Source organism: Phlebotomus papatasi, chromosome 1, assembly GCF_024763615.1.
Source record: "Phlebotomus papatasi isolate M1 chromosome 1, Ppap_2.1, whole genome shotgun sequence".
In the NCBI taxonomy this organism is placed as follows: domain Eukaryota; kingdom Metazoa; phylum Arthropoda; class Insecta; order Diptera; family Psychodidae; genus Phlebotomus; species Phlebotomus papatasi.
Window position 1 is genome coordinate 22,612,300 of NC_077222.1, and position 122,660 is coordinate 22,734,959.

Sequence of the window (122,660 nt, forward strand, 5' to 3'; positions counted from 1 at the left end):
TCATATTTGGTTTAAATGCCAATTTATCAAACATAAAACTGTTTGAAAATTATTGCTTTGCCCTAAATAGGAAAGCTCTGTACGCGGTAGTGTGTAATCAAAGCTCAGGATTTCATGGTTATGCCTCGTAACCAAAAATGAAGTTGAAGAACTCTGATTGTATTGAATGATAGTAAACGTTGCTCTCGGCAAGGGAAAGAAATTTGAGTGGTGCTTTTCGATCTCTGATACTGGCTGTGTCTCGACGGAAAAATACTTGGGGAGAGCTTTTGGGGACAGCCCTCCCACAGAAGTTTGGTGGTGAATTTATGATTTCCCATCGACATGCGCAAATAGAAGACAATGTAGGGTGGAATATCTATCCCCTGACAACGAGAAGAATCACATTGAAGATCAGTCGTCTTCTGTTTGGCGTACGAATGAGTTTGTTCTTCGGATGCTCACTTCCTCGACTTTTCCCGGCTTCTGGGTGGCATGTTATAGGGCAAGTATCTGAAGGGGAACTTTTTCACTTACTGCCGGAAGAAAGTTTTGAACCTTTCGTGAACCTTCTGGTATTGAATGGTGAGTAGCTTGGCAAGGAGAAAAGACATTGCCCAAGAATGTGTGATGAATTACAGTTGAACATTGTTTGAAGGGTTAGAGGTGAAAGTTTTTAGGGTGGGTGGTATATATATATATATAGCAAAAGTGCTCAAAGTGTGAAGCATCAGAAAAGCTCTGCCAAAAGAGAGGCGTGAAGTGGTGAGGAAAAGTGGAGAGTCGACAGTTAAGTGGGTGCACAATGTGACTCTGGGATTTTCCGAGATGAATCCTAGAATTATGGATATTTTGTGTGTTTTTGTGATTAAATGTGCGAGTGGGTGAAGGCAGAAAAATTGTGTGGAAATGTGAAAAATGGATGAATATGACAAAGCAGCTTGAATCATTTTTTCCAAGGCATAAATCCAAAACAATCCAGAGATGGAAATAGCTGAAAGTGATTTTGTCTGCTTGAAGGTATATTAATTTGTTAAATTTTATTGATAATTATTTTCCACTTTTTCGAGCGCCTACCTATCATTTTTCCCTACCTGAATTTCCACATGGAAATACGTAGAAAAACATGTCAGTAGCAGAATTACTTTGATATTTGTTGCCAAAATAAATTGAATGTAGAACACCAACAAAAGTAGAATTATGCTTCGAGCTACATCAAATTTAATTATTGTTTCAGTTTTAGAAGAACGCAATGTGCGCAAAAGTTTAAATTTTCGCATCTCCAAAAACAGATATTTTGGAAGCTTTTTCAGGAACAATTTTAATTTATATCCGCCTCATGGATTTCCCGCAGGAAGAAAATTCTTGTCTCAAAGATAGAACAGCAAGCTCAGTCTTGAGATAAGAATAGAATAAGAGCAAAAGATGCAGCATGGCACAGAAGTACCCATATTGCTTCAATTTATGCCTCAAGAGGGTTACAACTGACAATTTAGGGGTTGACTACACAGCAAAATAATGAGAAAATTCTTTTATATATTACCCCATGGGATAAATCATAAAACAATTCTCCAGTAAATTCATTAGCCTGAATGAAATGAACTTTTGTGCTCGGCATAAAAATGCTAGTAAAATAGGAGAAAGTGGGGCAATTTCGGATATCAGAGCTTAATAAAAAAAATTATTTAAGTTTTGAGTTCAAATGCTATGTTAATTTTCCAATTCTCTGTTACGATTGTAATCTGGAAAACTAAAGTTATTGCAAAATTATTTTGAAATTATTTGGAACAGAAAAATTAGTGGATTAATCAAAACTAAACAATTTAATTTTATTTTATAAGGGGTACAAATATGTTCTCGCTGTTCTCGCATGAGAAATCTTTTTCTGCTGTTGCTCAGCTTTGAACCCAAGACCTCGCAGTCATAGAGCTGCTACTCTATCCACTGACCCACTCGAGGCTCCCAGGCGGTATTTGTAACTAACGTCAAAATGATTCTATATCAATAGATTGTATTTGGTAGTACATTTGTTTTGGAAAGTGTGAACAAGATATTTCTTCATAAAGTTTAAAATGACGAGTAAACTTCTGTTGTTCTGATTTCGCCAAAAGAAATCTGCGGCTGAAGCACATTGAAATCTTATAGAGACTTACGGCGTTATCACACTTGCACATTAAAATTTTAATGTGATTCACATTATTTGTCGCTTGTGAGCGTCCAAATATGTTATTTGTGTCTTTGAGTCACTTAATATTTGGGGTTTTTCTATTTATTGATAAAGAAGTAGACTTGGCCTGCAAAAATAAGTTTAAAATTACCTAAAGCATAAAAATTTTTCACATTAAAATATTAAAGAGACAATTGCATTAATTTTTCGAATTAATGCTATAAATCAATTTATATCAAATTTTGCGGTCCAAGTCTACCTTTCTATCAAAAAATAGATCAAATTTTGAATATAAAATGATTCAAACACACAAATTACACATTTGGACTCTCACCAGCGACAATTAATGTGAATCATATTAAAATTTTAATGTGCAAGTGTGATAACACAGTTACAGCGATCATGATCCATCAGAAACAACATGCAGAGATTGGTTTAGACGCTTCAAAAAGAATAACTTACATATATATATACAATACATGTATATATATAATATATATAATATGGACAATATTTTGAATGAAATTTTCTAATTTTCTTTAATAAAACTAGAATTTTCACACAAAAAAGAAACAGCCAGAACTTTTTTGTACACCCAAAAATCCAATTTAGGGTAAGTGTTCCAAATTTCGGCCAGCTACTAATTTCGACCACTTTGAGTGTAATTTCGGCCATGCAAATAAATTAATTAAAATTATGTATGTAATCTTCTAATAGTCACTGAATTCATTTTGCTTTTAAATATTTATTCACTTTGGGGTGTATTAACACAAAGATCGTTAAATTTTAAGTATAATTATAATTTAAATTCTGTTGTAAAAACTCAGTGTGGAAAGAGTATTACAAAAAATGTCACAGATCGATTGTGTTTCTAGCAGTCTTACGATTTGTGATGAAGTGCAAGAGGTTTACCTTCGGTGTTTTTCATGAAAATTGATTAGTTTTCATAAAAGATTTTTTTTGTTTATGTTAATAGTGAATTAATCTTTAAATTTCGGGTAAAATTTCCGAGCTGGATCCTGTTTTTCGCGTAAAAAAGTGTATACTTTGTGAGCGTCTCTCCGGTGAGGTAGTGTTGCCTATTCCGGCAACATCTTTTGCTTTCCTAAATTTCTTATTCATTTTACGTTTTTCTTTTTTTTTCAATTTCTGAGTTCTACAATGTCTAGAGAAAAAAACCACGCTTCTACGAAAAAGATGATGTGGAAAAGGCTTTGGGAGAGTTCAGAAAAGGCAAATTGCTACGGGAATCTGCGCGTAAATTTGAGATGCTACTCTGATGAGTAGCAGGGCAAATTACACGGAAGATTTCAGGGCTTGTGGGTCATATAAATGTATTAAACTAAATATTAAACTCGTTCCGTCTGACGTTTTGTAATTTTCTATCCGTTGCGTCACAAAAGGTGGTCAGAAAAAAGGTGGCCGGAATTTCACTCAAAGTGGCCGGAATACTACCCAAAGCAATGTCCATATTATTATTATTTTTCAATATTTTAGGAAGTGATTTAAAGACAACAAAGATAATAAACTAGTTTTCAAGGTTCCACACAACCTTTCGGAAAAGGAAGCAACAAAAAATATCAATATGAATTAAAAATATTGCATTTCAACCTTAGGGCTTCGGTGTTTATTTGCAACTATGCCGAAATTTGGCACACTTACCATAAGCTTTTCTTTTATGGTTTTCGTTTTATGGTTTAATAAAATTAGTTTAAAATTACTTAAGTCCCTCAAAGAGTAATCAGAGAATTGATGAACCAAAAATCCGGAAATATGTTTTCTTCTGATAATTTTTTTTTGTATGAAAATCTTATAAAAAAATACTACAAAAATTTCTACTTAGCTTAATTAAAAGTTGTTTCAATTAAGGAAATTTCGAAATACTATTTTTTAAAGTTATTTAGTAAAAATTGAAGCTACAAAAAGCTCCAAAAAGGTTTTTTCAAGTCTTTATCAAAGGTTTTATTCAAGTTTTTTTCATGTCATAATTTTATATTAATTAATTAGAAATGAATGAAGGTTGTAAAAAATTAGCCAGTAGATTTGAAAAAAAATCTTAGTAAAATTGAAACGAAATATTAAATTGTAAATGTACGCAAAACTAGTGAAATATTTTTTGCAAAGAGAAATTTCGAAATACTATTTTTTAAAGTTATTTAGTAAAAATTGAAGCTACAAAAAGCTACAAAAAGGTTTTTTCAAGTTTTTATTAAAGGTTTTATTCAAGTTTTATCATGTCATAATTTTATATTAATTAATTAGAAATGAATGAGGGTTGTAAAAAATTAGCCAGTAGATTTGAAAAAAAAAATCTTAGTAAAATTGAAACGAAATATTAAATTGTAAATGTACGCAAAACTAGTGAAATATTTTTTGCAAAGAGAAAATTAAGGAAATATGAACAATTTCAGCATTTTCTATTCAATTTAAAAGGATTTAAGAACAGTTTTTCGTCTTCTATTGAGTAAAAAAGAATTTTTACTCATATGAGAACCGGTGAACGTCGAGGGCATAGGGTAGCTTAGAAAAGAACACTGTTTTTTTCCAAAGCTTTCGGCTCGGACTCCAAGCCTTCCTTAGTGGTCAAATCTTCAGATTTCTGAACTTTTGCAAGACGTCCGGGTTGTTCACAGAGCATCGGATTTATGGACTGCACTTTACAATATTTTACTTTATCACGAATTTTTGTTCTAGTAACTATACTTTTTTTTCTTCTCTTGTGGGCTTCTTTGTGAGCACTTCAGTTCTCCCTAGTTCACAGGAAGGCTTGGAATCTGAGTCGAAAGCTTTGGGAAGAATCTGTGTTTTTTCTAAGCAGCCCTACGCCCCCGACGCTCACCGGTTCTCATATGAGTAAATTATTCGTCGGCATTCACTAACCACAGAATTTTTACTGATCAATTTTTTATTGATCTTTTTAAATTTACTTACTGATAAATATGATTCTATTACATAAAGTATGCATATAATGGATGGCATAAAAAATGTTGATATTTTTGAAAAAAATTGTTGCACTCTTAATTATTGTATTATAGAGCGAGTGCTAGATCTTCTGCAAATATAGATCAATTCAGATTATTTGCTTTTGTCATTTACGATTAACATTTTTTTTAATCACCTTTATATTCAATTTAATTTTGTTAGTTTAGTTATTGGTTTTTTTTTGTAAAAATATAGCAAATTTATTTTATTTTACCCTTATGATAACTTTTTATTTATTTCAGAAACTTTAATAAGCAATGAAATCTTAAAAGTGAACACTTACTCGTAAGTGCTACTGTTAATATCATAAGGCATCAAAAATATTTTTTCTTTGAAATACGATATTTTAACGAATAGTACGTTCAATTCGATGTGAATAATACAATAACTGAGCTAAATATTTTTATAGTTCCCCAAGCAATGAAAGTCAACCTGGTATAGTTCATCATCAGAATGCCCCCCTTTCCACCCTTCTATTTTGAAAAGCGGATGTGGAATATATTACAGTGTCTCAAACACCCTGCACCTTCCCTATTTCAAAAGCTTCACATTTTCTGCTTTGTATGAAGCAAAATGAAGCACTTTCCATATTATTTCCGCACAAAAACATGGTAAATTTTTTTGTCTAGGAAATTTTTAGTTTGTTTATACAATCTCTAATGTAATCACTTTGAAACTTTTGCCAAATGAAAAGTGTTTTATATTATGTGTTATGACTGAAACTTCTCAGAGTGAGCAATATAATTTAATGCCTCGAATCCTCCAAGAGCCCAAGACATCGTAATTTTGGGCATTTGGTAAATCATAAGTTTCAAAAGCAGTAACATTACGCTTTCAGTATGTTCATCTGGCTGTTAGCAGAGATCAGATAATAAGGCTAAAGATTAGAGATATCAACTTGAGGTATTCGGATTTTCTTCCTTAAACTTTCTAAGATTTTTAAGACATGATTATCAGAGTTTTTGAGCTCTTATTTGTGGATGTTATGAAAATAGTTTTGGATAATTTTTTCTAGCCTCTTCCTCAAACTTCAGTTAAATAAAACTATTTCAATAATAAAATTTCGGTTCAAAATTTCTTGCTCTTCGTAATGTTTTTTCAAAATTCCAATTTTTTTCCATATGCAAACGGTAGATTCTCAAGATTCGAGAAAATATTACGAACATAGTAAAAAAGACTTACTATTTTTCCATGATTTTTATTGTAAATTTGCATAAATATATAATTTTGGTGAACTGCTATACATTTATCTAACCTTTACACAATTTTAAAATCAATTAAATTGTGCACAAAATTTATACAAGTGTATAATCGGTTTACCGATTTTCCAAATTGGCCGTGCCATTACATAAAGTTTCTCATCACATGAAATTTACACTAAAAAGATATTACACATTTTAAAATTACACATTTCCCTGAAGTACATATTTGTGTGACTTTCTCAGCAATATTTGCGCTAAAGGGGCAAACTTATGATTACCTGTTACACGTTAATGTAATTATTTGTCTCCAACTATTACACATTTATGTACACATCCTGTAGAAATTACACAAAAAGTACACTTCCATGCAATCAGTTGCTAATCAGTTGCCATCTAATTACACGGTTTACCATTGCACAGAATTTGTATCACACACTTTTCTAAGGTACATATTTGTGTAATTCTATAACAATAAGTCAACACTGAAACAATTATTTCGTAAAATTGTCCGTAAATATTTGTGAATTCCTATTGGAGATTTACGAAATGCTTGCAAGGGCAGAATCACATGGACAATGAAATGCTCGCCGTAGCCTCACCGTATTTCGTTTATTTACTCATTTTCATTGCAATTCTTACGCAAATTTTCCATTACCGTATTACCTTATACTCGGTGACACTAGGTGAAAATAATATAAGAAAATTAAAGAAATAAAACGAAAATTCGATAAACGGTGAGTAAAAAAAAACTGTACGATTAATTTCTCTTACAGTTTTTTTTACTCACCGTTTATCGAATTTTCGTTTTATTTATTCAATTTTCTTATATTATTTTCACCTAAGTGCCACCGAGTATGAGATAAGGTAATACGGTAATGGAAAATTTGCGTAAGAATTGCAATGAAAATGCGTAAATTAACGAAATGCGGTGTGCATTTTATTGTCAATGTGATTCTGCCCTAAATCGTATAACCCACAAACAAGTTCGTAAAAGTTTGATTTTTTCACAAACATTGTTCGTAATAAGATCACTTGAGGAGCATTTTTTGTACTTTTACAAACATTTGTTTGTATATGTTCGTAAACACACAAAAACTGTTCATAAAATTTTGTCATTTGTTAGTATATTTTGTCTGAGGAACATTTTACGAACATTTACGGACAAATGACAAAATTTTACAAACATTTTTGTATGTTTACGAATATTTACAAACAAAATGTTTGTAAAAGTACAAACAATGCTCCTCAAGTGATCATATTACGAACAGTGTTTGTAAAAAAAACTATAAACTTTTACGACCTTCTTTGTGGGTTATAATATTACAGGATCGTAAGTCCCTAATAGGAATTCACAAATATTTACGAAAAATTTTACGAAATATTTTTTTCTGTGAAGTACTTTAAAATAATTAAATTTCGTAAGATTGAAAGTTTAAAAGTGGTTATTAAACTATCCAATATTTATGAAAAATATAGAAGAGTAGCATCACTTTATCAGACTCTATTTGGTACCATTTTAAATAAATTTATATTTTCCAAAACGGCAGAACTAAGTGGGTCATCGCACTTAGCGGTTCTATTGACCTAGTATTTGTGTATTCAGATGCTCCATCCTTTATGCTGATCACTTTGAAATTTTATTAAACATTTTCCAATTGAATTTTTCTATTGCTTTATGACCCCCTAGTAACTATTTTGATACTTTCTCTATTTTGGGTGCGGAATAGTGGAGTTGGGCTTAAAATTAAATTTGTATATTTTACGTCTATGTCTAAAGAATTTACAAATTCAATTGGATTCCTTCACAAATTGAATACTCTGACGGATAATGTGGCAGAGGGTGTTTTGAGTAAAATTGGACTAAATCCAGATGCTGAATGTGCAGTGAAAACTTGATAATTCTACTTTTCTGCAACTTTTTGACTTTTGCTCTCCATCATGTGCTACCTCCAGATCACAAAATGATGAGGGACTGCTTTTAAAAGAGGGGCAAATTTATGTTACAAAGTCTAAAGTATGGTACGACGAAGTAGAAAAAAAATATATAAGAAGCAAGCATGTAAGATGAAACTTTTTCAAAAGGAATTTATTTAGCTGTCGAAACTTTCTTCCTTGTTAATATTGTATTTTGTACCATCTTTTGACTCAAACAGAAAATGCGTTAAGAATTTGCAGAATAATTCCGTATAGAATATTCTTTTATTTACAAAATCACATAGAAAATAAAATAGATATTTCTTGGAGTTTCCTTTTTATTGCGTCTCTACTTCTTTCATTGACAGGGAGAAAAAGAAAATGTAAAATCTAAATTCTTGCACAAATTCAATAAATTGAATTCTTTAATTTCACATCTAGCTCCTCAACACCTACAGTGAAAACTTTGCCACATTCCTTAGCAAATTTCTACCATTGAAGGCAAATATCTTTTATATTGACATTCCATGTTGGCACTTACCTTTATGCAATTCTCCATTGTTATCCGCTGAGTGTCATCGCAGCATCGAAAAGGTGAATGAATAATTGAACATTTTTGAATATATTTTTTTATACTATTATTGAAAAGAAGATTCTCCTTTGTACCAAATGGCAATAAATTGAGATATTTATTAGGAGAGAGAAGTCCATGTCAATATCATACATAGAGAGCATCCTTTTGTAATGGTCTATGCTATTCACACAATGTCGCATTCTATTTTATCCTGTTTTAAATTTCAAAACACTCTGAGAAAGGAGTTATGTGGGCTATATATAGGAGCCAAGGTGAATACAGTTCTGAGATTAATACGTACACCATCCTGTTTGACAGTTCAATTTTTTTTAATATAAACTTCAAAGTGTTTTATTTATTAAAATCGAATTAATTCGATTATTGAAAAATGTATGAGAAAAAGGATAACGATGTACCACCCATCGCAATATCGGAAGAAAGCAGAATTAAAAAAAAACTCGATTTATTTTATTCCTCTTCGAAGTCGACAGACACCTCGTATACCTGATAAAGTGGGTGATTGATGAGAGTTTATATGCGACAAACACGCATCATCGTTATGAGTGATGTTCAAGCAATTTAATGCGTATGTTGTCAACTGAAGAATACGATCCGAGCATGGGTATATCTCGAAGAGATCCTTAATATTCAATGGTGGTATTAATAGGAAGAGAGGTAAAATGTAGAAGGAGCAGTCACACATGATGAAAAGCCTCATCTTTAGCATACCATACACCACATTTTATTCACCACATAATACAGCATATCCCCTCGTAAATCATTCAAGGGAAAATTCTATGAAAAGAAAAACTGCTCTTCTCTGGTGAACTAGTGGTCACTTCACTGAAGCAGAATAGTACATGGTTTAGTGCAACCATTTTACTAATTATACTGATGCATTTCGATATGCTAAATAAGCTTTAATGATGGGAAAATATTTATGTTTACCCCATTAAGATGTATGATATAGGAATATCATAAGTGTGCTCACAATGTCTTAATAAAAGGTTGTTTATTATCTAAAAGTGTTTTGCATAAAACGAAGATGGAACTCTATTTGCAGAAAATGTCGTTGATGTTCGAAAAATTCAAACTCAGTTTCGGATTTTAAATATAAATTCAAACAGAAAGTAGGAAAGATTATTAAATTATCACACTAAAGAGACTTTTGAAAGTATTACTTCTAGTACTGACAACACAGCCAAATCAAATACATTTTGATACTCAATACACATCGAGATTCGAATTTTCGAATTCGAAGATTTTGTTAGAATTTAAGGTCGAAGAAACACCTATTGGCACTTTAAGAAATCATGTCCCGACCTATTGGCATTATATTTTGTACAATCATTTGGAATAAAAAATTTCAACACTTATCCTTATAGAAAAAAGCAGTTTAATGAAAAAACATCATATCGACGGCTCAGAATATAAAACGAACAACTCGATTTTTTACAAAAATCGTTTTATTCGCTTTTTGCATACTTCTTTATACCTTCTACGTTCCCGGTGAATATTATACTTGAAAGATAATTATTTTCAAAGTTATAGAGATTTTAAATCTAAAAATTCCTATACTCTGCATGTAAAATCTCAGCTTTAAATCGATCTCCTGTAAAATTTGCCCATTGTGAGTTATTCGTTTCTTATTCTGAGCGATCGATATTACTTGAATTTTATTAGATACAGTAAATGAATTTTAATATTTTTACAAAATTGCCAATATGTGTTTCATGCTGAATAGATATTTCTTCGACAGGGCCGTAGCGCTGGAGGCATTGAGGGGCAATGCCCTACCTTAAAATTTCTAATGCTCTACTTTAAAAACCATAAACTAAGATAATGTTCTAAGTAAACTGTTCGTAGTATGATATGGTACAGAAGAAATGAATCTCCTATTAAATGGCCTGATACGTATAATCTAGAGTGATCGATTGAAGTGCTTAATGCAATTGGTTAAAATCGTGTGGAAAGTCAAGCGATAATTTTCTGAAAAATTTAAATATTTTTTCAAACATCTTAAAAAATTAAAATATCCTCGCATATCCTAATAATTCCTTTATTAAATTACGGATCCAACAAATCTTTGAATAATACCCAACATAAGGTTACAATCGGTTTTGTACAGCATCTAATGTTAAAATTTAAAATTTCCTCTTTGTTGTAGATGAGCAAAAAGAAAAATAAGAAAACCACTTCACAGTGTTTATGCCCAGCTTCAAATTCAAAATTATATTCTATGTAAAAGTCGCTAATTGCATTCCATGTACAATCAGGAGAGACAACTTTAAAATTTGACAATTTAATTAAAATTATTTATATTTTCTATTTCGTTATATAGGTCAATATTTCAGCTTTGTTAAGCCGCAGTCAGTAAACAATGTTTTGATACAATTTTCCCAACCAATATTTTTCCAATAAGAAGCTAACACAATTTAGGAAAAAATTGGGGAAAAATAAATGTTTTTGAAACGAGCTAATAGCCACAAGAGGGAGGAATAATAAAATGTAGAAAAAAATGAAAATTTTTAATTTGAAGTCAATTATAACAAATACGCATAATTAATTGAATTATGATTATGTTTTTATTATTATTCTCATTATTATAGTTTGTATTTTTGTTACGAATTGAGTAGAAAGTGTTTAATTTAAGGAATTTAAACGATCATGGAAAAATGTAGGATAAAGTGCCCTTATTTCATACGATCCCAAGCTTCGTCATGACTAAATTTTTCTTATGTTTCTGAATGAATTTGACTCAGCAAAATGTTAAAAAAATGGCCACTTTAACCTAGTTTTTAAAGTATGGGTGCGATGAGTCAAAAGGAACATAGGAAAAATTAGTCATTACGAAGTTTGGGAGCGTACGAAATATGGGTATTTTCCCCTAGTCAAGAATTTTTATCATACTGATTAATTTGTTTTCAATTTTAGAAAAAATGTGAAAATTGCATTGTCCGAAATATCCTTATCGTTTTCAAAATATTTAATAAAAGATTTTATGGTATAAGGTAAAGTGATACAAGTTGGGCATAGTGTTACAAGTTGCACAATTCGCCGGTACATGTTGGACAGGGATTTTTTCTTGATAAATACAATACTACGTTTTTTTTAAGTGCAAGGAACCAAATTATAACACTAAAGCATTAAAAATATACAAATAAAAATGAAGTACTAAATTTATCAAGAAAATAAGCCCTGTCCAACTTGTACCACTTTACCCTATTTAATTTTGGTCATAAAGTGACCTAGCAACAAGTTGTCAGTAGGGGAAAGTACTCTTCCTTCGAACGTTCATGCCTTCACTGAGAAAAAAGGGGTACAATTAACTTTTTTTCCTCATAACTTTAACACTCTTTAGGTGTAAAAATATATCAACATTTTTTAATGTTAATTTTACACCTTTTTAAGGGTAAAATTAACATGAAAAAGGGTAACTTTAACCCCCAATACACCTAAAAAGGGTAATATTTACACCGACTTTGGATTAATACTGCAGGGTAAAATTAACATTTCCGGAATGTTATTTCAACTTTTCCGGATTTCTCTCAGTGTTCGAATAATGCCAATCTTCCTTTATTTTAATAAGAGACTTACACATATTTATCAGATAATTATCAATAATTGATAATAAGCTAACTAATATTTAAAAAAAAAAGATGTGTAAGTGTCTTAGGAAAAATAATTAAAAAAAATACATTTTTCAAAGACATGAACGTTCGAAGGGAGAGTATTTTCCCTTAGTAATTCGCGATAGCCATCCAAAAGTGAACTCCACTTGTTCAAACATATAACTAGAACTTCGCATAATTCACAATTAAAATACATCATGTACAGCAGCATAAACGTTCTCTTTTTTGGCATATTTTCTATTTGCAGATGATATCATAAGCTGATGAAATACACTGAACTTGTGAGGCAATTTGGGATGGGAATGAGCTACATTTTGCTGTCCCTCCTCCAGCTTCGATCAGCTGCATGTGCGATGTAATTGAAAAATTCATCGAGATAATTTGCTGGGCATTGAGCCACATATTGCAACTCAACACTTTTCCCTCGATGTTTGTGTGAAACATTTTCAATTTCCATTGTGAGTGGTCGATTGACAAATTGTGGCTAAAAATTTATAGTGAAACTGGTTTAGTGGGAATAAACATAAATCTAGATGGTGAAATGTGTATCCCTGCCATTTTTTTTTTGGCACAAAAGTGAATTTGAACAGAATTTACGTTGATTTTGATTGAAGAGGGAACACAGAGATTCCAGGTGAATTTCAAATAAGATGCAAAACGGCCAAAATGTTTGTCATTGCAAATGTTGGGGTGGCGATGTAGCAAGTGCTGGAGATACCACAGAATCTGCCCCACACCCCAATACTATCACAGTCAGCATGAAGAGACTTCAACTCGACACAATGCCAGGCTTGTCTTCACCCACAAGAGTCATGAAACGATGGCCAAATTGTCATATGGCAGCCACCAAGTGGATGAGAATAATTCTACTGAGTCTCCTCTTTCGCTACAGCAATTGTAAGTATTGACAATACCATAGAAATTTCTCCATGTGTGCTTAAATTCAATTGAGAGACGTTGCCGAAAGCTCAAAGCTCCTTCAACCAGATGCAAAACTATCGAAGCTCAACTGAATGCATATAGGGTGGAATAACCGGCTATCGCCATGTTTAGGAAAAAATTAAATTCATTTAATCATAACTTTTGAATCCTTGTTACAAGATAAGTCAAATTTGACACAAAGTTACTTAGATGTATTGGCTCTAGATACGTGAAAACAATAATCCTAGAACATAACGCTGGACTACTTAAAAAACTGATTTTTATTAATAATGCAAAAATAACCATTTCGTCGCCACTTTTTACCACTTTTCGCCAGTTTTGTAAAATTTGTAACCACTTCTCGCCACCCACTTGAAAAGAACCACACTCGGTTATTTTAGGCAATGCTATGAAAAGAATACATTCACCATTTCTCTTGCCTTGTGATCACTTTATTATTACTCTCTTTAAATGATTTTTCTTCACTTTTATTTGAGAAATCAAATTATGGGGCTTTTGCAGAAAGTAAACAATGCAGATTTGACAACTGAGAATGTACGAAGTGAAGTTAGCGTCGCCTATTGAAAAGATATGGCGACAGGTGGTAAAATCAATTCCAGAATATTACCACTTCTCGCCATGCCTCATTTTTATACAAAAATAATATAAAATGAAATATTAATTGACTAAATACAAATTTTATGTATTCCACAAGTGCAATTAAATATTCAATAGACAAATTATTTACCCAAATAGGTATTTTTGGCCTGATGAAAATTTGACGACACTTAGTACATTTGGTAAGAGATGTTGGATTCGATGCACTTGCTTAAAATATTGCTCTAAAAAGTGATCAAAATCGTGAATCCAAAACGAATAATTATTATTTTTCGATTCTATGCGTAGAAGCAGAAACAATACAAAAAAATTGCGACTCATTTATTTCATAAATTGCGAAAAATAGCGATTTCAATGTAAGTAGCGAGAAGTGGGGCACTGGCGAGAACTGGTGATTCCACCCTATCGACCCTTCCATTTCATCCTATTCTATCTTAAACCTTTAATTTTTCAAAAAAAAAAAACATTTAAAATTAAACACTCCTATTGTGGGAATAAGCTGACGTTAATTGCAATCAATAATAAGGAAATCCGGAAGTCGTCGGGAAGAGACAATCACTCAGGAAAACACATCAACTATCTCCAGAGCATTCTTCGACTATGTACGGTCTGGTGGAGTGCAATATTTAGTGAAAACGGAGTAAGACCCTATTTCGCCTCTTTCAATTTTTATTCGCTACAACGTTTCGGGAATACGATGTCCCCTTCATCAGGTATAGAATAATTAAGGAAGAAACACGTAAGGTATATATCGTTACACTTGATTTGCACTGGAGTTGGTGGACAAGGTTGGATCACGGAGCTCATCACCATGGAGAGGATAGACACAGAATCTGTGTCTTACGTGTTTCTTCCTTAATTATTCTATACCTGATGAAGGGGACATCGTATTCCCGAAACGTTGTAGCGAATAAAAATTGAAAGAGGCGAAATAGGGTCTTACTCCGTTTTCACTAAATATCTCCAGAGCTTTCGGCTCGGTCTCCAAGCATTCATCAGTGGTCAAGTCTTGCAATTTTTTCACTGAGACTCGTTCAGAATTTTGGTCAGGATTACAACAGGGCAAGAGAGGGAACGGGGGCACTATTCTTACACTGTCTTTTTTATTTTTTTTTGTAATATTTGGCACAAATTTTGGGTTTTCTTCTTCGTTTGGGTTTTCTTCAGCAAGACACAAGACGAAGAAGAAAACCCAAAAAAAAAAAAATTAAAAAAGACAGTGTAAGAATAGTGCCCCCGTTCCTTCTCTTGCCCTGTTGTAATTCTGACCAAAACCCTGAACGAGTCTCAGTGGAAAAATTGCAAGACTTGACCACTGATGAAGACTTGGAGACCGAGCCGAAAGCTCTGGAGATAGTTGATGTGTTCCCCTGAGTGATTGTCTCTTCCCGACGACTTCCGGATTTCCCTATTATTGATAAAGACTCCTATTTTGTTTTAACAATTTTAAATCAAATAAAGCAAACTCGGTATCTCAAATAAAATTACTATAGTCAAGTTTGCTAATCCGGGCGCTTCACTATCTGGATCGTTTATGATTAATCCACTTAAAATAATATTTTTATTTTTATTTGCGTAATATAGTCACTACAGTAACATAATATAGGGGAATGTGGGCATGGTTCGCACAGAGTAAACCTTCAAACTATGCGAATTTTCTCTTTGTTTGCGAAGAGCAGGTTTACCATTTCTCACTAAAAATTTTGTATCAGTGATATATTCGCTAATGAAAGCTGGTTATTTGAAAAGATTTATTGCTTTTTCCTTGTAAAAAAGTATTTTAAATCCAAAGATTTAATTGAAAGTGAATTAGCGAAAAGGCGACCCAGTTAGTGCATGCTGACTTATTTCAGTATTATCATTATTTTATAAATTTTCTTCAATATTTTTGATATTTTTTTAATATTATATTTCTGAATGAAACAGTGAATAATTCTATGGATTTAGAAGAAGTAAAAAAGAATTTCATCAGTCCAAAAACAAGCGTTTAAGTAGCACTCTTCGGAAAACGATCCAGTTACCCCACCTTACTATAGCCCACTTAGAATACAATAGAAATATATGATCGATAAATACTCAACAGCTTAATTTAATTTTGAAGAAAGCATTTACTACCTAGAATTGTATCACGAGAATATGCAATATCATTCCTCTTTCATCATATATCATTTCAAGAGGATCACTAAACTAAGCTTGTTGTAGGCTGAACTTTCATTGAACTAAACAATAATTTACAGTTATCAAAATTTAATTTAATTGAAAAAGAAGGAATTTTATGAAATTTTGCATTTCACTCTATTTAAATATAATTTGGTCCACAGCCTACTAATTAACATGGTATCATTTGATTGATAGAATAAATTATTAATTATGACTATTCATTCAAACTTCAAACATTTTGAAATGAAAGAAGCTAGGGTAAGTGTGCCAAATTTGGCATAGTTGCATGCAAGCGCCAAAGTCTCAAGTTTGAAATGTAATATCTTTAATAGAAATTGATTTTTTTATTACTTCTTTTTAAGGAGTGTTGCTTAGAACCTAGTTGACAGTTTGTCGTCTTTATTTACTCCAAAATCATTCTTAATACATTTTAAAATGAATAAAAATGTAGACATAGCTCTGGTGCCCTATTTCGGCCACCTTCATTCTCATAGTTTCTTGCCCTTCAAGAATTCTTCCAATGCCTTCTTCACGTCATCTCGTTTGTCGAAGCTACTTTTTTTGTTAGTATGCAAAAACTAAAAATTCATGGAAATTCGAAGAACAAAAAAGGTGGCCGAAATTGCAAGCTGGCCGGAATTTGGCACACTTACCCTATATACTTACCAAGAGTACATGAAGTTTTAATTACAATCGAAAAACAAATTATGCGCGCTGCATACAAAAGTGGAAATAGTCGAAATAATATAATTGGTATTCATAATTTAGATTAGGGGGAAATGAGGTATTTTTGAATTGAAGCACCTTTGAAATAGGAATTTCCCCCTATTTAAATGGAACTGGATCTTACTATGGTACAATTAAGCTCCAAAAACTAATTGTGAAGCTCAATTGCATTTTGATAAGGATCAGTTCCATTTGAATATGAGAAAAAACTATTTCAAAGTACCCCAAATCAAAGGCGCCTCTCTTTCCCCTAGACAAAATAATTTCAAAATTGTCATAGGGGTTCTTGCTTCATACGATCCTAAGCATAGTAATTAATGACTAATTTTTGCCTATAACTTCGAATAAATGTGTCTCACATTTATTCGAACTGGGAACTTTCTCCTAGTTTTTGAAATATGGATGCAATTTATCACAATTATTGAGAAGCATAGGAAAAATTTAGTCATTTCGAAGCTTGGAATCGTAGAAAGCATGAGCACTTGCCCCTAATTATATTAGTTATCATATTAATTTCTACCTCAATTTCTATAAACAAAAAAACACAACAATTTATAAAACATGGACTGCAGCTTGATAATAACATTTTCTTCTAAAATAACGAGATTTTATTCATTTATGTCATTTCATTATAGAAAAAAATAAAATTGCACTACATCTGTATTAAAAATATGTTCATTCTAATATTAATACATTTTTTAAGTGATTCACATTGTTTTTAAATCATAATAATAATTTATTAAATTAACAATAATAGGGTTATTATTAAAGACCGCGTTCATATTAACTTAACACATAGAGTTTCAAAAATTTGTAGATCGATTTTGAAGGCTAAAAAGCAAAGCATTTTTTTCGTTTCGCCTGCGTGGTGGCTGAAATACTCCTTGTCCAAATTTCGGAGTGTTTCAAGTGTAAGTCCTTGTTGTAAGGAAAAATCAAGCATTGATGTACATAACATTATTGTTCCATTTTGTAATACTCCTCATAATCAATAAATTAATTCTTTTAGCAACTTTCTCAGTAATATTTCACAAATTTTCATAATGTTGTTAGAAAATTTAGTTTATAAAATTTCGAAATTGGATTTGAATTCTTCGAACATCAATGGCAATTGGACTAACTCATAATTGGAGAATCAAGGTTTATCTATGAATCTATTCATTCACAGAACAATTTCGAACTTCAAAGTCAACTTCTAATTTTTAAACCAAATTTTCGCTCAAAGTTGAGAAGATTTGTGATATATAAATAGTATTAAGAAGATGTTAAATGAGTTACTCGGTGATTAATGAGAGGAATTGTAATAGAAACAAAAATATAATAAGCGTATTTTCTTCGTTTTTGCCCATATACTAAATTTTCCTATAAATTTAAGTACTTGTGTTTTTGAAAGACTAAGTCATTCGAACCCTTCAAAAACATGCAGTACTCACTGAGAAGAAAGAGGGGGTGCGATTAACTTTTTTTCCTCGCCAATTTAACACTTCTTAGGTGTAAAAATATATCAACATTTTTTAATGTTAATTTTACACTTTTTTAAGTGTAAAATTGTGTAATTTTACACCTTTTTAAGTGTAAAATTGTGTAATTTTACACCTTTTTAAATGTAAAAATAACACGAAAAAGGGTAACTTTAACCCATAATACACCTAAAAAGCATAATATTTACACAGATTTCGGATCAATACTACAGGGTAAAATTTACATTTCCGCAATGTTATTTTAACTTTTTCGGATTTCTCTCACAGTGTACTGCATTTTTTCTTTTTACAGGACTAAATCTGTATAAAACGGTATAAACATCAATTAATTTTACTTATTTTAGAAACTCATTTAGTCTAATATACATATATAAATTATCAAGACATTATATTTCTCTTAAAATTGTTAAAAATCATGCAAATTTGTCAGGTCAACATTTTTCAAGGGGTGACTCAATTCGGGGAACTCGAGCCAATCTGGCCAACATTGAGAAAAAAAAGGGTGCGATTAACATTTTTTCTTTAGAAATTTAACACTTTTAAGGTGTAAAAATATATCAACATTTTTTATGTTAATTTTACACCTTATTAAGGGTAAAATTAACATGAAAAAGATACCTTTAACACCTTTTTTTTTGTTCCCCCCCCTTAAATCCCTTTGCTCAGGTCTTAGGCCATAGGCCTATTTTGACCGAAATCCTGTCCAATAAAAAAACCTAAAAAGGATCAAACTGTCAATAACTTAAAAAATAAATAAATAATCAATAAATAACAGAAACGTACTACAACAGACTTAAAAATCCACTACTATGAGTGTAACTAGCCAGACTAGTCCTTTAACACCTAATACACCTAAAAAGGGTAATATTAGGTGAGATTCTTAACAAAATCTCACCTACTATAATCCTAACAAAATTTCATGTCGTCCGATCGACCTCAAATTTGGCCAAAATGTGTTTCGCCACTTCCTGATTCCGAATATATATGTGGCTAAGTTACGTTCCCGGCCGGCCGCTCTTTGGAGCTTAATAGCTACTAAACTAAAAAAGATATCGACTTGCGGTTTTCGGCAAAGGTTATATATCGGGTGAAAATTGCAACTTGGTGCATAGACCCCCCACCCCCCACCCCTCCTTCCGCCATTTTGAAGACCCCCATTTTTTTGTTTTCTCAATAGCTCCGCCCCTATGGCATCGAGCGGGCTCAAATTTTAGTATGTTATAGCTGGGCCTTAGAGCTTTCCATCAATACCAAACTTAAGGTCCCCCGACCCCCCCGACCCGAGCTATAAGGGTCCAAAAAAAATTTCTTAAAATGGCCATAACTCCGGTTCTAATTGTCAGAATTTAAAAAGTGAGGGCTTTTTGGAAAGCTCTCGTGAAATGCCACTTCCCCTTCTAACATCGCAAGTTCATAAAACCACCGCTAGGGGCGCTTTTTTTAAAAAGAAAATTTTTAAATCTTAAAAGTTAAATAACTCAAAAATTCCATTGTGCATCGGGCTGAAAATTTAGTATGTTGTAGCCGTTGATTATACCTATCAAACAAAAAAAACCTTAAGTCGATCCATAACCCCTGACCCGAGCTATAAGGGGTCAAAGTTCGAACATTGACCGGCCTCTATCTCCGGTTCTAATTAACATAGCGACCTAAATTTTACCTTTTTGGTTTCGTCTCGATGAGCACTTTCAGATGGAAGTTCAAAAAGTCACCACAGGTGGCGCTGTGATAGCGTCAAAATTCATCGAAATTCAAAGTCACTTTTCTCAAAAACGGCATTGTGCAAGTTAATGAAATTTTAGTATGTTGTAGTCCAGTCTAGGACGTTTCCAAAATGGTGCGTATGCGCGCTGTGGTTAAAACAGAACCGGAGACATGAGGGGTCAAAGTTCACAAAATTCAAAAAATCATATCTCCGGTTCTATGTGACCGATTTTGATGAATGAGGGCTTAAACGAAAGATCTCATCAAATGCTACAACTTTCTAGAATATTTGAACTTCGTGGGACCAACACCAGGGGCGCCACAGTCGAAAAACCAATTTCAATACTACATAACCTCAATTATCTCGACTGTCGCTGAACCGATTTTGATGATTACTTCAACATAATTGTAGAGCACATTTGTCTCTACATTTCGTCCATACATCATTTTCCACGCAGACTACGCTATCACTCCGATTTTGCCGTTTAAGTGTGAAAAAATTGATTTTTCCAATAATAACGCTTTGAAATCACTCAGATGCCAATTTGACTGCCTCTACTCCACAAAGACACTTAAAATAGGGGTTTAAATGGAAATTCCCGCAAAATACAACAATTCTTTGATTTAGTTGAAGTTCAACAAATGACTACTTGGGGCACTCTGGATGAAAAAACGAGTTAAGAAACAAAAAACCTCGCTTATCTTGGCTTCTGAGTAATCGATGAGATCATGTTCTACGGGAAAATTATAGAGAACGTTCTGGTCTACATTTCACCCATATAACACTTTTCTGTCAGTTCATCCAAATCCTTGATATTTTGGTTTAAATATAAAATTTGTATAATTTCACGAATTTGATTCAAGATAACTGAATGGCGTCTCCCAACTTCAGCTCTAAATCGAATTTGCATGCACTCCTAGCTAGCTCACGTTAAGAATCTCACCTACATAAGCCGGTTAGGATTATCTGTCCTTTACACCGATTTTGGATTAATACTGCAGGGTCAAAGTAACATTTCCGGAATGTTATTTTAACTTTTTCGGATTTATCTCAGTGATGGAACCCAGGGAATCCATAACTTACCCGGAGAACCCAAAAATTTCTGATTGTTTATGAATTACCCTTTGGCATTTTTCTTGTTTTATTGCTCTTATTATTTTATTATTAAATACATTTCATTAAAAAATAATAATATAATTGAATGAAAATATAATAAAAATATTTTATTACAGATTGAGATAGATTAATTCAGGTTGAAAATTTCAGGATCTTTACAAAAAATAGAAATTAGAGAAATTCTGATAAAAATGAGAGCTCCAAACGGATGAACTTTGACGGTCCTAAGTTAAAAATGAGGAATTTTTCGGTCATATCTGAAAGTAAATGACAGTTATTTAAAAAAATAAAATTCGAAGAACATAATTTTGAAAGGAATGGTCAGAGATCTGGAGGTAAAGCCGACTTTGGAATACCGAAAGTCAATATTCTTTACCATTTGAGCTAAACCGGTGACATATTGAAAAGCTGATCGGATTATGTAGAACTCTCTTTTTGAGCGATAAAATGACAAAATGAAGGGATCGACACAATAGGGTGCCTCTACCCTACAAGCACCATCTTTTGTGCATCAATTAAAATTATATTTGATTCTTGAATTGTAATTCTAAAGTGCAACGTTCTGAGTACGAATTATACTTGAGCTGAATAATGCAACCACTCTGAAATATAATAAATGAAATGAAATATCCTGAAAACACGATGTGAAGGACAAAATGAATTTTTGTAGCTACTCAAAGGATTTTTCAGGAGACAATCACTTTGGGAAACTTTTGTGTTTGAAAACATTAAGCTGTCGCGAAGGTTTCTGCCTCTCAAGTGTACTTTTTGTGGGGTATTCTTTCTACTGCACAAGGCTGCCTTTTATGAGAAACTCAAGAACGTATAACCAGTAAAAATGTGTAGAAGACGGGTATTGCTATTTTTATTCTCACCTATTATTCATTTTATGTCGCAGATGAATATATAGAGCAATTGTAGGTGGTGTGAATGCAGTCTAAGAGGCATGACAATGGTTCTGTTCTCAATACCAAAATGGCATAGTGAAGAGATACAAACAGTGCAGAATGCTTCTTTGAGGGGATGAGGATAAAAAGTAAGAATGAATTGTTGTGCCGCTTGTGGTTAACCACTTCACACTCTGGGATTCGTTCTAAGGGTTATGGAGCTGGGAAAGAGGGTGGTAGGATGATCGGTGGATGGAGTCGTAAAAGCCACCCATTTAGATAATGGTGATGACAATATTCTGTGGTGGTGATAATGAGTCGTCCAGCTGACTATTCATTAATGCAGAAATCACCACAAATCCACCCACCCTCTGCCCTATCTCTGCAATAGTTACAGTATTAGAGTTGCGGCAATGTTTCTTTGCCATTTATTCCTCCCACGTGCTGCCTTAATATGAACCAATAAAACTTTATCGTGTGTTCAGTCACGATAAAAACACTTTTCACAAATGCAAAAAATTTATATAAATACCCAAAAAGTCTCTTTTAGTGTGACATCCCATCCCATTTCAAAAAATTAAAGCTATTCGGTAAACATGCAACAAAACTTTTCGTACAACTCCCTAATTCTCACATCTTTCACATCCCAACATCATGCTAATCCGTAGCTTGTGATGAGAAATTTTTCACTTATCATTCTAGAAGACTGCTCGAGCATGAATCTTCTCTTCAAATTTGTCTCAAAATTTATGGAAATCCTCAACATAAATTCTAGACGACTTCCCCAAAATGAAACATACTATATGCAGAATTGGGTATCTACAAGTAAAATTTTCACGAAATTCCTCAAACTTAGGCATTTGCCATACTCTTCGTATCATTTGGCACAGAGATTGCTCATACCAAAATAATTATGAATCATGCCTCAAATTTCGAATTTACTATTCAGACCACAATCCACATAAACTCTGAATTGTTGTGTCCTGATTGACTATCAAAGTTTACTTTTGGTATTACTCTTGGATTAGAATTGCTGAAATTTTTTCTCAACACTAGATGAAAATCATAAAAGTCCACTATTTGAAGTAGAATTTAGGGAAGAGTGGGATGAATTTACGTAGAGTTACAATCGAAAATATTTTTCAAGATATTAAAATAATGTCCTAAACTTATCGATACATTTTTTAAAATTGAAGCCTGAAATGCCTTTAAGCTAATCGGTGTGCTCACAGCTGGAGTTTGAATCTCTAAAAATGTCTCAGCTTAACCCTTTAAAGACGATTGGAACACCCGTGTCCCAGAAAGAAAATGATTTTACTAACTACCTTAAGTTATTTATTTCTAGTGTTTGTACGTAATTGCAAAGTAGAAGGTTGAAGGAATCTAGAATATTTTTTGCAAGTCTCTAGCTTCTTGCTATGTGGAAAATATTTAAGCACAAAAATGACGATTTTTTAAATTCTTAAATTCATAATCGATTTTATTTATTTTCTATACTTCCAGTTTTTTTTTAGCAAAACCCTTTTAGGATTAAAAACTACAATACTCGCATGTAATATTTTTTATTAGAGCGAAAATTATTATTCATTGGTATTGTCAAAAAAAAAATACTTAAATTTTTGGGCTAATTTTGTCCCTATCGTTCATAGAGGCAAAAAATACACCGAGTCAGACTCCTGTTGGACTTTCCAAGGTTAGATGTAAGACTTATCATTGATTATGTTTACCAATTTCATTTTTATTGTTGATTTTCAGTCCGTAAAAAATGCTTCGTCCTTAAAGGGTTGAAGGTTACTGGTTAATAGCTTTCTATTCGCACAAAATGTCGTTGATGTTTGAAAAATTCAAATAGCGTATAGAATTTGCGTAATAAAAATCGTTCAGGTTATAAAAAAATTATGAAATAATTCAGTTAGAAGGTGTCAAGGGTGTCAAAGATTTAAGAAGTGATTTAGTAATGGGATAAGGATATTATGAGTTTAATTCCTTTGATTTTTCTCATAAAACTGTGAACACTAGAAAGATTTCGAATTTCGAACAAACGGACCACGCAGGAAGTAAAAAAAGTCTTTTGTTTAACCATTAACAAGTCTAAATCATAAAATTTGAATTTACAATCTTTTTTTTATTTTTTTTTTTGTAATTCTTTTGCCAGTTTTTTTAAATGTGGTATTTCATAAATTTTCCCCACTTTGTGCGGAAATTTAGTGTAAATTCTGTACTGAGTTTAAATTCTTCGAACATCAACGAATTTTTGTGCAAATAGAGTTCTATTTACCTTTCAGTCGGAGAATCAAACTCCACTTGCGTGTGTGTACCTTCTTTGGTTTCTGAAAGCGATTTTCGAATGACCGTCTCTTTGGAAAGCTCCGATTGTGAGATTTCGGAATTCCTATTTTCTGATAAATGCTTTTCAATTTTAAAGTATCAAGTTTCTTTAAGATTAATCGAATTAATAATTAATTAATCGATTAATTGAACTATTAAAATCAATAAGAACTTTGAGGTGAGCTTGTGACTTTGGTCTTTACTCGTAAGGTAAGGATCTAGTAATCGTGCCGGCACTCGATAGGTCAAATAGTCGGGTACTAGCTCTTTGATGCAAATGTACCGGTTTTGAATCCTCTTTACAGAGCATTTGGAATTTTTCTGGCGTTAAAAAAGTTTGAATTACATATTAAGTATCGCTGTACTTGATTCTACGGGACAAAAGACTGCTGACCCATCCTTGAATTAAAAAAAAAATGTAGTGCATTTTTAGTTATTTCGCTTGAAGGAAGGCTTAGTTACTTAATGGAACGTTATACCAGAATTCTGAAAAACAGTACCTAACATGAAACAATCAGCAGTAAAAGCTTAAATATATTTTATATTCATTTGGAAAAATAGCTATAGAAAACTATGGTAAAGCCTCCCAGCCTTGCAGAATTTTTGAACTCATAATTCAGATATTACCCAATCTAGTTTTGATCTAATATTTATATTTTACTAAAGTTTGTTTGTTAAATACTAGAATTGTATTCATGAGTTCCGATTTTTTAATTAAATTCTTTTTCATATTAGAAATTTTCCTTTATATTTTATTGTTCAAAACCTTTTTAAATTAATCCTTTTTGTTTCAACTATATTGTCGCATTTCTCATAAAAAATAATTATCAGTTCATTATCAACTGGAACAGATTTAAATGTGTCTGGGTTTCCAATACCTTTTCAATGAATCCAAACTTATGCCAATATGTTGAGAAATATGCTTTATAGAGCTATTAAACATGTATCCTTGAAGAACGGTAATAAGGAATCGTTCAAAGGCATATTCTTAAATGGTAAAACATCCGCCTGAAAAACTTCTAAACCATATCCATAGATTATTGCTTCAGAATGGAAATCTTTTAGCGATTTGATACGATTAAGTCGGGAGGAGTCAAGAACATAATTCCATTTAAAAGTCTCCATATAATTTTGTAATTGGATAAACTACCAATGAACAAAACTATTTTACCAAAAATCATATGACATTATCCAAATAGCTAAAAACTTTAAAGTTTTACTTTCAAAATAGCTCTGCTTAAGGATCTCAATTATTTCAATATGTTCCTCAAGCTTGCACATTTTTTCAAAACCATTCTCAAATCTAAGTTCATAAAATGAAAGTTTAAACTATCAAAAAATCTCATTATTTTAGCTAAGACTCTTCAAAGTTTGAATAACTTTATTTAACTATAAAGTACAGCATCTTAGAAAGTTCACATAGAAAGTTTTAAACCACAATATAGTAGTAGTTGAAGTTATTGAGAATTAAGGTTGTTGTATTAAAGAGTAAACAATTGGAAAAGATGGAAACTTAGAAAGTTTCTAATACTGCTACACTTTAAACTTTTTACAGTTTAGAACGGGTATATAGCAATAGAAAATTTTTGTGTACATAAGAAGTAAATGATTGTAAATTACAAGAAGTTTTTCAACACTACGACGTCTAATAACAGCAAATTGATCTGTTTTTGCAGACAACATGGAATTTCTGGCTTTTCTCAAGTTCACTTTTTGTGATTTTCCCTCAAAATCCCTGCAAATAGGGCAACTTCGAAAATAAAATAGTCAAAAAGCTTAAGTCCCAAAGCAGTATTTAAGACTTAATTGGGGTAATCCTCTGGTAGAATTTTCAGGATAAAAATTGATTTTTAATTATATTCTCTCATAGAGTGAATGTTTGGAGTTTGGTGAGGTTAAAAGTTTCTAGAAAATAGCTCCATGGGAGCTTTTAATTTGGCCCACATTTACGGTAACATTCTGTAAACAAGTGGGGCAAATTTATGCGCGATTTTCCCACATTATAGGGTACATTGACCGCTTTTTGCTATTTTTATTACGAAAAATTAAGAGTAAACGTTTCATTACCCCCATCTAATCTGAATAAATATTTCATTTCGTTAAATAAATTTAGACTCATTATATTTTTTGATTGGTTAGTACTCAAACAACCAAAAGTTTTATCCAATCAAAATATCAGATTGGATTTGAATAATTGGATTAAAAAGCTTTAAGCTTAACAAGAATAATTCAAAACGAGCAAATGACTGATTTTTTTAGCAAGATAAATATTTATATTTAAACTACATATTTAGACATAAATTATAATTTTTCAACAGAATATTCAGAAAATGTTTTCACTATTCACATTTTAACTCTGAGCCCGTAAGAGTCAAAATCGTTCAAATTGATATTCGAATTCGAAAACATGGTATTATTATATTGGGAAATTAAGATCACGATTTGAATCCCGTCTTTTATCTTGAAATGTTGATTACTATGACAAAAAATTAAAATATTTTAACATTTAGAAAATCCAGAAACTAACTAAGATTTATTAAAAGGCCTCTTTCACATTTGAAGAAATACGTAAATTGCATCAGAATGCTCTACTTTTACTAAAATTTTTGAGGTATGTCAAAAGGCGCAAACATATTGAAAAGTTTAACCCATTCAGTCAATGTACCAGAAATGCTTGAGATAGAATGTTCATATTTTGGGATTAGTTTCCCACAGGTTAATAGATGATTTTTTTTGAAAAGAAATAATTTTTATCCTTCATGGGGGCGCTGGGAGCCGCCCTCAAACACGTGTCTTAACGGTCACTGAATTTAAATTCTGTTCATTAATTCATTACAAACTCTATTGATTTAGATAAAGTAACTATCCAAGAAAACACATTGGCAACCAGAATTCAAATCAGGAAAGAGGATGAAGGTCAATTTTAACAAATTCGACGAGATGTCGCATTTTCCGTCCGCCATTTTGAGCAAAATTTTTGCATGACTTCACGTGAAGCGAGAAAAGAATAACAAAATGTATTCCCATCTCTGTCGGGCTATTTTTTCCAAGTAATTGAAGGACTAAAGTAACTAAAAATCCATTCCCGACAGAAACTCGAATATCAATTGCCCTGGAATAAATCTTCTAAAATCACTCAATTTGCGTATGATGTATAATACCATGGTAAGGAATGGGTTAATACGGATTCCGCTCATTTTTATCCTTTTTCGTTTATTTTAATTAAACATTATTGATTCGAAAAAAAATGGGGTATGAAACTCAACCATGCGACAACTTTTATGTTGCATAAGTACTTTTTAATTTTGAGAACTATAAGACTTGATGTTACTAGTCAAATATTTATTATCAACATTAAAAAATTTTCCTGGGGGAATCATCTTCCAGATGGACCCCTAATAAACAAACAAAAAAAATTTGTTTATGTCTTTTAAGTGCTTCAAAATTTCCCACAACCAACCAGCTTAAAATTTAAATTCGACTCAAAAAATTAAAATTCTTATTTCGATTTGAGTATTTTAATGTTCTTTTTTACACCATATTTTTCGTTTATTTCGAAAACGGCTCTACAGATTTTTTTTGGATACGATTTGCAGGTTTTAGAATAAAGGTATTAGAAAATTTCGTCCATACATACCAATGATCAGAAAAATCGCCATTTTGAATTATTGAAGTTCAAAGATTAATAATTTTGGAGGGCTCATTTGTTAACCCTTTAAGAACGATTGGAACACCGGTGTTCCATAAAGAAAATAATTTTTTCTGACTTTCCTGACTACCTAAAGTGATTTTTTTCTTATTTTTGTACGTAATTGCAAAGTAGAAGGTTGAAGGAATTTAGGATATTTTTTGCAAGTCTCCAACTATTTGCTATATAGTAAATTTTTAATCTCAAAAATTTAATGAGGAATTTTTAAATTTTCATATTGAAAATTGATTTTAATTATTTTTTATACTTCCAATTTTTTTTAAGCAAAACCGTTTTGGAACAAGAAACTACAATACTCAAACATAATATTTTTCATTAGAGTGAAAATTATCTGTCGTTGGTATCGTCAGAAAAAATTACATAAATTTTTTGGCTATTTTTGTCCCTATCGTTCATAGAGGCAAGAAATACACTGAATCAGAATATGTTGGCTTTTCGAAGGTTAGATGTAAGACCTTTTACTGATTTTGTTTATCGGTTTCATTTTTATTGCTGATTTTCGGTCAATGAAAATTGTCTCGTCGTTAGAGGGTTAACCGAGTTGATTAAATTCGGGTTTTATTTAGACAGATATTGAAATTTCGAACATGGCTGCATCGGTTTTCATGGGTAATAAGTGACTTAAGTACCGATAATTTTTTTTCTTAATTTTTGAATCAATTTGATCGGTAGAAAATCAGTCATAATAATAATAATAATAATAATAATAATAATAATAATAATAATAATAATAATAATAATAATAATAATAATAATAATAATAATAATAATAATAATAATAATAATAATAATAATAATAATAATAATAATAATAATAATAATAATAATAATAATAATAATAATAATAATAATAATAATAATAATAATAATAATAATAATAATAATAATAATAATAATAATAATAATAATAATGGTGGCACTACGTTCCATAGAGGAACACAGGCTTTCCCGCAAAGGAGAGTTCGGAAAATCCACTATTATCATTACTTATATAAGGCTGTGTGAGTCAGTCTCATTTCCCGTGGAATCAAGTACAGTGAAGCTCACTAAATGCAATTCGAACTTCGAACACCTTTAACGTCAGAAAAAATTCTGGTAATCTAAAGGGGATACGAACCCGAGACACTTACATCATAGAGAAAGTGCTCTACTACTTAACTTATTGAGTAGTTAAATACCGATAATTTTGTTTTAAATGTATGAATCAATTTAATCGGTACGTAAAACCTTCTTCACATAACTTCAAATTTTACATTTTGAAATCAACCATCGGTCGCGTCATTCCTATTTGAGAAATTTTACTTTATGCTTTTCCAAGAATCGCATTTAATTGAAATATTATTAATGCGTTTAGAATCTTTGAAATCTACTAAATTTTAGCAAAATTTGCTATTGTGCCAATTCTGAGATTAAATTAAAAATACTTATCGGAGAATTTGAATTAGTTTTTCAAAGTTGATTAAAACATTTAACCATTAAAGATTTATCTCAGAATTGAGAGGAATTATCTCCAAGATTTTCATTATATACTCAATGTTCACGAAGTATTGTTATTAATATTTATGATATTTTGTTAAGTGATAATGGCGGAAAGTGGTGAATAGTGGCGAATAGTGGTTATCACACCCTACGTATGCTTTATGAGGCTAAGAGGGAGAGCATAATCCGAATTTAAAGTTAATTTAATTCTCTCAAATGATTCACTTTTAGTTTTGTGGGGAGTGGCGTCCACCAATTTAATTGTGTGGCTGTGTCTGCCTCTGCAAAATGGGGTCTAATTTCTGAATTTAACTTTGAACTCTTCCACCGACATTCCATCTGCTCTTGAACAATTGGATGGCTGTATGCAATGGTGTATTATGCTGAAAGTAGAATATAACCTAAGCATTCATCATTGAAGGAAGAAAATTAGTTTTTGAATAGAAAATGGGAAAAACACTTCACAGAAGCATCATTGAGTTTTTCTTTGACAACTCCCGTTTATATGACCGTGTTCTTGGCAAAAGTAGCAATTTGTCTTGACTTCGAAAGACAATATCTGCGTGACAAACGACATGGTGTGTGACGTGGAAAAAAGGTAATCGGTATTATGTTGGAATTGTGGGCCAAATTTCACATTGACCAAGCACAAACAATCGATATTTATCTTGGCCAGAGTAAATCCCATTCATTCCTTCATGTTGGACAACCTCAAATCCCAGGCTCTGTCTCCTCCGCAGGATGACGATGCTGGAATAAGGGGAAAAAAACAACAAGTAATGCATTTAACATCCCATTAACTTTATTTATCAGGCCAACACAAGACGCCTGGGCTTGAAGCACAAGGACCACGAAGAATGTTGAATCCATGAATTCCAAGCCAACGTCATCAAAATGATAAATTATGGCCATTTCCAGACTAAATCAAATTTTATTTTACTTTTGTATTTGCCACCAAATACATCTCGTTCAGTACAGCTACCAAAAATATACTGAAATTATGTGGAAAATCGAAATTTTCTGCGTAGATGCTGCAATGCTTCTCAATGGAAGATTGGAGGCAATTGAGATTGAAGTACCATGCTATTTTCGCACTTTTTCTCTGTCTCAACACTAAAATACCACCCCATTGAGCTCATTCGTCCCACAATGAAAACCCATTTGTAATCTATTTGATCTGCTTCAACTTGGCACCCGGAGGACAAACACAGAAATTTTTCATCATCAATTCCGGGGAGGATGCTCCACAAAGAGTGATTTCTGGGAGTATGGGGATCATTTCCAGTTCTATTGATTCTTCATGAAAATTGTATTCAAAGATGCCATTCAGTCATTTTAGAAAAAAAAACACTCAAGCAGAAAAGTGCTTTTTACTTTAGTATAAAATTCACAATTTAAAATTAATCAATTTTAACATATTTTCCCAGCGATGTTTAATTAAATAATTATTTATTGTAATCAACTGATTATTGCACAGGTCAACATTAGCATACAGATTTAATAAACTAATTCATCTGGATTGAAAATATAATATCTGCTTTATTAATTTTTAATGTTGTGTCCTAATTAAATTTAATTTGAGGCTGTCCAATTAAAATAAAGCATTATACAGAAAAATGTAATTTACTAAATATAAATGATATTTTGCAGAACTATAATATAATATCTATTTTATTAATTTTTAATGACTTTTCCTAATTAAATTTAATTTTAGGTCATCCGATTATAGTAACGAACCATCTAGAAAATCGTATTATTCGCCAATAATATATTATTGCAATAATTATTTTGCGTTGTGTTTCATAGCCTATTTTTTACAAACTTTATTTATTTAATTACGGAAATAATTAATATTTCAATTTAATTATTTAACATGACTTTCTATTTCAGTCAATTTTTTTTTGAAAAATAATTTTAGGAAATTCGGTAAAGTAGTAAGATTCATTAAAAAATTTCAAAGATTTGTAACATCCCTTAGCTTTCTAATTATCCAAAAGAACCATTTTTTTTAGTTTAATTAGTTTAAGTTTAAACATTGCTGTTCTTATTGGGCTTACAAAGTTTCTAAAGACATGAATGCATTAGGGTGTTAAACGTAACTGAAATACTTAAAAGAAACATATGTTTTGTATTTTTTATCAAACTGCTACACATATTAAAATTTTATCATTATTTTCTTAATATTTCGATTAAAAAAAAATAAAAATTCAGCCCTTAGGACCTGATTTTAGGAGATCACTTTTAGAGAACTGTCTGCATTAGATAGTTGATTAATACGATTATTCTAAATAGATTCAAGTTAAAAACCAAGTATTTTGTTAATAAATAACCCTCATACTTAAGACAAGAATTTTTGGAAAAATTAAATTACGATTTTTAATGAAATTTGCTAAATTCAAGGAAATCGATGCATTTGTATGCTAGATATCTTGTCAACCGTTTTCAACAAATGAATTATTAAGAAAAATAAATGATTTAAGTTGACAACAAGAATGACTACAGAAAATTAAGAAAAATAATTTTTTTCCTTACTGCTTGAAACTTTCATAAAATATTTATGAAATGTTACACACTATTAAAAAAACACATTAAAAAACAGAAATTGTAAACCCCACGTAACCCTTAAACTTAGCCTTTATGTCACAAAATATTCAAAATTTTCAAAGTTTATAAAAAAATAAATCTTTTGAGTAGGGATGATTCAGTCAAAGTTGGGTCAGGATTCGGAGACCGAGCACTTTTTTGTTAAAGAAATTTCAATTTTATATAAATATTCTGTGTCTTGGGAAATTATTTTAAACATTTTCCTCCATATAATTTCTTTTAATTTGATGGTATTATAATCTGATTATTATTTTGATGATAATTCACGTTAAGTCGTCTCTCGTCTTAAGTCGTAAGTGCGTCTAGGGCATCCTGAAGCTGATGTTGTTTCAGACATCGATTTTGAATTAGCTAGCCAGTAGTTTAACCCTCGCCGAAAACGGAATTGGGCCTAAATACGATAATAAAGAGTTGTAAACTTTGAGTGCAGTCCGGATTTGATAATTTTACTGCTGAATTAACCATAGATACGTATGGTCACTGTGATATAGCCTACGTAATGTTTTGCAATCATTTTAACTGTTTGCCACAAATACAAAAATTTTCCTCCTTATCCCATAATACCCAGGTTGTTTTTCAGCCACGGTATTATATCCGAGAGATTTTAGTTATACTGGATTAAAATCCTATCCAATTATCTCAACAAATTTGGAAGATATTCAAAAAAGTCAAAAATTGGAACAAAGTTGTGTGGTAATGTAATTGAGCTTTTAGGAAACATTTTAGAGTTTGTGCATGGGTTTTCGAATAATGGAATTAAACAAATTGTTTTTATACAATGTATCTATAATTACAAGAAGACTAGAAGTTTTTGATTTGGACAACAATAGTTCAGGAAAACCTTCTTGCACAAAAGTAAATTATCAAACAAACGTGAGTTTAGTATTTTATTAAGAATATTTATTTAAAGACGACATGCAAGAAAATCTAAGTATTAAAATTGTCTAACATGTGTCAATTTTAAGCAGATTTAATTAAAAGTAAACTACCACAAAAATTTCTATGAAAAGTTCTATTAGAAAGACTTGTTTGTTGTCAGTTAGAGGGATTAATTCTCTAAAGAGGAACTTTGTTTTCTCAAATTTACCTAATAGTTCAGCAGTCCTATTTGTCCACTTGTGATAAGAGTCCAGTATCACTTCCCAATATTATTATTCCGAAGAGGTGTACAAATTATGGGGTATGGACGATGGGAAAGTTTGGGCAAATTGTGAGTGTCTAAAAAGATTGGTCCACTCTATATGCAAATGGTGTTATGTGTGAATAATCCCAAAAGTGTGTGTGGTGTATATGTCAAAATAGCCTCTGTGGATATGCTGGACATTTTGCTTTGGGAAAAGCCATACAAGTTTTGTATTGGATTTTGAGGGTCTTTTTGCCTGAAAATTGCCCACTCTCTCTTGAATAAATTGATAGATTCACCTAAATCTCAGCTTATAGAGTGACTTTGGCATTGGTTGGAAAGTTTGAAAATTGAGAATTGGCCTAACACAATTTTCTCACCATCACATTTCATCATTTTCAACTTTTACCATGTTACCAACAATCCAGCCTATAACACCATCGTTCTTTTTTTTCTACTTTCTCCATCAACATTCTGCTTTCACTATTCTGGAAAGACATGAAAGTGTGGATTTGTGCAGTGAGACGTAGGCAGGGTGTAAATTATACAAAACATATCCATTCCATATATATTGAAATTGCTCCCATAGTCTAGTTGGGAGAATGTTAAGTTCTTTTTGCGGTGGAGGCGCCGGGTTTTTTCCACAAAGCTTTCGAAACCACCATCAGGCATCTTCATTGCCACCACACTTGTTTTCATTGATATTCGTTCCATGTAGTCGCTTTTTTGTTGGCTTGTTGTTCCTGATGATGGCACGAGGAGTTGTGCAGAGTCGAAAAAAGGCGCTCCACAAGAATCAACAAAATGAAAGGGGGTGTGATATCACTTGTTCTTTCCCAGCTGACATACCACAAATGACAAGATACCACACGCGAAATATATACATAAACCTTGAATTTCAATACTTTTATTGTATTGTGTTTATTTTTCATCTTTATTGTGACTCCTGTAACATCCTTTGCGGCCATCGCCGTCTTAGTTTTGGTGACCAACCACAAGAGCCAATATAACCTTTGCCGAAAACCGCAAGTCGATATCTTTTTTAGTTTAGGAGCTATTGAGCTCCAAATAGCGGCCGGCCGGCCGGCCAGCCGGGAACTTAACTTACCCAAGAAGCAATTTTTTCTTAATATATTCTTGTAGAATTCCTTAAGAAAGGCACTATAGAACCAAAAATCTTTTTATTTGCTTATAACGCTCTTGGTTCCATCAGTGAGATTACTATAAGTAAAGTGGCGCACTCTTAAGGAACTTAAAAGCTTCTATAGGAATTTCATCAGAAAATTCTCACTTTAAGTCTTTTAAAAGTGCACTAAAAGACTTGTTTAACACTTGGTTCTATAAGGCAGCTATTTTGCTTCTTGGGTAGCCCCCCATATATTCGTGATCAGGAAGTGGCGAAACACATTTTGGCCAAGTTTGAGGTCGATCGGACGACATGAAATTTTGTTAGGATTATAGTAGGTGAGATTGTTAAGAATCTCACCTAATAGACTTGAAACAACTCTTCGTGCGAGTTGAATTAATTCGTCGGATATCCATGTAATTATTACTCTTTTTCGATGTAAAATTTCATCTCGACTGAAGTATATGCTTAAGTGTTTTCATTTTAAGAATATACTTCAGTCAAGAAGATTTTCATGTGACAAAGTTCATATGGAACATCAACTAGAAATATGCCGAACAGTGTTTCATGAAGACATGTGCGTGCATCATACGTGATATTTTGCTCGGAATACAGGGAACTTGAGTTAAAGAAAATATTAATAAATTAAATGATTAAATAAAAAAACATAAAATTGCAAAATCTATCCAATTTAGGATTTGAAAGAGTTATTTTAACTCTTAAAACAAGTTATTTTCAGTATTAAAAAGAGTTATTTACATTCTTTCGTCATGTAAATTTTAGCAAAAAAACTTAAAACAACTCTTCCGAATATTACACCTAAATAGAAGTAAAATCAACTCTAAAATATAGTTAATCGAAAATAACAACGAAAAAGAGTCAATTCAACATCGATTCGAGTAAGTTTCACTCGATTATTTTTATGAGTGTTGTTGGAAATTGATTAAAAAATTCAATAATTTATTTCATTTAAAAATTTCAATTCAAAATTTCAACATAAATTCAATGCCTAACTTTAAATTGCTCAATTTTTTTAATTTTCAAATCTATTTCACAGCCAACTTCACGTTACTTTTTTTGTAAAAATTTTTCATACAAAAAGTTCATGCTGCTCTGCCCTTCTTCTAACCTTGATTACTCTTCAAGTGGCTGTGAGCGAAAAAAGTTAATCAGAAAATTTGTCAGTTTATTTGTGATTTGTGGTAGAAATATATCGGTGGTGGGAAAAGGATAAAAGGTGATTTTTATTGCGCGATCAGGAAGACTGGAAGGAAGAGAGGAAGAAGCCAGATTGTGCGGGAACAAGGCAACGATTTTAATCGTCCGGAAGGCTTCTCTCACCGGGAAGGAAATTTTTTCTGGTCCTTGCGACCACGGATTAATAAATACACATTTCTCGTTAAAGGTGAGGCCAAGGACAAATCCATCGGGAAGCTAGAGAAGGAATTCTATTTAATTCGTATCCTTTGAATATCTTTAAGGTGAGGTCAAGGACAAGGCTGAGGGAAAGTATAGGGGAAATTGAATCTAATCTGTTACACCTTTGAATATCTTTAAGGTTGGTCAAAGTACATCCATTTTTCTGGTCCGTCATCGAGCCATCGCACTCAATCAGCTATCGCTCCAACGGTTTCTCCAACGGTCATCAATCCACTCACAATGGCCAAGCAGGTTCGGGAGGGAGTTGTGCAGGCACTTATTCGGGTCGAGTCTTTTTTGAAGGGTATCAGCGAGGCTGATCTCCAATACATGCAACGAAGCGTCATTGAGGCTCAAATGGAACAAGTTGCCACATTGAGGACACGATATGTGGCAGCGCAGGGGCAAATCATCGAAGAAGAAAGAGACTTAGAACAGAGAGATCTGGAGGAAACTGCAAGGGAGGTTTTCTTGAGCAAATGCGATGCGATCTATAAGAGACTCACGCAGATGCTCACCCATGTTCCATCGGGTTCCAGAGGATCTCCAAGACCCAATCAGGATGAATTCCTTTCATTCATGAAGGAATTCATGACACGAAGCCAGCAGACATTGGAGCAGAGTCAACAGCAAGTGAATCAGCTCATCACTACACTCTCAACAACGCAAGTATCCTCAATAATAGTAACAATTTGAGTAGAAATGGAGATGTAGTTTTGCATGACTCTGCCCAACCCACAAAACTCCCCCAAATTGCAATGCCCACCTTCAGTGGAAAGTATAGTGAGTGGATTCCCTTTAAGGAGAGGTTCCAATCCAGCGTCATGAAACACCCTCACCTGTCAAAAGTCCAACAACTTGACTACCTCAAATCTGCCTTATCTGGTGAGGCATTGTCCGTCATAAAAAACCTTCCCATTACTAATGCAAACCTGGACGTGGCATGGGAACTGTTGATAGAACAGTTCGAGTTAAAGCATGAAATTGTCGCTGATCATATTAGGACTTTCTATAATATGCCAAGTATCACCTCCAATGACCCACAATCCATCCGTCGTATATCCAGTATTTTATCTGAATCCATATCAGCCCTAGATGCCATTGAGGTCACAAATCGCGATCCGTGGCTAATTCAGTATACATTAGACAAGTTGGATTCAGAATCGAGGGTTTTATGGGGTCGGGAGTGCGGCAGCGAAATTCCAACAATGGAAAGGTTCCGAAAATTCCTTAATCAGCGATGTAGAGATGCCACAAACGCCACCAATATTTCCAATAAACTCACTACCAATAATTCCCGCTCACAACCTACCAAACCAAAGAAGCAGGTATCAGCCTTTCATGCTTCTGCAGCAGCATCAAATTGCCGATGTTGCAACGAGTCACCTCATCCACTGTACAAATGTGCACAGTTTATTTCCAAAACACCTGATGAGAGATTCGAAGTAGTAAAGAAACTTAATTTGTGTCGCAATTGCCTGTCCCCACATCCTACAAACACTTGTTCTTTCTATAAGTGCAAGAAATGCCAGGGGCGGCACAATATCCTGCTTCATGATAAATTTGTGGGCCAGCCTCCAGCCGATTCGCCGGCGTCCGAAAAACCGCCCACAAATCCTATTCCTGATACCACACCAAAGCTCCATTCTGAGTCATCCGACCCTCCAAAATCAAAGTTTGCCGTCACTCTTCCGGCTTCTACGGATCCCTCTAAATGCACCTCAACAGCTCCGAAAGTGCTCCTCGCTACCGCCACAGTTGACATTCTTACGTCGGATCACCATAGAATCCCATGTCGATTGATGTTGGATAGTGGTGCACAAGTGTGCATTATGACGACAAATTTGTATCAGAGGCTCAGACTTCCGAGAACCCCATCGGACATTACAATCTTGGGTGTAGGTAGTCAAGTGAACCCAGTAAAACACAAGGTTACGGCAACCATTTTCTCTAAAAGGAATGATCAGTCCTATAGTTTCGAGTGTTACATTCTCCCAAAAATCTCAGGCAACATTCCTAACTGGCCAATTGATGAACGTGCTATTCAGATTCCCTCAAATGTTCCATTGGCTGACCCATTGTGGAATGTTCAACGTCCTGTAGATCTTCTAGTTTGTGGGGATGCGTACTGGAGTAGTCTGTTGGCTGATACCATCAGTCTCGGAAGTGGTCTACCACACCTCCGGGAAACCACATTCGGATATGTAGTGGTGGGTGAATTAAATCCGCCTCCTCCAGCACGCTATGTTTGCCATAATGACGTCATTTCCATGAATTCTAACCTGGATGAGATCTTACGAAAATTCTGGGAAGTCGAAGATTTGCCAGATGAGCCTTCGGTCACAGATCTCCAGCTGGAAGCAGAGGCACACTTCGTAAAAACCCACATACGAGGTCCAGATGGTCGATTTGTGGTGAGACTCCCATTTCGAGAGAGTCCTGAATTATTGGGAGATTCCCGGCCACAAGCCATCAGACAATTTTTGGCACTCGAAAGACAATTTGATCGCAAACCCCAATTCAAGGCGCTCTATGTAGATGTTATGAGGGATTACATGAATCGGAAATGGTTGGAACTGGTTCCCCCTCAGGATATTGAAGCACCTTCATTTTATATGCCACACCACGGGGTTATGAAGGAGTCAAGTTTGACCACCAAGTTGAGGGTAGTTTATAATGCTAGCGCAAAGACTTCATCGGGTTATAGTTTAAACGACCTGTTGTTGATAGGCCCCACAATACAACCCGAACTCTCGGTCATCTTGCTTCAATTCCGTCTCCGTCCTTTTGCAATGACTGCGGATATTTCAAAAATGTATCTTCAACTGATCCTGGATCCTGAAGATGCGAATTTCCAGAGGTTAGTGTGGAGAGAATCACGTGACCAACCCATTCGTGATTATCGAATTTCCAGAGTCTGTTTTGGAGTCGCCAGTTCCCCATTTCTCGCTACCCGAGCACTCATGCAATTGGCTGATGACCATGAGGGAGAGTTTCCTTTGGCCAGTTCAGTTCTCCGCTCAAGTTTTTATGTGGACGATTGCATTTTTTCTGCTTCTTCTCTTGAGGAAGCTAGGGAGACACAGAAGCAATTAGTGGAAGTTCTTCTCCGTGGAGGCTTCCTCCTCACAAAATGGGTAGGCAACTATCCAGAACTGTGTCCACAATCTACTTCACAATCTTCTCCTGAGACTGTGACCATTGACTGTCCCACAACGAGTGCACTCGGAATAACTTGGGACTCCCTAGCAGACGAGTTCAAATTTCAATCTCCAGTGGAAGTGTCTGAAGATATTAAAACCAAGAGAAACATGGCGTCTGCCATTGCAAAATTGTTTGATCCAATTGGGTTGCTGGGACCTGTGATCGTGGAAGCTAAAATCATGCTACAGGATTTACACAGAATGAAGTCGGGTTGGGACAAACCAGTACCTTTAGAGGTCCGGGAAAAATGGAAGGCGTTTATTATTGGTCTCCAAGGAATTAGGAATATTGCTATTCCCCGTTGGATTTCCATTTTTCCTAAACCACTCCGCCTCGAACTTCATGCCTTCTGCGATGCGAGCATCCGTGCATATGGAGTTGCAGTTTACGCTGTCACTCAATGTGAAAACGAGTTCCACTCATGTCTCCTTTTGTCAAAATCCCGAGTAGCTCCCTTAAAGGAACTGACAGTCCCAAGATTGGAGCTCTGTGGAGCTTTGTTAGCCACTGAAACGATCGCTAAGTTCAGGGACGCTATAAAACCTGATGCTATTCAATTTTGGAGTGACTCAACAATCGTACTCCATTGGATCAACAGCCCACCAGATTCATACAAACAATTTATTGCCAATCGAATAAAACGAATTCGTGCATTATCCTCTCCGGAACAATGGCGTCATGTGGTGACCGGAGAGAATCCGGCTGATATTGTCTCTCGGGGTCTCAGTCCATCCCAACTCGAAAAGAGTGATTTGTGGTGGAGAGGTCCTGACTGGCTGCAGGAAGGAGAATCATGTTGGCCTGCACCATTTCATACAGCGGAAGTTGTTCCGGAAGAGGCAAGATGTTATCTAATAACGTCAGTTCTCGAAAATCAACTACTTGATTCCTTGTTAGAGAAATTCTCGTCCTTTGCTAAGATACAACGCATTGTTGCCTATTCATTGCGATTTGCCTATATTCGTGATAATCCAATTCCGAAGTCAGGACTATCTGTGAACGCGGAAGAGATGGAAAGAGCTTTATTCTGTCTTGTCAAGTTGGACCAACAAAAGCATCTCTCCGAAGTTTATTCACGGTTAGCTGATGGTAGGCCACTCTATCCAGACTTCAAATCATTGACTGGTCTTGCATTGTTTATGGATAGGAATGGATTGATCAGAGTGGGCGGAAGATTGAGAAAAGCTAATGAGCCGTTCGTAACCCGGCATCCAGTCCTACTCCCAAAATCCAAACTTACCCTCATAATAGCACGCAATGAACACATTAAACAGATGCATGCAGCCCCTACCCTACTACTTGCCTCCCTGCGACAAATATTCTGGCCAGTGGCAGGACGAAATTTAGTGAGAAAAGTAGTGCATGAGTGCTTCAAATGTTACCGCATGAAACCTAAACCGCTAGATCAGTTGATGGGAGATTTACCGGAACATAGGGTTAATCTTTTTCGACCATTTCAGGCCACCGGTGTTGATTACGCGGGGCCACTTCAAATGCTTTCGTCCGCAACCCGGGGAGCCCACTCACGAAAGACGGGCACTCAGAAGGTTTATATAGCAGTTTTTGTCTGTATGGCGACCAAGGCTGCTCATTTGGAATTGGTCACCTCTTTATCAACAGAGGCCTTCTTGGCTGCCTTGAGGCGGTTCTCGGCAAGACGTACTACCCCCAGACATATCTACTCCGATGGTGGAAAGAACTTTGCGGGAGCCGCAAATGAGCTGAGACGACTCTTAGCACAGGAGTGCTCTCAACAAGAACTAACCGATGGCACGCAAGGTGAAGGCATAGTCTGGCACTTCAACCCGCCAGCTTCCCCACACCATGGCGGATTATGGGAAGCGTGTGTCAAAAGCACCAAATACCATCTTGTGCGTGCCACAGGCTCGTCCCCACTGTCGTATGAAGAGCTCCAAACAGTTTTATGTCAAATTGAGGCAATCCTCAATAGTCGCCCTCTATGCATGATGTCTCCTGATCCCAACGAAGAGAGTTTTCTGACACCCGGACATTTTTTAGTTGGTGTCCCTGGGAATGCACCCCCCAATCCAGATCTGTCAGAGATTCCTGAAAACCGCCAAACTTACTGGCAACTATGTCAGCTGCGGGCTCAGGAATTTGGAAGAAGGTGGCGTCTTCAATACCTCAACACACTGCAGCAGAGACCTCGCTGGAAAATCACCAGAGAAAACCTCAAAGCTGAAGAACTGGTCCTCCTACTAGATGAATCTAGCAAGGAAGGATCCAAGTGGGTGTTGGGGAAAGTGGAGTCCCTGAACCCTGGGACTGATGGATTAGTTCGGGTAGCCCGTATTAAAACCAATCGGGGCATATACAAACGCCCTATCACCAAAATTGCAAGGCTCCCGCAAACAGACGAAGGATTCCTTGGACGTGCTACATCATCATCAGATGCATCAGTCCAACCCGGGGAGGATGTTGGAAATTGATTAAAAAATTCAATAATTTATTTCATTTAAAAATTTCAATTCAAAATTTCAACATAAATTCAATGCCTAACTTTAAATTGCTCAATTTTTTAAATTTCAAATCTATTTCACAGCCAACTTCACGTTACTTTTTTTGTAAAAATTTTTCATACAAAAAGTTCATGCTGCTCTGCCCTTCTTCTAACCTTGATTACTCTTCAAGTGGCTGTGAGCGAAAAAAGTTAATCAGAAAATTTGTCAGTTTATTTGTGATTTGTGGTAGAAATATATCGGTGGTGGGAAAAGGATAAAAGGTGATTTTTATTGCGCGATCAGGAAGACTGGAAGGAAGAGAGGAAGAAGCCAGATTGTGCGGGAACAAGGCAACGATTTTAATCGTCCGGAAGGCTTCTCTCACCGGGAAGGAAATTTTTTCTGGTCCTTGCGACCACGGATTAATAAATACACATTTCTCGTTAAAGGTGAGGCCAAGGACAAATCCATCGGGAAGCTAGAGAAGGAATTCTATTTAATTCGTATCCTTTGAATATCTTTAAGGTGAGGTCAAGGACAAGGCTGAGGGAAAGTATAGGGGAAATTGAATCTAATCTGTTACACCTTTGAATATCTTTAAGGTTGGTCAAAGTACATCCAAGTGTAATAGTTTTTTTTTTCGAAAAAATACTTGAAGTATGAAAAAAAAACATGAAATATTAATCATAAAGATTATAGTTTTACGCTCATTTTTTTATTTTCACTTTTTGAACCTATGAAGAAAGGTAGGGGGAAACTGGGGCACCACCAAACACGGGGTACCACCAAACAGTAATTTTTATTTTTACAAGCATCCCTATAGTGCCTACAGTGCTGTCTCTCTATATTCACAGTTTGGGTACTTTTTTGACAGTTCTCTCTCTGAATATACACAATTTTCTTGAAATTCCTAACGGCTTTTTTGTTTCTTTTAATAAATTATCATTTTTTTTGGTCCAGAATTTCCCGTGTTATTTTAAATATAATATGAGACAGAAAAAATAAAATTAAGAAAATTAAAAACAAGAAAAATTAGTTACCAAGAAAATAATTTTCTTTTTTACTTTGTCAAAATGTAAACAAATTGATTTTGAATGCAACCGACATAAAAGCTGTGCATATAGAGAGTGTGCATATAGAGAGACAGCACTCTATAAATTCCTATCCTCTGATATCCAATATCCGATTAAAAAATCGCAGTGTTTGGTGGTGCCCCAGTTTCCCCTATAGCTCCCAAACTTCTCAGGAAATACGTGGTACTGGATTGGCTATTAGAACATGGCCATAGATTAGATTCATTTAGTAAAATTGAAGAAAATTACCCTTTATGAAGGTGCAACTGTACAAAACTGCAAAGGTTTCTATTAGTATTTGAAATTTTTATTTGTTGACATGGTTGACACCGTTGACACTGTTGGAATCATACTGTATTTAGAAAATTTTCAATATTGAAAAAAATAGGGGAACTGTGCCAAATTTCGGCCAGCTTCTAATTTCGGCCACTTTGAGTGTAATTTCGGCCATGCAAATAAATTAATTAAAATTATGTATGTAATCTTCGAATAGTCAATGAATTCATTTTGCTTTCAAATATTTATTCATTTTAGGATGTATTAACACAAAGACCGTTAAATTTTAGGTATAATTTAAATTTAAATTGCGTTGTAAAAGCTCAGTGTGGAAAGAGTACAAAAATGTGACAGAAGTGCAGAGGGTTTTCCTTCGGTGTTTTTTATGAAAATTGAATAGTTTTCATTAAAGATTGTTTCTGTTTATGTTAATAGTGAATCAATCTTTAAATTTCGGGTAAAATTTTCCAGTTGGATCCTGCATTTCGAGTAAAAAAGTATATACTTTGTGAGCGTCTCTCCGGTGAGGTAGTGTTGCCTATTCCGGCAACATCTTTTACTCTCCTAAATTTCTTATTCATTTTGTGTTTTTTTTTTGAATATCTGAGTTCTACAATGTCCAGAGAAAAAAACCATAGTTTCTATGAAAAAGATGATGTGGAAAAGGCCTTGGAAGAGTTCAGGAAGGGCAAATTTCTACGGGAATCTACGCGTAAATTTGAGATGCTACTCTTCAGGTCTTCAGGACAAATTACACGGAAGATCTCAGGGCTTGTGGGTCATATAAACGTATTAAACTCGTTCAGTTTGACGTTTTGAAATTTTCTATCCGTCGCGTCACAAAAGGTGGTCAGAAAAAAGGTGGCCGGTATTTCACTCAAAGTGGCCGGAATGCTACCCAAAGCCATGTCCATATTATTATTAATTTTTCAATATTTTAGGAAGTCATTTATAGAAAACAAAGATGATAAGCTAGTTTTCAAGATTCCACACAACCTTCCCGAAAAGGAAGTAACAAAAAATATCAATATGAATTAAAAATATTGCATTTCAATCTTAGGACTTCGATGCTCATATGCAACTATGCCGAAATTTGGCACACTTACCCTATGTGTTCCTGTGATGTGCTTTTAATAAATAAGCAAGTTTTGAAGATTGAATTCTTTTTTTGGTCAATATAATGTATGAATAAGCTTTCAAAATCTAATTTAAAGATTGAAAAGCTTAACGGATAATCTCAAAATCACAGAGTATTTTGGGGAATTTTTGGAAATTGTTTTAGATTTAAGGTATGATTGACTTGTATTATTGTTATAGAACAAGACTGTAAATTTTATGAGCGTAGAAATTCTATGCTCAAATGTGGCTCTATGTAAATCGGAAGAGACATTTGGTGTAGAACGTCAACTGGGTTGTGGGTATGTTCCTTTTTTCTATGGTATCGCGTGACACCGCAAATAAAGGCGAAATATTGCATCTTGGATATTGTGAACTTTAGATTTATATGCAAAGTTTCCGTCATTTTCCGCGCTGGAAGTGTTAGATGAGCAGCAGCATGTGTGAGTTTGTTGTTTTGGTTGAGGAAATGGAAGCTTTTCTACCACGCAGAACCCCATCCTCCCCACACCATGCAAATCCCATGTCACTTTGTGTGAAAGCTCAGGGACAATTTAGAGGAGCACCAGGAGGGTGAAAGTGGTGGGTTTGGGGTGACAATGTGTGTAATATAGAAATTCCCGCCATTTAGACAATACCATACCCGACACTAAGATTTTTATCTCAAAACACCCGCTGAAAAGTGGGTGGATGGAAGTTTCCGCGAGACTGTCGAGGGCTGGGTTTGCAAAGTGATTTTGCTCATGAAATGCTGTACGAGATACGAAATATACTAAAATACTTGAAGAAATGTGTCGTCTGTGTATTTTAGTTGCTTGCACAAGAGACAAAACGCTATCTCCAAGAAGTGTTTACGGGAATACCAAGGAAAAGTGGCATCTTTCTCGATACTAAACTCCGTTGACATCTTCCGTCCACCCCATATTGTAATGTTACTGGCTTCTGGATATATTTTTTTCACAATTCGTCATCTCTTCATTTTCTGCCTAACCACCCCGCCAATCCCATTTCAGCCCTTGTCATTTGGGGCGCGTGTATGTTTTTGCCAACATGAGATTCACTAATAAATAAGAAAAATGTTTGGTGAAGGAAATTAAATAGAAATGCGGGCGATGGCGTATTTGTGACATGCTCGCATATTAACCATTATCTGAACAAATAAGGGATGCTGCTTGCTTATCTCGCATCCACAAAACTCGAGCCACTTCTTAGCACCAAACTTGGCTCATGAAACTTTATTCCTCCAAAAGAGATGCTTATAATGTGTCAGGCAGAAAGGGCAAACAATAAAAGGATGATTGAAATAAGCGATATTCTGAGCACACAAAGTTTCACTCTGAAAGCTCTATTGAAATTTCCGTTTGGATTGCATTTGTAATGCAATTTTTGAAATTTAAATATAGTTGTTCAAAATGACATTGATTGATCCACACAAGCTTTGAACTATTTTAGAAGACTATATCTTGCATTTTAAAATATTTTTGCACTCGAAAAAGAAAGCTCTAGACTAGAACATACTGTTTTGAGAGTTTCTGAAATTGAGAGTGCGGAAATCTCAAAATATGAAATTAGATTCTGTTCAGAATTACACTATTCTATCGCTATAAAAAATCATCAAAATTTGTAAGTATATTGGGTGGAAATTATATACAGAAGCGGGCGTGGCTTAAAATAAAAAGGCGTGGCAATATATCTATCTCTCTTTGACTTGTCTCACTATTACTTTTAATTTAGGAAGTAGAATTAAAATCGGATATTATTGAAATGGTGGATACTATTAGTGGATACTATTGAAATAATTGAGCGTGGCTTAACCCTTTGACGACGAGACATTTTCTACTAGCTGAAAATCAACAATAAAAATTAAACTGAAAAAGATAATCAATGATAAGTCTTATATCTATCCTTGGAAAGTCCAACAGAGTCTGATTCGGTGTATTTTGTGCTTCTATGAACGATAGGGACAAAAATAGCCCAAAAATTTAAGTAAATTTTCTGAAAATACTAATGAATAATATTTTTTTTTGCCTTAATGAAAAATATTACGTATAAGTATTGTAGTTCATACTGCCAAAAGGGTTTAAAAAAAAATTGTAAGTATAAAACATTAATAAAATCAATTATGAATATGAGAAGGGGCCTCAGTGGATCTTAATCTTAATGAATATGAGAATTTAAAAATCCGCCATTATTGAGCTTAAATATTTACCACATAGCAAATAGTTAGAGACTTGAAAAAAATATCCTAGATTGCTTCAACCTTCTACTTTACAATTATGTACAGATATAAGAAAAATTAACTTTAGGTAGTCAGGAAAAATTATTTTATTTATGGGACACCGGTGTTCCAATCGTCTTTAAGGGTTAAGACGAGAACATTTTTCTGAGAGCCGTGGCAGCTCAGTTTCTTCCTTGTTCCTCAATTCAATAAAGGCCTTTACAAATTGGGATAAATTTTTGTCAAAAATTGCTTTTAGGGCAGAATCACATTGACAGTAAAATGCTCACCGTACCGTTAAAGCCTCACCGTATTTCGTTAATTTACGTATTTTCATTGCAATTCTTTCGCAAAATCTCATTTACCGTATGACCTTATCTCATACTCGGTGGCATTAGGTGAAAATAATATAAGAAAATTGAAGAAATAAAACGTAAATGCGATAAACGGTGAGCAAAAAAAATCTGTACGAAAAACTGTAGCAAAAAAACCCTACAGTTTTTTTTGCTCACCGTTTATCGTATTTTCATTTTATTACTTCAATTTTCTTAGATTATTTTAACCTAATGCAACCGAGTATGAGATAAGGTTATACGGTAAATGAGAATTTGCGAAAGAATCGTAATGAAAATGCGTAAATTAAGGAAAAACGGTGAGGATTTGACGGTGACGGTGAGAATTTTACTGTCAATGTAATTCTTCCCTTGTAGATAAAAAGGTCAAAATTCTGTCAAAAAAACAATTTTTTATGAAAATCGCTCTCAATGTGTAGAAACATTTAATTTAAATTTTACATAGCAATTTTCAAAATTTCTATACAATTTGGCATGCCATGAAAATACAATACAGAGCCTGGACTATTTTTGTGTAGCAGGACCATTTAGATCTTGACCGAAATTCAGGTTTTGAAAAGGGTCTGTATCAAAAGTACTTTAGTATTCTTTCAATTAACATTTGAAAAATTAAGACAATTATAACTCATTTTTATTATTTATTCCCAATTCACCAAAATTGAACTAACAGTATGACTCGAACAGAGTCAACGCATTTGATTCTTGTATATCTGCTATATTCTAAGTTATTAATAGTTGTTGATACTATTTCACTCGTTAAAAATTTTCTCAAGTTCTTATAATAATAATAATAATGCTGGCACAACATTCCATAAAGGAACAAGACCTTACCCGTAAGGGGATTTTCTAGACATGCATTATTATTTTTCTTATACGGGATGAGATTGTTAGTACTATGCCCGTGGAATCAAGTGCAATGGAGCTCACTGGATGCAATTCGAACACATTTAACGCCAGAAAAATTCCTCGTCACATAAAGGGGATTCGAACCCGGAACACTTGCATCATAGAGCGAGTGCTCTACCACTTGAACCATTGAGCGCCCTTCTCAAGTTCTTACCTAACAAAATTAGTTCAAAAGTTTGATATTAAACTTGGAATTTTACAAACTTTTTCATGATCTTTAAAATTTTCAGGAATTGACTCTATCGGAGTCGTACTGTAATTGTATTGGATTTTCAGGGTTGTCTCTAATTTGTAAAATTTTCGCTTTATTCAATTACTTAAGATTCGAAAACCTTACATACAGTAAGTGTCGAAAGTTTGTTGTCTAATTTTGGGTAAAGAAATTAGGTGGAAATAATGACTGAAAGAAATACTTTTCAATTTTTTCTCTTTGGATATGAGTTGTCTCTAGTCTGTATATTTTATGTATTTCTGAAAAAAAAATAACTAATTTTATTTGATAAAAAAATATTGTTTTCTAGCAGTTGATCATTTTCAACGCGTCAAAAGTTTGTTGCCTTATATGCATTTGAGAGGCAAATACTGGGTTTAAAGTTGTTAATGGTAAATATATGTATTATTAAAGTGATGATAAATAATAAGAAATAATGTATTACTGCTCGAACTTTACGGAGAGAGCAGTAAAATCCTTCGATTTTTCGAGTGTATTTATCAACCGAATGGGGTCATGTTTGGGCTCGTTGGAAAGGTCTTGGAATATCCGATAAAAATGAACTGGTTCCAATCTATAACTGATTTAATTCTGATATTCAATTATATTTCTCCTGAGATATTTTGGGTAATGTTTTGAATGATTTATAAATCGCTTTAAATCGATTTATGAACCGGTTATGAACCGATAAGAAATTTTTATCCGAAAATCGATATTATTATTCTTAAAATTAGTTTACAAGATTTTTCGAATGATTTACGAATCGGTTTAAATCGGTTGTAATCCGGTAAACGGTAAATGATGCGAAAGTACTCTTAAAGGATAGTATCCAAGTCAAGAATTCGAGCACTTCGTAAAGTCTGGGACGCTTTGCTACCCCTTTTTTTTGATTATTTACAATTTACGTTTTAAAATGGTAAATTACAAGAAGTTAGAAAATGGAATGAACGGAATGAATCTGCGTTGTTAATTTTCGAATAGTATCACGACAGGTTATACATATGAAATACTTAATATCTATGGAGAAGAGGCACGAGTACATTCGGAAGAATCTACTAGCAGGCTCACGGATTTGTTACAGAGGATTGATAAAAACGTTATAAATATGTATATCTCTGATGGTGACCCTAAGATGTCTATCCCAAAAATTCATAGTCAGTTGATTAGCGAAGAAAAACAGATTTCAATTCTTACCGAAATTAACTCCAAATTAAAAGAAAATGTGAAAGTACCCAATCCTAACCTATATTAAGGTTGTTTTAATTGATTTTGTTTAATTATAATTATGATATTTTGAATAATGTGAAAGTCTACTAATTCAATTCGAGAGTTAAGAATGAAAGAACACGTTCTGCAAACAATATTAGTTCTTTTTGAGACTTCTATAAATTGTATTCAAATTTATTTGGGAAATTTCACATGAATTTGTTTAGGACTAGAAATAAACTCCCTTATACGGGCTTCAGACTTAAGGCTTATCCATAGGGGTTAACTTCTTCAATTTCTTATCAGTCAAGAATTTTTGGAAAATTTGTACTTAAGATTGGATTACTGAAGGCAAATGATTAACTACCTTCTCAAAAACCAATAAAATAATTGCTAATAAATATTTTGAGACCTTCGGGAACTGGGCTCTTAGTCTTAAGACCGCTTTAGCTCCCTTACATCAGCTGATCTTGTATCATTTGGTCTGCACCCTACTCTTATCGGAAATCCACATCGTATAAATTCCAGATATCGTTCTTGAATTTAGCAGTATAATTTTCATTTAAATCTTCATGAAATAATAATAATACCATCTAAAGCAATAATTCTTTCGACGAATTTAACACTAAAATTGTGACACTTATTGTGACGCTTAAGATAATTTCACATGATTTCTTTTCTCGTTCTAAGTATGTTAAATTGCCAAACATAGAAGATCTTGTACCAATTGTCGAAATACTTATCCAAAGTGGTCAAACATTTGTACTAGAGAACAACCCCTTGTATTGATTTTATCTTAAATCTTGATTTATGGTTCTCGTGTGGTCCAACAGCATTGCTCTTTGCTTCAATTGACGATTTTCATAGGGCAATATTTCTGGTGGTTCTTGGTGTGAAACTGAATAGCATCAGCACATTCTGCTGTATTTGCATGAGTCTCTGATTGTCGATGATATTCCTTTCCTGCCAATTCTCAACACATTGAGCTCCACTATCACCACAAAATCCCAAGAGACACTCTACCATTCCCTTCGCCACAATTTTCTAACACTTTTCCTCGTGTCTTTTCTCATCTGGGTGGAGAATCTCAAATTTCCTTCCTTTACAATCAAACCACAATTTTTCCCATTTTCTTCAGGTATATCCTCTTAAGGGAAACGAAAGTAATTTTGAAGGTCAGAAAGATATCATTTTTCCATAATGTCTTCAATTTCACTTGCCTCCTTCAAGGGATTTTCATTTTGGGGTAAACATTTTTATAGAGAAGTATCTTAATTGTGTTGTCTCCATGGCTTTTCGTCTTTAATATGGTTCTTCACCTAAGGGCAGTGATATTACCTTTGTTATTTATTTCGCTAGTAAAGAACAAATATTTATTCTAACAATATCTATAACATCAATAAATATCTTTAAAAATCTACTTTAAACACTTTAAGTATTCACTGGTGACCTTTGGGAGAAGATTATTGCATCCAAGAGAAAGAAATTCATACTTTTCGTTTTGAACAGAGAGGCTCTTGCAGTTCTTTTCGAATATATTTTAATTAACGAAATTCAACACATTGACAAATGTCATTCCTTTTACAAAAGGTGTCATGGGCAGAATATTTTGGGACTAGAAAGGCTAATTCAAAATTTAGAAAAAAAACTTTAATCGCACAAAATCTCACTGATGTTCGAAAATTTAGGGCAGAATCAAATTGGCAGTAAAATGCTTACTGTTTTTCGTTAATTTAAGCATTTTCATTGCAATTCTTACGTAAATTTTCTATTTCCGTATTACCTTATCTCATACTCGGTGACACTACGTGAAAATAATATAAGAAAATTGAAGAAATAAAAGAAAAATTCGATAAACGCTAAGTAAAAAAACTATACGATTGATTTCTCTTACAGTCTTTTTTGCTCACCGTTTATCGAATTTTCGTTTTATTTATTCAATTTTCTTATATTATTTTCACCTTGTGCCACCGAGTATGAGATAAGGTAATACGGTAATTGAGAATTTGCGTCAAAATTGCAATGAAAATGCGTGAATTAACGAAATACGGTGAGCATTTTACTGTCAATGTGATTCTGCCCTTAAACTGAATTTTCGTATGAAATTTCTGATATGAAACGTCATGATAAAATGGAATTTGACATAATGACCACTTAACGGATAAAGCGATAATTAATACACAGTTTTTTAAGGAATATAATCTGACTGTGTCTTTTTTAAGTTAGTAAAAATACTTATCTTAATATTAGAAAGCTCAAGACAAGTGCCTTTAATTCTATAGAAATTTAATTAATTTTCAAATTAGCAAGTTTTTAGGATAAAACTATCATTTCAGACATGCGATAATTTAGTGCTCGGCAAAAGTTGGACGATAAATCACAAAATGAGCATTAAATTTCCTAATATAAGAAACATGGAATTTGTCTCCATTGAGTCAGTAGTACGATGAAGAGAGTGAGTTACAGGACGCTATTGCGAGAAGTTCATTATTTCTAATTTTGAAATATGCATCTACATCACCATAGGAACTCATCAACTAAACCGCCAAATATGAACGTACAAATTCGCAAAGCGGAACTGATACAGCGATAAAATGATAGTGATGCGTTGTAGAGGAAACCGGGCAGGTTTTGCATATAACATCTCATTGTTGTTTCGCAAATGATAAACAAAGTGATGAATCCTTTTTGTCAGACATGCAAATAATCGGTTTTGCTGCGTATATGGCCTAAAATATGTCCATAAAGATAGGATTGATTTTCGTATTTGCGCGAAATTTCATACCTCGTACCTCAAAAACAAATTTCCCAAATGGGCTTCCAAATAGAAAATCACGATTTCAGTTTAAATATTGCACATTATAGCCTATAAAATGTTTATCTTAGATTAGAAAAATAAATTTGATTTTAAACTGTGCTAATTTAGTATTGTTTTACAGTTTTATGATGTTTTTATTTAATTTTAATGAATAACTGATTGTATTTCATTATTCAATTTGGAAAAATGTTAAATATCGACATTTTTTTAAGATAAAGTATACCATGGCCCGTAACCTTAGCATTTTAAGAGATTCGAACAAAGAATACAGAAAAACTGAATTTCTTAAACATATTATGCATATTACCTGCCTTAAAATTAGGACCGTAATGTGTTTTCCTAAAATATAATGTATTGTTTTCAGAACAATTTAGATGCGCTGAAAACGAATTTGTTGTTTATTTTAGAATTGTCTGAAAATCCTTAAAATTCTTTATGGGAAGGTTCAGAAAGGTTTCAAAAGGCCGACTTCAGACTAGAGGTTTAGCCCAGTTCCCGAATGTCTCAAAATCTTGAATTGCGAGCATTTTTATTGCTTTTTGAGAGCCTAATTGGTCATTTGTCTTTAATAATCCAATCCCGAGTTTAATTTTTCCAAAAAATCATAACTGATGAAAAAAAAGTAGTTAAGCCGAGTCCCGGTCAAAATCCCGAAAACCTAAATCCCGAAAGCCAAAATCCCGAACGCCAAAATCCCGAAAGCCAAAATCCCGAAAGCCAAAATCCTGAAAGCCAAAATCCCGAATTCATAAAATAGTTCATAGCTACTCTCACGATTGCACTTGTGCTTGCTGCTGGAGGCAAAGGGAAATCTTCCGTGCCTTGGGAAATTATTCTATATATTTTCCCCCATATAATTTCATCCTTACCACGATTTTGAACATTCGGGATTTTGGCTTTCGGGATTTTGTTTTTCGGGATTTTGGCTTTTAGGATTTTGGCCTTTTTGGGATCTTGGCGTTCGGGATTTAGGCTTTCGGGATTTTTACTTTCGGGATTTTAGCCTTTTCGGAATTTTGGCGTTCGGGATTTTGGCTTTCGGGATTTTGGCTTTCAAGATTTTGGCTTTCGGGATTTTGGCTTTCGGGTTTTTGGCTTTCGGGATTTTGGCCGTTTCGGGATTTTGGCGTTTGGGTTTTTGGCGTTCGGGATTTTGGCTTTCGGGATTTTGGCTACCACCGGTTAAGCCTTATAGCTAAGCCTTAGGTCTGAAGCCCATAAAAGCGCATTGGCCCATTTCGTCTTCAATAGGTATGAATTCTGAGATGCAGATAAATTCGAACGCTTAAGGAGTATTCTTGACATTTCTCACCTTCTAAATTCGAACGATTTTTTCAAAAACTAACGAGATTTGTGTGATATTAAATTGTACTTTCAATCAATTCCCCGTACTTTCTCGCAAGTCTTAGTGGTAACATACTTCCTTTTCATTTTATACGATCATAATGTATGTAAACATTCAGGAAGAAACACATAAATATGATTTTCAATTACCGTTGAATACGAACTTTCTAACATAACCTCACAATTGACATTTTGAATCCAAACGGCGTTCGAATTTGAGGGATTCAGATTTGAGAGACTCTACTCTACTGTATTAAAGCCATGAATTTCCCATGGGAAAAATTCACCATCTCAGAATTCATACCCACACTGAGAGAAATCCGAAAAAGTTAAAATAACATTCCGGAAATGTTAATTTTACCCTGCAGTATTGATCCGAAATCGGGGTAAATATTATGCATTTTAGGTGTATTAGGGGTTAAAGTTACCCTTTTTCATGTTAATTTTACCCTGAAAAAGGCGTAAAATTAACATTAAAAAATGTTGATATATTTTTACACCTAAAAAGTGTTAAAGTTATGAGGAAAAAAAGTTAATCGCACCCCCGTTTTTTTCTCAGTGCAGGCCATTTTTCTTGTCTCAAAAGTTTTTGGAAAATGGCTTGACGAGCTCATATCTTGATTAGATTGAATAAAATGCGAAAAGCATAGTTGTATAGCAGACTATCCGTGTATTGTCTTCTCGCATACTTTTTGGGTACATACCATTTTACTATCACGATTAAACTGATTGATAATTAAAAAAAAAATAACCATTCCGAAATAGGAAACTGCTTAAGAAAAGTAGGTTTTAAAATACTTTAACAGTAGTAACAAGCAAACGATCAAATGAAAAAGTAAATCTGAGAAAGGTAAAACTGGTAAATCATCTACGGGTATATTACTGATTCACTACTGATCAAGTCAGGTTGAAAATTTCCAGATCTTTCAAAAACATTTAAATTTAAGCAAATCGGTTGAAAAATAGGCCCTCCGAAGTGGTTAAACTGTGATGTTCGAAAATTCGATATCGAAATGGCGTTCAAACATAAGTGTCCAAGGACAAAATATTCACTTTGACTACCTCTAAAGCATATCCGAAAATGCAAAACAAAATAGGTATAATAAAAAAGAATCACATTTAATTCCTCAGATAGGAATTAAGTGATCACACCCAATGAATGGTAAAATTCACGGCCCTGGCAAGTTGCTTGAAATTTGAAGCCATTTTCTCATACTTCGATTGAAATTTATATGGAAATTTTTTTACACTCGCGACCGTTACACTAAATAACAAAAAAGTGAGAAGTTTTTCCGTATTATAAGATACCTTTCCGTATGGAGGGATAAGTCTACTAAATTTTTGTTTAAATAATTTTTTTCCTCGGAGCACTGTGAGCTGAGTCCGAGATCAATTTAGGAATTGGTTACAAATAGATCTATATAAAAAATTAACTTGCCACGTGCTTGGTAAAATTCATCTGAAATATCAAATAATCATGTGAGTGTTTTGTGAAAATATCACTATCCAGGCGTTTGGTATTTTTGGGAATCACAACTTCAATAAACAACATTTAACAAAATTTTATAAATTCATAAATATTCTTATAATGAAACATAATCAAAAATTTGCAAAATTTGGCTCCGGCACACCTTTTAGATCAGGAAAATTCATTAAGTCTAAATTCACATTCCTTTTTGTTTTTAAGTTTCACATATATCTATCTTACTTTTCACACTCTTCTTCTTATTTTGAACTTCACTTATGCAAGTCTTTTGAGAATGAAACAGAAGTGAATTTTGAATTCGTGATCATAATTCACTTCTGAATTTTGATCACGTGACTTTCTTCCTAGATGTATATGTCTATCCAAGCGCCTGGCAAGTTGGCATTTTTATATGGAGCTATTTGAAGCCAATTCCTAAATTGATCTCGGACTCAGCTCACAGTGCTCCAAGGAAAAAAAAATTATTTAAACAAAAATTTAGTATATTTATCCCTCCATACGGAAAGGTATCTTATAATACGGAAAAACTTCTCACTTTTTAAATATTTAGCATAACGATCACGAGTGCAGAAAAATTCCTTTTGTATGTGAAAGTACGAAATTGGCTTCAACTTTGAAGGCCACTCGCTGGGACTAGTGTCTATCCTACTGTTTTGCACTCTTCTTCTTCTTAATTTGAATATCACACCATAATAAATATAGTTCATTGCAATTTTGGGAGCGTAAGAGTGGGATAGACTTACACAAATCTTTTGAGGAAGAAAGAAGAGTGAATTTTGATTTCACGAAATTATACCGAGCCAAAAGGTATCTTAATTTTCGGATACTTTTTCAAAGAAACTTTATTTTCGGAGCACGGTGGTCAAGATCACTCTAAGACAGCGATGGATACATAAGAAGAAGAGAATGGAAATAATACATAACCCAAAGGAAAGCTCAATAACATTGCTAATTTATGTGAAAGTTACCCTAAAATCGTAGATTTGAGAATTAGCGGTTGAGCCTTGAGAATTGTGGTGAGAACCTGATGGTCCTTGTTACGAATTCTTGAATGTTTGAATGAACTTTTTGAGCTTTCTGGCAATTTCTCATTCAATAACATGAAATGCGAAAGTTTGCAGATGAATATTGTAAAATATATTTACTTTCTGTGTTTTCTGCAGGTCTTGCGGCGATTCATGAATTTCCGAAAGGTACAAATGTTGGTGCTGTCACAGACGTGATATCCCATACTGTTTCAGTTGGACATAATGTAACGAATCGCTTCATAAAAAATGTGTCAATCAGCTATAGTTATACACCGAAGAATAAGACAAATGCCCGAATAGACTTCTCACTGGGTTTGACCAATGGTTCAATTTCCGGTGCAAGGGTGCAGCCAACAGTGGCGAGTGATAGAGTGACAAGTGGGAAGAAGAGTAAGGTGGACAATGATAGTAGAAACAAACAAGAAATTAGTTTAGAAAATATGGACAAGCAGGCGAATCAATTGGGAAATAGTGATGACAGTCACAGTTCCGGAACGATTAATGGGAATAGTGAATTGGAAGAAATGTCGTTCGAAACACAAAACTACACCACAGTGACAACACAAATCGGATCAACATCCACAATGTTGACCTGCACTGTTCACAACATTGGGGAAGGAGTGGTAAGTCTCAAAATCTATGAAGCTTTTCAAACTTCCTCCGGGCTATTTTATACTCATGAACCTTTGTGAATGAGGGAGGGCCTGTGACAACCCCCCTACCTCCACCCAGAAAGACGAACTTTTGTGACGATTGAAAGCTACACTATTGGTACTGGTATGTAGGGACAGTGTTTGGGTGTTAGTCTGGAGAAAGCGAATGGATTAAATATAAAGTCTCGCAGCAACTTTTCTCAGCCATTTCCACCCAAGCCAAACTTGAAAATCCCTCGTCTTTTGTGCACATTTTACACTATTGCACTGTGAATGCCTTTCTCTATGGCTCACCGACCAGAGAAGTTAGTCTTTGACTCTACTATTTATCTTATTTTCCAATTCTGCACTTCAACTCCAACCCCTCATTTTAATCGAAACATTTGGTTGAATAACGTGTGAAGTGAATAGAAATTTAATTCATTATAGTCTAGCTCAAACAATTTCATGCTTTCATTTCATCACATTCACGTGACCAGTCAGACAAACTCAACCGAAAGGTCTGCAAAAATCATTAAAGGTATTTCCACTCCTGTATTACTCCATCGTACCTTTTCATTACATTTTCCAATAGAATTGCTAAATCAATTTTCATCATGAAAGTAATTTTCAATTACTTTAAACCGAAAAAATATCTTTAGAAATCGTGAGATTTTATCGCAATTCTGCAATTCTTTATTTGGCACCAAATCTCTTATAAAATTTGCAATAAAACACATTAAGAATGTAAAGAATTTCAGAGCTATTAATATAAGGAAAATTTATATTTCAGTTTAATTTTAGAGACCTTCCGTTTTTGAAATTGAAAATGAGGGAATGTAGGCATGGTATGGAGTAAACCTTCAAACGATGCGAGTTTTCTCTTTGTTTGGAAGGAGCTGACTTCATTTCTCATCTCGTCTCATGAGCTTAATAATTATGTATCTTATGGCTAAGAAATTAAGAACTAGCTCTTTGCAAACAAAGAGAAAGTTTGCTTTGTTTGAAGGTTCACTCTGTGCAAACCATGCCAACATTTCCCTATAAAATTGAAAAATTGACCATTTTCTGGTAATTAAATTAATATCTTCTTTATAAAAGATACTTTATAAAGTTAATTTAAAATTTAAACTATATAAAAATTAAGCCAGGGTTGTGCCTTTACATAGAAAAAAATATTTTTTACATTTTACATGTAAAAATTACGTAAAATAGAAAAAGGAAAATTCATCATTTTTGAATCTTTTAAACAATTTTTGTAAGCAATATCAATATTGATATTGCTTTCGAGGAATATAAAACATTCTTGGGAACGCCATGAACAAAATGTAGCAGAACTTCAACTTTAAACTTCAAAGTTTAAAATAATTTTACTTGTATGTAATACACTCATGGCTTCAACACGAAAATGTTAAAATTGCAAATAAAGAGCGCACAGTTTCAGCACAAAATGGTTAAAATTGAATATAAAATCCTCACAGCTTTCGAACGAAACGTTTAGCAATTTAGATCGTTATTATTCGGATTTTGTGCAGATTTTATTAATGTTTATTATTATTACATTATTATTTAATTATTATTACAGGCGGAAAATGGTTACACTTTTTTTGAATTAGATCACAGATTGCACTTTTAAGAACACAGAAAGACACAGAAATTCTGTGTCGATCAGTCGAATGGTGAACTTAAAAGTGCAATCTGTAATCCAAGTCCAAAAAAAGTGTAACCATTTCCCGCCTGTACGTGATTTTCCCAACAAAATTCGATACCTGATGAAGAGGACATTCATCCTCGAAACGTCGTAAAGAATAAAATTGCGAAAGTCAAGAAAGGTCTAGTGTTTCCGTCAATTCTTGCTACATCCCATCGGACCGAAATTCTTCAAAGAAAACAATATTTTTAAAAGCGAGCTATTACAGTTACTTTCCCGATCCATGACCGATTGTGACCGATGCAGTCGCAGTCAGAATTTCAAGACCTTGGAAAAAGTCCGAATTTAACCAAATTCTTTGAAAATTAGGCCCTCCAGGGTTGGTTGAACTTTGACCTTGAATAATTCAAGATGGCGATTTTTCCGCTGATAGATGTCAAAGGACGAAATGTTCGGTTGGACTACCTCCGAAACATATCTAAAAGTGAACGAAATCTTCAGGGTAGATTTTTTGCAAAGTTAAAAAATAATGTTTTTGGAGCGGATAGAAGGGGTGGGGGGTAATTTGGGTAAGTTAATTTGAGAGAGAATGTTGACTTGTGGGGGGGTCACCGAAGACCGGAAGTCAATATATCTTACCGTTTAGCAGCCAGGATGGAGGAGCAATTGAAGAACACGAAACACTTTGGTGTCTTAAGATTAAGATTTTAAAAGTTTTTTAGCAGTAATATTTGGAATCTGATAAATTCTAACTGAAATAGCACTGACTTAAGACGTATCTTGAGAATCAAGGAGATAAACTCCCTCCGGGTGCGTCAGGGGTGGTTATCCTTTTAGGACAAGAAAACACGGATATCTTTGCCAAAGCTTTCGGCGCTACAACGCGCCTTCATCAGTGGCGAAAATCATGAAATGTCTCTGAAATATGTATCTCTCAATTGCTCCACTCCTAATGAGGATGCACCAAACTGATAATCAGTTGGCCTCAATCCGATGTCCAGAGAAGTGTTACACCAGCAAAATCCCAAGTTTCCCCGGTGCATCCTCATTAGGAGTAGAGCAATTGGGAGAGACAAATTTCAGAGACATTTCACGATTTTCACCACTGATGAAGGTACGTTGTAGCGTCGAAAGCTTTGGAAAAGATATCCGTGTTTTCTTGTTCTGAAAGCATAACCACCCCTAACGCACCCGGAGGGAGTTTGTCTCCTTGATTCTCAAGATAAATTCTAACGTTCTTGAGTTTTTTAATATGTATAAAGATGTATGAATTAGATTTCATAATTTTATTTAAAAGAATGTAATATGCATGAAAATATACAAGAATTTAAGGTTATGTGAGGTTAGGGGAGAGCCTGCATTGTTGAATATGCGGGTACTTCGACACGCAGTGAATAAAATCTATACTAATGAGTACACTATTTCAAGATAATTTTATCAGTTTTAAAAATAATACCTAAAAGTCAAAAAACATAAGTGTCTGAAACATACCGGCTCTGCCCTATATTCAAAATATTTAATATGCTCTCTATTCAAACGGTTTTAGCTATTTTATGGACAAGTCTGTACATTGTAAAAGTATTGTCTGAGATTCTTTACATTTTTTTAATAATTAAATTAATTAAAATAAAAAGAATACTGCAGCTGGATGTACTTAAATTAAAACATTAAATAATTGAGATTATGTCCGGTATTTTGAAGCAACATGAGAATCCCTAGCGTTTGTGTGTTAAATATTAAAAATTTCATTTTATATTTCTTAGATAAATGAGTGTTCCGTAGACTGAAAGCATATCTGATTAAATATAATTAAGAGTTGTCCTATGGTTTATTTGAGGAAGCTTTAATATTCTTTAGCCCGTTTGTATTATAAAGATGTCTGTGACAAATTATAAGACTGAGTTGCAACTTATTGTGTCATAGCAAGATTTCTGACAAATCCTCACGACAAAGGAAAATCCGGAGTGGAAGAATAATGGGAAAATGTCTTTAATTGAAGTGCATGAGTAGATTTTCACTCACTCATATTTCTTCGGGAAAATTGTGAGGAAGAGGAACAAGAAAGTTAAAATGAAACCACATTTAAAACTTAATCCAAAAGAGTCATAAAAATGGAAAATTAGCATTTTGGATGAAATGCAGAAAACATCAAAGATGCTGAAAATTCTAGTTAGTGGGATTAAGTGGGTGAAAAGAAAAAAGGAAACTGATGAAACAAAGCGTTATTCTAGCATAATTTTTCATCATTTCTGACATCTAATTCCAAGTGAGCCATCTACCATGTCCTCGCCAAATTCTGGGCGAATTTAATAATTCTACCATGAGCTTTCTTATATCTTTCGCTTAGACTTTTTCCTTGTCGCTCTACGTCTTTGGTTCCTCGTGGGAGGGGTTGAGGCAAGTTTCTATGGCGATTTTCAAGAAAATGTGAATATTAATGGGATAATTTTTCTCTTCTCGCGCAATCCACCCCATAATCGAGACTGAGAGCCTGAAGATGGATCACATAAGTGGTGGGCAGAAGAAGTCCAAGCCTGTGCTAAATGAAGGGGGTTGAATGCAAGGGGCAAACAACTGGCGAGAATATATCATGAACCTGCGAATGCAACGTGAATATCAATATTTATTTTTAGAGATTTACAAAACACTCGAACTCGTGACCAAGATGCTATACCTTAAAAACAAGTTTATATATAATATTTTTTATTATTATTAACAATTTTTTTATTACAGTAGACTCTTGCTAATTCGGCTCTTTTAAGATCGGGATACTTTTTAATTCGCGCAGCAGTCATATTTAAAAAAAAATTGTTGACATTTTTCAAGCTTGATCTTAGTTATCGAATGAAGGAAATATGCTTAAATTTGCATTGGTTTGCCTTACTTATACTTTAAATTTAATGAGTATGCAAAGGTACAAAAAAAATCGTTGCATTTCAAAAACTTTATAGTCCGAATTTCTCTCTAATTCGTGTGACATTTTGGTCCCAAATGTCCGAATTTGAGAGAGTCTACTGTAGTCCATTTTATAAAAAAAAATCACCGTAAAAATGTTCATCGGTTCATAATCGATTTCAATCGATTTATAAACCACCTCAAAGATTGAACAAAAATAAGAACAATAAAATTTATTTTAATATAAAATTATTCATTGGTTCATAACCAAGTTCAGTTCAGACTCGTAAGGGGTTCAAAGGCCTTTTCCAACCTGCCTAAACTTACCCCAAATCCATCGAAAATGCTTAAGAAATACACTATCTAATCTTCAATTCTTTGACTTTAAAAACCCGTTACTATGAATGATTTAGTGGCATTGTCCCTTGCAGATGTGCAGTATCCCACAAAAGTATCCAAAATTGTAAAACAACATACTTATGTGCAAGACAATCTTACGAGTTAAGCCGAAAGACTGCGTAGCGTAATTATAATCAAAATAATGATCAGCCTATGTTCTGTTCAGTTTCCCATTAAGCCGATCCTCGACTTAAGCCGTAAGTTTGTCTAGGTCTAGGGCTTTAAACATTTTTGAGAATCCTGAAAGAATATATCGACCGCTCAGAATAAGAAACGAATAACTCGCAGTGGCAAATTTTACAAAAGAGCTATTTGAAGTTGAAATGTTACATACAGAGTATAGCATTTTTGAGATTTAAAATCTCCATAACTTTGAAAATAATTAACTTTCAAGTATAATATTGACAGGGAAGGTAGACGGTATAAAAAAGTCTCCAAAAAGCGAATAAAACGGTTTTTGTAAAAAATCGAGTTGTTCGACTTATATTCTGACAAGTCGATATTTTTAGAGGGAAAAAATAAGGGGTTTTAGAAAGATCTGTACTGTAAATATTAATTTAATTTAATTTATATTTATTCAATTAAAAGTACAGGTATACAATTTAAGTAAGTGTTCCAATTTTGATTTAATTGCTACTTCTTTAATTCAGAGTATATTATAAGTATTAAACAGAGATTTAGAATAGAAGAATATATAAAGTAGATTTAGGTGACTTTTACTTAAATCTGTACTTACTTACTGTAAATATTAATATATTACCTAATGTTAGAATACTTTATTTCCCAAAAAATAACTTTAAATGGAGTAGAAAAGCATCCCAGACTTTGTGAAGTGCTCGATCTCGTAACATAGATGCTATAGGGGAATTGGGGCACCACGAAACACGAGGTACCACCAAACAGTAATTTTTATTTCTAAACTACTTGGACTATCTCGACCATTCCTTCAGTGGACAAGCATCTCTACACTATATAGTGCCTATAAATTCCTATCGGTCTTATCCTCTAATATCCAATATCCGATTAAAAAATCGCAGTGTTTGGTGGTACCCCGTGTTTGGTGGTGCCCCAGTTTCCCCTATCTCTAAAGTACTTTCGCATCATTTACCGTTTCCCAGTTTTCAACCAAATGGAACCAATTCATGAATCACTCAAAAGGTCCCACAAAATTATTTTAAGAGTACTGTGAATGGGGTTGACTTCGGCCCCCTCATGTTCGTAATCTTTTCTTTAATTCTAGTATTAAAGAATGGTCATCACCGATCAAACATGTTAGATTGCATCGGAAAAGACACTCTGTAACTGGTTTATTACCGGTTTCAAATCGATTTGAAATATTCCCCAAAATATCTTATGAGTAATATAATAGATTTTTGGATAAACATTAGTTATGGGTTCTGAACCGGTGATGACTCAGTAGTTGGAAACGGTTCGGTTTTATCGGAAATTTTAATACCTTTCGATAGAGGCACAGTAACAGTAACAGTACAAAACTGGTCATTGTTTTCTATTTCAAAATTTGGAGATTTTCAGAAAAATTTAGCCAGGAATAATATCAATTATCTCATGCAACTCATCCTTTATATTTAATCCGAGACACTTTCCGACCTTCTAAATAGAGAAAATAGATTTGTACCTAAAAAAACCAGCTAAAATTTTCTCTGGTTTTGCTCATAAATTTATTCTGAGGACACATTATTTTAATAAGTTGTTCGCCCCTTGGTTGCACGTAGAAAGGGTTATCCGGAAATGAGGCTAAAGCAGATAATGACATAAGAAATGATTTTAATTTTAAAGGTGTCCTGGATCAGGAGAAGTAAGGACGACTATCACTTACTCACTGTGGGACTGACAACCTACAGCAGTGACGAACGCTTCAACGCCATCCACAGAGAAGACTCCGATGTAAGTTTCATTGAGAGGATTTATTTCATTCCAACCTATCACCCACCACCCCCTGGCCAGACGCTGAAAGAATTCCAGAAATGTTCATTCCCGTATAATGTACATTCCATATCAAAGTTTCGGCATTCATTAATGGTATTTTTTATTTGCTAATATCCTTTGTTAAATTATTATTAAGGGAATATACATACCGCTGAAATGGTATTTTCACCATAGAGCTTTTCGATTTCGTTTTTCCATTTGCTTTTTCATGGAATCGGAGGATAAATTGCAATTAAATTTCAAACATATTTTATTGGTAAAATGGGTAATTGCTTCAAAAGGAATTTTATTTGGACATTTGGACAAGACTGCCAAAATCTCGTTTACAAATATTCCTTTTTTCCAAACAATTCAAATACCATTCACAAAAACATTATCGATTATATTTGTTTGATACAATAGAATCAATTTTAATCAAAAAGTATATAAATAAATAAACACAATTGATGTTTTCAAATAATGCTTTACAAAAATATAAATAAATACCTAATGACCATGAGAAAATCACAACAGGAAACAAAATCCTGAAATTGCAAGGTATTACATTGAAAATATTATAATTGCAGAGTTTCGTAAAAAAAATACATTCGCGTACTAAATATTTAGGGTAGAGTCAGCCCTTTTGGCCATGTATGCACTTTTAGCCACCTAAAGTAAAATCACATTGTAAGGCATTTATGAGTTTATTCGGAACAGGAAAATGGGTCTTATTTCGTGACCCCTAATCTAACGCATCAGAAAACTATATTTGATTTTGTATCGACTTGATTAATTTTAAGTTATTGAAAGGAATTCTCGACAAGGTAAACAATCACTAAAAGAACATGGGATTCTTAAGAAACTTGTTAATGTTAAGAGAAATTGTTTTGCATAATTTCATGTTTTTTATGAAAATATTTGATGTTATTCAATGAAAGTCCATTTCTTAATTAACTAAATTTAATTCTGATATCATCCTTAATAAGATTTTCTAACAAATTAAATGAAAATCGGATGTGGCTAAAAGAGCTCACTTTTTTCGGTTGTGTAAGTACTTTTGGCCATTCATTTTCCCATACATTTTACACGTGGCGCACCTCGCGGATTTCAGTAAAAAAATCGTGACTTTTGACTTATTTTTACATCAAATAGAAAATGTACAAAAAATCGTTTAAAATACTCTAATAATCACATAAAATTGGTGTTAAATAAGAATAGGACATGTGCTGTGTATTTGTGAAAGTTTTCGAAAACTATTTCTTCTGTTATTTTATTAAAATTCTATTGGAAACAAGTGGCCAAAAGTGCTTACACACAATGGCCAAAAGTGCTTACAAAGTGGCCAAAAGTACTGACACATGTATAGTTGCATAAAATGAATTTTTCACTAAAATAACCAAAAAATTTTGGGAATTCTCTTAGATTATTAGGAAGAAACGGCTTTAAGGTATCTTTGTACAAAATTTCATTTTCGGGGCAATCATCTTCCAGATGGACCCCTAATAAAAAAAATCATTTTATTTAAATAAAGATTATAAAAATTACAAGCACATGAAAACTTAAAGTGGCCAAAAGTACTTACTCCACCCTAGTCCAGTGTTTTAGTAAATTTGTACCAATGACTCGTGGTTTCAGTTTCTAAATATGGCACAGTCAGTAAACATTAAATTTTGTAAGAAAAATTTTCATTAGAATTTTTTATTGTTTTCTTTTTAAATTTTTTTCTTAATAATTGTTTATTTCTAAAGAAATATGGAAAATTGAGAAATAGGGTAAGTGTGCCAAAGTTGCATGTAAGTGCCAAAGTCTCAAGTTTTAAATGAAATATTCTTAATACAAATTGTTTTTTTATTCTTTCTTTTGTAAGAGTGTTTCTTTGAACCTTGTAAAGAGTTTACCATCTTTATTTACTCTAAAATCATTCTTAATACATTTTAAAATGAATAAAAATATAGACATAGCCTTGGTGCCCTATGTCGACCACCTTTATTCTCATAGTTCCTTGCCTTTCGGAAATTCTTCCAATATCTTTTTCATGTCATCTTGTTTGTTGAAGCTACATTTTTTGTTATTCTTTTGCATTGTATAATCTCTAGAGTACGTAAAATCTAAAAGTTCATGGAAATTCGAGGAAAAAAAAGGTGGCCGAAATTGCAAGCTGGCCGGAATTTGGCACACATACCCTAAATTGATAATAAAATTGACTTTAAGATTTTTAAAGGACTGTCGTAGTGGAATTTAAACTTCCAATTTCACTTATTATTACACTTAGAAAAAAGAACGAGTCAAACTTACACGAATCGATGTTAAATTAACTCTTTTTCCTTGTGATTTTCAATTAAATATATTTTGGAGTTAATTTTTTAACTTCTATTTAGATGTAATATTCAGAGGAGCTGTTTCAATTTTTTCCCAGAGTAACCCTTACTCTTTTTGTCTTAAAATTTACTTGAAAATAGAGTTATAATAACTCTTTTCAAGGCTTAAAATAACTCGTTTCAAGAGTAAAAATAACATGTTTCAAGAGTTGAAGAAATTCCTTTTAAGACTTTATTTTAACGAAATTGTCAATATGCGTTCCCTGTCGAACAAGTGTTCCTTCGGCCCTGCCATAATTTTTTCTTATTCTGAAGTTTAAATTAAGAACATTAGTAGATTAATGGCCATAAATGATGAATTTAGTATTATTTTTAGTGAATATTTTAAGGAGTTTGGTGAAGTATCTCAGAGAATTTACTTGAATGTCTTGAATGTATTTAGAGAAATTTCTTAGTACAAAGTTCTGGCCAAAATTTTATTTCATCAGTATTAACGCTTTAACCAAATGTATGCTCTGGTCACAAGGCATGGTTTCATCTTTATTAAGAGATTAATTACGAGTGTCGATTAAGATAAAATTGCCCACAAAATATCTAGGAAAATTGTCCGTTCATGTTAGATATCCACAAAACTGTCAATTCATAGAATAATGGAGGATACTATTGCATATTATATTTCCCACGTGCCTAATTGAATTTTCCCCAGGAGTGGACTCTGCAAATAAAATTTGTCCAATTGAGGGATTCTGGAGTGTATGAGTGTCAGGTCTCTTCGCATCCCCCATCGTCGATTATGATTCAATTAGACGTTGTGGGTGAGTATTTTATTGTATAAATCTGTGAATCATGTAATTAGTCCTTGGAGTTACGATCACTTCCCACAGAATTGTCTTTGGCACTTTATGTATGTGGCATATGTCAATTTCATGTGGGAAGATATAATGATGAAAGTGAGGAGAAACAAGGCAGATTATTCCGATGAGCTTTTGCTAAAATGGTAGCATAAGCACATGGACCAGGGCCCCGTGATGAGCTTCTTCTGTCCCTGTCATAAAATGATCCGATAACTTCCATTGTGTCTGTACTGAGGGCTTTTATGTTCATACACTGGCAACTGAATAAAGTTATTACGTTTTACGATGAGCTATTAAATTAAAAGAGAAGTAAGAATGACAGTCTTTTTTCTCACACCCATTACTGCTGCATATTTTCGCAATTTTCCACCTCAATGTTATGGGAGGGAGCATGAAAAAAAAGTCTCAATAGTGCTGGTAAATAAATACTTAATGATGGTAATATGTTGTCTTACTCCTCACTTTCATCGTCCTTTTTTTCTGCTACATTGTCCCAAGACCATGATTCTCAGCAGCACTTCAAATGTGAACAGCTAATTTTTAATGATACCACCCTGTCTGGGGTGAAAAAAATCATTTTCCAGAGGCAAGAGCAGAGATTACTGGCCCAGCTGAGAAGTACTTGAAGCCGGGTTCAACTTTAAGGCTTGCCTGCCGTGTTCAACAGAGTACTGAGCCACCTCTGTATATCTTTTGGTATCACAACAATCGTATGATTAACTACGATTCAGATCGAGGTGTCAATGTGACCACAGAGGCGGATAATCGGTATTCAGAGCTGTTGATTGAACAGGCATCCTATTCCCATGCCGGTAACTATTCCTGTGTACCCAATAGTGCCGTTCTCGCCAGCACAGTCGTCCACATATTCAATGGTAAGTGGGATTCTGGGGGATTATATTTCCAAGATTAATTAGATTTTCAATTGTTCGTGTATACACATATAACACAATTCAAATTATTCGTCAAATGGTTACGATTGTTTAAAATTATTCTAGTACTGCTACATTCAGAAATAGACCCACATCTCTCCATTACCCCAGGATATCGAATTCAACTTCCCATTTTGTTCTCAAATATTATTAAATGTTACAAATAAAACTATTCAAATCCAATTGAAAGAGATGCCGAAAATATAGACATGCCCAATAAGCAAAACTTGGTCAAATCGATGAAATTAAATCGAAATCTCTGAGTCTGCCAAGCGTATTTCGACAATATTTTGTCAAATTTTCGAATTGGTCAGAAAATGCTCTTTGGGATGTTGCGGAGTACTGCAATGTATATCAACACTACGAAAAAAACTCAACTATGTATCTATCTATTTTTTCAATTCGTAAAAGATTATACTTATATTTTGTCCGAAAATTCTAAAATTCAGGGAGAAAACCTGCTTTCGGTTGCATCAGTAGGGTCTCTTTTTTTCAGTTACTAGAACAAACACAAAATTCTTTGCCAAAGCTTTCGGTACTGCAATGTGCTTTCCTCAGGCAGTGGCTTAAAATAGGGAATATATTGGAGACTGTCGTTATGAATACATTTCCTTGATTTTTAGAACACTACACAATGTCATTTACCGCTCGAATGTCAGAAAAATGATTTCAAATTTTAATCATAAATATTTTTCTTACTCTTCAAAACAAGACTGTATAGTTCTGGCTCGGCTCAATCGATTTAAATGTTCATAGAGATAAAATGAAAGGTCTCTGAATGAAATTGGAACTTTCTTTACACAAAATGTTATTCACGTTCGAAGAATTCAAACTTAATTTCGTATTTTCAAACTGCATTTTCGCATAAGGCCAATAAGCCTGGAAAATCTGTTAAAAAAAAAGAGCTGAAAGTCAAAAGCTGTTAAAAGGGATACCGGTCAAAATCCCGAACGCCAAAATCCCGAACGCCAAAATCTCGAAAGCCAAAATCCCCAATGGGCCGCCAAAATCCCGAAAGCCAAAATTCCGAATTCTTAAAAGTGTCACAGCTACTCCAACGATTGTAGCCGCGCTTGCTGGAGGCGAAGGGAAATCTTCTGTGTCTTAGGAAATTACTCTAAACATTTTCCTCCATATAATTTCATCAATTTCAGGATTTTGAAAATTCGGGATTTTGTCTTTCGGGATTTTGGCTTTCGGGATTTTGGCTGTCACCGTTTAAAAGAGTTACTCAGTGATTATATCCCATGTAACCAAAACAGGTCAGCATCACTTAATGATGTGGTCGGCATTACTTATTGACTTGGTCGAAATTTGGTCAAAATTTGGTCAGATTACCAAAACCGTGCAAGCGCCTCCACCTCGTAATTAAGTAATGACGACGTAATTACGTAATGACAACTGTGGTCGTAATTAAGTAATGCCGACCTGGAATCTGACCTGCTTCCCCAGCGTTATGAAGTGAAGTTGGCATAAGGCTTATGAAGAAAATTGTAATTGGGTAGTATAATAGAAATACTTCAAAATTCGAATAATGAATACCAAGCACTACGCGGATAAGACGAGAAGTCAAAAGAATACTTTTTTTATTTCTTTCGAAATCGATTGTCAATATCATTTCAACATTTTTTTTTATAAATTGTCCATGCCTTTAGCCTATTTTATATAACAAAAATTTGCCTTGTTTATTATTTTTAAAGACTTAATGCTTCACGAATTTCTCACAGAGCAAAGGGTTATTTATAGGACCTTTAGTATTCTTTTAAGTAATATCCGAATAGAATTATCAGAACTGGAATTATATTCACTTTATTGTCACAAAGTGGGGATAATTGTTTTGCCCAGATTAGATTTTAGTAAGCAAATCCGTGGACAAGTAAATTAAGTTTCAATGTTGTTAGAAGGAGGTGGGGCTACTTTTAGCTGTGAGGTTACATTGTTGTATTATTTTTTTTCGCATATTTCTAAAGGAAATTTTATGTCCGAAAAACAATTACGGACATAAATAAATTAATTATAAGGACCAGCTTCATTTAGAAATAGGTGGAACAATCATAGATCAATGAAGCCCCACAGCTCAAAATAGTCCTACCTCCCACTACATAGACCTAATATGCTCAGACTTCCAAGCGAGCATTCAATCGAGCATTTGAATTAATGAAACTTGAGTGTTTTATATTCCAAACGTTGGAGTCATTTCTTGAAGAGAATAATTGTTCCCCTAAGCTTCGGACATCACAGTCTAATCCACACTGGTATCATTGAAAACGACATCAATCGGTCTAGCCAATCTTTTAAGGCACCTTCTCATACTCTCCGCCCAGAATCACGTGCTTGGACTAAAGTTTACGAGTGTGTGCTATTGGGAAAATTGGGGCTATTTCTAATAGTACTCTACTTCTTTTTCAAATGAAAATGATTAGTAAATTTAGTGAATTGTTTTAACATTGTGTTAATTTATTTTATTCCTAAATTTCATATTTTTCAAACAAATAGAGTTTTACAATTTCATGGTAGATTATGCTATCCCAAACTCCCCTATAAGAGCAATCGTAGACTGTGAAACACGTTTCAATTGCCATTTATTATACTTTCATCCTGTCAACACCATTTCGGGGAGTTTTCTGGGAATATAGGTAATTTATTTTCCAACGAAAGATCACAATATATAACCAAAACCTCATGTCGAATCTTCCCTGTGGTCCGGCCAATGACAATCTATATTGGTTTGATACTCTATGACATACTTTTTTCAAATCACAAGAGACAACCAGAGTAAATTTCCAATTTTCACCAAGCTGTATCAATTTAATACCTTGTTGTCCTTTGGCGAAAGAAGATGACGAAGACATAAATGCGAATTGGATTGCGATTGATACAATGTATTTCATTGGTAGAACACAAATTGATTGGAATAGTAGAAAATTGCCGGGCGCAATAGTCAGAGCTTCTCTATCGTATCGTTTTAATTTATAAAAGAATTCCTGATATGATTTTTAAAAGAACAAATTTTGAATTTTATTCGTCCAGTACTTTAGAAAAAGAGCTTTTGCCATGAAAACCATAAATTTGAAAAATTGGAAAAGCTGAAATTAAGCATTATCAAAATGAAATTTTATACTAATAGCTCGAAATAATTTAGACTTATTGTATGCACTGATTGGTCAGTATTAAAGAGTATTCAAAACTTCAGACAATCAAAGAAAATTATGGAACTAAAATAACTTACTCGTCTCCTGTATTAAAAATCCTGTTTTGTGTGCATATTTCCATATTGTTACAAGAATTATTTTCAAATGATAAAAAAGTTACGACAATTGGTGATACAAGCAACCGACGATATGCATATAAGAATTAAAATATCATATCTTTCCAATATGTGCAATTTATGACGAAGAATTTAATTAAATGATTTCATTTTGTACGTTCCATGAAAAATTAGATCAAAAGAAATGTATTAAAAATAATTGAAAAAAAATTTCCATAAAAAAAAAAGATTTGCAGAGCGAAAACCCAAAATTGCATCGTTACGTTTCAGACAAAGAGAATAATGGAGAATAAAAAGATAAAATTCCAACTCTAAAAAAAGAGTTTTGTGAAGTGGACAAATGAATTTTCTTAAAATTTTGTCAAAAAGATGTTATTTACCTATTAGACAAATTTTTTTTTCTTATTTATTTTACATGGAAAAACATCCTATTGACAATCTTTCAACAAGATCCAGATGGCCGACGATTTAACAAAATTTCTCTGTGTTCTGTATGGGAGAACACACTTTTGACAAACTTTTTTCAGAGTAGTCATTGTATATTAGGTCAAATAAAAAGTTCTGAGCCCTTTTCGCAAAATTAGTGGGTTTTAAAATTTTATAAGAGTTTAAATACTTCCAGCGTTCTGAAAAATAGGTTTTGAAAGGAATTATTATTAGAGATTAGAAATTTCAGTTTTTTTTGTTATTAAAATTTAATAATAATAATAATAATAATGCTGGCACAAATCGTATATTAAAATTTTCATTCGATTTATTTGGAATCAAAATTTTTGCCAAGCTGAGACTTCTACAATGGTCTATAGAAAATTTATTTTTAATATAAAATTAACCCTCTAATGACCACCACGTGTCAATTAATGCACTAATCAAAAATAACACATTTTCAGCGTTTACAATAACATTTACCACGTTTATGTACAACATGAATAAAATCTTTATTATTAGAATAAATGCAATTTTTTCGATGCTACTTCTGAGAGGTAATTGGTCTTTAAAGACTTCGAACATTTATTACAATTCTCAAAAAAATGTTGTTATGTGAAGACATCGTTATTAAAATGAAATTAATTTTATAACCTTCTAATATTGAAATTGTATTTAGAATTTAAAAGTAAGTCAAACTGATTTTGGAAAAAATGGTTCAAAACATAAACATTTATATTTGCACTAGACCATTATTGCAAAATTTATTTTCTTTTATATGAAGCAATATTATTATACCATTTAATATTCAACAAAACTCACCAAAATATAAAGAAAAATATATTGGTACTTAAAAATTTTCCTCTATCTTAGAATGCTTCAAATTCCTAAATTATTATAACGGTTCATGTTAAAATTTTAAATACGCGCCTTAATGAATAACCTGCCAAATGCGTTTTGCATACTTTTCGACGAATAAAAATGGACTGAAAAATGCATTATTTTAGGGTTATTTCACTTTTCGCCTCACCAAATATGTCTCCGCCATATTCGCCGTCTCGTAAATTTTGTCTGGATATTTCGTGAATTGCCCCTCTGGTGCAACAACAAATCGGTAGTCTCAACCATTTCTTTCTGGAAAAACACACGACAAAATGAGGCACGCTCTCTGATAGGCCAATTGTCGAAAATGTCGCTAAAATCATGGAAATCGAACTGAAGATTAGCCAGAAAACAGTTTGGTTTGGAACCATTTGCATACGACTGGTTTCACGAAGAAGCTAAATGTACGAGTGCCACATGAATTATCGAAAAGTACTTATTTGGACCGAATTGATCTCTCCGATTCTTTGCTGAAACGTAACGAATTCGACCCAATTTGTTAACGAATGATAACTGTCGATGAAAAATGGTTCACACAGAGCAAGCGCCCAGAATTGGCCAATCGGAAAGATATTGTGTTCTATCGAGACAACACCAAGTCGCACAATTCTTTAACAACTCTCCAAAAGCTCCAAGAGCTTGGATGAGAGGTTCTATCGCACCCATCGTATAGTTTAGACTTCATACAAGGCGATTATCACATTTTCAAGCATTTGCAACAATTTCCTTATGATGCGAAATTGTCTACATTAGAGGCTTGTAAAAATGAACTAGTCAAGTTTGTAGTAGGACTGTTCAGTCTAGAGGAGTCGTTGGAAGAAAGCCCGTTCAGACGAAGACTCTTCTCAGTTAATGGTACCAATCACTGTTCAGCTGGGGTGGTGACTTTGAGGAGTGCTATAACGGCGGCTAACCTCAAGTTACGATAACGCTATAGTTCCGTTAGATGGAGTTGTGAGTGCTCGACGAGTTATTCCGATAGCACAAACGATTAGGCTACTGATCTTTACCAGTGAAGTGAGAAGGAAGTTGGATTCGTGTTCTTTTTGGAATGAGCAGTGGGGCTCAATCCCGGGAGGCTAACGATTAAAAGGTGCTCCAGCATATTCCGGTGTGGATCTTATTTCAAGTTTTTCACCAATAGGGACAAGAACTTCTTCAATCGGGGAATTATGAAATTGCTACCGAAATGGACAAAAATTTTCAAACAAAACGGCACACATTTGATTTAAATAAATCATATATTATCAAGGATAATCCTAATTATTTTAATTTCATTTTCAAAATAAAGTTTAAAAGGACACAGAGCCTTATAATTGACCATTTTGCAGTATTTAATCACTTCTTCTCTATTGTTCATAGAGCCAAAAATACACCGAGTCAGACTCTGTTGGACTTTCCAAGGTTAGATATAAGACTTATCATTGATTAAATTCACAAGTTTAATTTTTATTGTTAATTTTCGGTCCGTAAAAAGTATCTCGTCCTTAAAGAGGTAAGCCAAATGGTTCACAAAAAAAATTCTTGAAAATGAGACTGATATGACCAAATGCCACTAATTTTTTAATTATTCATTGAACAAGAAAGTCAAAAAATAGATTCTCTCGGTGTTCAGTATGTTATCTAGCAACAGGCACTAAAAACTATTGATTATCAAAAATAAGACCAATGATTATGGCGCTGGCACACCTTTTTAATTTAACGAAATTCAATCGATTGAAATTTTACCTCTCTTACTCTTTTAAACTAAAATCAAATATAGCTGTCTCTTTCTGTCAAATGGAAATTGAAATTTCAATTTCATTTTTAATTTCAATTTTAAATTTCATTTGGCAGAAAGACACAACTCTATCTAATTTCAGTTTGAAAGAGTGAGAAGTAAAATTTTAATCGATTGAATTTCACTCAATTGAAAAGGTGTGCCAGCGCCATTAGGACGCTATTTTTTGAATCTATTTATTTTTTTGTTTTTTTTTCTCTAATTAGTTAGTTAAAGTTATTTGTAGGTTAATTTATTGCAAAACGTACATTGTAAACCCAACGTAACTCTTTCAGTGATAAATTTAAACAATTCCCCTCTTAAACACAATCATCTTCATCAAAAACACCACGTAGGGAAAACTTCTACAAGACCGAAAAATGTGTATATAAAGTTCATTTCATCTTTGAATTTTTTATATTTTATTTCAAATATTCATTGATTGAATATTATATCAAAGGTGAATTTTATCTACAAATACTTTAAATTTGAATTTCTAGCTTTTATGTTGTCAAGGAAAAATCACTTTCTATGTTGTGTGAGATATACTTCATTTTCCCTGAAAAGCTTCATTCATATGATATCTCAATAGAAAGAAAATATTGTGTGTATTATGTCAGTATTCATAAAGATTGTTGAAAATAATTTTTGGTGATTGTTATGAGAGACATTTATTTGACTTGAAGAACTAAATTGATTTCTTTCACACTTCGATGCACTACAAAACACTTCACATATGTCACGATACATTGCATTTTATTTGAGATAGTCAGAGTTGAAGCTTTTTCTGACAGTCAAACATGAACATTTTAAAGTCAAGTTGTTTAATTAAAGTGGCACAATTTGCTCATCGAATCAGAAGTTGAAATTTTCGTGACTTTAAGTAATTTGAAGCTTTTTCACAGTAGTGAGCTCAAGTCTTACTTCAAATTATCCACTTTGATTAGTTCTTATTTACTTTTTATACAATCATGTTAATGTTTTGAGAAAGCATTTACTGAGGATTTTGTTGAAGTATTCGCTGTTGATTCTTGTTCAACTTTATTCCAATATGTTTTGTAAATGCAAAGAATGGTATTGTATATTTTAGCATTGAATGTGAATAAGGGGTATAACCAAGATTGAAAGTTTGAAAGTAAGATCTCGGAATACGGCTAGACGTACTGTACTATCCCCTCCATCGTATAAAAAATAAGCTGAAAAAGAATTAGGAGAGAAAGATCATTTAAACTTACATAATTCTCAAACTTCATTTTAACAGAAAGAACTCAATGGATGCGTGTCTAAGTTTTGGCTAGCATTCACTGAAAATTGAGTGAATGTTAAAAGAAATAGAAAGGTTCTTTTCTGGCGTATGCTCTGAATTCTGAAATGAATCTCATGTACACGCAGATGCTCGAAAAATGTTATTTGACCCAGTAAATAGAGAAAATTTTATCTCATTTCACTCTAAAGTTTCGTTACAGCAAATTTTCTTTCGTTTTTTAACTATATTTCATCCCTTTGAGTATATGATGCCATTGATAAAGCTGAAGTCGCTAGCAGAAACTGTGATTGAGGTTGTGACTTGATAGTTTTTTATATGAAATTTATGGATTTCTAAACTATTTTGTCTTCAATTTAATTAAACATTCGTAGAGGTGATTACTAAATATTGCATTATATCAAACATCATTAGGGGAATTCATGCATGGCTCGCACGAGTAAGCCTTCAAATCATACGAATATTTTTCTCTGTTTTCAATAATGATTTGGTTGTTAATTCTTAGCAATGAGTAGGTAATATTAAACCTCATTCAAGAAATAGAAAACCAGCTTCTTGCAAACAAATAGATAATCGTATATATAGTTTAAAAGCTTATGCTCTAGTCTAGATCCTAGACAGACTTACGGCTTAAGCTGAGAGACGGCTTAGTGGGAGCATATAGCCTTATCATAATTTTGATTATTAACCACGTTAAGCCGTCAATGTGAACAGCATATTACCCGTGAGAACCTCCACTGAGTGAGAGAAATCCGAAAAAGTTAAAATAACATTCCGGGAATGTTAATTTTGTCCTGCACTATTGATCTGAAATCGGTGTAAATATTATGCTTTTTAGATGTATTAGGAGTTAAAGTTACCCTTTTTCATGTTAATTTTACCCTTAAAACGGTGTAAAATTAACATGAAAATATGTTGATATATTTTTATACCTAAAAAGTGTTTAAAAAAGAGGGTGCGATTAACATTTTTTCCTCAGAACTTTAACACATTTTAGGTGTAAAAATATATCAACATTTTTTAATGTTAATTTTACACCTTTTTAAGGGTAAAATTAACATGAAAAAGGGTAACTTTAACCCATAATACACCTAAAAACCATAATATTTACACCGATTTCAGATCAATACTGCAATATTTCCGGAATGTTTTTTTTTTTTTTTAAACTTTTTCGGATTTCTCTCGGTGTACATTCTCCTACCGTGTTCATGGGACTAGATTTGGAAAATTTGGCTCACAAAAAATAATATACCACGGTTTCAATAATTCGAAAATAAAAACACCCAATAGATTAGAGATTTGTTTTTTAAATACTCCCTCCGTCCCGAAAAAAGTTGTACATTAGCTAGTACATTTTATATGAACGACTTTTTTTTAGGACACAGTGAGTATTTTTTAAAGCGTTTTATGTCCAATACAGATTAAAAATAGGTATGATTATGAAGGAATCACACCTAAAACAAACCCTGAACCAATAGAGCCTTACATTGAGAGAAATCCGAAAAAGTTAAAATAACATTCTGGAAATGTTAATTTTACCCTGCAGTATTGATTCGAAATCGGTGTAAATATTATGCTTTTTAGGTGTATTAGGGGTTAAAGTTACCCTTTTTCATGTTAATTTAACCCTTAAAAAAGGTATAAAATTAACATTAAAAATGTTGATATATTTTTACACCTAAAGAGTGTCAAAGTTATGAGGAAAAAAAAGTTAATCGCATCCCCGTTTTTTTCTCAGTGCATTAAGGATCTTTATGTATCTTTAGGTATAAAATCAAGGGCCTTTCGATGTTCTTTTTCCCATATGTTTTTGCATAGAGGCACTGAAACCTAATGGCAAGTTTTTTTCCTAAAGAGAATTGACTTATCAGTTTGATGTGTTTCGATATTGTGCATTAAAACTTATCTAGAAAAATATTATTCCATAATGTTGGCCGAAATAATACAAGAACTATGAGCAATTTTGTTTAAGTCGCGTTGCAATATCTGCAAAATTTTTACAATGAAAAGTGAAAAATAGCTTCACCTTTTATTAGGCTTAATAGACCTCTGTATGAAATAATATTCAAATTAAATTGAAGCGTTGAAACGTTGAATGACACCACTAAACTTCTCTTGAACTGTCTACTGTCTTGCTTGATTTTTAAATTGTATAAGAGGTGTTGGAGGAACAAAATTAAATTTGTTAAAGGAGATTGAGCGAAAATGAATGGAAGCTGGTCTAATCTTTCATCAGAAATGAGACTGGTGTTCTTTATCGTAACCCAAGCCAAGAAGACTGTCAGTTCTTGGAAAATGAACGGTATCCTTCTAAGAATTCACAACTTTGACATTATGTTTCTTGGAAACCGATCTTAATGAAATTGGACTCAAAGTTATCCAATGCTTTAAGCTTTAAATACAATGCCGGACAAAATTGTAGGGGAAAGTTCTCTCCCTTCCAACGTTCATGCCTTCGAATAATGTGAATTTCTTTTACTTTTCCTAAGACATTTCCATATGATCGTCACATAATTATTATCAATAATTAAGAAGCTAGCTAATATTATATTTAATAGAAATATTTAAACCTCTTAGGAAAACTTTAAGAAAATTTACATTATTCGAAGGCATGAACATTCGAAGGGAGAGCACTTTCCCCAAATAATGTTTCACCGTTGTCTGTAAAACACTTATTAATATATCATAAGATTTAATTTATATTTTAACAAAAACCAGGCAGAAACTTTTTTTTAGATAGCTCTATAATAATGCTGCAAATAATGCATTATTAGGATTTTTCAGAAAAAGGACTATTATCTTTAAAGAGCCTTTTCAAAAATGGGTGCTTTTGTAGAATTTTGTCACTTTTATGCAAAAGCTTTTTTTGGTTCTAAAATTTTATTTTATGAACTATTTACGTAAATAGGAGTGTCATATAATGACTTCCGGATTTTTTTTCACTTACCTTCAAATTGCTCTATAATTTCCGTACAAACTAATCACTTCTTAAAACTTTTGAGAATTAGAGTGCAGTAAAATGAAAAAGTAATGGAAAACTATCATCATATTCGAAGTTATTGATGTCTCCCGAATATATTTTAATAAGAAATTTATAGTCCATAATATGAAGTTTCTCATATATCTTAAGATAAAGGTTTCTAAGAAATCGTTAGCATTGTTATTTTATCAAATTAGATTTTTCCTCAATTAATTAGAATATTGCAATCTTTTTTTGGTGTCAAAAAACAATTTGTAGAAAATTTGAGGAACATTTCCCTAGAACAATAAACCATATCTCTATTTTTCTCGTATCCTTATAATTTTCCAGGTAATTCCTTATAAATTAATTCTGTGGAAAACAATGCGTGTAACGCAGATATATTTTTAACAGAAATATTCTCCTCAAAAACAGAGCTAGTGCCATAAAAGATGATAATTTTGGAAAGATATCGCTATCCTGAAAATGTTAACTAAAGGTTCAAAGTAGGGGAAAATGCCCATGCTTTGCAAGATCCAAAGCTTCATAATGACTGATTTTTTCCTATCTGAATAAATGTGACTCATCGCACTCATATATTTTAGAAACTAAGGTCAAGTGCCTTTTCAAAATATATTCCGGAATCACATTTATTCAGAAACATCACAAAAATTTTGTCATTATGAAGCTTGCGAACGTTTAAAGCCTGGGCACTGGGCACTTTCCTCTACAATGACGTCATGAAAATATTTTTATTCTGAACCTGTTATTTAAAGTTGTTCTATCCCGGCATTAGAATCACACAATTTTCAAAGACCTTCATTATTTTGTCAAGAAAAAAATTTCTGTACAGGAGATATTATTTTTTATTGAGTAATTTTCACGAATTTGAAGGATATTCAATGATTTACGAGGAAAATCTGGAAAGGTATAAGGAATTGAAGAAATAAGAATATAATTTACTCTAAAAAATATTCTTAACAAATCGTTCTTTAAAAGCAACAACCTAAGATAAACGATTATTCAAAAAAGACCCAGTATTGTAAAAATAATTCAACAGATTCCTTATTCTTAATAAATGCTTTTGCTACGAATTTTAAGGGTTGATCCAGGAACCAAGTTGGCTACCGTTGCTAAACCTATTCGATGGTAAAAATTTCATTTGTAGAGAAAGGTTGGTCCGTTTAGTCCATTCGCATTTACAGAAGTATTTTGTTCTGGAACGTTTTTAACGGGACTTCTTGCCTTATTTTTTAGTAGACCTGGACCTTAGAATGATATAATTTAAATCCATAAACCAATTGTCAAGCTAAATTACTTTATGATAAAGCTTACTTCCCTTTAAAAATAAGAGAAAAAGTCCTATTTCAAAGGTACTCCAACTGAAAGGTACTCTTTTCCCCCTATAACTATTCGATGCACTATTATAGACTTCGTCATATCGGTCTCCAAACGATGTCTAAGGTTTGCACAGAACCAAGATATCTTCTGCATGGTATCAACACACCGAGAGCAATGCTGAAAACATAGATAGCATCCTTGAATTTATTATTGATAAATAAAATTTAAAAAAAAAATTGAAAAGATTATGACCTTTGCAAGTTTTGCAAATGACTTAAAGTTTTTTTCCCATCATTGCCAATTAAAGAAGCAGGGTTGGGCGAATTTTTTATATTTTACATAATTTTTTACATAGTAAAAAAAGCCTTTAACATGTGTTACATTTTTAACATGTAAAGTTAAAATGTAAAAAATGTAAAATTGATTGATACCATTGATACCCGTGAAATATCAAGTTATTTTTTTTTATTTTTTACTCAATCAAAAATTTCGCTGTAATCAGTAAAATATTTGGCGGCTTTTTGCTGTAAAGCTTGTCGTCTAAAATGCATGATGAAATTTACTAACAATCCCAATTCAAATTTCCTACTACCCGCTTGAACCAATATAATAGTAACCATAAAAACGATTTTTGAACTTCTATATATACATACTCAGGAAGTTTTCCAATTGTTTTATGATTTCTTCTAATCTTCAATATTGAAAAAAAATATTTACATTAAGATTTATTTCCTGTTCTCTGTATAACGATAATTTTTTTTTAGGATTTTGCTATATCCCTTGTCCAAGACATCACATTTCAGAAAACAATGTTCATGAAGAGAATCAGTGTCTCCTTGCTAAAACTGATTCTGTGGCAATGAATGTTTCTGTGATAATATTCTAAAAAACCATCGCGCTTTTTTAATAAAATGAGAATAACGTATTAAATAAAAATTCACATAGAAATTATGATATTATATCGATTTTTAATAAAATATACACAAAATCCAAGTAAAAACAATCTAAATTGCTAAATCTTTCGTTCGAAAGCTGTGAGGATTTTATATTCAATTTTAACCGTTTTGTGCTTAAACTGTGCGCTCTTTATTTGCAATTTTAACCTTTTCATGTTGAATCTATGTGTGTTTTACATACAAGTGAAATCATTTTACACTAAATCGCAAGTTCTTTTACGTGTCATTTTATCAAAGTCTGTTAAAAATAAGCTATATAATTACTATAAAAAATTTTAAAAGGTATTGTTTTTGATTTTAAAAATTCATTGCTCAAATTACACCATTTGCCTATTTGCGAATAGTGCAAAAATTGTATTTTTATGTTTATTAATATTATTAGTAAACATGCAAAACAATGGTGTTACATGTTTTTACTTTAATATTATTAGTAAACATGTAAAACACAGGTGTTACATGTTTACTAATAATATTAATTTTGGTTCTATTATACGGTAAAGTTTAATCAACATGTTGAGGATTTAATACATAAAACATTCTGAAATACCTGGAAGCAGAACGATTAATTGGAAAATAGTAATGTTATTTTACCACAGAGAGTATGTTTTACGTGTGCAAAATCGTTGACTTACTTCATATCAATAGGTTTTCATAACAAAATTTTGTTCATGGCTTTCGCAAGAATTTCTTGATATTCCTCGTGAGCAATATCAGTATTGATATTGCTTACAGGAAATGTTTAAAAGATTAAAAAATGCTTAATTTTCCTTTTTCACATTTTTTATATTTTTTACAGTAAAATATAAAAAATATTTTTTACTATGTAAAGGCACAATCCTACAAAGGAGAATAATAGAAGTAAAAGCTTGAAATATCGCTCCAGCCTTCCTTAAAATATCTGGCGATATTTGAAATGAATATCTTGAAATCATTTTCATACATTTTAAATAAAGTGGAAATCATTGACAAAAGAGTATATGACGTCATGTATAGAAAATGTAAAAACTTTGAATTTGAATTGTAGCTTTCGAACAAATTGCCGTATGATTTTCCAATACTTGCAAGGATTTAAGCGACTTCAAAAATGGTAATCTGGATAAAGTTGTGATAATAAGGAAAATAACTTGTGAATTTTGGCAATGCAATTTCAACAATGCTCGACTTCTCACACCCCTATTCGCCTAATGGTAATGTGAGGATTTTGCAAAGTATTGTCATTTTGCAAAAATGGATAGTAGATAAATGAATATGAGAGGAAATAATAGACAATTTTAAAAATGCACAACTTCTTTAAGCGTCATTTTGGCATTAGAACGTCCCAGGATATCGTTTGTATCCTATTTGTCTCTTCATGACGAACTCCTGGTACATAATTTACGAGGAGGGATATAGAAACCGGTGATGGCGCCCATAATTCAGAACGAAAATGTCTATTCTTGAGGTTAAAGTTTCCAATATGGTAACAGTGGAGGCGCCTAGTGGATTCAACGCCCTTATTCCCTTATCATTTCACTTCCAATCTCGAAGAAATCCGAGCGTTGTTGATTAAACAACATTACGAAATACACCCATACCGTCATCCCTATACCTCCAACCCTCCCTCTCCCAAAAAAAAGCACGAAACAGCCACAAACTGTGCTAATCAAGAGAGCTTTAGCCCCATTCACGAGACGGTGACTGAAAGCTCCTTCGTTCCTCCTAATGGTGCCGTCTTCTTAGACTTCAGCACACACGTGCGTGGTAGACGCAAAAAATTTAATGTTTCCTCAATCATTGGGGATTTAGTTGATTTTCCCGTCGTACAGCACACACATACACACCAGAGTTCTGAAAGATCCCTTGATAGACGCCACCAGCCGAGATATTCCTTCCGATGGGAGATAAAACATAAGATTTCTTTGCCGAATGTGTTCTTAAGTTACATTAGCACCCAGAGATAGAATTTGATCTTGTGGAATGTGTAATTGTATCGTTGTTAATGTATATTTTATTCCGTCGTGAAATGATTCTGTTTATTGTAATGAGATATATTTTACACCTGCTTTAATGGATTTCTCAAAAGCAAAAAGAAAAGGTGACAAAAAAAGTCGTTTGAATTCAAAATCAGGAGAATGAACCATAAATCGAGAGTTGTAGTCTTTAAACCAAGAAATGGGTGTTTTTCTTCTATCTTTCAGCAGCTTTAAAATATTGAAGAGAAGGCTAAAGTCAGGGAATTTGGGACTTTTCTTAATTTGCCTAGTTTAGAATAATAGCGTTCTGATAAGAAGTCTGCAAACTGCTTTAAAACTTTATTAACGTGTCTCATTGTTTTCGGTATGAGGTGGATGGGGAAGTACACCAAAAGAATGCCTTCAATCTTTTATTTTTTTTCCTAATAGGAGACCTGTTCCAAATTTCGAAAAAGTTGCATAGAGTCGAAATGTGATATTTAAAATGAAAAATAAATTATTTTATTGCTTCCTTTCCAATGGTGTTGTCTGGAACTTGAAAAAGTTGTTCATCTGTTTTTTTTTCTATAAAATTACTCCTAATAAAATTATAGACATTGATCTGTATGCTATATCGGACACTAAGTTTCTCGAAATTCATTATTCTTCTTGAACTTTGTCTTTATTCTGTTATTTCTTTGGCATTGTACATCAACAGAAATTGATTAAAAAACTACAAATTTATGAGATTTTGGAAAAGTGAAAGAAAGTGTCCTTAATAGGAAATTCTCCGAAATGTAGAAAAATTCCTCTAGGTTAGTCTCTTTTTTTTGTAAATAAATTGCAACTACAATTGCGTGTTACTTTCGAAAATGCAAATTTTTGAAATAAATTCTCTGGGAATTGTGCAGCAAATTTTCAAACAGCTAAAGAAAACTAATACGAGCTTCAGAGACCTAAGGCTTATTCATACACAGGAAAAACATCGTGTGAAAAAGTTCGTAAAGGTTTGTGAATTACTATTGGAAACTTACGAAATGTTCGTATATCCTACAAAATCGTTCGTAAAAGTTTGTACTTTTTCACAAACATTGTTCGTCACGTAATTACTTAATAAGCGATTTTTGTTATTTTACAAAAAATTGTTCGCAAATGTTCGTAAACAGATAGGAAAACGTTCGTAAAATTTTGTCATTTGTCCGTAAAATTTTAGAATTTTTGTCAGACAAACAAAAAATGTACGAATAAATATTTGCAAAGAAATGAAAAATGCTCGTAAAATGCACATGTTACGTACGATATTTGTGGTAAAAGTACAAATTTTCATCAACTTTTTTGTGAGTTATACGATTCACGAGCACTTCGTGAGTTCCCAGTAAGAATTCACAAATTGGGGGATTCAATTTCTAATAAATTTTCTTACGGCTTAGGATTTTGAGACACATAGATCCTAAATAAAATCAGTTTAATTATCGAAAATATTTAGCCTATAATATTTTGTAATAAGGGAAATTATGTAGAGGACCCTCTAATCAAGGTGCTATGGGGCAGCCCTAGAAACGGTTGAGCATTTTTATTGGAAGTGCCCTACCTTGCATGCAGGGAAGGTGTGACTGTTTCTGTTGAGGAGAAAAATTGCATGCCAGGAATTAAAATACATTCAGCAATCCGAATGGTTTTGATCAGAGAAGGATCGCGGGAGCTACAGAGGGCTATTAAAGCCTACACTGAGAAAAAAAGTGGGCGTGATTAACATTTTTTCCTCAGAAATTTAACACTTTTTAGGTGTAAAAATATATCAACATTTTTTAATGTTAATTTTACACCTTTTTAAGGGTAAAATTAACATGAAAAGGGGTAACTTTAACCCCTAATACACCAAAAAAGCATAATATTTACACCGATTTGGGATCAATAATGCAAGGTAAAATTAACATTTCCGGAATGTTATTTTAACTTTTGCATATTTCTCTCACTCAGTGAAGGGTTTCTATTTGAAAGTTACCAATAATTTTCCCCTTCGCGAAAACGGGACCGCAAAACACTTGGTGGATAGGGTAGTCAGTCTAGGTTCGATTGAGGAATTGGGAGCATGAAACTCCGTGTTTTTGGCCTTAAAGAGTGGATAATTGGATATTCCAGGGCCCATGACAATAAATATATTTTTACAATAAATAAAAAGGCATGTTCGAAATGGGGTAGAGGCAAGTGGGTCAGCTTTGAAATTGGGATTTTTCTCCTATGTTTAAATGGAACTGAACCATATCATAAGGTAATTTAACTTCTCAGTCTATTTTGTGCAGCTAAATTATATTAAGCTAAGGCTCAATTTTATTTAAAAATAGGTAAAAATATCAATTTCAAAGCTTCCTCACATTCAAAGTTGCCCTCGTTGCCCTACTTCCCCGTGGTTTGACCGCATAATTGCAATGAACTTTGTAATCATTGTAATCAATCAATGGAATTCTGAATCAACGCTCAAAATTCTTTGGTTATTATAATTTTAATTAATCAACCTTCAAATTGTTCAAAATAATTGAAAATCTTCTCTGTTTCAAACTAACTTGACTACAAAATAGAATAAATTTTTAATTGAGATACTTATATTAAACTTACCTTGTTATGACTATGCCGCTGAGTTATTTCTCGAAGAATTCAGAGAGTATTTTGCTTGAGAGATGATACAACTTTATCAAACTCAGTTAGTTTAATTAAATTATATTAAAGAACAGATACTTTCAAAGCATTCAAAGTATTATAAAAGTTTGAGAATCTTTCATTTAACAAAAACTTTGGCAAGCAATAATAAATTTCTATGGCATTTTAAATACATCTTATTCGCATTTTTTTCAATTAATAGTGCAGCTGAAGTTTATATGGATTGTGTCTGTCAATGATGTATATAGTATAGTTTAATAAATTCACAAGAAATGTGCTGAGTCCGAAAGATTTCTTGAACCCTCCATTTAGAAAACTTTCAGTTATTTGCAAACAAAAAGACCAATTTCCATAAATATTTTCCAACCCGATTCGTTGAGTTTTTTTCCATCTCTTTTGCCCTCTCGATAGAGGCTGCTTTCAGGTTGATGGGGGAAGTCCATGAGGAGTTTCACTTGGCACTTCGTTTGTTTTCATTTATGTGCAGAAATGTTGAGGATGAAGGAGGGCAGGGTGGTGTTCCTGGTAGTCATGTAAGTCACTAGAGAAGGATTTTCCACCCAACCGCGAGTCAATTTTCCACAAGAGCTAGGGATGATGGGACCACGAAGGAGGAAAAAAACCAATGGAAAAGAGAAAAATGGCCTGCAGCTTCCTGATAACTTTTCTTTTCCTTTTCATTTTCTTGAACTTCATACACACGCGTAGCTCCCATATTTTCCACATTTCTTTTACGAACTTTGGCAGAAAAATATCAAATGCGCACGATAAGTTTTTGGAGAAAAGTTTGTGCGGAGGGTGTGGAGATTAGTTAAATAAAGTGTTGAAATATTCATGAAATATTTAAAAAGTTTAACACAAACAACAGCCAAAGAAAAATTGTCCATAAAATAAAAGAAAATATTTAAATTTTTAGGAATTTTGTTGTCAAGAACTTTCAACTCTTTGAATAGTTTATTTCTCTAAAAAAGACCAACTATAAAGGATATGTTTCAAACAATTTACTGATATTTCGTTTTCTAACTACTAACGCAAAGAGAGAGCACTAAGACCCTTCGATTTGTTGACAATTTGTTTTGAAAATTTCCACAAAATCGCCTTTTGGAAAAAGGCTAGGAAAGCTCATTTTCTTTCGAGTTAGAGGAAAATAATTTCGGCAAAGTTGTAGAGCGGTAAATTTTCTATAAGAATATTCTAAATAGAAATCATTCAGATTCACTGATAAAACTTGTGACAAAATAAAATATCAGTTTTGGAAAATTTTGCCCCTGTCTCCCCTATGCGTCCTTTTTTGCGTCTGCCACTTATCGTCTTAGGAGAGAAACGTTATATAGATAGATAATATGTTTATTTTCGTATCATGAAAATTGCAATCCTCTTGTTGACTATTAATAATATTTATCTATTTTTTAATTTCTGAGGTGATCCGATGTTTGTATTATAGGGGAACTTGAGGGAATTAGTAAACACAGGCTAGTTATAAATACTGATTTTTACACATCTATAATACTTGGATTTATGTCGATCATTTCTTCAGTGGACAAGGATCCCTATAGTATTTATGAACTCACAAAGGTCTCGTCCCTGAAATCCAAAATCTAATTTAGAAAAAAAAACTGAAGTGTTTGAAAGTATCTAATGTTATTGTTCCCCGAAGTTCCTGTATGTAATTTTTCAGTGCTTTCTTATTTTCACATACTTTTCTAAGTAGTTGATCCTAAATATAAGTTGAGAAATAATTTAACCCTTCTTTTTATTTTGATCTAAAAATCTATAAAATCTATAAAATTATTTTCAAGCAATATATTTTATCACTTATTCAAAATATTTCTTTAATTTATTTTATATTAAACGAAAACACTCATTTTAAAAAGGTGGCATTGAAAGGATCCTCAGGTGGTATTAAATGTAGAAAAGTGGCATCAAATAGGGACTTTTGCATATTCAATTCAGGTGCAATGCTTTTTTTAGGTCATTCAAAAAAAAATTCGGGAAATCATTAAGATATATAGCAAGACATAGTCCCAATGTAAACACAACCAAAATTTTGATTTTTTGTCCAAGAATGAAAAAAATTACTAGCAAGCCAAATCTAAATTTTTTAGAAGTAAACTAAGCAGTAGCACTTCAAGTTTTCGAAACTTAAATTAAAGAAGATTTAACTAGTCATAGAAAGACAGAAAGTCATAGAAATGAAGAGGTAAACTCTTTCGGTTTGTTCATTAAAACATTCCTTATATTTTTTTCCAAGATCTAGAATAAAATTTTTAAATATTTCCTCATCAAAGATTTTCAAAAATGACAACTTTTGTAACCAAAAAATAGTTATTTTTACGGAAATTTACATTGTCTTAGTTTTTCCACGGTATAATATTATTGAAATACCTCCCGGTAATTTTTCTGATATATTTTAAAATATTATTTTAAAAACAAAATAAAGCAATAAATAAGTTTTAATTTAACTGAGAAAACGAATATGTTTGTGTGTTAAATATTACATTAGGGTTTTGGTTCTGAAAAAATGTTCAAAATTCTATAAGATAATCCTAAATTTGAAACCGGTTTTAAACCGGTTAACCGGTTTCAGAGCCATCCAAAACCGGTTAACCGTTTATCTTTAAAACCCGGTTATTTGGAATCACTACGGGGACTACGGGTGACCCAAGCGTCCTTGAAGGGTTAATACAAACTACTGTGGCTTTAATCCTCCAGAGCTAGGTTATGATGTATCCTACATCAAGATTTATTCCACATAAAAAATGAGCATTTGCTCACCTTCCTCTCTTTTCAAAGACTGGAAAATTTAAGATACTAGTCCAAGTCTAAAGAAAAATCCAATTGCAAAATAGTCCAAATGGTGTAGACAAAACCAATTGGAATACGCAGCAATATCCGAATTACTAAAAAAAACCGTTTTAAATTAAAATTGACCATTATATTCTCTATATTAAGATTCGGTTCGTCATTTTCAAATACATATAAGAAATGACGAAGAAGTAAGAAAGCAGTTTTTTTTTCAAACAAAGAGAAAAAACGTATTGTTTTTAAGGGCTCAATCGTGTGAACGATGTGAACCATGTATACGTTCCCCTACAAGTTTAACACTTTTGACTTTTATGAAAAATTGAAATGGGAAAAATTGAATTGAAAGAGTTAGTACTTTGACGGGCAATGTGTTTTTGCTCTAAATACCAATATAATACCTATAATTTTACTTCATTGCTTTTACTTTCCTAAGTGTATGCTCATTTTCCCTTAATTTATTTAGAAGAGGTTGTGCTATAAATTAAACCATTGAAATTAATCTCAGAAGAGTAGAGAAATTGGTGGTCCAAACGTGGTTGAGTGTTATTGATACTTGGAAAAGCTGTCGTATGAGGAAAAAATATTTCCCAGACATACTTATTCAATTCACATGGGGAATTCATTCGTTTGAATCAGCAATGACTGTGAGAAATTGGTGAAAATTGAATTGTCGCCTTAGTTTGTGAGGGGTTGACTTGAAAGGTCACGCTCTGCTCCTTGAAACCGCAAAATGAGCTCCAGAGTGTGAAAGGAAATGAAAAAGGTCGATGGGTGAAAAATTATATTTCAACAAGGCACCAAGACTACTGTCGCGTGATATTTATTTTAGAAAGACGAAATAAAAAAAAAATGTTCTCACATTTTGGGCTGATTTACATTCCAACAATTCACGATCATGTGGCCACGTTTTTGACATTTCCATCAGTACAGTAATTCGGTATTTTCATTTGATGTAAATTTAAATTAAATGTGATGCTGAAAATCAGTTTTGGGTAAATTTTAATGAATTTCAAATGAAAAATTTTCAGCTGATATATACATAGTTAAACAATTTCATAGCTGAAATTAATCTATCAAGTATTTTGATTGATTTTTTGCTGGTAGCCACTTAAATTTCTGTTTAATGTTTTAATGAAATTTTAATTTAATTATCTAATAACTTTGGGTGTGTCATTAATTGGATTCCAATTTACATTAAATTAAATATCACTGGCATAGAGCTTAAATTCCACTCTATAGCTGGTGAAATAAAAGAGGCAATGGGATGCTGCTTCAGTGGAATTTATTCCCATGACAGAGGATTCCACTGTCGATGAAATTTTGAATGGATACTAACACAGGCAAAATATTTGTTTGAAAATTGCTCAAACAGTCACTCAATTCGCAAAATGTGTACTTATCTCACATATTAAAAGCTCTTTTGATTGTATAAACATACGAAATATTATTATATTTAATATTTATTATCAAATACCATACCATAATCCCCTTCTTGTGTGTTAATTAGCATTCTCCGCAACATGAAATTTCTCCATGCTTTTTGCATATTTATACTGAGAAAAAAATTGGATTTGGGACAAGCCATTGTTAGTCATATAGGAAACCAAACAGTTTGTATGACTAACTTTCCCAATCTTTCTCTGTGAGAATGCTCATGTTCAGGTATTTTCCATCTTAATCATCCTGGAGGTTGGAATCGACGCTAAGACGGCGATAGCCGCATGGGGTGTAGGATAAAAAGCAGAAATAACAGTAAAAATTGATTGACTTCAAATACTTTAGCTCCAATTTTTAACCTGAATAATTCACAATGAACAAAGCTTGGTAGGGGAATGTACTCTCCCTTCGAACGTTCATGCCTTTGTATAATGTGATTTTTTTTAATTTTTCTTAAGTGACTTAGGAGAAACTTTTACAGATTCGTACTGAAAAAGGTATTCAAGATTTGAGATTTTTCACTGAATGCCATATAAACCGAATTAATTGTATCACTATGTTAAAAAAAACACTCTTATTAGGTTCATAATTTCGCCACACAAAATTCCTTGGATTTCGTCTTTGGGAAGGAAGAAATCCTTGGACTTTCCTCTAAAGGAAAATGAAAATGTAGTGGCACTTTTTACGAAGTTGTCTTGGATTGCTCAGCTACGTACAACTTTTTGGTCACCTCTGTAGGCCTCATTTTCTCCGGAAACATTATACCGGATACAAAACTTTGAACATCACTGCTTAGATGGAACCAGATGGAACTTTTATCTACTTACTTTCACCATTTGTAGGAGGTATTCCTCTCAATTCTTCCGGTGTTCGTCAGAAGGATATTCCTGTTTCAAATTAAGAGAATCTGGTTTTTCTCCAAAGCTTTCAACCTTTGGTATGGGTCTTTCTCAGTGGGCTGAGAAATTATTTATTTTTTGAGAATAATTTTTAACATGTTAAACAATTTTTCATCCTCTCACTCAAGACTCACTCAATTTAGAAATTTTTGGGTATTTGAAAAACATTTAACGTCTGTCTAATACTACGCATCGCCACATTCGCTCTAATCTTTCCCGGGGATTTTCACTGTTTTATTAATTTTTACTATTTTATTTGATATTTAATATTTTTGGTGCTCTACGTGTTGGATCTTTCACTCCCGCTTTGTCTACTGAATTCTCTGGATTTTCCTGTCTTCTTTCTCAACGGCATCCTCCAGGGTTTCATAGTCCTCCCGTCATTGTTCCTTCATTAGTCAGACGTTATATGTTTTTCAAATATCCAAAAGTTTCTAAATTGATTAAGTCTTGAGTGAGAGGATGAAAAATTGTTAAACATGTTAAAAATTGTTCTCAAAAAAAAAAAAAAAAAAAAAAAAAATATATATATATATATATATATATATATATATATTTTCTCAGTACACTGAAGAAGACCCATAGGGGAAAGTACTCTCCCTTCGAACGTTCATGCCTTCGAATAATGTGAATTTTCTTTCATTTATCCTAAGAAACTTAGACATTTCTATTAAATATTAGGTAGCTTATCATCAATTTGATAATTAAGCGATAATTGTATGCAAGTCTCTTAGGAAAAATAAAAGAAAATTCACATTATTCGAAGGCATGAACGTTCGAAGGGAGAGTACTTTCCCCTACCAAGGGCTGAAAGCTTTGGAGAAAAACCAGATTCTTTTAATTTGAAAGAGGAATATCCTTCTGATGAACACCGGAAGAATTAACAGCATAATTTTTCCCGTCAGACTCCAAAAGAAAGTAGGAGGTATCATGCGTTAAAAAAAATCAATTTTATGAATTTAATTAAATATTTGTTAGTTCAGTTCAGTTTATTCATTAGTTTAAACTAAGAGTTTAAACTAAGAGTTTAATATTTGTTAGTTTATTATCAATTATTGATAAATAATGTGATAATTATGTGGAAGTCTCTTAGAAAAATAAAATAAATTTCACATTATTCGAAGGCATGAACGTTCGAAGGGAAAGTACTTTCCCCTACCTGAAGGTAGATATCATGTTCAAAATTAAAACACTTAAGGTTCCAGAGCTTTCGACACTGTATCGTGTCTTCTTGAGTGACTGTTTGAAGGCATTTTTATTTGAAATTTAACGAATTTTTCATTTTTAAATTTATTTTCTACAAGGTCGTTTTTCTGAACTTATTTCTCGGTTAGTCTATTATCTTGGCTATTGTCACTATTATACAAAAAAATCCTTCAAACAATCACTGAAGAAAACACGATACAGTGTCGAAAGCTCTGGAATATTGAATCATGTGTTCACAACCGGAGGGTGATTCTCCAAAAGTGTCTTGACTAAAAAGGAAACATCTTGCACGTAATGTCGTTGATGTTCGAAGAATACGACCATATTTTCGAATTTTCTTACTAAATTTTCCATATAGCAATAAAAATCCACTTATAAAAATCCATGGGCACTTAAAGGGTCAAGTGGTAAAGCAATCTATGGTTGAAGTGTCCCGGGTCCGAATTCCTTTTGGGTTAAAGGTTTTCGAATTGTATCCAGCGAGCTTCACTACACTTGATTCCACGAGGCATGGGACTGATAACTCCATATCTGTGTAAAAAAAAATAATAATGGGTGTTACAAACTCTCCCTCCTTGCGGGAAGGCCTAAATTCCTCTATGAAACGTTGTGTAACCACTTATATATTTTATTTTATGTTTTGCATGTATTACGGCATACGGCATTCTTATACCTTTTTTTTTAGAAAAATTTCCTGTTCACATGTCAATTTTCTGGGTGAAAAAAAAAACTATTTTGCACGGTTTTCTTCGGTTCCAAAAAATATTCTTTATCCAGGGACACCTGTATTACTTTAGTCTTGAGTTTTAATCTTCAATTAGTTTTAGTCTTAGTCTTTAATAGTCTCAGTCGAGTGAGTGATTTTGAAATTGTCCAAAACACTACCTTGTATATAATATATATGTTAATGAAATAAAATATCCTTTATAGCCACTGAAGAAGGTCCATATCCGGACCGAAAGCTCTGGGCAAGATTAAAAAAGTGTTTTAGTCTTGAGGTGAAGGAAACTCTCACTGGTGATCACCGGAATTTTTATAATCTAGTCCTATATTTCGACCGTATACGTATACAAGCTGAAGTCAAAGTGGAAAATTCGGTCTAATTTTTTGTTCTTCAATTTGACTTTATTTTGCCGTATTTATTCTAAACAATACGAGTTAAAGTCCCAAAGAAATTGTTTAAAAATTGTCCAAAGAATTATTTAGTAAAGGATTGAATTTGTATGTAATAAGCCCTGAAGAAGATCCCATCCAGGATCGTAACGTTGGCAAAATAAAGTCAAATTGAAGAATAAAAAATTAGACCGAATTTCCCACTTTGACTTCAGGTTATGTATATCCTTAATGGTAAAAATAAAATTGTCAAACTGATCCAACTGGTAAAAATGAAAGGATCACCGAGGATCCTTTGAAAGTGTCCCTGTTTTGGCACTTATTAACCTCCGCAATAAACGAACAAAAAGAGTGATAAAGTCATCTTTGGTGTTCGCTCAGATGAGAGAAATATGGTATCAGTAATAAGTTTGTGATAAAACATATAATCTTACGTGATAAATTTGCATATAAAATTTCAAGAGACACTAGTGATCTATTCAAAGGTTCAAATGTGATCCATCCTTTCGAAAAGGATCAATTTGACCCTTTTATTTGTACCAGTGTAACCTTAATCTTAGGTTGTATCAATCCTACCTATTTTACGTGTAAATCGTAACCTCAATCACTGAAAATTGCTTATTTAAAGCCCTGCTTTCCAAATTTATTCCTTCTAATTGTTGAAAGCGAATAACCTCCTTCATATTTTCCAAAACTCCCTTTTTGCAAAAGTGTGTCCTTTTAATTAGAAATTAATTTTCCACTACCTTAAGCAAAATTCAACGTTATGATGATTAGGGCGATGCCTGTGAAATCATATTTTGTCGTTTTAATTTCCTTCTGTTGCAGGTGAAAATCCAGCCGCAATACATCATGTTGGTCACGGCTATCCCGTTCTATCTTCTGCACCAACACGACTTGTAGTGCTCACCGTTGTCATATTAATTTTCATTTCGTAAAGAGCTGAAGGGAAAAGAGAAAATTAATAAGGAAAATTGTGCCCTCCAACTGGAACACCTCTCTACCAACAATTTTTCTCCCAACATCCGACAACTAGACACTTCCTTGCACCATTAATTAAGACACCCCCCAAACCCATTCAGGCAGAAAGATTGTTGAGATACTTCAAGTTTCCACCCTCTAACTTAAATCTCTGTCTTGGGACTAAAACAAATTGAGTGAACAGTTTAATATTAACATAATGTGAAAGAAATAGTTGGTAATATTTGTACCTCCAGGATAACACTTAAGGCAGTTTGAAAATCGATAGAGGAATGTTTATTAGTTTTCAAGAACGAAAATGTTATTGAGATATTTTGTAGGTTTATTACTAAAACCGAGAATATGAAAAGCACAAAAGAAAATTATAGAAAAATTTATAGTTATTACAGTCCAGCATTGAATTTGATCTGTTGATTTCCATTAAAATTCTCATCTCAATTTCAATTTTATTTTATTTCACACACAAGTATTTACCAATTTCTTAAGCAAACACTTTCAAACCAATAAAATTTTTCGAAAATATAATTTTATATGTTTATTGGTGGCTCAAATGACTTTCTCTATATGTATTCTTTTATTGAGCGTTTCCTAAAGAAAATATTGAATTTATTGCTGTATAGTTTAAATTTATGATATACCAAACTTTAAATAATATTTAGGTACCCTCAACCAGCGATTGACAACTTGCTATCTGCAAAATATTCTTAATAAAAATTTGTATAATTACTTTTTGGATCCAAAGCATATACATTGACTTTTAAAGGTAAGAAAAACATTTTGTTTTATTCCAAGCTTCTCATTATTGTATTAAAAGGTAGCTTCTTAAGACTCAAGTTTTCATTTTTGAAATTAAAGATTTATTTTATTAAAAGATTTTCTATAATTTTTCGAAGCAAGTTTTATAAAAAAATTAGTTTCCTAATTTCCAAAAAAATTTGGTTTAGTTCCAAATTAGAATGGAAGTCCAAACAGCAGAATAATAATCCTAGGCACATGTCAACCAACCGTGAAAAATTTCAGAGAATTTAGTTAACAACGATACTTTAACACGGGTTTCCAGCTAAAACTTTTAACCTCGTTCACAATTGCCGTATTAAGAGTCTAAAGAGATTTTTGCCTTACTTGAAAATTATAAAAAAAATTCTACAAGAATCAAACTTGCATAAAATAATTAAAATCAGTGAATCTTCATATCTAATGCCCCATATGCACGTACGACTTAATCTGAGATCTAACTCTTTCGCGTCACACTTTTATTCAGCAAGTGAATTCATGTAAAATTGAGTTTTTCCCAATGCTTTATGATCAAATATAATAGTTCCGAGAGGAAAAAAAATTTCCATTGCGTGAAAACTCGGAAAAACTCATATATGGGTCATATATGACCCTATTGTCGTGAAGGGAAGTATACATACCATTTTCAAAATCTATATCACGGGCTTTCTAAGAGTTTTTTTGCTTGAAGTTATTAATTTGGCTAAAACAATGGCAAACTGGATTGTTTTGATGAACACTATACTCCTGGTGTTCAAGGAATCCTCCTGGTAATCCCTTGAACAATCTCTGTCACAATATTTTGAGTGGTATTTGGCAAAAATAAACTTATCCACATATTTATTCAGACACAATACAATTGCACAATATGAGACGCTTGCAGAATACTCTAAAATATTGCAAAATATGTTATAATTCATCAGATATAAGATGAAATGTCCAGGAGAAAGATATTTTCCTTCTCGACTTCACAAAGAAAAACAATGTCCCAACTGTCCCAACTACATTGTTGACACGAAAACACTTACATAAACTTTTTCCTTCCCGACAATAGGGTCATATATGACCCGGAAAATTCTACACGCTTTTCTGGAAAATTGAGAGTAGTTTATTATATCAAAATATGCAATGTATAATCTTTGGATATTCTATTTTGTGCTTCTAAAGAACTTTTTGCTGAAAAAAATAAATGAATATAAAAAATTTTGAAAAAGAAAAGTCATTTCATAAAGTTCGAAATTCGTGATTTTTGATCTTAAACATTTTCTTTTCCTGAATATCTGGACTCTTGAGAAAATTAGCCAAGAATCTTACATCTTTCTATTATGATGTCGTGCACAAACAGATAGATTTCAATTAATGTAAATAGTCAAAAGAAAAACTTTTTTCCCTTGGGTCATATATGACCCTAATGACGTGAAAGAGTTAATCGAAGTTAATAGAAAATAGTTAATAGTATATAACTATAGTTCACAAAATAGAATTTTTGCTTTGAGAAATGAGAAAAAAATGAAACATTCAAAGACTGCAGAATTTAAAGATAGACCACTTTCCCCTAATGATCAGATTATGGTTCCATCAGTTTGTAACTAAACGTTTAGTTTATGACTGATGGGAATTTAGTCAAGTCATTATTTTGAGTATAATTACGTTAAGTCATCTTTCGGCTTAAGTCGTAAGTGTGTCTAGCCCATAAGGCTTGAAAGTTGTTAAAACTTCTCTAATTTTATCTCTAAAAATTTTACGTTTTTTGAAATGTTAAAAAGATATTTGAGAACGGGACTAACTTCAAAACCTTAGAGGGTTTAAATTTATATTTTGTATACCTCGTCAAGAAAGCCTTACAAACACATCTAGCCAAGACAACTGAATTTGATGATTTGGGACTGGGATTATGGTAAAATTTCAATTTGGCGTTAATTCTCATAATTCATTTAAAAATACAAGACTGGTTATGTTCAGAAATAATTTTCGAAGAGACATAGCCAAGTCCCAGCAACGAAAGAGTTCCCTGTTCGAGATGCCGCGACGGTCGCGCCCTCCCAAATGTTCAGAAAGTGGTGGCCACTATGGAGAACTATTGCTTGAACCGCGTTCGTTTTTTCCCAGCCCGTAAGGATTTACATTGGACCGAACCCTGTTCCGAACGCGTTTGCTGAACGGTGTTCAAACAGGGAACTTTCGTTGCTGGGGTAATACTTATTCGAAAATCGCCCGCAAGTTAAAAGTGCTAGTTCACATATTCGCCGTTTTAGCGCTGGCTGTTTTTTTAATTTCGAATTTTCGATATTCTTGAGACTTCAATCATCAACAACGTCAGCAATAGTGCTTAAACGATACATGCAAGAAATGATTTTTTGTGCAGTTTTGTACATAAATGTTCCATTTCATTATCTTATAGGGGAGACTGGGACAAAAAGTCACAAAACAGATATTTTATTTTTTTACAAGCTACTCAAGCGCTTCAAAAATTTCTAATTAGCGCGGTTTTATAGAAAATTTACCACTCTACAACTTTGTGTAAGTAATATTCCTCTATTTTATAAGGAAATACGTTTATCGAACCGATTTCGAGGTTCATGGAGGCTTATCTATAGAAAAAAAATGAGCCGTTATCTTTTTTACCTTGGAAGATATAGAATTTTGAATTTTTCGATTTGTGACTTTTTGCCCCAGTTTCCCGTATACTTTCGTGTAAATTCTTGATTTAAATTCTTAAACATCAAATGGATTTTTAGGCAAGTTCTGTCAAATATATTTTTAGATCGGTACAAAAGCTCAATTGAAATTAAAAAGCACTCTCAAAGCGCAAATGTTATTACTAAAACTCAATGTAAGGACTTTGTCCATACGGACAAGTCAAGCTTGGCAATCTATGTGCTCACAACCGGATCTTTATTATCCAAAAATATCTCGGCTAAAAAGGGAAAATATTAATATTTGCTCTAAATGTCTCTGATGTTCGAAAACTCAGGGATTATTATTATTATTTGAATTTTCCCACAACGATGTTAACTTTGACACATGTTGACATTCGAAACTTTCATGACACTTTCAATTTCGCACATGATATAACACGAATCACTTAACGGAACTATCTTAAAGTTAAAATGTCCTTTCTTTGGTTTTTAACTCCGATAATTGAAATTTTCGTTCTCCGATCGTTAACACATAGAATGTGTCTCAATGTTAATTTTTCAGGAATTATCTTTTGAAAAAATGAATGTGTTAATTCCCCATTTCTATATTCTGAAGCACTGAAAGGTTCTGCCAATCATTAATGTAAATAATGCTCAAATATATACTAAAAGTGGTTGCAAATCGAATTCAATTTTATTAATTCATATTTTTAAGAAGCCTTAATATTTTAGAAGGGGAAACCGGGGCAGAATTAAACAGTGGGGTGTTATAGTTTCCCTCAGAAAGAATATTGAGCAAATTATATTTTTCCGAGTAATTAAATTCCTGCCTATTCATTAAAATATTTATCAATCTGATTCAAATATGTTTTTCACTAATTGTAGGGAAAAATTTCATTTGCTGACTAATTGTGCCCCGGTCTCCCCTACCAAACATTGGTATTTTAATGAATAAGTCTAGGTCTTTTATTTCATAACCTCTTCATTCAATGCTGGAATAGGATTTTGAATTGAACAGAAATTTATCCGGGCATCAAACCCAAGGTTTAGCTATATTATTTGATATTTTTTCTTTGTTTTAATTAAATTTTACAAACTTATTAATTTATTGTAAAGTTAAAATATTTTTTTGTGAATTAAAATATCTTGCAAATTTTAAAATTCATTTTAAACGGATATCCTTCATCTAATGTCATTCAAATAATGTTACTAAGCCTTAGGTCTGCTGACGCTCTAAGTGTTATTGGAATTTTATAAGAAAAGAAAACATAAAAAAAAACTAACCCGAAACTAACCTAAAACAGATATTGTTTGCAAGTAAGATTGTTCCACCAGAGAAATAAATTTGAATGTACAAGATTAAGAGAATCAAATTCCGTGTATATAAAGAATAGATGTATGACGTGTTAATAATCAGCATAAAATTATAATTTACGTTAGAGACCAATATTGTACATATTCAGAATTGAAATCAAATAAACTTTATTAATATTAATGCGAATGGGGTGACTTTCAGCGGTGTATCTGCATTATCCTTCAGCGGAGCAATATCTAAGATTTTCTCTTAAATTTGCATATGTTGCCTCGATAAAAGATGCATAGAGGGATGTATAGTTGCGGATATGTCGTGGGATAAAAAATGATGAGCGTCTTGGGGTGATCTATATGCTGCGCAGTATGGGAATTCCACAGAGATATCTGCATGAGATGGAAGTTTAATATTCATTACATTATTTGCCACTTATTGAATGATAAGAACACAAGGAGACCCAATAAAATCCCCTCAATATGTTCAATGCCATGTGAAGAGGGGGCGAAAACATCAAATCATGCTGCAATCCCCAAAAGGATCTCGTCTTCTAACCGTATTCATCCAATATTGCGCAGCTCAATCGCTCCCGTTGAAGGAATATTACGCGATCATTAATAATGTGAATGGTTTTGGTTATCCACTCCTCGCAAGCTACCCTGTATTTCTTCGTACGATGAAACCATAATCTATCAATCATCTCCATCTCTCTGACCACCCAGACTTCCTTTCATGGGGAAGGGAAATGTATATGTACATACATATAATGATGATGATCGGGGTATTTATAAGACACCGCATCATCTCAATTTCATACAGCAGCTTCTCGATGTGCCAAGGGTTGCCCTCTGAATATAGGGTGATGGAATAATAAGCACACGCCGTTAAGTTTTGGTAAGTACAAATGGTACATCAAGTACAAGATACAAATACTCAAGTTTAAACATTCAAAATAGGGAAATCATTAAGCATTTTAGCTAGATACTTTAAATCGTATTTCAACTAATCGTAGTCCAAAATTACGATATTTATGCGCATTTGTGTAAACGTTAAGTTTTTAATTCATCGAATTTAATTTTCTATCAAATAAAAGAAAGAGTGTGATAGAATGCGATACACACATCCAAAACATTTGACAAAGAAAGGGTCGTGAATTTTGATTTCCTGAAATTTGTCTGATCTAAAAATGGTGTGTACGAGGCAAAAAAAGAAACAAATTAGTAATGGCTCTGGCACACCTTTCCACTTTAGTGAAATTCAATCAATTGAAATATTACCTCTTATTCTTTCAAAGAAAACACAGATATTAATTTCCTTTTCTGACAAATACAATTTGCAATAGAAATCCAAAACGAAATTAAAATTTGAATTTTCATTTGACAGAAAGAGATACTTTTAGGGTAAAGTGGTACAAGTTGGACAATGGTACAAGTTGAACAGGTTTCTTGATAAATTTAGTACTTCATTTTTATTTGTATATTTTTAATGCTTTAGTTTTATAATTTAGTTCCTTGTGCTTAAAAACAAATTTTGTACTATTTATCAAGAAAAAAGCCATGTCCAACTTGTACCGCCGAATTGCCCAATTTGTAACACTATGTCCGACTTGTATCACTTCACCCTATATCTAATTCTACTTTGAAGGAGTATAAGATAAAATTTCAATTGATCGAACTTTTAACTAAATTGACGAGATTCTAAAGAATTCCAACTAAAAGATTTGTCAGCGCCATAAAATATTAATTTTTGATCAGTAAAAAAATTAAATCTTTGCGAAAATGGGGTTTACAATAGTTGGAAGTACAATGGTTGGAAGTTTTTCTTCTATTCTTTAACAAAACTTGAATGGTAATTTTAATGTTTTTAAATTAAATCCTGCCTATTTTTGACAATTTTTTTAATGCATATTTGGATAATGTCTTAAAGCTGTTTTTTTTAATTTATGATTCTTTTCGTAGTTTTACTCATAAGACCTGAGATATCCAAAAACTTACATTGCTTAAATAAATTAAAACACGAAAGCGTTCTTGAACTGTCTTAAAGTAAAATGTTATAAGTTTTAGAGAAAATATGCCGAATTGTTTAGTTAGTGGGATAGAAAATATCTCTACAACCCCCTAGGGGGAGGTGGGGCTACTTTGAGCAGTGAGACTACATTGATATCTATTTTTTGCCTATAAAGCTAGTCCTTACAAATCTTTTACTTAGATACACAATTGTTTTGTCTATCCAAATAACATCAACTTAAAACCCAATTTCCTTTAGATATATGCGAAAAAATCCTATGACCATGTAACCCTACAACTGAAAGTAGTCGCACTTCCCCCTATAAATGACTTCAACAATTTATAATGAAACCCTATCATTCTCTCGGTACTTCACATGTATCAAAAGTAAGAAAACTTCTGGATCATTTGAGAGGGACTTTCCGGTGTTCGCCAGTGAAAAAGGGGTCACCCTAAGATTAAAACACTTTTTCGTCTTGCCCAGAGCTTTCGGTCCCGATGTGGACCTTCTTCAGTGGTCGACTAAATAATGTTCTCGAAATTACTCTTAGGGATCGTGAAGTTTGAGGGATACATATCACTCATCACTATCAGGATGTCAATATGGGGTTTGGTTTTTCTTCTTAGGAGCACTTGTTTCCTAATTTTTGTAGCTAATTTTCACGAAATTTAGGAAGGAAAAATTTGATGTGAATTTTTGGCGTCTGTTACAATAACGTTGTTGTTTGTGGCGAACACCGGAAAGTCCCTCTCAAAGTACATTGCGCCAGTTCATCATCATTAATTACTTCTGGATCACTTCTGGAAAAACTTCTGAATTTTCTTGCACGTCTAGCATCGTTTAAAAACCGGTGGCAGACAAAATCCCGAAAAGGCCAAAATCCCGAATGTTCAAAATCATGAAAGGGATGAAATTATGTGGGGGAAAATGTTTAGAATAATTTTCCAAGACACAGAAGATTACCCTTTGTCTCCAGAAAGCGCGGGTGCAATCGTAGGAGTAGCTATGACACTTTTAAGAATTCGGGATTTTGGCTTTCGGGATCTTGACCGGGACCCTTTAAAAACTTGTACATATGATTTTTTGAAAAAAAAACTGAAAGTTGGTTTTTTTTGCTAAAATTTAACACATAAAATTACGATATTCAGAGTAATTTACACTATCATCTTGTAAAATATGTTATGATCAAGGGAATAAAAAAAATCTTCAGCAGATTGCCGAGCACATATTTTAGTATAAATGATTAGTAAAAATTAAAAATGGTGAATAAAAAATTAAAATTTGTAGTATAGAAATATTATTGGCAAAGTAAAAATAAATAACTTATAAACCCTTTCAGATTTTATTTAAGAAAATGGATTTTTTACCTACCAAAACCGTTTTATTTATTTACTTACCAAATCTACTAATTTACTTATAGGGGGATGAGCTACATTGAGCTGGGACTACATTGAAAACGTTAATTTTTCACATATTTTTAAGGAAAGCTGGACTTAGTAAAAATTTTATTTAGATCCAGAATTGTTTTATCCGTCTAAATTACATAACGTTAATTCGAAATTTCCTTGAAAACTACGCAAAAATAGCGCTTTCAATGTAGCCCCACCCAACCTCAAACTACCAAAAATATTTTGCCCATATAAAAAATCATTAATTTCCGTATGAGATTAACTCATCTGCTAACAGGAAATATTTGAATGTCTTTTTGCTGGCTATGGAAGAATAACAGGAGTTCAAGTACGGTAGAGATCCTTAAAATCTTCTCTATGTCCTCCTCACACTTATTACGAGGGGGAAATAGAGGAGATTTTATAGGTGTTTACCGTGTTTTGCCTCTCGTTAGGAAATTATTTTATTATATCTTATTATTGTTATTATTATTATTATTTTTATTATTATTATTATTATTATTATTATTATTATTATTATTATTATTATTATTATTATTATTATTATTATTATTATTATTATTATTATTATTATTATAGAAATTATTATTATATATCAGATGAACCTATTCTATTTGCGATTTTATCCACAAAAAAGTTAGTTTTTACTAAAAATATTTTCACAAAGCGGATGTCAACGGCTGTTTTTTTTAAATTTTTAATAAAAATGTTGGAAAATAAATTTAGTTTTAATGCCGTACACATTTAGTTTAAATGTTATATTCCTTAAATCTTAGAATTAACATTTTTTTATTATAAAAAAAAAGATGTTGTGAGAAAATATTTTATTTTCTAGTCTTCATGCCTGACGTAATACAATCAAGACCCTCCTGAAGGCCTTTGGTGGCGTTAATGACCATCCAAGCACACACAGAATACACCACTGAAGAATTATATTCATCAATTAATAGATCACAGCACAGAAGAATCACAGAATACATCTTGAGCAGGATCTGTGTTGAACACTTTGGCTGGTTACATGGCGAAATTGTTCAAAAACCGGCCTCCAGAATTCGGAACTTACAATTTCCCTAGGAGGAGTCGTACATCCAGCATATCCCAGGGGAGCTCATTAAAGCAGAATATGTATTAGAGGTATATTCCCTGCTCCTTCGTGATCCTGAACTTACTGGATTGGCAGATTATTGTGAAGGAGCACAAAATGAGCTTTCTAAAACACTTGTTAATCAGTTTTCTGGACAAAATCGAAGCCAGAGTATGTGCATAGCCTGAAATCCTTCCGCTAATTCTTTTTTAATTATTCTGTTACTAAATATGTTGTTTTAGCTATCACATGCGATAGATCTTAATGACCTTTTAATAAAAATATCTCAAGATATTTAAATTTTTTGGAAAAATATTGCAATTTCGAACCCAACTGCCAGTCCCAATCGGTAATGAATAGGTCAAGTAATCGTAATTTATTTGTTTTTCTCGATTGTTCATTTTCATTTGTGCTAGAAGACATTTTACTGTCGTCAAAAACATTCTGACATGCATAACTTCTTATCAAATTTTCTAATTCAGAATTGACTTTTTAATCATGAATGAAGTCAATCGATAATAAACGGTTATACGCCCAAAAATCATCTGAAAAGTTAATTCAAGGATAGCTCTATCTCGTGAGTTTGAGCATTCCGCAAAGCTAGGATGCTTTGCCTTCCTTTTTAGAAGATTATACACCAAATTGTAATGAAAAAAAAATCAAAAGTTGTCTAAATTCTTATACGACACTGGATGATGGAACCGACGATATATTTTAATGTAGCCATAAGTTCTGACTACACCCTATAGGAACTCATTCCGGGATACTTAAAGAGAGGCTTTGGCTGTGAGAAGTGGCAAGGAGTCTAGGCTGAGGGAGCATATGGAGGGGACGGAAATTTGCTGAGAGACGACTTTGCTCCTTTTAGAATTTATTGCTCTTTTATAGCATCGCGGGAACATGAGGATATCACCGCATACAGTTAAACACAGTGTGTGGGAAAATGAAGAGAATTTTCTGTGTTGCCAGGAAAAGGAGGAAAAACGATCTGATGGCACAATTTTGAGGATTTTCTCCTGCTCACTTTCTGAGGTATCTGAGGGGTGTTCAACTTTCGGTGATAAATTGTATACATATACCACCCATCTACAATTTTATCACAAATGTGTGATTCTGTCGTGAATTTGTGATTTTATGCCACTTTCACTGCGACACAATTTCACACTACATTTCAGTGAATTTTTCATGAAAATTCTGCAGACTTTGAAAATTTTCAAATACTCATATTGCCTTATTGATTTCCACCTTTGCAAATGGCAAACACCATCAGCATTTCTTAGAACTCACGAAATGTTTTTCCTGCTATTTAAAATTTACATTGCGGTTATGGTGAGACATTCTGTTATGCTTAAAAAAAATAATTTACATTAGTAATACTAGAGATCTTTTCTAAATTTACAATCTTCTGTCTCTTTTTATTTAATTTACTTTAGCCTTGCAAATAGCAGATGTATCAAAATATACTTAAGTGAAGTGCAATAATTTAAAAATTCAAGAATAATAACGTCAATTTAATTTATTCATTTTATTTAAATTAAAATTTCAATTACTGAGTAACGAGCAACGTAAAATCTTCAAAAGTCATTGGCATCGCAAAGAGCTATGTGCACAGAAGTACTTACTTCTCATTGAGGTAAAATAAATAAATTCACATTAAATTTTTTATTTACAGAATAAAGTGACTGAAAGGAGTGAAATAAAACAAATTTTTGCTCTAAAGTAAGACATTCCGTGATGAACTTGAAACAGGTTGTTAAGCTGAAGTATAAATAAATAAATAAATAAAGCACAAAAAGTATCAAAGTAAAGCATTTGAATATACTTTTATATGGCAGAATTTTTAGCAAAAGAAACTCTAAAAAACAATAAAAACTTATAGTTTTTGGTAAAAATGAAAATTTACATACGAAGCAGATTTTTCTAAATTTCTACTTTTCCAATACTTTTTACGCGGGCTACATTAGGACAATTCAAGCTTCGAACAACTCATTTGTTTTAAATACGTTTTTAATTAATTTGGTCCATTATTTTGTTATTAACTAGATCAATGCCCCAAATTTCCTGGAAAGAACCATGAGTCAAATCCGTTAAAAATAGAAAAAAATAGTTATCCGAAGCTTCAGTTGTACGAAAGTACCGTGCTTTCTCCTAACAATTTTTTTTTGATTTCTTAGATAAAATAATTTTTATATGATTTAAAAATTATTAATAAAGAAAAATAGTTTTGAAAAAAATATTCCTCCAATGTTGCGTTATGGAAAGAGTCAATGAAATATTATTGTGTCATATAGAATAACTTCGGTCAGTGAAGAATTAAAAGTGATCAGATAAATAGACTACCTCCCGGAAATACCAAGATTGTTGTTTTTTTTTTATTTGTTTATTTTCTTAATTTTTCGTTTTTTACTGCTCGAACTCGATCCCCCGTTGACTAATTTTCTCATATATATATATTTGTGTTCCAAACGACTTTTGAGAAATGATTCAATGATATCTGTCCGTCTGTCCATCTTGTATCTGTCCGTTCATCTGTCGTCAGCTTTAGACGCTAAGCGGTTATAGAGAAAAATTTGGACCTTCGTGGTACCCCCTATAAGTCGACCCAAGGATCGTTACGAAGGATTATTATCCAAGTACCCTCCCCAGTTCCTGCAAAACCATGTGTTTTAGGGATTGCTCGAAAACGCACCGAGCGATTTTCTGTATCTTTGGATATGTTTTACCTAGGCGGAAATTTCGTCTATATTCGAAAACACCGTTGAATCATTCCTAATAGGGTAAGTGTGCCAAATTTCGGCAAAGTTGCATGTAAGCGCCAAAGTCTCAAGTTTGAAATGTAATATCCTTAATAGAAATTGATTTTTTTCATTCCTTCTAAAGCCTGTCCGGGATTTAAAATCCAAGTTTTCGACATGAAGTTAGTCACAATAGGAATTGAGTTTTGTTTTGATTTTTTTGACGTTTCAAGAGAATTTCGTCTGCTTTTCATTTCTGAAAAAAAATATTGAAAAGGTTGTGTTTTGGCTGAGAAAAGTGATAAAAATGGAGAACCTGCGCAAATTGATCGGGGACAGTACCTAAAGAATCCAAAAGCGAGCTATTCTGAAATCGGAAGGATCACCGGAAAGTGTCGATCCACGGTGCGAAGCGTTATATTACGCTTGAAGAAACTCAAGACTGTTGTTCGAAAGCCAGGATGTGGTAGAAAACCTGGAGCTATAAACAAGAGGAGGGAGAAGAGAGTGTTGGCGCTTTTCCAGAAGCAACCTTGCCTTTCAGTCAGAGATGTGGGCAAAAACCTGGGTATCTCCAAGAGCTTGGTGCAGAGAATCAAAGAGAATAACGGATTGATAACGTACAAAGCTCAAGCTGTTCCCCATAACACGGACAAGCAGAGGCAAAGCGCCAAAATGTGGTCGAGAAATCTGACTGATCGAGTTTTGAAATGCTTTTAAGGATGCATTTTGATGGACGACGAAAATGTCGTAAAAGGTGAATTTACTCAGTTTCCCGGTCAACACTTTTACACGGCGAAGATTCGTACGAGTGTAGCCAGCAAGTTCAAGTTCAAAGAGTACGACAAGTTCCCGAAGAAATATGTGCTTTGGATGGCAATCTGCTCTTGTAGACGTCGCAGCGAAGAATTTTTCGTGACAGGGACAATGAACGCGGATATTTACACTAAATAGTGCATCCAAAAACGACTTTTGCCACTGTATCAAAGTCACGACATCCCTCCTCTATTTTGGCCTGATTTGGCATCATGTCATTACGCGAAAGCCACCCTGGAATGGTTTTCCAACAACAATCTCAAATATGTAGATAAGAAGGTCAACCCGCAAAGCACTCCAGAAGTCCGCCCCATCGAGAAATACCGGGAATGCTGGGGAATTTTGAAAGGAGACTTGAAGAAGAAGGCTAATCCAGCCAAAGATTTGCAGAACTTCGCACGAAAGTGAAAGAAAGTCGTCAGAGATCGTGGGGACGACCTTGTCCAGAGCCTTATGAGGGAGTAAAGAAGATTGTGCGAAGATTTCGCGGAGAAACCGCTTGAATAAAAAACCATAAAGTGAATTTGAATCACAATGAAATACCCTTTCAAGAAATATAAATAGTACTTTTATTATGTACTATAGTTTTTTAATGAGAGTCATTTGTCTTCTTGGATTTAAATTCGGGACACACTTTTCTTAAGGAGTGTTGCTTAGCACCTTGTAGAAAGTTTATCGTCTTTATTTACTCTAAAACCATTCTTAATACATTTTAGAATGAATAAAAATGTAGACATAGCTTTGGTGTCCTATTTCGGCCACCTTCATTCTCATAGTTCCTTGCCCTTCGGGAATTCTTTCAATATCTTTTTCACGTCATCTTGTTTGTCGAAGCTACATTTTTGTTATTCTTTTAGATTGTATAATCTCTAGAGTATGTAAAAACTAAAAATTCATGGAAATTCGAGGAACAAAACAGGTGGCCGAAATTGCAAGATGGCCGGAATTTGGCACAGTTACCCTACTACAGTAGACTCTCGCTAATTCGGCTCTTATAAAATCGGGCTACCTTTTAATTTGGGCATCAGTTAAATTTGAAAAAAAGTTTATCGACATTTTTTAAGTTTTCGAATAAATGTAATATTCCGAAATTTCGCATGTTTCGTCTTAGTTATGATGTGATTTTGCATTATAAAGGGGGTTTCATTAAATTTACCATAAATATGTTGCATTTTAAACAAACAATTTTATGCCCGAATTTCTCTCCAATTCGGATGAAATTTCGGTCCCAAATGCCCGAATTTGAGAGAGTTTATTGTACGTATCTTAAGAATTCGTAGAAATGTAACATTATTTTGCCAAATTTGCACAAAGGCGATATGAGATTTTAGAGGTTAGACTCAACATAATCTCACATTCCAAAACAACCTTTTGGACAAATAAAAGCAAAGGGTGAGAAGTATTTTTTTTATCTTTATATAGTCCCATGAAGGTGATATTTTAGTCATCAAACACACAATCTGCAAATGATTCACAGCATGACATTTTCCTTGATTTAAAGATATCATAAAAGAATACTGCCCTTGTGAATATGAAAAATTTTCATTGCAGCAGTGAATTACGGTGGAAAATTGTGAAATTCATGGTTTTTTCCGCGGTAAGGAGGAAATGTCTACTTCATGGGACTCCCCTGAAAGGGACATGTATGGTCGTGAGTGGGTTGGAGTGGAAAAATAACATGTACTAAACGCACGTGAGGAAAAACACTTAAAATGCAAGAGTTATTTGTGGCTAAAAGTACAGCAAGACTGGAAAGAGTGGCTCTTGTGCTATATGTATAAGTTGTTTTGTGCATCGCGGCGCGAGCAGAATGAAACAAGGGGTTGATTTATTGGTGCTTTCATGCTTCTGCTGACTGTCTGTGGAGGCAAAATGCTGGAGAGCTTTTCTGGAGGTGCTTGAAGGGCGGGGGGTGTGAGTGTATAAAACATGGCAATTTTCTACCATTTTCCATGGTGAGGTATTCTTCCAGGCACACACCATTTTCTGTGGCTTTACTGCTCCCTTTCTCTCTGGAAAAGATACCACCATTCACATGAGCTTTTTCCTCAACAACTCCACCAATCTGATGCAAAATTCACAGCATCCCTAACTTCGCACAAATCACTCGCAAGTCTCCGGCCATAACACACGTTTACTCTTTGGGGGATTCTCATCTCGACAAAATATAAGTCATTAGTGGTTGGATGGTGAGACCGAAACTTTCGCCCCCACAAAAACCATTCTCCCATTCAACCCCTACCGACAGGAAGTTTTCGGTGAGAGGCACAGAAAAAAAAAGTTCATAACCCCCGTGAGAAAATATCTTTCAAGTACTTGCAGGAAGGTGAAGCCTGGGATATTTCCCCAAGAAACATTTATCCTCAAAAGATTGCACGAATTGAATACTGATTTCAGATTTGAGCATCTTATAAGCATTTCTTGATTTTCACACATTTTTCCTATCACCTGAAAAGCATCTAAATCATTTGCAAAATTCTCATATTTCACTGTCGTTTTATTACCATTTTCTCTGGCTCATAATTCCACTTGAACATTTTTGCATTCTAGATGTTCACACAGTGCTTTCTGTAAGGTCTGTAAGAATTGAAATAATGAATTCTGCACTTTCTCGAATCTCATTATAAAAGTAAAATTTAATGATGATGAATGAATAATTTGCAGAAAGTTTGCTCATTTCAGAAAAGAGATAACATCAAATAGAAAAGTCCTTTTATTGCTCTAACCGTGAAGAGAGAGAAATTCATGCAATCATTTTGATTTTAAGGTACTCAGTACATGCCTTCTTTTGCCAAGGTAATACTAAGACGAGGTGTTAGTAACACCGCGTAACTCGGATTATCCAATTTTCATACATTTTTGGTAAGCAGTTAAGTTAGGTGTTAAACCTAAAATTAATGCATTGCATTAAATTAAGTAGTAATTAAGTGCTTAATAAATACACTGAGAGAAATCCGAAGAAGTTAAAATAACATTCCGGAAATGTTTATTTTACCCTGCAGTATTGATCCAAAAATCGGTGTAAATATTGTGCTTTTTAGGAGTATTAGAGGTTAAAGTTACCCTTTTTCATGTTAATTTTACCCTTAAAAAGGTGTAAAATTAACATTAAAAAATGTTGATATATTTTTACACGCAAGAAGTGTTAAAGTTATAAGAAAAAAAAGTTAATCGCACCCCCTTTCTTTTCAGTATACTTAATATCTTAAAAGAGTTACTAATTTGCTTATTTTCAATTCGAAAGCCTAACGGTTTGATATAGACGAGAGTTTCGACGTCGTGTCACATAAGACTTACATGAAGAGCAAGAAAAGACAAAAAGAGTAGATTAATACGATCCGTAAGATTTTACTGTTCGTATTAATTATTTTCTGGACTGTCTGAATCATCTTACAGGCAATTAGAATAAGTCTTCAAGCGTACCAACCGTGATCCAGTCATTTTTCAAGGGATTTCATGTCTACCAACTTTGTATGCATTGGGCAAGTGCGAGCGAGAGGTAAGATAAAGCTGTTGCAAACTTACTACCCAGGTCAGTTATATCGCATCTGACCAGATAAGTATGAATTAAAGCCTGAATCAACCCTTATTTCAAACCTTGCTTTAGGAAACTCCATTAGAAAAAATCCTCACGAAATATTTGTGAAGGACATTGTTTTGTGCTCGTAGTGGCCAGCATCGGTATTAAGAAAATTGTATTGCCAGCAAAGTTGCCGGCGTGTTATTCATCTGTCACTGTCAAAATGAAACGTCTTTCATTTCATTTCGTGGGTATTTTTTTTAGGAAACTAGGGGAAGTGTGCCAAATTTCGGCCAGCTTCTAATTTCGGCCACTTTGAGTGTAATTTCGGCCACAGAAATAAATTAATTAAAATTATGTATGTTATCTTCGAATAGTCAATGAATTCATTTTGCTTTCAAATATTTATTCATTTTGGGAAGTATTAACACAAAGACCTTTAAATTTTAGGTTTGAATGTAAATTGCGTTGTAAAAACTCAGTGTGGAAAGAGTCTTACAAAAAATGTGACAGATCGATTGTGTTTCTAGCAGTCTTACGATTTGTGGTGAAATGCAAGGGGTTTTCCTTCGGTGTTTTTCATGAAAATTGATTAGTTATCATTAAAGATTGTTTTTTATGTTAATAGTGAATCAATCTTTAAATTTCGGGTAAAATTTCCCAGCTGGATCCTGTATTTCGCGTAAAAAAGTATATACTTTGTGAGCGTCTCTCCGGAGAGGTAGTGTTGCCTATTCTGGCAACAACTTTTGCTTTCCTAAATTTCTTATTCATTTTGTGCTTTTTTTTCAATTTCTGAGTTCTTCAATGTCCAGAAAAAAAACCATCGTTTCTATGAAAAAGATGATATGAAACAGGCCTTGGAAGAGTTCAGGAAGGGAAAATTGCTACGGGAATCTGCACGTGAATTTGAGATGCTACTCTTCAGGTCTTCAGGACAAATTACACGGAAGATCTCTGGGCTTGGGGGTCATATAAACGTATTAAACTAAATATTAAACTCGTTCCGTTTGATGTTTTGAAATTTTCTATCCATTGCGTCACAAAATGTGGTCAGAAGAAAGGCGGCCGGTATTTCACTCAAAGTGGCCGGAATACTATGCAATGCAATGTCCATATTATTTTTAATTTTTCAATATTTTAGGAAGTAATTTAAAGAAAACAAAGATGATAAACTAGTTTTCAAGGTTCTACACAACCTTCCCGAAAAGGAAGTAACAAAAAATATCAATATGAATTAAAAATATTGCATTTCAAACTTAGGACTTCGGTGCTTATATTCAACTATGCCGAAATTTGACACACTTACCCTATATGTTTACATGATGGTTTTTGCTTTTCTTAAGCGTTACTCGTGAACGCCGTTTATATAAAGCATATTACTTAAAAGTTACCTTGTGACTTCAACGATTTATACAATAATCGGACGAAAAAACTGTTTTATGGACGACAACTTCATTTGTCTGCCTTTCGTTCGTGGTAAAAATTTAGCTCAAAGTTCCTAGAACATGCTTAAAATTGGGTGTTATTTAAAGCCTTATACGGCCTTCAGATCTTATGCTTAATCTATAATTCCTTATAAGTCTAAATACTTTGAAAATTTTAACTTAATTGGTTACCATTTAGGATTCTGAGACCTTCGAGAGAGAACTGGGCTAAATCTCTTTTCTGAAAGCCGCTTTAGCCTTATTATAGTTTTTTAAAACTTAATATCTCACGAATTTCTTGTTACTAGAAAATCTTAAAAATTAATTTAAAAAGACCTTAAGCATATCGGGAAGGGTATCAAGACGGTTCATAATTTCTTAATTTTTCTTTTTCCTATAATATTACACTTAAATAATTAAAAGTGACCATTTTTATGAATCTATCGCTCAACTAGCTGCAGAACTTTAAAAACATGATTTTCTATTCTGAACCATTCTTAAAGATTAGAATTTAAAAAAGCGTACATACCTAAGTATATTGATCTTATTTCCTGAAGTCGAAAAAGTTACTAAAAAAAATCAGTGTTTCATGCTACCCCCTGTTAGGCAATGTCCTAGTTTCCTGTACAAGTTCAATTTCAATTTAATATGAAAAATATTAAAATAGAAGTTAAAATTAATTTTTCCATTCATTAAAAATTTATGATTGGAAATTTGAAGTTTTGTTTTTACCGTTATTAATGATCATTTTATATGACTTTGATTGAAGTGTATTTCATGAATTTCTGGAGTTTTCGGATAGGTATAGTCTTTTTATTTTCCTTAATGTCTGTCGAATGTCCAAAATAATTAATTAACAAATATTATAAAGGTTACAAACAAGGTTACAAATTTGAAAGTGACATGATAGCCTAATCGATAATGCGAAAGAATACTTAATTCAGTAAGTTAACTGCATAATTAAATTTTAAACAAGAAAACATAATTTAAGATAATTAACAGCAAGGATTAAATAATTCCATGAAGTCCCTTTCTGCCAGCATTGAATGACTTTTAAAAATTATATTGGGCTTTTCAAGTACACAAACTTCTAATCATCAAGCGTATTTAGTGACATAACTCTGTTGTTATCTGCTAAGGTTAAGCAATAAAATTCAGTCATTTCTCCCAGCCCCCAAGAATATCCATTTTAATTGGAATGAGTTTTATAATTCTTCTGCAAAGTCACTTAAATTCGCATCGTTTGGGCATAGAAAAATGTCTGGAGGGTTTAATAAAACGCCCAGAAACTTCTCAAAAACTCTTTTCTTCTCCATACACTAAATTAAAAATGAAATATGACCACCTTTCGGCCGCGAAACTGCGGCTTTAGAATTATGGGACTCGTCTGAAGCTGATGCCACTAGCTTTGTGGGGGAGGTTATGTGACTGGAAAATGCCACGAAGTGGAGCTTTTACCCTCATTCCAAACTCCTTTGTTAGTTTATATACTATGCACGCAAAATTTTCCAAAAAGCTTCTCAGTTGGATGGTCTGGAGAATATATTGGCTCTTTGTTCGTTAGATCCAGAAATATTATTAAAATACATTGCATCTGCAATATGACGATGTTTTTTACGATTAAATTACGTAGAGTATCAACATATTGAATTGTTTTTAATATATTTTCTTCTTTTTATCAAGATTTTGATATGCATTTGTTTTAAACAATAAAATAACCACACTACACTAGACTTTGATGGAAAAGTGTTGAAATGAGTGTTACTTCTGAAAGAATATTGCTGTGTTATATTAAGCTAAAAAAGGAAAACTCTATATTGCATAAAAGCTTAGATCAACACACAAGAATCTAATACTGCCTTCAGATCTAAGGCTTAGTCTAGCTTAACTTCTGTAATTTTTTATCAGATTTTTTTTTAGAAAATTTAATTAAAGATTGGATTATTAAGGACAAATCATCAATTGGATTTTTAAGAATTAATTGGTTAGTTGCTATTCAGGATTTCGAGTACACTGGGAACTGGTCTAAACCTGTACTTTGAAGACTGCCTAATAAAAGCTTTGTAACTACAAAATTTAATAGAAATTTGAAGAAAATCATGATGAGTACTGAAACAAGCTTTATTGTCTATAAATTTGTTTTTATTATTTTTCAAATTCGCGGGAATTATAGCAGAAAACTTATAGGGGAAACTGGGGCACCACCAAATACGTTGTAGCACCAAATACTGCGATTTTTTAATGAGATAGTCGGCTTGAGAGGACAAGGCTTATAGAAATTTATAGGTATTATAGGGATGCTTGTCCACTGAAGAAATGGTCGAGGTAGTCCAAGTAGTTTAGTAATAAAAATTAGTGTTTGGTGCTACCCCGTATTTGGTGGTGCCCTGGTTTCCCCTAGGTCAATTTAGAAGAACTAAACCTTTATTCTATTCACAATTAAACTCTCTTCTAGTTGAACTTAGTCTTTGATTTAAAATGTTTTACAGTATATTAAAGTCAAAATTTTGCCCCAAAATTTACATTTACAAAAACTCGTAAAAAAGGTTTGTTTCGACGATTTTCTTCAAGTTTTCTTGTTTAACTACACGCAGAAAGAAATCTTGGACCAAAATCAGAAAATTTTTACTTAAACCGTATGAAATTTCTAAAATTAATCTAAATATTTCTAAAATTAAGTAACCAGTTTCTAAGATCTACCCTGGATTTTTTAAAATCCTTCCCTAAAAGTTGCTAAAATCAATCTGAAAGTTCCTAAAATCAAATGTTCAATTTCTAAAATCAACTCAGATGATTTCTAGAATTAATCCTAAAAAAATTTTTAAAATTAAATTATACAATTTGTAAAAATCAAACTAGAAAGTTGGTAAAATCAATCCACCTGGTTACTAAAACTCATCCCCCCGATATTCTAAGAGGTATACTGAACGTTGCTACACTGAGAGAAATCCGAAAAAGTTAAAATAACATTCCAAAATGTTAATTTTACCCTGAATTGTTGATCCAAAATCGGTGTAAATATTATGCTTTTTAGGTGTATTAGGGGTTAAAGTTACCATTTTTCATGTTAATTTTACCCTTAAAAAGGTGTAAATTAACATTAAAAGATGTTGATATATTTTTACACCTAAAAAGTGTTAAAGTTACGAGAAAAAAAGTCAATCGCACCCTCTTTTTTTTCTCAGTGTAAAAATAACCTTCGAGTTACTAAGATTGACCTTCCAAGTTACTAAAATGAATCGTCACTGTATTCCAAAATAATTCCTGCGAGTTTCTAAAGCAACACTTCAGATACTAATTTTTTTTTAGAATTTAGAATTTAGGAAAGTGTCTTTGCTACATTCAATCTTACAAATTTCTAAAATTCCCGAAAAGTAACTGAAATTCACCGTTTGATCCTAAATGTTACTTAAATAAATATCTTGATATTCTAACGTTCTAGGTTTAGCTTCAAATTATTTTAGAATCAACTTACTAATACAGCTCAATTTAATCCACTAAATATACTAGAATTAATCCCCATGCACAATTTTTAATCCTAAAATTGAAAGTGTGAAAAAATATTTAAACTTTTTTAATACGTATTAAGATATACCAAAAGTTTCAAGAATCTTGATCGTTTCTATTGCAAAGAACAGCTAATTTTTGGCTCCTAAATCGGGTAACCCCCTTAAAAATGTTTAATTTAAAATAAATAAACAAATAAAGTAAATTAAAAATATTTATGAAAATAATAGAAAGAAAAAAGAAATTTTTTATTCAATTTATTTATTTTTCTAATTGTTTATGAAATTTATTTTGTTTATTTTTCTATATGAAACTTATGAACGTTTAATTTTAATTTAGGGGAGACTGGGGCAAAAAGTCACAAAACGGATATTTTATTTTTTACAAGCTACTCGAGCGCTTCAAAAATTTCTAATTAGCGCAGTTTTATAGGAAATTTACCGCTCTACAACTTTGCGAAAGTAATTTTCCTCTATTTTGCAAGCAAATACGTTTATCGAGCCAATTTCTAAAAGGTAATTTTGTGACTATTATCAAAAATGATGGGGCAAATAGTACCAGACATTGGGTATTATCATATTTTGATTCACTTCATTACAGGCTTCCGTAAATTTGAAAATTTATATTTTCTAAATTCCTTGTTCGAATTCAATGAAACTTACGACATTGAAGAAGGTCAATGGGGGCTATCTATAGAGAACAAATTTGAGCCGCTATCTTTTTTACCTTGGAAGATATTGAATTTTGAACTTTTCGATTTGTGACTTTTTGCCCCAGTCTCCCCTAATCTTACAGGCAATTATCAAAATTCAAGTTTCAGAAATGCAGATACGAGAAACGGTGATTTATATACATTAAAAATTTAATTACGTAGAAATTGTATTTGTTTAGAGAACACTAAGGTAATAAATTGACATTGTGTCACAGTCTACAAACAATGACAAGAAACGATGAAGTAGAAAACTTTAGCATTTAAGCCAGAATTCGACCACAAAGGAGCAAAGGAACATTCCAAAGTATGAAGAAGCAAATAATTTTGTGGTTTTAGGTTAGAGCCGGAGGAGCCGGATTTAAAAGCAATATCTCCACGAAAATTTTCCATATTAAGGAATTGCTTATGGGAATAGACTAACCCTCACCCCTGATCCTGACCACTTTAGCTAATTCACCATAATTTTAGTTATGCTCGGAGGGAATCACAGTCTGGTGTCACCACACCATGAGGGATGCCTGTTAAGTCTGTGAAAATTGTGGCGTGATTTGGAAAATTTATGAGCTAGTTGTAATTAAAATTATCTCATCCCACTCATATTCATGATCCTCAACAATACATCTGCCACCATCGTGTTGTCATCTCTGGAGCACTAATTGATGTAGTTTCTCTACCGCAAGGCATAAGATAATCTTTAATTGATTTACGACATCTTAATGAAGCAAATACTACATGTCTTCTCCTACGAGACAATTGGGTACTCTTTAATTAATTTTAGATTAAACTTATTTTTTGAGTTTTTTTTCTAATCCCCTCTAATTGTAAATACTCATCTACCGCCCTTCTATTTTCATACGCTCTTAAGCATAATATATAGTGAGGTGTTGAAGGCGATGAAGCATATCAAAAGTACTGTCAAGACACAAAAGGTGATCGAAGTTTAACGCCCACTCTAGAAAGTGTTCGATGAAGGATGAGGTAGGGTAGAGTTTTAGCATTAAAGCCAACGTTAGAAAGTTGAAGGGATAAAGTGTGGCAGCCAATAAGTTGGTTGATTTTGTGGGCTGATGTCCTGTCAGTCACTATATAAACTTATTGTATAGAATGCGAACATGTTTATTAGCATAAATTTATCCTAAGGAAACCATCTAATTGTGAATGCTAATAATTTGCCTAATACTCTTTAGTCGGGGGTTCTTAAAAGCAAATACATTTACCTTTATTTTCACTGAAGAAGAGTCTCTTTGAAGTGTTTTCAGACGAAATTTTGACTATATGGATCAAAATTGTTTATTTACACCAATACAAAATGGTAACTAATTCTATATTGCGAAATAGAGGAAAAGCAGAAAATTTAAATACAGTTTGAAATTAATTAGGAAATTGTAGTTCATTTCAATGCATTCATAAATTTATGAAATGCGTTTGACAATACACTGAGAAAACGAGGGTGGGATTAACTTTTTTTCCTCATAACTTTAACACTTTTTAGGTGTAAAAATATATAAACATTTTTTAATGTTAATTTTACACCTTTTTAAGGGTAAGATTAACATGAAAAGGGGTAACTTTAACCCCTAATACACCTAAAGAGCGTAATATTTACACCGATTTAGGATCAATACTGTGGGGTAAAATAAACATTTCCGGAATGTTATTTTAACTTTTTCGGATTTCTCTTACTCTCAGTGTAAAATTAATTTCCAAGGTTTGTGCTGTGTATTTGATGGTATCACTATGAATTACTGGTTTTCCGCTAAAGGAGCCACAAATACAAGGTGTTGCAAGGCATACAAATTAAGGAGCACCTGGCACTTGGAACAAAGCGGTGCATATGAATTTTACCTAAAAACTTTTATTACATTTCTTTGCTAATCCGTTCTGACAATGCACTAGGAGTACTGGAGAAAGAATGTTAACATTTTAGAACTACCTTTTTACAGATTACCAAAATCAATCAAGAAATCAGCTATTAAACATGCGTCTGAATTTATGATCTGTTAAAGGAGAATGACCGGTATAAGTGGTACAATTGCCTTCAAATATCAGACTGATTTTTTGTGAACCGATAGCTCGCATCATTTCCAGAATGTGGTTTGACAGGCAAAGTTACGAACGGTATGTACGTACATTCCTTACAAATAAACAATTAAAAATATAGTGTAAGTATCTAAGGAAAGAAATTATCACTCATAATTCAAATCACTAATGATATTGAAGGAAAATATTATCAAAATTAACACGCTGTTAAACTTTTTTAGAGTAATAAATGTTTTGTAATATCCCGGGCTAACACGGACAATACTTAAAGGACCTAATAATCTCGCAACGCAATGACTTAATTTTAAGGAATTGTAGAACAATTAGTTACTTAAAATAGGATAACATGACCCAGCCCTAATGCCCTAGACACACTTACGACTTAGCCGAGAGGCGACTTAGTGGAAAAAGATGGAAATGTAGTTTGACCATTATTTCTAGTATAATTACCCTAAAGCGGTCTTCAGACTAGAGGCTTAACTCAGTTCCCGAAGGTATCAAAATCTTAGATAGCGAGAAATTTTATTGCTTTTTGAGAACTTAATAGGTCATTTTTTATATTTAATAATCCAATTCTAAGGTAGATTTTTCTAGAAAATCGTTATTGATAAAAAATTAGAGGAGTTAAGCCATATGGCTAAGCCTTAAGTGTGAAGCCCGTGTAAGCCGTCTCTCGACTAATCCTAAGATCTGTCAAGGCCCTAACAATAAGTACCTAATTAAGGTCAATATTTTTTGCCAATGCTTGTGAATTCTTCTAAAAATTTTACAGAATCGCACTACATGTAATTCTTTAACAAGTTCGTAATTGTACAACTCTTCGTGATAACTTTGTAATTCGTTTACATATTTTTGTTTATCTGTCAATTTTTTACAAACTTGTTATTAAGTTATACGATTTACGAGCATTTAGTAAATTCATAACCAAATTATCGATTTTGAAAAATGTTATAAAATATTATTTTGTGTAGCAAGTTGGTCAGTAAAATATCGTTTTAGGAAAAAGACATCCATATGCTTTTCAAAATTTGCAAATGAATATTATAACACTTTTAACACTATATACTTAAGACTTCAAATTGGTCAAAAAATCTTTTAATTTTCTTAAACAAGCCATGGACGACAATGAATATATTTTAGACAGTCACTTTTAATTAGGCTCTAAATCTTTATATTTTCACAAAATGCGATTTTGTTATTATTGATTTTATTATTCAATATTCTGCCTTAAATAAATGTCTCTTCAAATTCTCGTATGATTCCTTTTTGTACTATCCACACAAAATTAAATATTTGAGACAATGAAATATTTTTCCAGCCTGAAATCTCTAATTGGTTACGGTTTCCTATACCGTATTTGTAGGTTTTCCCAATTTAAGCAAACAAAATTTCAATTGAGAGTTTTAATACCGTCCATTCTCTGTGATTTAAAGTAGAATTACTTATTCGTGTATTATTTATGTTCATCCTCTCAAACATAAATTTAAAAATTTTTGCTTAAAATTCGAATTCTTCATATACTCATAAAAAACATTTGTGTAATGTAAATCATTCTGTAATTAATTATGTACAAGTAGCATGAAATTGCATTATTATATTTATATAATTTTTTATATTTATATATTTTTCCATTCATAGAAAAACTAAAATCTATATTCCATCATATATTGACCTTAAAATATATTTTCACTGCATAAAACACAGAAGTTATGTAGTAAAAATTAAAGAATATATTGAGAAATAGTCACTGAAATCTTGAGTTATCTTTGATAATTTTGTCTTAAAATTAAGACTTGTAATATACAATAAACTTGTAGGGAATCTAGACCTTAGACTTAGGTCATTTACCTTGTCATTTACCTTTATAAAAAATACTTTTAATATAGAGTTATTGTAAAATAAAACAAAGTATTTTTTTAATAATTTGGTAAGTTTTCTAATCTTTTCATTTTATTAAAAATATTTTTACTATTTTTTATTACAATTTTTGGGATGCTTTGGGTACAACGGATCCGAAAGGAGAGTACCGGATCCAAACCAAGGATCTAACCAATCAACAAATACGAAAGGACGAAAGAAAAAAATGACCAATTTTTACCAATTTTCTTGAAATTTTTGGTATATGTTTATAAATATTTAAAGTGTTTAAATTTTTTTTTCAGAAAAATTCAAACAATGAATAGTATAATGAATAGTCTAGTAAAGCGCTTCGTCAAAGCAGTCCCTAATTGGCGGCAAATCTGCTGTTCGTAATTCTTATCTGAAAAAATTATCTAAAAGAGTTTTCAATTTTAAAAGTAAGTGTATTTTTGGAAGCTTTAAAATTGGCTCCCATTCCATTATTCAAGAGTTTCATTAGTGGGATTGACTTAAAAATGATTATTTTTATCTAAAGTTGTGGAAACCGTGGAAACCAGATCATTAATGAAATCAGTTGAATAAAACTTATATGGGCTTCAGATCTAAGGCTTAGCCATATGGCCTACGTGCTCTATTATTCGAGTTTTTTTTGGAAAAATTTGAGCCAGGTCAAAATCCCGAAAGCCAAAATACCGAACGCCAAAATTCCGAAGGCCAAAATTTCGAATAGGCCAAAATCTCAAAAGCTAAAATCCTGAATTCTCAAAAGAGGCAACGGGAAATTTTCTGTGTCTTGGGAAATTATTCTACACATTATCCTCAATTTCAGCCCTTTCAGGATTTTGAACATTCGAGATTTTGGGTTTCGGGATTTTGGTGTTCGGGATTTTGGCTTTCGGGTTTTTGACTTCAGGATTTTGGTGGCCTCCGATGCGGAAAATATAAAGTGTTCGAAGCCTTGAAAATTTCCCCTATGCTCTATTCCTTTGATTCTTCTCTGAAATTATTTTCCATGGTGACGTGCCTATTTCTCAACCGGGAAGTACACCCTAAAACATCTCAAGTAAACTAGTTTAACAGAATGGTTGGGATTCTTAGCAGTAACGCAAGAGAAAAATCACAACTGAGAAAATTTATTCATATTCTCATCAGAATGTATAATTTCCGGTATGTTATGACATAATCACGCGACTGAGCAGAAAAATTGCCTCTCGAAAACTTTTCTCACCAGAAATTATTGCTAGGCCATCAATCAACGAGAACGCCTAAATGAACCAACCATTCACTGTTTTGGGATGCTTCCACGCACTCCTCATCAATACCGGAAATATCTGCGCGAACGAGGGGGATGTCTTATTGTATGAAGATTCACAACTTCTCACATATGGTGATAAATTATGATCGAGGTGGGTGGTTTGCAGATGACGCTTGCGAAAGATCACGGACTTGAAACAAGAAGAATTCTGACATTATTGCGTGTTGAGATGCGTGAAAGCACCTCCATGGCTCACCTTCTAAGTCTTTCTGGGTCCAATATTCGTCATTGTCATCCTTTGCGGTATATCATCCATTCACGCGAATCCGCCACACACATTAAACACTTTTGTCTGACTCTATCCTATCCCCCTGTACACGCTGAATTCCTTCCGTCATCCCTAGCAAAAACTGAGTTGAATTTGACCTGGAGGTAAAAGATAAAGTGAGGGAGTTAATTGATGAAACCTGAAATGGATATTTATTGGCTCTATATACCAAAAAGGAATTCCTCTTTGCTAGGATTTTAATTAACTACCCACCACCCAAATCCGTGGCTTCATCTTTGCTTAATCAAACCTAAGTTAATCAAATGCTATTAAGTTGTAGCAAATAAAATTGAGTGGGTGCTTAATATAATATTCTTCATTATTTTTCGCAGTTCCGGATCAATGGTGAGAAATTGTAGAGCACTTCATGCAGGAAAATTGCAAAATTCCAGGTGATTGAAAGTTTACGATGTAGTTTTCCAAGAATCATTAAGTTAAGTAATGACTTTTCTAAACGGAAATCTTGCGTGAAAACAATCATCTGCCAATGGGTTTGTAACTCAGGATATTAAATGAAAAAAATTCATGCCATTGATGTATAGATTACAGAAAGTTGGATTAGATTAGATTAGATCAGAGGCGGACAAGAACCGTTGAAACCGAAAAAACGTCAAATGAAACTTGTACGCCAATGCAATGGTCAAAACGCTACCATAACCAACTTATTTTGACGTTTATTCGGTTTCAACGGTTCTTGCACACCTCTGGATTAGTATTAGGCTTGGAGAGCAGCACTAATCCAATAGCCTTCCAGTCCTAATCTCGGATTCACGATGGTTTTCCTCATCCGGATGGTTACTCCAACAACAAGTTCGGGACCGATGAAATCGGTTTTCGCCCCTGCAACTGCAAGGCGGTCTGCTCCTCGTTCCTTGTCATTCCACGGTGCCCTGGTACCCAATGAAGAATGATCTAGCAGTTGTGCGAGACCATTTCTGTCATTTCTAGGCAGTCAGGCGCCAGCAATGAGAAACTCCAGCCTCAGCCAGGCTTCGCACTCCGATTGGGATTGTTGTTATCTCATCCTGAAATACCCTAGTATTTCAGCCAAGAGGCACCGATCCACTAAGTCAGAGTTTTCGACAATCGTGTCCGGAGCCAGAAGATCTCTTCTACAAGTGAGCCATCAGTGAAGAGTGCAATCTTACCGGGTTTGATATTTTCCCCCGCCCTTTACAAGCAGGTCCAGTTAAAATATAAATTTAGGATTAGGGGAAAGTCCCCATGCTGTGCACGGTCCTAAGTTTTATAATGACTAAATTTTTTCTATGTTTCTGAATAAATGTGACTCCACAATATATTTTAAAAACAGGGCACTTTCTTCTAGTTTTTAAAATATTGGTGCATGAGTCATTTTTATTGAAAAATATATCCAATCCGTAAAAAATTACTCTGACTCAAAAATGACTGGTTTTTGGTGTACAAGAAATGGCCAAAAAGATTACATCTCATTAGAATCTTAAAAATTAGTCGTATTCGCGTCGTATTTTCGTCACAGCATTACTCAATATTGAGTTAGTAATATTATCGTTATATTACGGTTCTAAATTTTACTCTGCCATGCAGTAACAAAAGCGACTCCAAACGACGGTCTTATTCTGTACAAAAGAAGACGCGCCAAAAACAATGCATTTGTCGTCCTTCTCTACCGCATAAGTACCAAATCGACGTAAGCACTTTGAATGAAGACGTTAAGTGCACTTCACATCTTTGTATTGCACTACCACCGAAGACACTATTTTCTCAACAATTCTTCATATTTTCTGTCGTTTTCTACTACATTCTATGTAAATTTCTCTATTTTTTCCCTAATTCACTACTCATATTTGCGAGGATTTTCGCCGTTCGACTATTGTTGAATGAGTCATCCGATTTGTCCAAAATTTTCCAACTGAATAGCAGTAACACAAAAAAATCTTTTAAAATTTTCACTAAATAGGTCTTTTCGACACAAAATTTTAATCACATAACACTCCAGAAACTGAAGCAAACTCCTGAATCACAAAATTTAATTTTACAAAAAAATGTTTGTGTGTTTATCATGTCAAGAATTGCCTAATTTTCACTTAGGGGAATATGGTCATAATTCGCACAGAGTGAACCTTCAAACGATGCGGATTTTCCTTTATTTGCAAAGAGTTGGTTTACCATTTCTCTCGTCTTGCGAGGTTAATAATGAACTGCCGTATGGGT

At 33.0% G+C, this 122,660-nt stretch overlaps 1 protein-coding gene across 1 annotated transcript; it reads left to right on the forward strand.

The window, feature by feature from the left end:
- Nucleotides 1–413: 413 nt before the first annotated feature.
- On the forward strand, nucleotides 414–95,098 carry LOC129798257 (uncharacterized). Its single transcript, XM_055841290.1, has 7 exons — nucleotides 414–999; nucleotides 12,698–13,347; nucleotides 55,689–56,176; nucleotides 62,928–63,035; nucleotides 66,081–66,189; nucleotides 66,813–67,103; nucleotides 92,893–95,098. The coding sequence occupies exons 2-7, from the start codon at nucleotides 13,101–13,103 to the stop codon at nucleotides 93,000–93,002; spliced, it is 1,353 nt and encodes a 450-aa protein (XP_055697265.1). The 5' UTR covers nucleotides 414–999; nucleotides 12,698–13,100; the 3' UTR covers nucleotides 93,003–95,098.
- Nucleotides 95,099–122,660: the final 27,562 nt, after the last annotated feature.

What these genes read in the sequence shown, in the direction of transcription:
- LOC129798257 (XM_055841290.1), top strand. Translation starts at nt 13,101, where the DNA reads ATGCAAAACGGCCAAAATGTTTGTCATTGCAAATGTTGGGGTGGCGAT. An exon ending in TCCACAGAGAAGACTCCGAT is followed by an intron (nt 63,036 to 66,080) that starts GTAAGTTTCATT and finishes AATTTTCCCCAG; the next exon opens with GAGTGGACTCTGCAAATAAA. An exon ending in GATTCAATTAGACGTTGTGG is followed by an intron (nt 66,190 to 66,812) that starts GTGAGTATTTTA and finishes ATCATTTTCCAG; the next exon opens with AGGCAAGAGCAGAGATTACT.